Source organism: Mus caroli, unplaced genomic scaffold (genome assembly GCF_978045245.1).
Source record: "Mus caroli unplaced genomic scaffold, Mus_caroli_1 scaffold_13, whole genome shotgun sequence".
NCBI lineage: Eukaryota > Metazoa > Chordata > Mammalia > Rodentia > Muridae > Mus > Mus caroli.
Window position 1 is genome coordinate 14,280,001 of NW_028227268.1, and position 125,000 is coordinate 14,405,000.

The 125,000-nt window shown below is 48.9% G+C and overlaps 1 protein-coding gene across 1 annotated transcript; it reads left to right on the plus strand.

Annotated features, from left to right (window-relative positions):
- Nucleotides 1-55,678: 55,678 nt before the first annotated feature.
- On the plus strand, nucleotides 55,679-115,599 carry Cacng4 (calcium voltage-gated channel auxiliary subunit gamma 4). The gene is made up of 4 exons (XM_021177846.3): nucleotides 55,679-55,933; nucleotides 107,398-107,481; nucleotides 112,518-112,658; nucleotides 114,062-115,599. Exons 1-4 carry the CDS (start codon nucleotides 55,714-55,716, stop codon nucleotides 114,598-114,600), a joined length of 984 nt encoding a protein of 327 aa, XP_021033505.1. The 5' UTR covers nucleotides 55,679-55,713; the 3' UTR covers nucleotides 114,601-115,599.
- Nucleotides 115,600-125,000: the final 9,401 nt, after the last annotated feature.

The following is a 125,000-nucleotide window of genomic DNA, read 5'->3' on the forward strand; positions in this document are numbered from 1 at the left end:
GTCAGGAGAGGCCTCACAGCCAGCCACAGAGAAACTGACTGACACGGGCTTCCACAGCCGATAACCAAGGATCTGAGAGAAGTCTGGACACTTAGGTTCCAAGAAACAATAGCTCCTTAATTGGGGCACAACTAAAAGAATATTCAATTATTAGTAAAGGAAGTCACACCACCATTGGTCCCTGTCTCCTTTAACCATGGCATCTTAATAGAGACCATATGTATCTCTGGTGTGAGCTCTTAGAAGATGGCAGCCGCCATCCAGAGGGAATGAATTTTCTCCTCATGGAGAGCCGGCCTTGGCTGACTTCATGTAAGCTCCTGGCACCTCTGGGTTTGCCGTGGTTTCTGGCATGGAGTGTGAAATGTTTCCAAGGAGGACTTGGCCAGTCTCTCTGTGGAGAGATCTGATTTTATTTATTGTCCCAGGAGTTGGGGAGGAACCCATACATGCCTGGTTTTCATGTGCTGTTCTCTACATGTGAAAATAGTGGGGTTTTTTTGGGGGGGCGAGTTTCCCCAGTCTGGACTGGAGCTGCTCCTGAGACAAAGGAGCTTAGCTTCCATTCAGAAAGCTCTAGAATGGGCCAGTATGAGGTACAGGAAGATGACCAGGGAAAAATAGATGGGGGGGGGGGAGAGAAGAAAAAAAAACAAAGAAGACCATATATGTGATGGTGGATGGAGGAAGAGAGGGAACTGTGGAGAATCACTGAAGCACTGACAATAGAAACGACCAAGACGTCATTTAAAATGGCAACAGCAACTGCAAGTTATCAAGTAGTCACAAAACTTTGTTGTCTGGACTCACAATGCAGTGGTTACTCTTATCAACGTGATGGGATTTAGAATCACCGTGGAAACGAACCTCTGAGCATGTGTGTGAGGAAGTTTCTAGAATGCCTCAGCTGAGAATCTTAAACCTAATATCCACCTTAAGTACAGCCGCACAGTTCCGTGCACTGAATCTAAAGGAGGCTGCCAACTGAACATCAGCGGCCGTCCATCTCTGCTTCCTGACTGCGGATGCAGTGTGACCAGCCACCCCACACTCCTGCGGCCGCACCTTACCTGTCATGATGGGCTATATTTGGTTTGAACTGTGAGCCAAGATATTCCCTTCCTTTCTTACGTTGTCTTTGTCAGAGCAATGAGAAAGGAAACCGATGCACACAGTAATATCGAGCTCTATTTCTGTGAGAGGTCTTTGGTGGAGGACTGAGGTAAAGGAGAGACAGCCCACATCAAAGTCAACATTAGGGTTCTAAATAGAATTCTACCAGCCAACAGGTAGAGAGCAGAAGCCAAGATCCAGTATCAGGCTGGAGGCTCTACCAGAGTCTATCTTGGTTTTCAGGAGCAAGGTGAGCCCACATATTGGCTAGGGGCTAGTGAGACGAAGAAACTCACAGGAGAGACAGTGCTTCGAACATTTCTGCAAGAGAGGAAGAAGTAAGCTAAGTGACCAAACTGTGACTTGGTGAGTACACGGGAGAAAGACCCAGTCACCTGGACTCAGCTCTCTGAGCATCTGAGTTTGGGAAAAGGGACTCTGGATCGGAGGGACTTCCTGTGGGTTTGGGGAAGAGAGAAAGTGACTGAGACATTCAAGCACTGGCAATCCTTTGTGAGCCAGCCACCTGAACAGTGAACAGTGTTTACCTAACTCTGCTTCCGGAGGCTCTCAAAGCCGGTGGCTCTCCCACCCACCTGAGCCTCTTCCACATAGCACTGCCGATCGACTCCGCTCGAACACCACCAGGGACAGGACTCTCATGAGAGTTATGGTCTGCTTGAAGATAATATAAAATGTGTTGCCTTTTACGACATCACGCTTTGCTTACAGCTGGAGCCCCCGTACACACAGGGGCCGAGGGTGGAGGGAGAGATGTGTATCTAAGGTGAGAACCCAAGCACACAGGCTCTGGGGTTAACATCTATTGCTGCTCTCCACTCTCTAACACCTGGTGATATCCGTAAGAAAGTATGGCTCCTGCTGATTTAAGTAATTATCACATGCTAAGTAGCTTATCTATTTTATACTCAAGCTCACAACCCTATGAAATAGACACAGTCATTAGCCCCATTTTACAGGTGAGGAACCAGAGTAGGGCATGGTTTAATGACTTGCCCAAAATGTGTCCTCTTCACAAGTGGTATTGCAGTTAGACTCCAAAGCCCATGCTCCTGAACTCTCCCCTCCATCCCCACCCACTTTATGGGTTCAGAGGTGACACCACCCGAATCCCTTCTTCCCAGCTTCTTCCCCCCTTTGCCTTTCTAAGAACCCAGGACAAGACAAGGTCAAGCCTGGTGTCTCTACGGCGATGTTGGAGATGCTGTGTGCTGCTCAGAGGACAGGGACAGCTGAGCGTGGTCAGGCTTTCTGCCTCGACAGGCGCTGCCATTGAAGATGCAGGGTCAGGAGACAGATGCTGTTGCCAGATTGGGTCCCAAGATGCTGCAAGTCCTTCTCCCTGGAGAAGGGTGGGGTTGGCTTCCGAGACTAATGCTTGTTGTAATCAACTAAAGCAGAAAGGAAGCCAACGTCTGTGTTCTGTACTCAGAGATGAAAAGATGCTATTCTTTCTCTGTTGTCTGTCTCTCTCTCTGTCGTCTCTGTCTCTCTCACACGCACATACACACACTTCTCTCATATATACATTCTCATACACATATACATACCTCCCATACACATTCACACACACACCCTCCTCTCATACACAGACACTCGCATACACACTCATACACACACTCACACACCTCTTATACACATGCATACGCTTCATACACACACTCACAAACACACATACACTTTCATACACACACAACACCTCTCATACACATAACACACCTCGCACACACTCACGTATACACATATACCTCTCATATACACACATCCATCCACATAAATCTCATACACACACACACACACACACACACACACACACACACACACACACCATGCATCTGTACCTTCCCCAGCCTCCTCTCTAGCTGGCTAGGGAAGTTGGGCCAGGCAAGGCTGTATTCCAAAGCAGCCAGACTCAGTGATAACATCAAAGAAATATATTCTTTTTCATTTGCTTGTCTACTTATGTATAAGCCCAGAATAATGATTTACTTTCTCTGAAACGACTAGATCTTTGCTTTTTCCCTTTCATGTGCGTATAAGGTGAAGCTGTGAGCAGTTTGCATGCACTGATCAGGCTGAGCCCCATGACAACCCAGCCAGTGTGCTGTTCATTCAGGAAGACCCCCCTCCTCTGCTCTTACATAAGTTTGCTGGAAGCGTCACTGTGCTGTGTGATAGCCTATGGTGGTAGTGGGAGACAGTACCCAAGCTTATTAGTGTGGTTGGTAGGAGGATGGTGTGGCCAGCTCCATCCCTCCTCCATACTATGTGTGTTTGGCACCTGAATCCTAGCTAGTGAGATAAGTGTCTCTTCCCATAAAGGGCAAAGAGCATGCACCTATCACAGAGCACCACAGAGAGAAAATATTTACCAAATGAGTGGCTCTTGTAGAAAATGCTCTGACAGGAAGCAGAGGCAGGGAGACCGGGTGTTCAAGACCATCCTTGACTGCATGGTTTGAAGCCAGCCTGGGCTGCATGAGACACTGCCTCAGGCAAACATAGCTCCTGAAGCTTGCAGCTCTGCCATCAGGAACCAGAAGCATAGATCTCACCTCACCCCACTTAAATCAGGACTAGCCTTCCTTGCTAGGATCAGTGGAATGGGACAGAAGTGGCATGTGGGGACTTCCAATCTGAAATCCTCTCTTCTTTGGCAATCCTGAGCCACATGTGACATGAGGAGACAGGTTTAACCTTAGCGCCCTGATTATTGGGGTGAAGCTGCTCCCCGATCCAAGCTACTCCATATTGCAAAAAAAAAAAAAAAAAAAAAACCCAAAATCTTTCAGGCTGTGCTTTGCCCCAGGAGACTTCATTTTACAAGGTTTTAAAACAGCATTTGACTCCATTCTGAGTGTAGATAAAGAGGCAGGGTGACCCTGCACCTTGATGGCAGCATATATAAACACCACCACCCCCCTTTTTCCACCACTGTAGGCACAGACTGATGTACAGTTTGTTCCTGAAAATAAAAAGGGGGCAACCCGCACATTTATCTAAGAAAGTTGGGTTGATGTAAACACGGGTGTGTATTAGTATTGTATCAGGAAAAAACAGAGCCAAGACCTAACAGCCACACAGACCATAGGGAGGGGATGGCACGCCAACCTGCATCTCAGAAAAGGAAGGATAATTCTGACAACATCAATGTCCACAGATGGAGAGCCCATTCCCACCGGCCTTTTCTGGCCTATGTCAGCCACAGTCATCCAAGTGCCCTGTGATCAGTTCCTATGACTTTATCTGCAGGCTTGATTCACTGGCTGGAGAAAGTTCACAGAACTCACAGCCCGTTGCTTCATTTATTGTAACCGATGAGCTGTGACATGGGAGGCATGCACAGAGCCGGGCATATGGAAAGGGAGTACAGAACCCTTCTGGACAGTCCACCCTCACATCCCTCCATGAGTTCATCTCTTGAAAAGTCCCCCAAGCCTGTCCCTTTGGGTCTTTATAAAATCTTCATTCTATAGGCCCGATTGATTGTAGCACCCACCATCAGTGATCGATGTGACTTGGGACTGGAGCTGAAATTCCCAGCCCTCTCAGTGCACCTTGGTTGTCCTGGTGACCAGCTTTGAGACCCTCTAGCCACCAGGCATCTCATTAATACACAAAAGACACTAACGTTTCAAAGCAATTGTGGAGGGTTGAAAACTGGCTCTGGGGAACAGATAAAAATCAAATTATTCTTCACGCAGATATCTGAGTAAGGGAGTAATGATAAACCCACTAGAATCTCTTCTGCTATGGACTCTGGTACAGGATCTTCCTCTGTAACCCCCCTCACTCCCCAGGCCTGTGGTCTCCATTGCAAGAGTGTGGAAGGAAAACAGGGAGAGAGATGTAGAAGACAGCCAGGGTTTAGTGTAGATAATAAAACAGCAAATTCCCAAGGAGTCAGAGTGACCAGAGACCAAATGGACCATTCCCAAACAGAACACATTGATAGGGTAGGGGTGGGCGATCAGGTGTTGATCTGCCATAGCCACAATACTGTTTCTTAAAGTCTCTAGAGTAGACAGCCTCTCCTGAGGGATATCACCCTTTCTAATTAACTGACAGGCCCATTTGGATTAACTTATGGTTGGGGACAGTAGTATATCTTCCACTTAGGTAGTAGTCATATTATGTCCCTACCTAGGACCAGAGATATAACCCAGATGCTATTTTTTTGACCAATAATCAGAGTCTTGAAGTTTTACTTCCTGGTTTTACAACTGTTGAGTGGAAGTGGGTTCCAGCCTCAATGACCTTCAAGCTAACGCCTAACTAGCTACCAAACAACCCCTGATCAAGAATTGAGACCCTAATATTATTTAGGAGATAGACAAGTCAGTCTGGCTACCTCACCCTAAGGAAGGGTTCCCACTGTCGCTGAATTTTGGGCCTTGGAGGATGATAAGGTGGGCCCAGAGAGATTTGAATGTGCAGTGCTTTCTGAAGGTAGATTGATGGCTAAGGAAAAGAGAGCTGGTTAAGAAAGCAGTTAAGACCAGAAAGTTCAAAGATCAATAGGATTGCTACTAAGTACAGCCCATTTCCACCAGGAAAACCCAAGCTCTGGCTCTAAACAGCGCACCCAAAGGAATGGTGGTGCCAGGCATGGGCACTGCATATCACGTAAAGCTAATGGGACATCAGAGGAATCCTTGGGAATATATGCATCACATCTGCTATGGTTTGAATGGAAAATAGGCGCCTGTATCTGAAGGCCTGTGTTTCCCTCGTCAGTGGTGTAGTTGGAGGAGATTATGGGACCGTTAGGAGGCAAAGCCTTGTTGAAAGAAATACATCACTGGGGGCATGATTTTAGTGTTTATAGTCTCACTCCACTACACACACACACACACACACACACACACACACACACACACACACCAGCTTCCTGTGTTAATAAGAATATGAAGACACCGTTCCTGTTTCTACTAACATCCATGCCATGCCTTCCTGTTCACTATGAACTCTCCCTCCAGAGTCATAGGGCAAAATAAATTCTATTGCCTTTAGTTCTAGTATTTTATCACAGCAATAGAAAAGTGACTGATACGGCTTTTGTACGGACAGGTTTTGTGTCAACGTGACAAAAGCTAGAGTCATCAAAAAGAATGGAGGTTCGGTTGAAAAATTACCTCCATGAGATCCAGCTGTAAGGCATTTTCTCAATAAGTGATCAATGGAGGAGGTCCCAGTCCATTGTGGTGGTGCCATCCCTGGGCTGGTGGTCCCGAGTTCTATAAGAAAGCAGGCTGAGCAAGCCAGGGGAGGAGGCAAGTCAGTAACTGGCACTCCTCCATGGCTTCTGCATCAGTTCCTGCCTCCAAGATCCTGCCCTGTTTGAGTTCCTGTCCTGACTTCCTTAGATAATGAACAGCAATGGAAGTATAAGCCAAATAAACTCCTTTTCTCCACAACTTGCTTTTTGATCATGGTGTTTCATCACAGCAATAGAGACCCTAACTAAGACGGCATTAAACTATGATCAAAGGGCAACTCCTATTGCTACAGATAGGCTAAAATGGAAGCAAGATGACTGTGTCAATAAAGAATACTCCGAGTCTTGTAACAAATCAATTAACATTGTGACCTAGAGGTTTTATCTTGGATAAAACAGTCAGAAACAAAAGACTGCCTAGAAACCACTACAGACAGCAAAGGGTGGCTTCTTAGTGGGAGAGGAGAAAACAGGAATTTTTTTTTTGTCTGCTCCTCTGAATAGGCTTTTAAGGTCATTTATGTCCCAGGGTCTACAGGAGATGCTCCAATGGAAAAGCCTTCTTTCCAAGCTTTAACTTGGGAGTGATGAGCCACCTGACAAGTCTTGAGACCTTGAGAAAGTAGGGGAAAGGACCTTTCCTAAGAGAAAGCCACCGTTGGCCCCGAGGGCTCTTCCTGTAGGTTGGAAATAGTCTTTCTTGTTTTTCAGATAGATTAGGGAGTCCCAGTAGCCCATAATTTTGATAACCTGGTGAAACTTATTGACAAACTGGCTTAAAGATTGAGCTTTGTTACCTAGGAACAGATGTGAATACAGAGAAAAATATATGTTCATAAGATATCTCAGAGGAGCTTGGGCCAAGAGCTCTAAATGAGGACCTATACAGACTCTAAGGAGGATTACTGCAGTTTCCTAACAACATGTGCTCTCTCTCTCTCTCTCTCCCTCCCTCCCTCCCTCCCTCCCTCCCTCCCTCTCTCTCTCTCTCTCTCTCTCTCTCTCTCTCTCTCCTCTCTCTCTCTCAGTGTGTGTGTGTATGTGTGTGTGTGTGTGTGTGTGTGGTGTATGTGTATACTTTATACCTGTGTATGCTAGGTGGGCATACCAGTGTATGCATATATAAAGGCTACAGGTCTGTGTTAGGTGCCTTATTCTTTGACTGGCTGACCAGTGGGTCTTAGATCCTCTTGTCCCTGCCTCCCAGCAGGGGAATTACAAGACTACATCACCATGCCTGACTTTTTATGTGGGTGTTGGGGATCCAAACTCAAGCCCTCACTCACACTTGTACAATAAACACTTCACCTACTCTGGTATCTCTCCAGCCCCGTGGTAGAGCTTTTCAATGGACAGCATTGGGGTTTAATTAACTTGTTCTGCCTTTCCAGAGGACTGAGGTCTATGAGAGACATGAAGATAATATCTAATTCCCAGAGACTTAGCAAGCGAATGGGTGGCCTGGGAAATTAAAGAAAGACCATTATCACTTGCAGTGATCTCAGGAGGACAAATTGAAAAATAATTTTAATGGTTGGCCTTGAGATAGTATTAGGTGACTGGCAGGGATTTAAAAGTCTATCACGGAGGAATTCACTGACTGGGCATTGAGTCTCACTCCAGATTTAGGCCAGAGGAAATGTTGTTTATGGTTAGGAAAAGCATGAGATTCCTTTAATCTGACCATGGTCTCTGTAGCTGTGATTTGCTCTATCTGACATATCAGGAGTCCATACTGGGGCGTTAATGGAGAGACTTACAAAGAGAGAATCGTTGTCTCTTTAGAAGAGGTCATTGTGGCCAGATTTTTGTAGAGGGTGAAGATAATCTGGACCCCCATTTTGTCACTAGATCTCTGCTTGGTAAAAGGAAAGGACGCCCGGGCAGGCATTCCTGGATACATATAGATGAATAAGAAAGTCTCCAAGACTGAGAAGATCTCACAGTCAGTAGCATGCTTGTCATATGTGACAGTTTGAATGAGGCGTGTCCCCTGTAGGCTTATTTTGAATACGGTGTCCAGTTGGAGGCTAGTTGAGAAAGTTCTAGAACCTTGAGGAGGCAAGGCATTATTGAAGGAAGTATGTCACTGGAGGCGGGCTTTGAGAGTTTGCCCCACTTCCTGTTCTCCCTGTGCTGATGAAATGTGATCTCTCTGCTTCCTGACTCCCAGGTTGACCTAGTCTAGCTCCTGCAGCCATGCCTGCCCTACAGGATGGACTCAGTCTCTCTGGCAATGTAAGCTAAAATAAATATCTTTTTTTATTAGACATTTTCTAGTTACATTTCAAATGTTATCCCCTTTCCTAGTTTCCTCTCCAAAAACCCCCTATTCCCTCCCAACTCCCCCTGCTCACCAATCCACCCACTCCCACTTCCTGGCCCTAGCATTCCCCTAATCTGGGGCATAGAACCTTCACAGGACCAAGGGCCTCTCCTCCCACTGATGACCGACTAGGCCATCCTCTGCTACATATGCAGCTGGAGCCATGAGTCCCACCATGTGATTTCTTTAATTGGTGGTTTATTCCCAGGAAGCTCGGGGGTACTGGTTAGTTCATATTGTTGTTCCTCCTAAGGGGCTGCAAGCCCCTTCAACTCCTTGGGTCCTTTCCCTAGCTCCTTCATTGGGGACCCTGTGCTCAGTCCAATGGATGGCTGTAAGCATTTATGTCTGTATTTGTCAGGCACTGGTAGAGCCTCTCAGGAGACAGCTATTTCAGGCTCCTGTCAGCAAGCTCTTGTTGGCATCCACAATAAGTGTCTGGGTTTGGTGGTTGTTTATGGGATGGATCCTCAGGTGTGGCAGTCTCTGGAGTAATTCCTTTAGTGTCTGCTCCAAACTGTGTCTCTGTAACTCCTTCCATGGGTATTTTGTTCCCTCTTCTAAGAAGGATCGAAGTATCCACACTTTGGTCTTCCTTCTTCTTGAGTTTCATATGTTTTGAGAATTGTATCTTGGGTATTCCAAACTTCTGGGCAAATATCCACTTATCAGTGAGTGCATACCATGTGTGTTCTTTTGTGATTGGGTTACCTCACTCAGGATGATATCCTCCAGATCCATCCATTTGCCTAAGAATTTCATAAATTTATTGTAATCAAAACAACCCTGAGATTCCACCTCACACCAGTCAGAATGGCTAAGATCAAAAACTCAGGTGACAGCAGATGCTGGTGAGGATGTGAAGAAAGAGGAACACTCCTCCATTGCTGGTGGGATTCCAAGCTGGTACAACCACTCTGGAAATCAGTTTGGTGGTTCCTTAGAAAATTGGACATAGTAATACTGGAGGACCCAGCAATACCACTCCTGGGCATATACCCAGATGATGCTCCAACATGTAATAAGGACACATGCCCCACTATGTTCATAGCAGCTTTATTTATAATAACCAGAAGCTGAAAAGAACCCAGATGTCCCTTTTTCTTTCTTTCTTTCTTTCTTTCTTTCTTTCTTTCTTTCTTTCTTTCTTTCTTTCTTTCTCTCTCTCTCTCTCTCTCTCTCTCTCTCTCTCTCTCTCTCTCTCTCTCTCTCTCTCCCTCTCTTTCTTCTTTCTTTCTTTTTTCTTCTTGTTTTTTCAAGACATGGTTTCTCTGTATAGCTCTGGCTGTCTTGGAACTCACTTTGTAGACCAGGCTGGCCTCAAACTCAGAAATCCGCCTGCCTCTGCTTCCCAAGTGCTGGGATTAAAGGTGTGCGCCACCACCGCTCAGTGTCCCTTTCTTTCTTAAGTTGCTTTCAATCACGGTATTTTGTCACAATACCTTGCAAGCATGAAAACCTGAGTTCAATCCCCAGCACTCATTCAAAAACAAAAACAAAAACAAAAGCAAACATATAAAAAAAATCCTGTTTGTGACAATCCACACTTATAATGCCACACTTTTAATGGGGATGAGGAGACAAGGGGATCCCTGAAATCCTCTGGTCAGCTAAGCTGGCTGAATTAGTGATTTCCATGGTCAGTGAGAAACTAAACTCTGGGGTTATACATTTTCTGTTAGGGGTTGGTCTCGTGCTGTGCATACAGAAGCTAAATTCTGCACTCAAAGATCTGGTTGGCCCAGTCAAGAGAATTGTGGGGTACACCTGCCTTTGTTGTGTAAACCTTTCTCCCCAATTTAAAGTTAATTGGTTAATACAAGGCTAGAGCCTATGATTGGGTAGTAGATAGAGGAAGGTGGGACTTGAGTGAGGGGGGGTCTCAGGAGAGACACAGAGAGAAGGAGAAAGGGGACAGAAAGAGGAGGAGGAGGCCACTGGGAAAGGAGATGCATAATGAGCTTGTGGCCAGGAGAAGTTCATCCTTTGAATAGGCTGATGGAGCAAAAAAACAGCCAGAATGAGACTCAAACAGCAAGTAACAATGGACATGTGGCGGGGATGTTAAAATAGCTCAAAACCTGCTCAATCTAGGCTTGCTTACAGCTTGTAAATAAAATACCAGAATTTCATGTCTTTTATACCAGCAAGCTAGAAATATATACTAATTTAAATTTTTCAATAAATAGCATAAAGGTGAAGTGAAATGTTCAGCTGTGGAATCCCACTGATGCCCATGAGAAAAGCCAGAGGCCAGTTGTCTGGAGTATGAGGTGGTGACAGAATAAGAGGCCCCAGTGCCAAGAAACTTTTACACCATAAGGTTTACTCAAGGCTATCCCATTGGTGATGATGGTCAAGTTGAGGACTGGGGGAGTAAACAAGAGCCTGCTGATTCCAAGGACGAAATTGAGGGCTCCAATCCAGGGCATCCTTGGTCAGTAAGTTCTCTAGTGTCCTGTCTTGCCACATGGAAGGCAAGGAGTCTTAGAAGGATGCCCAATACCAGACAATCTCTCTTCCAGTAACCTGACTTCCGACACTCTACTTCCTATGAGGAAGTTTACGGTGAGAGATCTTAAGTACTCTCTCTGTAAGACCACAAGAAGGTCCATATGTCTTTTCTCCCCGCCCCCAACTCTCTGCTTTAGCCTCCTCTTATCCTCTCTGTTCCTCCTCTAGATCCTGGTTATATAAAATAGAATTTTCCATACAGCTATACTTAGTAGACTATCAGTGGGACTCTTCTATCCCAATAACAACTTGGATAGTTTTCTTCTGATGTCAGTGACACTGAGTAAGTAGTATGCCCCAAAGAGGGATTTTGCCTACAAAGTGGGAAGAATCAGAGTGTACTTTCATGTATCCTACTCACGATGCCCTCAAATGGAAATAAAGTTATCATCAGGTCAATGGTTTTTCTCTATTGATCTTTTCTCTCTAACATCTAATTTAACCTGTTTGATTACATTGTGTGTAACAAAGTTAATTTCTTTCTCTTTAAGGCCTGGGGAATCTAGTTTGTCTGGACCATGAATGGTACATCTCAGAAGAGAATCAACAAAGATTAAAGGGGGAGTGACCCAGCAAAAGAGATAGAGACCAGTGGATGGTTGGAGTGTCTTTCTTTTGCTGAGGAGCTGGAAATGGGATGTAACATACCTGGCTCATTCCAAATTGCCTTGGCCAGGGAGAATTAAACTCTTGGTCAACAAGAGTCAAGTTCCATAAGGTCACTGGGGATCATGTTTGTCATGCCTTGCCTGGTTTGCATTGCGTTGGAAGGCAGGGATCAAGATTCGCCCTTTTATATACAATAAAGATACAACTGCCTCTTTCTGATATAGCATGGATTTCCTTCCTGTAAGCAAGTGGACAGGTCAAGAGGAAACCCAAACACAAGTATCCATACATCTCAGCAGCACTGTGTGGAAGTCTGATGCCTGAAGAGTCATGCAGGATGCAATTAGCATATTATACAAAATAGGTGCCTCAAAAAAATGCCCACCCTTTAAGGTCTGGTATTGCCTCTAAATCTGATACAGGATGTCTTGATCTTATCACATAGTAATGGGACATCTAGAACGCATTCCATGAGTATAACTGTCTCTTTTTGAAGAAAAAAACAAAATAGGCACCTGAGTTAGGTTAGGATGTCAAAGGAAACTGAAGTTCTAAAGGAGCCAGAGTGAGTGACCTGAGTCATACAGTCCTGGGAAGGAAGGGAGATTCCCTAGGACCAGGCTCAGAAGTACAAACACCAAGAGAAATGGCAAGTGAGAAAGAGAAAAGGACTCTATGATCTCAGTCCATGAGAGGCGAGTCCAAGCCTGACCAGGAGGAAGATGAAGAAAATCTACCGCATAACACTTTCATGGGGTGTGGGTGGGCTATGGCCAGAAAGCCATGTGTCAATCAGCATCTTAGGTAAGCTTTGTTCTATATCTAAAGTCTCTGAGACAGACAGCTTCCCCCTGAGGAACAGTTGATTGACAGGTCTATTTAGATGAACTCAAGGGAGGAAGTAATGGTATATCTTTGTTTGACACCAAAAGGCCTCCAGCCACACAGTTATCTTGTGAGCTTCGGGGCAGTTTAGTATGTAATGTTTCTACCCAGGACAAAGATACAACTCATATCCCATGCTTTTGAGCAGAAACCAAAGTCCTGCAGCTTCAGTTCCTGTATCTACAACTGCACAGAATAAGTGAGGATCCACCCAGTGCTCTCCAAGTCTGTCAACATCCAAACATCTAACCAGCTATCTAATAGTACCAAAAGTAGGTTATCAAGGGAAAAATGGAGGTTTCTTAACATGTGTATTTTTACACACACACACACACACACCACCCAGGACTTGGATAGTTCTCAAAGCTGTGGGTGGGTTGTTGTGGTGGTGGTAGTTGTTGCTGCTGCTGCTGCTACTGTTGTTGTGTGTGACTGGATTGTGCAGTAGAAAGAAGATCCCTCAACCTAGGTTTATGTGAGCCTTCCGATCTGGGTCCTGGGAACTGAACTCTGTAAGAATGGTATGCATTTTTACCCTTGAGCTATCAATTACAAGCACTTCAAAGAGGTGGTTTCGAAGTTCACATTAGATGATATATTCAGGAAAGAATGTTGTTGTTGTTGTTGTTACTATTTTTTTCTTCCTCCTTCTTTTCAGACAGAGCCTCATGTAGCCTTGGGTAGCATGAAACTTGAACGACCAGACTGACCTCAAACTTGTGGATCTTTCTGCCTCTGCCTTCTGATTGCTGGGATCACAGATGTGTACCACCACATCTGGAAAAACATCTCTATAGACATGAGGAGACAAAGGAAAATATAGTTGAGTTTGTAGGCAGAACCTTGGGGGATGGGAGAGAGACACATAGGAGATACAAGGCTTACGTGAGCCGAAGTTCCCAGAAACAGCAAAACACATCTATGTTTAAGATTCTTCGAGACCGATGGACTGGTTAGAACCACCTACTCTGATGAATTTGAATGTTTCAGATCCAGAGGCAAAATTCCCTTGGGTTGTCTTTAGCTCTCACAATAGAAATGTTTGCCTACTTCATTATCTGACCCAACATCCCTCTAATCTAGCTTCCACCAACACAAGAACTAAGAATGTCATCAGAGAGCCCCTGAAGCCTGCTATAGCGTGTCTCTGTAAACCACCCACCTCCTCTCCAGGCCTGCGTGTTTACTAGACGCATTGATGCATGGTTGTCTTTGTTCTGTGGCGAAGAAAGTTCATCTAACTACTTCCATAGCGGAATGTGCCACTGAGCATCCATGTTCCTGGCCTTTGTGTACTTACATTTAGCTCAGAATAAACCACGTTTCCGTCTCTTTAGGAAAGAGCTGGTTTTCATCAACTGGTTAGGAAGGTCTGCTAATATAATGTCCTCTGGTGTTGTCTCCAAGCTAATGACAGTCTCAAGCTGTTTGTCATGGTTCTTCTTTGACCCCTCTGGAAAATGAAGAGGGATGTCTTTGTAAACCTATGTCCCACATTTAGGCGAATAGAGTAGGGGAAGAGATGGAGGGAGCGAGGCTGGAGAGCTCTCTTGTACATTGTTTCCAAATGGCCTTCAGCTCACCGATCCTTCATACACTGAGGCACTGTCCCTCGTCTCCCACATCTCTGTAAGTTACAAATATAGACCACAATTCATTGCAGCGTGTAATCCCAAACAGGCTAGCGTTATTTATATTCAATCATGTCCTCATTTTTTAAGAAAATGTAGCCTTGATGTATTTTGAAGATTTTTAAAAATATTTTATGTGTGTAAATATTTACCTCTGTGTGTGTGTGAGTGTGTGTGTGTGTGTGTGTGTGTGTGTGTGTGTGTGTGTGTGTGTGTGTGTGTGCAGTGTCCATGGAGACCAGAAGATGGTTTTGAGCCGCCACATGGGTTCTGGGAACCCTGAAAGAGCATTAGCCACTCTTAACTGCTGAGTCACCTCTCTAGCCTCTTCAAGTTTTTAAATTAATAAACTGTGAACATGCTTGTGGTGTTATTTTGTATTAATTATATGTGCTCTATACCATTATAATTGGTTGAAAAAAATCCTCTATGGATGGACATTTACATTATCTTCATATTTAATTATCTTAGATAATATGATGACTCTCTTTATGGGATAAATTATTTTGTTTTGTTTTGCTTTGTTTTTGAGACAGGATTACACTATGTACCCTGGCCTGGAACTCGCTATGTAGACCAGGCTGGCCTGAAACTCAGAACTCACAGAGATCTCTGCCTGCCTCTTCCTCCTAAATGCTGAAATCAAAGGTGTGCACCACCATGCCCAACAAAGTCAGTTAAGTTTTTAAATGGTAATGCTAAATTAAAGAAAAACTGATTTAGTGTCATAGGGCATGCTGGAAATCTCAACACTCAGCTGACCAAGGTAAGTGGGTGACAAATCCAGGGCTAGCCAGTATACAGTATACAGTGTACAGTATACAGTGAGAGGCTCTGTGAAGTAAGTTGATAAGCAGTCTCTGTTCGGTTAAGATTGTTCACCCAGTAAGTGCCATGGTTACCGCTGTTGTCGCTGTCTGGAAGGCAAATGTTTGTGCTAGAAGCCTTGATTGCTTTATCCCCAACTCAGACTGCTCAACCACTTCTCTGTGGAGATCTTATTAGCTCAGTTTCAGTCTCCACAGATTTTTAAGAAGGCACTGCCTACCGAAATACTTCCAGATATAAATGACCCTCTGGGAAAGCTCAAAGATATACAGATGGGAAACATTCAAAGAAAGAGAGAACATCGCCCAGCTATCCCTTCATTTACTTACTTAACAAACACTTTATCAAGTATCAAAGGGCTGGAGAGATGGCTCAGCCATAGAAGGCTAGACTTACAACCAAAAAATTATCGAGGATCAAATTGCAGACTCTACCTTAGACTCCAGAGCAGGCAGGGATGGGTCCCCTACCTGCCTCCAAGTTCAGAGTCTGGTGGAAGTCTCGAGATCCATCTCTGACTCTTTCAAAAGTGTTGGCTCACACATCCCACCACAGAGGCACCCTGAGAAAAATGAAGACAAATGAGGTCTGTATTGTAAACAAGATCCTATTGGAGGAAGAAGTCATAGACACAGCTGGGATGTAAAGGGGAGGCAGCATTTAGGGAACACAGAGACTCGAGGTGATGAGCTTGAGTGCTGGAGAGAGGAGCAACGGGTGGCTCTGGAGGAGAGTGAGCTCTGACTCCCCCCAGGAGGGATGGGAATGGCTGGATAAACTGGGATCTGAAGGAATCAACGGAATGGTCCAGAGACAGCAGAGATGAGGCACACCCGCTGCTGCTGCTGCTGCTGCTGCTGCTGCTGCTGCTGCTGCTGCTGCTGCTGCTGCTGCTGCTGCCACCGCCTCTTGTTCTGAATGGCAGGCACCATTAATCAATCACCTCTTGCAGGAGCTGGGTCTTTTTCAGCCCAGTGCTCCAGGCAGCCATAACGGAGCAATCAGAGTCTGCATACATGATGAACCCAATCTGCCATTTCTGAAATAGTCACTGTCTCTCCTGAGGACAACAGATAAAAATATTCCACTGGCACCAGGTAAGATGAATTACAGAGTGCAAAGAAAAATTGTTCTGGCGTGGGACTTTCTGAGGTGCGGTCTGTGGTTTCCTCGGTGTGGAGGCCTTTAAAAAATAGGGAAAAAAAATTACTAAGAGAGTTAAATATATCCAACACAATTTTATTAGTTACGTTCACATGACTATAACCAAAATTCCCGACAGAAGCAATGTAACAGGGGGAAGACTGGGTCTGGGTGTGGCCTCACAGAGTTCAGTCTTGCTCCATGAACTTGGGCAGAACATTATGGTGGCAGGAGCTGGTGGAGGGAGAAGTGGTTCACTATGCAGCAGGAAGAAGACTGGAACAGCAACAGGAAGTGGGATAGGACAAGACACAGCCCGAGGGACCTCCTTCATACAGCTAGGCTCCACCTCCTAAATTTCTCCCAGCCTCTCAAAATAAGGCCACCAGCTAGAAGACCAAGGGATCAAAATGCACATCTATGGGGGTGGGGTAGGGGTAGGACCGTGAAAGGGGACAACATTTGAAATGTAAATAAAGAAAATATCCAATAATTTTTTTAATTTAATTTTATTTGTAATTCATTTTTTACACTCCATAATCCATGCCCCGCCCCTCCCCATCCTCCTTCCGACTGCTCCACATCTCACACCTCCTCCCCACCCTACTCCGTCTCCACTGGATGCCACCACCCCCTACCCCACCTGATGCCTAAACTCCCTGGGGCCTCCAGTCTCTTAAGGGTTAGGTGCATCATCTCTGAATGAACATAGACCCAGAAGTCCTCTACTGTATGTGTGTTGGGGGCCTCATATCAGCTGGTGTGTGCTGTCTGTTTGGTGGTTCAGTGTTTGAGAGATCTTTGGAGTCCAGATTAATTGAGACTGCTGGTCCTCCTACAGAAACTCCCTTCTCCTCAGTTTCTTTCAGCCTTCCCTAATTCAACAAGAGAGGTCCGCTGCTTCTGTCCATTGGTTGGGTATTAATAGCTGCATCTGACTCTTTCAGCTGTTTGTTGGGTCTTTCGGAGGGCAGTCATGATAGATCCCTTATTGTGAGCGTTCCATAGCCTCAGTAATAGTGTCAGGCCTTGGGACCTCCCCTTGAGCTGGATCCCTTTGGGCCTGTCTCTAGACCTTCTTTTCCTCAGGCTCCTCTCCATTTCCATCCCTGTAATTCTTTCAGACAGAAACAATTATGAGTCAGAGGTGTGACTGTGGGAAATCAAACTACACATCTGTGAGGGGCATTTCAAGTTCAAATTGGAAAGGTAGCCTAGGCCTATTTACTTCAGTATGCATAATGTCTTTAACATAATATTTTGTTAATTCTCTTATAATTTCACACAGCATGTTTTGCTCACACTCATTCCCTCATTCCTCCTCCCAACCTTTTCCTTTCAGGTCTATTTTCTCTTTCCTATCACCCACTTACCCCCCTGCCCTGACACACACACACATACACATACACCTCATATTTTCTTCTCTTGCTCTCTCTGTTAGTTTCTAGGAGAGCGCGTTGAAGCAGATGTCCTGGCCCTCTGGCTCTCACATCTTTCTACCTCCTCTTCCATCATGCGTAGGGGTCGTATTGTGAATGTACTCACTGGCCACTGTCTTAGTTAGGGTTTTACTGCTGTGAACGGACACCATGACCAAGGCAAGTCTTATAAAGGACAACATTTATTTGGGGCTGGCTTACAGGTTCAGAGGTTCAGTCCAGTATCATCAAGGTGGGAGCATGGCAGCATCCAGACAGACATGGTACAGGCAGAGCTGAGAGTTCTACATCTTCATCTGAAGGCTGCTAGTAGAATACTGGCCCCCAGGTAGCTAAAACGAAGGTATTAAAGACCATACCTACAAGGCCACACCCATTCCAACAAGGCCACACCTCCTAAGAGTGCCACTGCCTGGGCCAAGCATATACAAACCATCACAGGCACCCCACACTCAGTTGATCTTTGCATTTTGACCAGCCATAGTATCTTTCTGTGACCATCACTGTCTGTTGCAAAAAAAGCCCACTAAGAGCCTCGCTTATCTGAGAGTAGGAGGATCAGTAGTTATCATGCAGTTTGGAATCACACTGGTTTGGGAAGGTGGCTGTAGCAGCTTCTCCTCGAGGTTTCTTGCCACCACCAGCCATGGGTAGTGGGCTAAGTTTAAAGTGCCAAGCATCCATTCCCTCCCATCAGTAGCTGTTGGTTACCCCCAGGATATGTGCCACTGTTGCACCTTTTGGAATGTCGTGACTTGTCACAGGTCATTGTTGTAGTTCGTAGGCTTTTACAGCTGCACAGGACTATTCATTGCTTTTCTCTCTTGACAGCTTGCGTGACTCTTTCTGATACCATGAGAGCTTGTCTTCAGGCAGGACACTTTCAGATCGGATCCAGATTAGTTCTTCTTTTTCTTTCTTTCTTTTTTTTGTTTTGTTTTGTTTTGGGGGGGTTGTTTGTTTGTTTGTTTTTTGAGACAGGGTTTCTCAGTAGATCAGGCTGGTGTCGAACTCAGAAATCCGCCTGCCTCTGCCTCTGAAGTGCTAGGATTAAAGGCGTGCGCCACCACTGCCCGCAGATTAGTTCTTCTAAGTCCTGTATCCAATGTGTCAGCACTCGGGCTCCAGATTTCTTCATCTTTCTCCTTTGCAACAGACAGCCAACGTCCAAGTGGATCAAGACGAGTAAACAGACAACAGAGGTTAGCAAAGTGTAGGAATGTCACAGCTTTTCTGGGCAGGCAGAGTCAGAGCCTGTGACTTCGGCTGACCTCTAGGAGAAATGCGGCTTCAAACCACATAAGCCTTCGTAGAAACATTCCTGAGTCTACGCTAACGAAGAAAGGGTGTCCCAGATAATTTCAGAGCATGGCTCATTTAGAATGGGCTTTCTGCACAGGAAGGCAAAGTTGCCAGTTCTAACAGTTGGACCGAATTCTTCCTTCAAGAGCCAAGCAGAAATGAACAGAGAGATGCTTGGTCAGTGACCAAAGAAATCCGATGTTTTCTCATGATTGCAACCAGACACAGAAGCCTTAGGGATAGTATGAAATCTCCGTGCTCCTGGAAGAGAAGAAAGAGAGCATGAGATAAAGACAGGTTTAAAAGAGTAGCCAAGAGAATCTTCCAGGTGCCTTAGGAGGGGCCAGAGAGATGGCTCGGCAGGGAAAGACTCTGCTGCTGAGCCTGATGACCCGAGTTTGATCCCCAGGTCCCATATGGTGAAAGAAAAGAACTGCCCTCTGCAGGCTGTCCTGGGGCCTGCATAGGCACATTGTGGCACCTTTGCCTATCCCCAACACACACACACACACACAGAAAGAGAGAGAGAGAGAGAGAGAGAGAGAGAGAGAGAGAGAGAGAGAGAGAGAGAGAGAAGGGAAAATAATAGTTCATTTGTTTAGTGTTTGTTGTATTGTTTTATTGGAGGTATGTAGCCCAGGTTAGCCTCAAACATGTGACCCTACTGGCCGGTCTTGCAAATAACTTGGAATTACAGGTGTGCCTCACCACATCCAGTGATTTATAAAGTGGGGGTTTGGGCACTGTAGAGGTTGTATACAGTGGAGATATGGCCACTCCATGGAAAGGTTTTTACTGTAGACACAAGGATGAGAACAGCCAGAGGCATCTAACCGTGTCCAGAGAAGAAAAAGAAAATAGTAGACTAAACATGGTCAGAGTCTGACCTGGGCTATGAGGGGAGAGAGTCGGGGAAAGTGAGAGAGGAAGGGGAGAGAGGGAGAGGAGGGAGAGGGAGAGGGAGAGGGAGAGGGAGAGGGAGAGGGAGAGGGAGAGGGAGAGGGAGAGGGAGAGGGAGAGGGAGAGGGAGAGGGAGAGGGAGAGGGAGAGGGAGAGGGAGAGGGAGAGGGAGAGGGAAGACCAAGAGAGATGGGGCCTTGTAGGAGGTGGGATGAAAAGGGTCACAAGGTGCTGAAGAGATGGCTCAGCCATTAAAGGCTAGGCTCACAAACCAAATATATAAGAGAAGGGCTGCAAGTACTGAGTGAACCTGAAGCGCACTCTTTGGTTTTCTAACAGACACCGTAGACATTTGGCCCAAGTTTCCTTGGGACCTGACAGTGAAAACTGTTTTTTTGTTTGTTTGTTTGTTTTGTTTTTTTGCCAGTAAACCTGGAATTCCACATGTGGGATGATGTGTATCTGAGACTATGTTTTCAGCATTATCTGTGTTAAGTATAGATTAGGAAACAATCAGTAGAGAGTTTTTTAAACTAGAATTCATAGACAGAATAGAGTGCTATCTAGCTATAGAAAAGAAAGAGCCAAGGTCATACATACATAGATTGAATCATCTCTGAGATATACTGGTCATTTGCTTGTTTGCCCAATTGTTTCTTTGAGACAAAGTCTCACTACGTAGCCCTGGATAGCCTGGAACTTGATACGCAGACCAGGCTAGCCTCAAACACAGAGATCTTCCTACCTCTGAGAGGATATATACAAATGGTTGGTCCATCAAGGACATCTGGGTGGCTATGGAGGGATACTTTTTATCTATACACCTTCTAACCTGTTGAGTTTTCTATCGTGGGGATGTATTTACCAACTGAAAAAAATAAAATTAACTATAAAGACTAAAAAGCATAATTTTGAGCAGGAGCAGCTGGCACCTAATTTGCCTAATTTCCTTAATTTTGACTTCACATTCATAGTCTCAAGGGCTTTTCTTTGCAAAAAGCCCAGTTTCCAGGAAGATCTTTTCTTTCCCTCTTTGTTTTTTGTCCTGTTAGCTGCTGCCTTTTTCATATCAATCCTGGGCCCTTTGATGGGGGAGGGGGAAGAGGACAAGAAAGAAACACAAGACCGAGGTGCAATTTTCACCATGGCCCCCATGAGAATCCACTCCACCTGCTGTCATCATCTAGTGTGGAATGAATCTAGGCTGATTTGAGTTGGCTGGGGCCAATGAAAGGCAGTGAAAATGACCCACGTAATCTCTGCAAGTTCCAGAACTTCTTGCCCTCGGCTGCCTTGTCAAGTCCAGAGAGATACTAAGCTAAAAAAGAGGTCCCATTGGATAAAAGACTAAGGAGAGAGATAGAGAGAAAGACATGGGGTAAGGAATGGAAGAGAGGGGGAAAAGACAGAGGAGGAAGGGAAGGGGGGAGAGAGGGGATGGATGAGAGACCAGGCCAGTCCCCAACTGCTGAAGGCAGTTTAACGGAAGAGCAAGCATGTGAGTGAGGACTTCCTGGATCCAGCATCACCAGGTGGCACTAAGGTACACTGTCACTCCTGAGACCCATGCAAATGCTGAATTAGAAGCAGATAAATGATTGTCACTCTAATCTATTCAGTGCAGGAGTGACTTTATGTTGGATGGAAATGAACTGGGGAGAACATATCAAAATGATTCCCTGGACGTACAAAATCTCATCCAACATTAAGAAATCATTGTCCCAGGTTTGCTTATCAAGAAAATAAGACTAAGGGAAGTTAAGTACATGGCCAGGGCCATGAAGCCGCCATATAACCATGCTGGGATTTGAACATGGGACTGTCTCATTCTAAGGACTGCTTTCAATGGCTCTACTGCCCATATGAAAGTTCTGACATACCATTTCCAAGAGAGGTGAAGCATAGCTCTGTCTCCAGTCATGTGCAATGCCCAGGCAAAATCTTCATGGTAATGACCCTGGTCCTGAGTGACTCATGAGAGTTAACAACCGCGCCAGGGACATTTCCTCCAAATCAGTGAGGTCTCTCAAAACTGCAGCTTTCCAAGTTCCTGCAAATGACCTGGATCTGCATGCTAAATGCTGGTGGGTAACAGGATAAGGCTAACAGAGCTGCAAATCAATACTAGATAATTGCTACTCAGGCTCCATTTAAAAGCCTCATCTCAGAGAGAGCTCCAGGTGACCAGTTCTCCAGCCCACTGGCCTCAGAGGTCAGTTCAGAGCAGATCACAGGTTCTGCAGGAGATCAGGAAATCAGACTCATAGAAGGCAGTGCATTCTGCTCATGGCCCCTAGTAGAGACCCTCCTTCCACCACAGAAGCAACTGCACTCTGATCACAAATGTGCCTTGTACAGTTGATACCACCAAGACTCCATCACTGTTGCCCTGAAAGACTTCACTCTGCTCTAACACAGTGTAACCTGAAAGTGGTGCCTCTCTAGTGCCTGCTATTCCCTGCCTCGAATTGGTGGAGTCCAGATCACATGACAACATGATAGCTGCAAGGGAGGCTGGGAAGGTAAGTTCTGCTTCATACCTGGTTGTGTGGAAGGGGAGGTATAGTGTAGGAATCACTCCATAACATGAATCTTACAAGCTCACTTGGAGCACAACTGCTTTATATACTTGGTGGAAGAATTGTCTTTATCCATCAAGGAAGGAACACACATTGTCAGGAGAAATGCAAATGGAGTGGTGAGGGAGGAGAGGGATATCAGGCTAGCCAGCAAAATCAGCTAAGTCCATTCTCAAAAATCAGTTGATTACATTGTCACTGCCAAGATTCCCTCATATCCCAAGTATGGGAAGAGCAGAACATTGGTTGTATTTTTTGTGGATATTGTTGATATAATAAAATACCCTGATAAAAAGCAACTTAAAGGGGGGGAGGGTTTATTTGATAGACAGTTCCAGAACAAAAGAGTCCATTATGGAACGAAAGACATGACAAATGGCAGGGTGATCTGGATAGTTTTATGTCAATTTGACATAAGAAATTAAGAAAATGGCTCCATGAGATATGGCTGCAGGCAAGCCTATAGGGCACTTAGTGATCAACGAGGGAGGGCCCAGCCCATTGTAGGTGGGGCCATCCCTGGGCTGGAGGTCTTGGATTTTATAAGAAATCAGGCTGAACAAGCTATGAAGAGCAAATAGAAGCCCCACCCCTTCCTGGCCTCTTCATCAGCTCCTGCCTCCAGGTTGCTGCCCAGTTTGAGTTCCTGTCCTGGTTTCCCACAGTGGTAGACTGTTACTTGGTTGAATAAGCTAATATAAACCCTTTCCTCCACAAGTTGCTTTGGTCATGGTGTTCCATCACAGCAATAGTAATCCAAAAACAAACAAACAAACAAACAAAACAAAATAAAACCCACCAAAACAAACATACAAAAAAAAAGGTTCCAGGAGTGGGGTGACAAACCTGACTATGTTGAGTTTTGGGAAGATTGTAGAAGGACTTTGAAACTTTGGACTAGAAAGGCCATTGGGTATTCAGAGCTCAGTGGACTGTTCTGTGGGTGCTTAAAAGAGTCCTGAAAGGAATTCAGACAGTAGGGAACTGGCTTGTGACGTTTCAGTGAGAAGCAAAGACTCTACCAGGTCTTTTGTGTAAAGAATCTATGGTGTCTGGTCAGCTGGAACTGGAGATCTGGCTGTGATTAACAAAAGACCATAACCTCTAAAGTAAAACCTTTGTTTTACTGGGATAATAGATGCTGGTTGGCTGGAGCTGAGAAATCAGTAGTGACTAAGAATATGTCAGCATCACTAAGGTGAAATCTTCTAGGAAGTGTTTCCTGAGAGTCAGCCCACAGAAGTTCGATAGGCGACCAAGGATGTACCTCACTCTGGAGGCAAACTAGGTAGTGTAAGAGTCATCCAGGGGGGGCCTGGTGAGATGGCTCAGCAGTTAGGAGCGCCGACTGCTCTTCTGAAGGTCCTGAGTTCAAATCCCAGCAACCACATGGTGGCTCACAACCACCCGAAATGAGATCTGACGCCCTCTTCTGGTGTGTCTGAGGACAGCTACAGTGTACTTACATATAATAAATAAATAAATCTTAAAAAAAAAAAAGAGTCATCCAGGTAGTATGGTTTTGAAGGCATGAAGGAATCATGGAGATCAGCTGTGGTTTGGCACTGTGAACGGCCAGAAGAGGCTGTTGGTACAGTCTCAGTAGCTATTGAAAGCTCATATTGAAGATGTCTGACAGAGAAAGTGAGTCTTGGCACCAGTAAGAGAGTCTGGGAGAGGTTATTAATTATAGTGCAACCAACCCTGTTGCAGCATTTTTGGGTAGGCTTAGATTTTCTCTGAACCTATTTTTTTTAGGGTTCCTAAATGCTTCAACTGTCCTTTTATCCCACTGACCAAAAGTAGGGAAAAAAGAAGGTCAGAAGGAAAAGGGAGTTATGTACTTGTTTGGTAGTAGTTCTTTGGGGGCAAGTTGACTCTTTGTTGTCAGAATACCAATAGTCCAGTACAATAACAAACACCAAACATGAATCAGTGCCAGTGGCACAATCCAGCAGAAACTGCAAGGCTCTGCAGAATCACATGAGTAATCAGAAGTGACCAGAATCAGCTGGAATACCACAAGAAGTTCTTGGTGCATTTATGTCTATGAAGTGGAGACCAGCGAAGACCAACAAAGACCAGCAAAGTGTTGCATGGCATTGCAGAGAGCAACCTCTCATTCTTTCCCAACAACCAACCTCTCAAAGGTCTGCTCCAGCAAAACATCACATGCCCTCTCATGTGTCTGCTTCAGAAAAATATTCTCTCATGTATCTGTTTCAGCAAAACATCCTGTTGCAAGGCAGCATCATAAGACACAACCAAGTTTCCAAAGAAACCAGAAATTTCCACTTCATTTTGGAAATGCTAGAACCATGAGATGACCATCAAGAATGGCAGCAATGGTGGAGTAGATCCTGCCTGAGCTTAGAAGACAAGTTGTATGTGCTACAGAGAGTAGAGAGTAGACCTGGAGAAGTGAGCCAAACCCTTTGGAGGAACCTAGAAGATGGCGAATGGATCCCAGACATTGGACATTGCATTGTTTACACTGTTGGGAAATTAATTTTGCTTTGATCTGATTATGATTGTGCCCTGGTTCTTCCCTCTTGAACTAAGAAAGTATTAAACTTAATTTTTATTTTTACAGGAGTCCACAGTTGAGAGATTTCAAACTTTTAAGAGAGATTCTGATTTTTAAAGAGACTAGATATTTTAAAGGAACTGAACTTTTAATGTGTTTGGTTTGTAAAGACTGTGAGACATTTAAAGTTCTTTATGTTTTTAATGTGAAATCTTGGGGATGAATAAGAAAGGATAGGTTGTGGCTTAATGGTGATGTGTTTGTATGTCAAGCTGACAAGTTGCCAATTGGGCTGGAGAGTTTTATGCCAACTAGATACAAGCTAAAGTCATCCGAGAAGAGGGGGCCTCAATTAAGAAAATGATTCCATAAGATCCAGCTGTAGGCAAGCCTGTAGAACATTTTCTCAATTAGTGGTTGATGGAAGCCGGCCAGCCCACTGTAAGTGGTACTATCCCTGGGCTGGTGGTCCTGAATTATATAAGAAAGACTGAGCAAACCATGAAGAGCAAGTAGCACTCCTCCATGGATTCCAGGTCCTACCTATTTGACTTGTTGACTACCTGTCCTGACTTCCTTTGATGATGAACAGTGATAGGGAAGTGTAAGCCAAACAAACCCTTTCTTCTGCAACTTGCTTCGGTCACGGTGCTTCATCACAGCAATGGTAACCCTAACTAACAGAAGTTTCCCTACAAGTGAATAACCCTAAAACACAGTAACTACGGTAACGGGATCAGGAAGTTGCCTGATCACATTTTCATCCACACAGAGGAAGCAGAGAGAGGGAACAGGATGTAGAGCAAGATGCAAAACCTCAAAGCCCAACCTCGGTGATGTATTTCCCTCAGCAAAGGTCTACTTCCTGAAGGCTCCATAACGTTCTCAAATAGGTGCCATCAGGGGATAAACTGTTCAAATATGTGAACCTATAAGGGACACTTCTCATCCAAACCATCATTTAACCATCAGAAGGAGATCTTCAACTTAACCATCAGCAGGAACCCTAGAGACCACAGATGATATATTGAAACCCAGGTAGAGGCCAACATTTCACTTTGACCAACCTCCAGGCCAGTGATTTTGGTCATATCATGGTGTCGATTCTTTTAGCAAATATTCTACGTACACTCACACTAGAGCCAGGCTGGGTGCTTGTGACAAACAATGTCAAATGTGCTGCCCCACCTGGCTTCAGGAAAGTTAATGTAATGAAGAAGATTCCATGTAGGTGATCCAGTTGGTGACATACACCCAGTAGCACTTCCTTGCCACCTGGACATGTCCTCTCATCTCTGTCACCCAGCTCCAAGCCTCCTCCTCCATGGATCCATCTCTCTTGAGCTTGGCCTGCAGAACCTGCACCTCCTGAGTCATCTCTGCCCCAGCCAACATTTGTGGACCACAAGGATACTTAGTCATGAGCCAAACCCAGAAGCCACAGAAACGTTCCATGGATTTTCAGGTTCAGTAGTAGATCATAAACAGACCTAGTAGGCGTTAGAGGAAGGGCTGTACTCCAGTCACGACAGCCCAAAAACTCAGCGGAACTGTTGCTGGAGCTGGCTTAGGGGGAATAGATGGCTGCTCTCTAAACAGGAAGAAACATCTCAAGCAGAGAGTGTGGCAGAAACAAGGATGTGGATCTGGAAGTGGCCTTGACTCTAACAGTCACACAAGCCTGGAGCAGACACTCCCCTGGGTGCTGAGTATCTTTCTCAATCCCCTAGGAATGTGAGAACCTGACTGTATTTTTGTTCATACTCCAAAGGCTTTTATAAAGAGATTGGCACACTGTTTCCAAGAGCCAAATAATACCCAGGGATTCTAGTTGTTTCTCCAGTCATCCCTCTGGACCTGACCTCCGGATAGCTTGCTTATTACCCACTTGAGAGATGATCCGAGCCTCACAGGGAGAGACAGTTCCCTTTTCCTGTAAAGCATGGTCCCTCATTTCTGCATCTCCAGTTGCTCTCTGGTGAAAATAAATAGATAAATAAATAATTTTTCACAAAAACTAATTAGCACATAGGAAGATGCTAATGTGTTCTGTCAACTGTATCTCTCTCCTCAGCTCACTCCCAGCTGGCCTGGAATCGGGAAGGGGATGCAGCTGTCTGGAGCTGGCACTGACAGAGATGGACAGCAATTATAAGCACTGTGGTATGGGGACTTCTCTCTGCCCATTGGCTGACCAGTCACCTGCTGGCTAAATGAACTCCACTTGTGTGAGGAACAGATGTTTGTGTTGGTGGAAAGGCCTGTAGGGGGTCAGCACCCAGGGTTGGACTCAGGAAGGTTGGGGCTGGATTTGCACAAGTGCCTCTCTTAAAATGGGGCTTAGTGTCAAAGACCAGCTTTGACATCACAGGCTAAACTTGAGGCAGACAGTGAGGAGGTATGGCACCAGCCATTGGGGTCAATGCCAATAACAGCCGACAGGGAGGTGAGGTGGTGACAGTGATGGGTGATTTACAGGGTCAACATTACTGACGGAACAGAACTTAATTATCTCAGACTGGCAAGAATGCCCAGTGAGAAACTCTGAACTCTTAGCTCTTAAGTGGCTGATGAGAACAAAAAAGATAGAGAAAAGGTCGTGTAACACGCATGCGTGTGTGTGCACACACACACAAAAAAACACAACACAGCACACAAAACACATGCACAACACACAGCACACACACTGCTGAGCCCAATCACCTGTTTCATCAATTTCACAAATGCCCATGCATACTTATATACACATACCTACATATGTATATATGTACATAGATATAGACAGGCAGACATATATACATTTGGTGGATGGAGCAAGCCCCAATAGCCACACTTTATTTATTCTCTCAGCCTTTTTAATCTTCGTAGACAAAAGTTCTTTATAAAATTACCTCACAGATAAAATGTTACACAGAAGGAGAGTTACAGAAAGATATTGAAAGCAAGTTCAAAGCAGTGTTTCATTCTCTAAGCTCATTATAAGTTCGAAGCAACAGTTTCACATGGCCTTGCTTCATCATAGTGCACACCTGTGGCTTCATCCTTGGATCTGACCTAGAATGAATGTTTTTTCCTTGATCACAAATCTGTCCCAAGCCTATTTCTCTTCTTAGTGTGATTTATAATAAGGCTGTATTCCTTATTATGCAGCCTTTACTATTCTATGAGGAGTGGGTACATTCTATTCTTGATTCTAACTATATTACATCTTTCTGGCAAAACAACTAAAATCATCTCCTTAAACTTTCTTCCTAAAATTATTTGAAGCAAATCAGGAATTCTATAAAGTCATTAATTCATCTAGACAGCACTAATTTATGAAAGTTCATTTTCATGTTGATCTGCAGGAAATTTGCCCAATTGGGTGGGCTGGTGCCCAGGAATCACTGGTCTATGTAATAGTGACAGAAAAGTCATATCAAGAGCAAGAAACAATCCTGGAATAAAGTCTCTGGGGCTGTGCCTCTCCAGAGCATGCCCACCACAGCCATGCAAAATGGTGGGCCAGCAAGTGAGAGGAAACTCACTTGCTGTGGCCTTTCCTAGATGGCTTCTGTCAGTTTATGGATTGCAGTGTAGCTCAGGGGTAGAGTGCTTACCTGGCATGGACATAGTCCTAAATTTCATTCCTAGTGTGACAAAGAAGAAGGAGGGGTAGGAGGAGAAGGGAGGGAGAGAAAAAGGGAGGGAGGGAGGGAGGGAGGGAGGGAGGGAGGGAGGGAGGGGAAGAGGGAGGGAGTTAGAGAGGGAGCTAGGGAGGGAGGAAGGGAGGGAGGGAGGGAGGGAGGGAGGGAGGGAGGGAGGGAGGGTGAAAGGAAAAATTGATCTAGGCAGGTGTGTCACTTTCTTCCTGACACCTTTATGGGTCACATTGCATTACGTTCCTCATTGCTGGGGTTTGTTTAGGTTCCTGGATTGGAGGTCCAGCCCATCATGGTCGAGAATGCAAGGCAGCCAGAGCTCAAGGAAGCCCTGCATCATATCAGCATCCAGAAAGCATCAAGACATGAAGGCTCTGCTCTTTCATTGGTAGAAGACACCAGCCCAAGGAGTGGTTGGTGCCCCCCATGTTTAGAGCAAGTCTTCCCACCCCAGCTGACACAATCTAGAAATGCCCTCAGACATGCCCAAAGATGTGTCTTCTAGGTGATTTTAGATCTTGTTGAGTTGACAATATTAACCATCACACATTTAATTTTTTAAAATCATATTAAAACATACATATTTAAATTTTACAAATTTGAATTGTTGTTTGGGATAGACCAGGTTGGAAGTCCTCCACTTAATTCTCAAGCTAGCCTCCAGGTCTCCCTGCACAGTAGGTGTCTTTCAATTATTGAATTATACTCAAGTTCAGTACAGGTGGGTTCAACCAGTTGCAGGTGGAAAATATTTGGGTAAAAGAGAAACCCATCTGTACTAAACATACACAGACTTGTTTCTTGTTATTCCCCAAACAATGCACTCTAACAAGTATTTACATGGTATTAGGTATTATGCATAATCTAGAAGCAATCTAAAGTGCAGGACAGGCTGTGAGTGGGTTCCATACAAATGCAACCGTATTTTATATAATGGATGTGAGCACCCTGGGATTCTGGTATCGGCAGCTGATGCTGAAGCACCACAAAGGGAGAGGAAGGGGGAGCAGAAAGAGGAATAGGGAGAAGGGAGAGGGAGGGAGAAAGAGACTGAGGAGGGGAGAGAGAGGAAAGGGGAAGGGGAAAGGAGAATATACTGAATACAAATGTCCTTGCCCCTCTTCCTCTTGCACCCCAGTCTTCACTAAGGTCTCTGTTGGGTTTAGCAGGTGACCGCCATCGGGCCCGTTTAGTTCTCTCTCTGATTAACTGAAATCACAATGATGTCTCACAGAGTTCTTCCCCTGTGGAGCAGCCTTCCTTGCCCCAGGTCTGCCCAGCTGCCTCTGTGTGGTAGGATGATCATCACCTCTGCCTGTCACTGCGTGTTTTATGCCATCTGCTCTGCTTGGCGCCCACAGAGGTAAGCGCTGTCTCAAACATTATTATGCACCTTATCATCTCTCCCCCTGTATCCACCAAGTGGACAGCTATGGGGAAGGAGCACTGAAAGGCCTTCCTGAACCTCCACAAAGGGGAAGCACAGAGGGCCAGCCACTTGGCTGTGTCGTTGACTTTGGAAGATACCAAAGAGTCTTCATGCAGATTAACAATGACACTAGGAGACTGATACATCATTCCTTGATGTCCAGTGCCAGGTTTGAGCCAAGTAGGATGGTACACACCTGTAATCCTAGTAACAGAGAGGCAGAAGCAGGAGACTCCCCGGGGCATGTAGACTAGCCAGTCTAGCCAAGTTGGTGAGCTCCAGGTTCTGTGTGAGAGCCTGCCTTAAAAAGTAATAGTGGGATAAAGACACCTGACTTCAACCTCCAGCCTACACACACACACACACACACATACACACACACATACACATGTACACACACATACATACACACGTATACATGCACATGTACATATACACGCATACATACACATACGTACACATGTACACATACACTTGCACACACATACATGTACACATACACACATAAACACATACACATATACAGACATACACACACAAACACATACACATATACAGACATACACACACAAACACATACACATATACAGGTGTACACACACATTCACACATACATACACAAACATGCATATATGTATATGTATATGTATATGTATATGTATATGTATATGTATATGTATATGTATACACAAACACACGCACACGCACATGCACACTGTGGTGATTTGAATATGCTTGGCCCCAAGAATGGTACTATTAGGAGGTGTGGCTTTGTTGGAGTAGGTGTGTTGGTTTTTTTTTTAATTGGAGAAAGTGTGTCACTATTGGGGGTGGGCTTTGAGACCCTCCTTCCAGCTGCCTGCAGACACTCTCCTTCTGCCTACCTTTGGATCAAGATGTAGAACTCTAAACTCCTCCAGTACCATGTCTGCCTGGATGATGCCATGTTTCCTCCTTGGTGATAACTTACTGAACCTCTGAACCTGTAAGCCAGCCCCAGTTAAATGTTTGCCTTTATAAGAGTTGCCTTGGTCACTGTCTCTTCACAGCAATGGAAACCCTAAGACTCAGACACATATACCACATACATATGCACACACTCATACACACATGCACACACATATACCACATTTACACACACATACACACATATGTACACACTCATACACACATATGCCATGTACATGCACACACACACAGAGTCTCTCACTAGGGTAACACTCAAGCTCTGCTTAAAGAAAGCACCCTCCTATATGAGGCTGCAAAAGAAACAAGAGATTCCTCAAAGGACCACTCGTTTCTTGGGTCAGGCAGGAATAGTGGTCTGTAGCCCCACAGAAAACCCTCCGTGCAGGAGCCTGAGCCATCACACCACTTCCAGAGAGGGCAGAGGGACTCCCAATGAAGCCTGCTCAGGTGAGTCTATATAAGAACGAGTGAGGCAGTGTGGCAGGGAGAGCAGAAGGAGGACCCTGGGGACACAGGCTGAGGACCTGTTGGAGGAATGGCTTCCATCAATCAAACAGAGCTATGGTGAAGGCGAGGTCTTCCCAGGGGGACCAAGAGGTCAGGATGCCACACTGCAGGGCTTTCAGGTTTCATGGTTTGTAGGTGCCTTCTCGGAACCTCCCCCTCTGTGTGCCCTAGGGGCCATGTGAGTTTGGCTAGGGAGACCCTCTTAGAGGAATGTTGTAGCCATTGTTTGAGCCAAAGATCACTAATGATCTTACAAGGGCTTCTCCTGGCCTGCCCTTCATGGCTTCCTGGTCTGGGCTATGTATGATACAGAGAGATGGATGTGACAGGCTTAGATACTTGAAGTCCCTGGCTGCCAACAGGAACAGCCTCCGAGTCACAGAACTGGAAGTGTGGATGGGACTCACAGCTACAGAGTGGGCCTGGCCTATGCAAGGCCCTGGGATCTGTTGCTAACCCCTCCCCACGAATGCCAGACAAGTGGAAACGTTGCCTGATACACAGAGAGAAGGAGAAGAGGAAAGGCAGGAGTGAAGAAGCAGGTGAGCCCCCTAGCCACATAGTTGGTGATGCTGTGGTTAGACTATGAAGGAGCCAGGCTCTGATATTCTTACCTAGCTGAGCTACAGAGGAAAAAGACATCCTGGAGGCCACATAGAACCAACTAGTCTGTGCTCTCCCAGAAATCTGAGTGAGTCTGGGAGCAGCTCAGTCCTGCTCTCGCTGCTCAGAAACATAGGTCTTTATATTGGATGGTTAGGAAGTCAGAGATGCTCAGAAACCAGCTGACTCAGTATCCAGCTATTGCTTCCACTGTCCACGCTCCACCCCCCCAGCTCTGATGGACTCATGGACCACAGGTGGTTCAGCTAAGGATGGAAGGACTAGGGCAGTGGTTTCTAAGTTACTCTCAGGCTGTCCTATTGGAAGCCTGACTACATTGGTTGAGTTATCTGGGATGCAAGAGGCAGGCTCACCTAGTTACATAGACAGCTCCTGTATAATGGGAAGGAACACTCAGACCTGGGCAGGGACATACCACAAAGAGGCTGTGATCAGAGAAACGATGCCATTGCACTCCTTCAGGAAACTGGGAGGACATGGATCAGGACCAAGAAACGATCCACCACTTAGGTTGGGATGACCAGAGTCCAGAAATGCTGACTCTCAGGCTCATGTAACCCAGGTTGGTTGGTGGCTTCCTAGTCCTCCTGACTGCACTTCCCAAGTACTGGGATCACACACATAAGCCACCCCTTTTAGGCAGTGCTTGGTATGGAGCCCAGAACTTTAAGCTATGCAGGCAGGCACTCTACCAACTAAGCCATATCTCTGCTCCCCACCATAGATGAGCAAAAAGCTTTTCATGGGAACGGTTTGCCGCTGTCCGTGGTGCTGGATCTCCCTCCTCTCCCAGAGTCCGTTAGACTGGGATGTGAACACCAAGGGGCACCCACCACGGAGTGTCTTGAGAGATCCTGACTGAATGGGGAGGACACCATCATTCCGAAGACATGTGCAGAAGACAACATGTGCAGAGGAGAACAAGATGTATAACACCTTACAAGCAGGGGCAGCTCTTCTCCATCCCCACTTGTCACCAGTGCTCTGGTACTTGTAAGGCAGGGGGTGGACCTGCCCAGGACTCAGGCATGTGCACGGACTGACGTAATAACGATGAGCACTACCAATCAGCAGGAGAAGGAGAACATGATCTTACTGCTAGTCAATAAACCCAGAATAGGCATCAAAAAAAGCCATTGCTTCATTTCTCGCTATGAAGAGGCGTCCTCCATACACATTGAGAGAGGGCAAGAGAACCTCACCAAAAATGGAAGAAGTGTGGGCAGGAGACAGGGGAGTAACATCAAGGGGCTAGGAGATGAAGTTGGATCTGCAGCAGCCATATAAAAATCTAGGCATGGTGGCACACACTTCTTAGTCCCCAGCTCTGAGGAGTCAAAGACTCTTTGTGTGATGGCCAGCCAGCCTAACTAGTTGGTGAGTTCTAGGTTCTAGCATGCACACACACACACACACACACACACACACGTGTTCACAAAGCTTTGAATCAGATCTACAGAGATGTCTGAACCAGTGTATTCAACACTGAACAATTTCCTGTATGCTTCTGACCTTGGAGCTGTTACCACAGCCTAGACACTGTCCCACATGCTAATTGTTACTAACGTATGAATTTCTTATCCAAACCGCAGTGACTGCATAAGTGTGGCAAACCCACGGTTCCAGAACCTGATTTATATCAGGATGCATTAATGATTCTGTTCACAAAGATTTTATGTCTCCTCTCTATGCACAGTGAGGTGAGGAAGTGAATGTATGCCTTGTTTGGCCAAGGCAGCAGAAGCAGACAAGGCCTGTGTCCTGGGTGGAAGTTTTCAGAGCCAGGCCCAGCTTTCTGTTTTCTCTCCAACAGCTGTAGCACATTCCAGGACTGCACCCCTGTGAGCATGCCTGTTCTTGAGTGGGCTTGCCCTGTGAGTGAGAAGGGTGCTTGCAGCAATATCTCATGAGATTTGGAGGGATGCTTGTTACAGCAGCATAACTGAGCACCTACTGACAGAGACATTTACCTACCCAACATGAGTTCTCAATACTCCAGTTCTTGTGTTATTTATTAGCAGATCACTCATCAGAAGACAGGATCACTGCAAGCCTGTCTCATCTCTTCATTAATCCATCCAATGTACACAATGGATGTCATGTAACTTCACTCCCTGTGAACAGTAGCCACAGCAGCACTTGCTTTGAATGTCGTATGCCCACAGATCCCAGAGCAACCTAGAGACAGCTGCTGGATCTGTATCCAGAATCTCCAAGCCTCCAGCCTCCTAAAACTTATAGCCATGACTCTCTTCTGACTTAGTCTTTTCTCATCCTGCCAACCTCAGGACCCGAGAGACATCATCCTTCCTTGACCTGCTGCTTAGTTTCTCCTGCAGCTGGACACTCATCCGTGGCCCTCTCTTTCTAGTTCTGCTTCCTCCCATCTCTTGTGGCCATTAGTTCAGAAACGAAAGTTCACTATAGCAAATCTTCATCGTCAACTTGATGGGATCTGGGATCAACTAAGAGACCTCTGGGGCGGTGGGGGGCTGTGGGAGCATTCCAGGAAGGACTAGCTGAAGGGAGAAGACCCTCCCCCAGAGTGGGTGGGACTTTGGACACCATCCCAGATACACAGAGGTTTGAGGGGTGGGGGGAAGACAGGGCTCCTCACTTGCCTGTCTGTCTTCACTTCTTGCTGGTGAGCTCACCTTTCTCATTGCCACCGCCAACACTTTCTTTCGCTGGCATCAGCACTTGGCTGCTTTGGGCTTCCAGCATGGACTGGAGACTAATGGCTCTCCAAGAACCCTCTAAGTCTTCAGCACCAGATCAGGACTCGTGGATTGAGCAGTCAGCAGATTCTCGGTTTCTCCAGCATGCAGACAGCCATTGCTTGAACTACCCTACCTCTGCGGTGTAAGCCAATCTAATAACTCCCCTTTGCAACATGAGTGCACTTGATGGGCTCTGCTTCTCTAAGGAACAGAGCATCATCCAGCTCAAAGGCAATGGATCTGTGAGGGCTCTGTCTAGAAGGCTGAAACCTGAGTGCTTCCAGCAAAGAGTTTAATCTAGGGTCTTGGTTCACAATGAGGAAGTGGCCAGGTTACCCAGAGTGGAGAACTTCCAGGAAGCCATATTATGCTTCCTTCTCTGAAAAGGCAGAGGAAGCTGGAGCCATCACTAGTGGGAACTGGAGCTTGTAAAAAAGACTCAGGCACTGGAGATAGATGTAGGCAAGAGACACCAGCCTATAAGCTTCCTGTAAGAGCCTCCCACTGGCTATAAGATCCAGAACCAGCTGACAAAGGAGCCAAGGTTCAGCTCAGCGAGCCTGTGGAAGAGCAAGAGCCAGTTTGGAGAGCAGCTGGTTCACACTCAGGTGCTTAGGCTTCTTCCATGCCACACCCACTTCCCATCACACACACACACACACACACACAGCGGCGGGCAGAACATTGCTATTGTCCCAGGATTAGGGCTCTCCTGGCTTTTCCCCTTAGCTCATCCATCTTAGCTGATGGGTTTCTGTCTCCCTAGCCTCCCCTAGCTGGCACAGTTAAAGGCAAAAGACTCATTTTCCATAGCCAGTGTAGTGCTGTATGCCCAAAATTCTAGCACTCTGGAGAGGTTGTGTCAACAGGAATCTGAGTTTAAAGTTAGCCTGGGCTACATAGTGAGATTTCATCTTTAAAAAAAAAAAACAAAACAAAAACAAAGAAACAACAAACAAACAAACAAACAAATGCCCTCACTTTCTGAGTCTCCATATAGATAGGGGTAACCAATTTTTCACCTTGATTAAAGAAAATAGAGACAAATATGGCCACCTCTACCTCATTTTTCTTGTCTTCAATGCCACAAATACGACTAGTGCTTCAGCAGCCATTTTGCAACCATGAGGTAAAGAGCCAGTACTCTGGGGGCGGTTGAGCAAAAATAAAAACCAGGTCTTTGGTCTTTAAGATTTTAAGGTAGCTCTAGACTTCCCAGTGTGGGAAATAACCAAATGCTTTCATAGCTCAAGTCCCTGTGGGTACCAGGGGCTGAAAGATGCAGACAGGGCAGTCCACTAGTTCACATAGCCACATCTTAGTTACTTTTCTACAGCTGTGATGAAACACTGTAACCAAAAACAGCTCCAGGAGGGAAAGAAGTCAGGACAGGAACTCAAACAGGGCAGAAACCTGGAGGCAGGAGCTGATGCAGAAGTCATGGAGGAGAACTACTTACTGACTTGCTCCTCATGGCTTGCTCAGCATGCCTCTTACAGAAACTAGAACCACCAGCCAAAGGGATGGCATCACCCACAATGGGCTGGGCCCTCCTCCATCAGTCACTAATTTAAAAAAAAAAATGCTCTACAGGGTTGCCTACACAGCTGGATCTAATGGAGGAATTTTCACAACGGAGGTCTCCTCCTCTCAAATGACTATAGCTTGTATCTAGTTGACATAAAACTAGCCAGCACAGTATCTGTCCTCAGACCCCTCCATGTCCATCGGTCATTGAGAGCCAGACATGTCTTTTTGGTCTTCCCCTCTGCACCCCATGATCGCTGCCCACCTCATAAATCAGGCTCTTACCCATCCTGACCAACCTCACTCACTTCCTGTTCCTACCCCTCTCCATCACAAGCAGGGGGAGGTGGGGGAATTTTGCTAAAATGCAAACATCGTACATTAGCTGGTGTCTCTTTTTGGGCTTCAGGCTTGCCTTGGCTCCCTAGTGCTTCCAAAATAAAAATCTAAATTGCTTAGCTAGGCTGCCAGCCTCGTGAGCTGACTCACCAGGCCCAGCCTTTCCTCCCCTTGATCTCCACTCCAGCCATTCAGGCTGCTGATTCTCAGGATCCTCTGCGTGTCCGTCCCATCCTCACAGAGGAGACCCCGCCCCCAGCCTTCCTTGGCCCCTCCACACCCACCTCCAATCTACCTGGCTCTTTCCTAGCTGGCTCTGAGCGCCTTTACTCTCTTCTGAGCTTGTATTTTATTTCCTCCCTTCCCAGAGAGCCAGTTCCTTGACAACAGCGTTGCGAGCGAGCGTTATTCATCTCGATGTCCCCAGTGCCTGCCACGCGGCTGGGAGGACGTGATAAATGCGTGTAGAGTAAGAGAGTGAATGAGTGAGAGAATGAATGAGGCCAGGCATTTGGGAACCTGGGGAGGCAGCTGCCGGAGGCGCTGGCGTTCTGTTCTGTATTTTTGCAGAGGAGAGAGAGCCGAGAGCCGAGATGACCCGAGTCTTTGAAAAGCCGCCCAGCACCCTAGCTTTCTGGAACTCTGCCCAGCCAGCTTAGGGGAGGAGAGCACCCTGCCCACGTGGAGCCATAGCTGGGTCACTTCTCCTGATTATATATATTTTTTCCAAGCCACTGGCCACCAGGGAGCCATCTTAAAGCATGTTCCCCTCCCCAGCCATTTCATTTGTTCGGGAACATGGAAAGGTAGGTGGCCTTGAGTTTGGATCATCTCCGAAACTCCTTTGAGGCCTTCTGTTCCCATCTGTCTTCAGGGAGGGGAACAGGCTTGCTACAGCTCTGAGATTGACACACCTGTCTTGGATGGGGACAGAGGAGTGACAAGAAAAGAGCCTGAGCACTCCCTTCATGACACAAGGCACTGTTCATCCTGCTGGCAAATGAATGATTGTCGGGTGAATTAAACGGCCTGCCTGTTAAGGGGCAGCTCAGAGCCAAAGCTTCCCGGGGTTGTAAAACAAGGAGTAATGAAGAATTATAGGGCCCAGTAAAATGAAAATTAAAGACAACCAGCTCCCTTCAGAGGAGCTCTGCTCACAGAACATTCATTATTGTCAACCCCACTGTAAGAGGGAGGGCAGAGGAGACAGAAATCTGTCCTCTTACAAGTGGCTATGTCCCCCTCTTTAAAGATCCTCATACCATTGCTCATTGAGCGACATATCAAAGGCACAGTTAGAGACTCCAGGACCAGCCCCTGCTGCACAGCACCACCACCTCCACTCCTGCCTAGGGACTGCCGGAGTGGGGTCTTTCTTCTACCACAGCTGGAGAGTTCAAACGAGTTCAGCCTTCATTCTGGAAGCAGTGGCTTCCTTGGCTGATGTGTTCAGTTAATTAAATGCCAGCTTCCTAAGTGCCAGTCACAGGACACAAGTGTCACACAAGTGTCAGAAAGGTGTGGTTTGCTCAGTTCTGAGGGACAGCAGTCATAAAGGGTCACCGCTGATTGTGAAAGGCACAGGGCAAGCTCTGGGACATGAGTGGGGCTTTCACCTCTGTTCCCGATAGCTTGGCTCTCATGAAAGTCAGAGAAAAACTCCCACAGCCACCTTCCACTCTCTCCCTTCCCTCCCAGCCTCTGCCCTGGGCCTAGCAGATCTTACTTCTGCTCTCAGTCCCAGGGTCCCCTCAAAGGCCCTTACACCCCAGCTTCACACAGCCACTTCTTCTTGAAGAGATCCAGGCACACCCCTCAATCCCTTGGCATTTGGGAGGGGGGTCCTTATATACCCCAGGCTAGTCTTGAACCTCTATACCACCAAAAATGATCTTGAACTCTTAATACTTGTGCTTCTATTCCTAAGTGCTGGAGTTACACACATGTGCTACCACACCTAGTTTATGTGCCTCAGGATCCCATGCATACTATCCGAGCACTCTGCCAACTGTGTTCCATCCCAGCCCCATCTCTTGCCTTTAAACCACTTCCATGGCACACACTGGCTTCCAAGAAAAGATGGGGACACCCTTGCCACTTAAACTATTAGTTCTCTCTGATCAGGCCTTGGCTCTGCCCCTCCTGCCACCCTGGAGCCAAAGAAACAAGATTTCTGTCTGTCTGTCTGGTGGCTGTGGCCGCACGTATGCTGTGTGCTCCTAGCCCAGGGGATTCTCCCATGCTTTATGTGACTTTTACTAAATGGCTGTTAGTCTGGGATGTATCCTTGGCTTTCCAGACCAGATCATGACCTCCTTCTCTGGAGTTTCCCAGTCCATACATACATCATCTAGAATCGTCTCCTATTTGCTTGATGTTCCTGGGGGCTCCTGGTGGCTTTGGCTCCTAGTTGAGCTCAGAGTCCTATAAGTGACTCATACTGCATTTGCAGCTGGGGCCAAGGCAGGTTGGGGCTTCTGGTGCAGGGATATTTGTGCTTTGGTGGCCTGGCATTGAAGACGAAAATGAGTGTGTGTGGACCAAGTGGAGACAGTAGAGGAGGTCTGACAGGGATAGGTGCGGACCCAGAGCCAGGACTCAGCCAGTGCCTTGTCTGTTTCGTAGTCCAGTTTCCCAGCCATTAGAGATGTGTGAAGCCAGTGTGATTGGGAGCCAGACACTCAGAAGGTCACTGGAAAAATTCTGCCTCCGAAAGCAGTCACACCAAGCAAGAGCGGCCCCTACTAGTGGGCCCAACCCCATCCATCACTTGTCAGAGCTGAACCATGGGGACTATAGGGCAAAGCCAGGGTGACCAGTAGTAGATAGGAATGTTGGGCTCTCGATGAGTTAGTATTGTACTTGTGTGTGTGTGCATGGAGAAAGACTCATGCTGTCCTTTTTTCAAACTAAATTTTGTTTTATTTTTGAGACAAAGTCCCTTACTAGCCTGGAACCCTCATGTGGGCTATGCTGGCTGCCCTTTGAGCTTCAGGGGGTCTATCTCTGTCTATCCAGGGGCTGCCTATCTCTGCTTTCCTAGTGTTGAGACTACAAGTGATTGCCACCCTGCCTGGCTTTTTTTTTTCTTTACAAATGTTGGGGGTAGAACTAGTGTCTTTATTCTTACATGCAATCACTTTGCCTATTAAGCCAACTCCTCAGTTCCCAGACCTGGGATTAATCCTGACTCGGCCACCTACAGGTATGGGGGAAACTCCTGATCCCCTTGGGCCTCAGGCTTCATGTCTGTGAAATGGGAAGTTGGGTTTTGGAAGGCGCTGAGTGAAAGCATGTCTCAGTGCAGGGTGGAGTATGTTTTAAACAAAATGTGATTCTCCTTTCCAATAACCAGGCAACCTGGGTGACCTGAGACAGGAGGGGCAGGGTAGCGCCCAGACCTAGGGAGGGCAGAGGGACTTGCTCATAAGAACTGAGCAGGAATAGGGGGACTTCCACCTTCCAGAGCTCCTCCTCTACCTTCCCACTCACCTACTGCCGCAGAGTAGATCCCAGCAGGAGAAGTGGGGCCACACAGAGCTGGCAACAGCATGTCACAGCCTGAGGCAATGTTTGGCTCGTAAAATTAATTAATCGCCTCTCCTCACTCAGCCTCAGCAATCCATCACAGCATTCAAAGTCCTTTTTCCCATTAGGAAATAATGGTGATTATCCCTTAAATAATCAATTTTTACAGTTTACATTTAATTTACAAAAGGACGTGGACCCAGCACTTCCATCTGTGGCCACAACTTTGTTTCCCACTGGCCTCCTTTTCTTGGTACCCATCCCTTAAGGAAGAGGAAAGGACACAGGATGGAGGCAGTAGGATCAGTCTGTGTGGCTCCGGCACTTTCTCTGAAACAGGTCAGGCAGTACCTAGGAGACCTAGGCTGGTATGAGAAGCTATAGGGGAGACGAAGAACAGACTCTTTAAAAGGGGGTCAAGTGTGTGGCTCCCCTCATCTCTCCCCAGCAAACTGACCCCTCTCAGCCCAGGCCTTCAGTAAACCTCAGTAAACCTTTATTTTGATCCACTGGACTCCATCATCTTTGACACGCTCAACTTCTGGCTGACATCTCTAGTCAGGTTGATCAAAACATGTCAGTCCCCAGGTAGAAACCCTTCAGAGGCTCCCCGTGGCTCTGGGTGAGATTGCAGGAGGTCAGCTAAGCTGAAGTCAGACTATGGTGGCCCCAAGGCTTCTCCCCTGTGAGACTGCCTTTCCAGCCAACACCTCGTGGCTATACACCAGGCATCAGGGCACACACTTCACACCATTTCCCTAAGCTAATCCTTTGTGTCCAACCGAGAAAACACTGCAGTAAGCAATCCTGTTTCTTCTCGATTCTCATAGCTTCAAGGAGCTCTGAGACCTGTGGTCACCGAGAACTAAGTGGAGTTTGCTCTGCCGGAAGCCCTGGAATTCTACAGAGGATACCAGATGGGTATCACTAATGCAATTCAATTCTGACCCCGTTTAACTGGAGTTAGTGTCAGGTTCTATGCAGGAGCGGGTCCATTCTCCAAGAATGCCCTCCCACTTTCCACGTCAGTTGAAAGTCCGAGGTTGCTTATTGTGTGCCCTTGGCCTACAGTGTAGTTTGGGGTTCCCACGTCCCGATTATTATTAGAGTGTCTCACAAGAGTCAGAGAACCACACTTACCTATTAGGAAGTACGTCACTGAATGGGCTAGAGAGATGCATCAAGAGTTAAATGCACTTGCTACTCTTACAAAGGACCACTGTTTCCCCAAGCACCCTCTCAGTGGCCTACAACTACCTGTAACTCCAGTCCTAAGGGATATGGCGCCCTCTTCTGGCCTCCCCCGGTACTAGGCATGCACACAAAACATACACATAAGGCCAAAGGTATCAGAATGAGGAGTGAACTAATCTAACACGGGCCGAGTAGCAATTCCATCCATCTCACTCGTGTCCCTTGATCCTGTAGAACAGCCATCATGGGCTCTAGGCATTAGGGTGTACACACTCTTGGAAGCCCCAACATTCTGTCCACCACAGAGGGGACTCAACACATACATCCTGCAGAGATGAAGAACGGAAGTGAACCTACAGAAGTTGTGGACCGTTTTGCCATTATGAAAAGTAGTGTTCAACAGGTCAGCTGCTGGGGGAGGGGGACACTAGCTAGGGTGGGCACAATATTCCTCGTGTGCCTCAGCCACGCCTGGGCCCCATTACTGCCCTTCTCCCACAGACACAGGTTGCCTGGTGGCTGTGCCCCGTGTGCTCTGATTGCACAATGGAACAACACCTCGGAGAGGTAACTCCCCACTCTGATACCTTCGGTGAACTCTCCTAGCACAGGTGGGTGGCTTCCCCGGTAGGAAGCCATTTATAGATAAAAGTCTGCATTGCCTACGATTGAGAGGCAATTCCACCACAGGGATCCACCAAAGGGTCTTCTTAAAGACCAAGTTACTGGGAGCCTTTATTGGGGAAGCAGGCATATGACTTTTAAAAGATTCAGGAGGCGCTGTCCAGCAGGCTTGACCGGGTCCACTATCTACATGAACTAGTCCAAAGACAGCGAAAAAGGATAATTAGGTCAGGTAAGTGTCCGCTGCCCAGGCAAACTAGCAAAGTCCCGTCTTAGCCTGGTAAGGGAACATTTCACAGCCTTGTCCTACCGTTCTGTCTGGACAGCACCTTCTCGAATGCCTAGAACAGAGTTAACTGACTTTTCTGCCCTCCTCTTCCTTCTATTTTTCTTCTGGGAGAGAACGAGGGTGGTTGCCACAGCAACCCATTTCTCCCTGAGAGTTCATTTTAACTACTTTTCTTAGATGCTTGTCTGACAGGAACTCTTCCCTTCTGGGGATCTGCTCACCAGGTATGAAGTCTGCGGCCCCTCCCCCTCCCCCTGCCCTAAGGGTGACTATACCCATTTACTCAAAGAGGAAAATCAACTTTAAAAACAAGACTTTCAGAGGAGAGAGAGAAACAAAGTAATTACATTCCTGAGCCTGTTGCCCAGGCTATATTGAACTTGTAAGATTTGGGGAGCCAGGAAGCTCATCCTACAACTATTGGTTTTTCTTCTTTTTATTCTTCTGCCTTCATGTGGCTCAGGAAATATCTTGATTTATTTATTTTTTTCAACAAATGTTTGTTGAGCATTTCTATACGTGAGACCCCATGGGTTGGGCAGGGGACCAGAAGTAAGTCTGGTGCCCACTTGCTGGAAGTGGGAAGGCAGACATCAAACATATCGGCCATGGGCTAGGGCCGAAGCTCCATCCATGGTAGGCACAGGTCCCGGGTTCCGTCCCCCAAATTACAGACAAAAAAAAGTCCTTATGTTAATTCTTGGGATAAGGAAAGGAAAGGAGCCAGGAATGGTGGTGCATATCTTTAATACCATCACTGAGAAGACAGAGGCAGGCAGTTCTCTGGAAGATCTAGGCTAGCCAAAGCTATATAATGGGAGCCTGGCTAAACAAACAAACAAACAAACAAGACATAAAAGAAGACTGAAAACAGCGATAAAAACATTAACCAGATTGGGGGACCTAAAAAGACCTCTCTGAGGTGATGTTGAAATAGAGTATGCAGAAGAACTTTATACATGGACCCAGAGCTATACCATGACACTTCTGGGTTGTTGTACTGGAGGAAGGGAAGCTGTCCCATAGGACAAGAAGATGGCTTCTCAGGGAGGAGAAACCTGAGGATGGGGCAGAACGGGTGGCCAGGGTAGGCATCGATGCTGATGCTGAGCACATGAAAAGCTCCGACGGGATCTCAGCTGAGCATCTGCCGCTGAGATGCACGCGTATTCCCTGGCCTATGGAAGGAAAGGACACTGAAGAGGCCAGTGTGAACTAAGAGGCAAATTAGGTGGAAAGCCTTCTGGTCAATAGCAGGACAGATGATATTGGTGTAGCCAGGTGAGGCTTCAGACTGGGGCACACAGAGAGCTTCTAAATATGCCCTACTGGTGAGACTGTGGGAGGCAGAGGCAGTGGGAGGCAGAGGTGGTGGGAGGCTGGCAGTGGGAATGTGAGAGGCGACTGATAGGCTTGTGCTCTGAACCATGGGCTGACTGATGGCTGCATAACGCTGAGCTGGAAAACCCAAAGAAGGAGCAAGTTTAGAAAGAGGAGGAGGCTCTGTGTGGCCTGAGTTCTCCTTAGATGCCCTCCCCCATAGTCACACAACCAAGTCCACCCCTTTCCAAATGAATGGGAAGTTTTATGAGAGCTGGGGATTACATGTGCCAGTTCACAGCTTTGTCCTGGTAGGCAGAGCCAGGGCCCAGGGACTTGAGGACCCTGGGCTGCCACAAGAAACTATCGCTAACCTAAAACAACCACCCAGACTCACTTTCTCCACATTCCAGAGGTCAAAAGCCTAAGATCAAGGAGTTCTTAGAAAATGTGCACTCCATACCTTGTCCCTAACTCCTTAGTGGGTCTTGGTTCCTAATACCATTCTCTGCCTTCACAACATCCCCCTGCCATGTCTTTCTTCTCCCTTCTGCTTCTCCTTTTTAGCTAGATTGGCTCACCAGTGAACCCAGAAAATCCTCCTGTGTCTGCCCTTCTTCCCCCAGTGCTAAGATTACTTACACACACACACACACACACACACACACACACACACACATTGTTTGTTTGTTTGTTTGTTTGATTGATTGTTTGTTTAAATAACGATGCTGAGAGTCTGAACTTGGATACACAAGCTCATATGCTGTGGTGGTTTGAGTAGGAATAGCCCTCCGTAAGCTCATGTGTTAGAATGTTTGGATCTCAGGGAGTGATACTACTAGAAGGTGTGGCCTTATTGGAGTAGATGTGGCCTTACTGGAGGAAGTATGTCACGGTAGAGGCAGGCTTTGAGGTCTCATATATGCTCAAGTTACGCCCAGCGTGATACACTGAATCCCAAGATGTAAAACTCACAGCATCTTCTCCAGCCACAGGTCTGCCTGCATGCCATGCTTCTCACCGTGACAATAATGGACGAAGTCTCTGAAACTGTAAGCCAGCCCCAGTTAAATGCTTTCCTTTATACAAGCTGCTGAGTTGCTATGGTCATGGTGTCTCTTCACAACAACAGAAACCCTAAGACATACGACAAACACTTTACCCACTGGGCCATCTCCCAAGCCACCATTTAGTGTTTATTTTGTATGTACGCTCTGGTGTGTGTAGGGGTGTGTGTGTGTACGGATGTGTGTGTGTGTGTGCGCACACTAGGAATGTGCACACTAATTTCTCTCACTGGGACTCATTGACTAACTAGGCCGGCCAGTTGATTAGAATGCACTTCCTCCAACAAGGCCATACCTACTCCAACAGGATTGATCCCTCTCAGCCTTCTAATGCTAGGTTATACATGTCCCACCATGAACTTGGTCTGCCTCCCAACTCTCCTTTTTATAAGGACACTAGTATTTGAACTTTAGGCCTCTCTGACTAGGGATGACCTGAAGATCATCTTACAGTTGTTTCTATTTGTAAAGACCCTTTTTCCTCTAAGTGAGCTCACATTTGCAGATTCTGGGGTTTGAACATGGGCTTGTGTTTTGAGAAATTCAACCCACCACTCGAGAAGATGATTGACTGAATCTCATGATCCCCTAATCACAGGGGAGTGTCCCAGAGCCAGGCACTTGTAATCTCCAGGCAGGCTCATTGGTCAAGAGAAAAGCTGAGGGAAATACAGAAAATAAATGATGGATTTTTCACCCAGGATTCTGCAGGGGTATTGTTATATCCAACAGTTTCTTATGTCAGCTGTAGTTCCAGAGTCAGGGATTCCAGGCAGAACTCATGGTGTGTATGATGGGGAAGAGGGGAGCCACATTTAAAAGCAGGTGAAGCATCCCAAAGATGAACGTGACCAAGCCCCATGACCAGAGCTGCTTCTGTGTCTTCCTCCCAAGATGGAGAAGAGCAAAGGAACCATCTCCCAGTCGAGTGTGCAGCATCCAGGTCCTCCACTCCTCCAGGTCTCTTGTGTGCTCATCCCTACATCTCCCCAAAACAATGATGGTTTCCACTTCTGGAAGAGGAAAGCCCATGAGAGGCTGTGATTAATGCACATTTTGGCCAAGGTTAATGTGACCTCTAACACTGGTGCTGGGGACAGGCCCCTCATACACACCTTGACTCTAGGTAGGTTCCCCCATATTCTGTCACCCAGTGTTGAGTTCCCTCTCCATCTTGAGGGCACCAATCCCAGACAGGATCTGCTATGAGCTACTGAAGATGGGGCAGGAAGCCTGGTTATCCATTTGGACAAACAGGTCCCAAGGGAAAGGTGACTATCTACTCAGTACATGTCTGCTTTTCCAAGTTACACCTAGATTTAGGAAAACAGCTTCTCTCTATCTAAGGCAGATGTCCACAGGGGTCTGTCTCCTACAGATGCTATCTCAGTCCTTGCCTCTGGCCACCGTTTCTGTCCCACAGAGTCTGTATGTCCTGTCCCCAGTGTGGGTAGGGACCAGGTAAGTGACATTACAAGAAGACAAGCAGGAAAGTTTGTGAGCGGCTGAGAGGCTAGAACTCACCATGCAGGGACACCAGCTGGGTCTCTAGGGATGCCCAGGGGTGTGACCAGAACTGAAATGTCACAGGTAAGGCTAAGGCACTCGCTGGAGGTGTTAAGTTTGACAACCAGACCTTCCTATCAATGCGGAGTGTGGTATCCCAGCATTATGGTTCCCACATATCCCGCATGTCCCTTAGACAAACCCTTTGAGCAAGAGGTGTTCTATGCGTACCCAGCCATCTGACCTGAGGCATACTTCTGTCTTCTGCTAGTCCTGTCTTGCAGGCTCTTCAGTGCCCTGGGGCCTCTTTGATCACCCCCATGGGCTCCCCCAAAAGCCACTTTTTCTCTATGCTCTACTTGTCATGGTGTCCCAAGGCAGTTGAGTTAAAGAAGTAATTTTACACTATGGATAAAGAAAGAGCAACCCCTCCCCCACTTGCCTGGTCTGTATCTACACTCGCTCCCCTGGCTCCCATCACTGGGCTCCAGAAGGCATGTCCTCTCTTCTGAGGGTCCACAGGACTGAACAGATCACTCCTGGTACCCACAGCCCCAGGAATCAAGCACAAAGGCCCAGGGCTCCCACTGAGAACCAAGAAAGGCGCTCTTGCCGAAATCGCTCTACATAAGGAAGAGCATGGCAAATCGCTTCCTCCATCTGTTTGGAGCAACCGCTATGCAGTTCCACCACACTGGGACTTAGGGGTTTTGTCCTTTTTTCCCCCATTTCCTTTTTGCCTCTTTATTTTTTTTTTCAAATATTTATGAAGAGAGTTTCCATTTATCCTGGCTCATCTTCTCAACCGTGGGTGTCAGCTGGGAGGGCTCAGACAACAAACTCCAGAAGGTATTTTCCCCAAAGCAGCAGCTGCCTCTCTTGGCAAATGTAGTGAGTGGGGCCTTTCCTGAGGACTGGCCGAAGCAGAAGTGGGGGACATGGTAGACTGGTTGTCCCATGGCCTCAGTCTGGGCTCCTTGGCTCTGGGATGCCCTGGTGGAAGGCACTGGGGCAACTCAAGAGAACAGGCTATCTGGAACCTGACATCCCATTGTCCTAATGCCCTGCGACAGCCAGGACTTGGGACACTTTTGAGCACCCCCACCCGTCTCTCAGGACTTTGATGCAAAAGCCTCCCTACTCTTCCAGGGAAACCACTCGGGACTGTGGCTTGAGTTTCCAAGGGCTCATTTTCAGGGACTTTAGTGACAATTCCTAGGGGGAAGATTGTTAAAGAACATGCTGACTAGGTCTGGAACACCATACTCTCCTATGCCTGGGAGACTTCCCTGCATGCAAGGTAGGAGACAGGCAGAAATTCAGTAGCAAAAAAAGGCATGCACTGGCAGCAGGAGTCAGCTTTGTAGCAGGGAGGAAGGGTGCTAAGAAGGGCCTTGCAAAACCTCCCAGATTTTCCCTACCTTGACAGTTACCCCTCCCCCATGCTCACCTAAAGACCCAGCTAATTCTGGGAGCCCCCAGTCTTATAGTCCCTGTCAATTACCCAGAGACCAAGACAGACTGTGTGGGCCCACGGTAGACTCAGTTGAAAACCAGTCTCACTGAGTGAGTGAAAACACTTTCACTGAGAACCTAGCCCCAAAGGCATCATGGCCCCATGCCCTGGTTCTCATCCAGATTTCCACTATTAATCACTTGGAAGCTTTCAAATATATGATGCCCGGCTCTCTTCCAGATAGCCAGACTCTCAGAGAGTGGACCATATATTTCCAAAATCTCCCAAGCCTTTGTCAAAGGCATCTAGGGTTGGAAATTATTGTACTCTAGGAAGAATGTGTTCCCTGGAGACTCCTAGACTGGAATCCTTGCCTTGACCTAAAATAAGCCACTTAATTGTTGTCTGGAAGCTTCAGCAGCAGCATCTAGGAAATGGGGGTAGCACCTTTCTCATGATGAGGAGCTCAACCTACAGGAACATGTGCTGGGCATCAGCACACCATTTTCTGGGACAAGGGATTATTTGTGATGTCCTCAGAGGAGTCTGGAGTGGCTGGACAAGTCACTGGGAGTAGTCACATTTGATTCCAGTGAAGCACAAGCTGTCATGATAGGTAGGTCACCTCTTCCACCCGCAGAGCCACTGTGGGGCCCCAGCCAGGTCTGGGCACAGATTCTGTAGGAAGTATCTGCAGACACTGGGCAGTACTATCCACTAAGTGATGATATTCCCTTCCGAAACAGAAATCAGCCTGTTTCTCTCGGAATTTCAAATGGCCTAGAACACATAAACCATCAATGGAGGTAGCCAGTTCCTTCCCAGGCTGATATGGAGTCCAGCAAGAGCAGAGGCAGATGGTGGTGTCTAAGAACTCGGACTGCTTGGGAGGCAAGGCAGGGAGGGGCTGAGATACACAGCCAGGGGGGAGGTGCTTCAGGACAGACCAACCAGAGATGTCCCTAGGGATGCTGCATGGCCCTTGAAGAATTTCCAGAATACCTTGAATGCATAGCTTGTTCGTGTGTGCATGTGCGTGTGCGTGTGTGTGTGCATGCGTGCATGCATGCGTGCGTGTGTGTGCGTGCGCACATGTGTACTTACATGTGAAGCTCAGAGGTGCTTCTCTACATTTTTTTTTCTTTTTCTTTTTCTTTTTTTTTTTTTTTGAGACAGGGTCTCTCAATGAACCTGAAGTCTTGTGTTTTTGCTAGACTGGCTGGACAGTATCTTCCTGTCTCTGCCTCCAAGCACAAGGGTCACAGACGCCCACCATCACCCTTGGCTTTTACGTAAATTCTGAGGAGCCAAACTCAAGTCCTCAAACACAGCAATCGCTTTACTGCCTGGGCCATCCATCTCCTCTGCTCCATCGTTGTGTGGTAAGAGACTCTGTTCACCAGGCTGGCATGAAACCCATTATGAAGCCTAGGTTGTTCTCAAATTTGCAATAATCCCCCTGCCTCAGCTCCTGAGTTCTGGACTTCCTGCAGTGCACCACCATTCCTCGCAGGAAATATTGACTCTCATTACAAGCATCTCTGTACACTGAGTTAACGTCAGGCCACTCGGTGTGGGTCTGGCAGACCCCTAACTGCTAAGCTGCACTCTGGAGACCTCATCTCCAGACCTCACACAGCTGTCTGCAAACAGCTGCCACCATGCCATTCATGGCCGGGAGACCAAGTTCTCCATGAGTGAGTCCACAAGGTAGGGTGTAATTCATGTTTCTCTCCTTCTGAGCCATGCACTGCCACACCCTTCTGAGCTGGGGGAAGAATTTCAGTAACACTTCAGTGACTAAAAGCAGTGACTTTAATAATGTGCCTGTCACCAGGGATATCACCATTCATAGGTCCCCAGGAGACAATAAGGACCACAGAGAGGGCTTCATCGATGGCCACCATCATTTCTAGGCTGGATAAACTAATGGGTTTGGGGTCTGGCAATACCCTTAAGCTTAATTGCTAAGAGGTATTTCCAAATGAGATAACAGCTGTTCGTTCAGTATATATTTATGATGAAATAGGCGTAGGCTCTAAGGCCACACTGCTGAGTCTCAAAATCACACCATCCTTGGAAAGCCACTTGCTTGTCTCACTTTGGCAAAAACGAGGTTGTAATAGAACCTACATTGAAGAATTGGGAGTGGGGCGAGTCCACATGAGACAATGCCTTTAAAATATTGACACTGCTTAATCATTTCTGTCCACTTCCCCAGGCCTCTGTTCCACACAGCCAGCCAAGACAGGTACTTGGGTCCCTTTTTACCAGAGTGGTTCAGCCACTAGTCCTAGAGGCCACATAGCTCAGCTGGCAAAGCAATGACTAGAACCCCAGGTTGGCCTGAGTTGGGTGACTTTCCTTTTCCACTTTCTCAAAGGGTCTGGGAGAAGCATGGGAGACTCAGGGCTTTCTCGATGACCAAGTGGGCGGGAACAGCAGGCAGAGGGGGGAGAGTGCAAGCATTCTGCCTACAGACATGGGCGATGCAGAAAGCCGCCTGTAGCATAAAGCGAGCCCTCCCACTCTACAGCAAGATGGCCCTGAGAGGGCTAAGAGCATCCCACCTCCAGCTCCCAGCAGGCAGCTGAGAGCTGGTGGGGTGCAGGGATGAAAAGGGAGGAGGGTTCAGGAGGCTAAGGGACCGGACCTTCCCCCAGAGCCAACCTTTCACTCGCAGCTGGCACTTGGCAGCAGAGTCTTGTGCTGCCCTCTCTCCCAGCTCCTTCACAGGGCTGTTATATTTTAGGAATTAAAGCTGTGCTCTGTAAAAGCACCAATGACACGCGTTAGCTGAAGAATGTGCCTTCACCGGCTGCCCTCCCCACCTGCTGCTCATGCCCGGTGTTCAAAGGCTTCCTGTCTCTCAGTGCCTACCCATTTTTCCTTGGAGTTGTCTCCACCTTTAAGAGTCAGCTTGGATTCAGAGGCTAGCTGAGGACAAAGGCACCTCTGGCCTGTTTGTCCTGTTGAGTGTTTTGAAAAGAATGTTCTCAGAATAACCATCTCTTCTCCAGCGTGCTGGGCTGGAAGCTTTGGCCAAGATGGCCCTTCATATTAATATGCTCATCAGCGGGGGCTGGTACCAGAACAGTTTCTTGCTAGGGAGCTCACTCAGCACAGCCCCTGTTGTGATTCCCTTTGAGCCCACGCGGGCTTCACTCACAGCTCACTGGTTCACTATTTAACACCGACAGCGATGTGCTGGGTTCTACTCCCACGGACAATGCCCAGGAGACAGCAGCAGCCAGAGGCCAGCATTGTCTGATGGGGGAGCTAAAGGGCTCTTATATTACAGAGCTGATCTTCTGCTTTCTGCTCCGGCTAGCACCTAGGGAAGAAGAGGGGAAGGTGAGCTCCTAAGACCGGTGGCTTTGAGCACTTGCCCTCAACCTCTGCCCCCTCTGAAGTAAGAGGAGGGAATCAATCAAGTCCTACACTCCCCCTCCATGTGACTTTGATACTGACTTGAATTTGATTTCATCTAAATGTATAGGAGGAGTGGAGAAGGGACCAGAGTAAACAGAGTGGCCTCAGCATCCTCTGAGAAGTGGGTTGCAATGTTAATTACCAGAGCCTGACTATGCTCTAGAGAGAGCTACGTCCAGATCCTGCCTCCAGAGTTAATGTTTATCCACATAGACATTGTTTACAGAATGTGGATAAAGACATTCTCCCTTCTCGGATGAACTTATAGGAGGCCACAAAGATCCCCAAAGACACCCACCCAAATACCACCTCCCTTCCCTCTGCACTGCAAGGGGCCGCCTCTGAGGCTTCTATCTTAACTGTGGTGGAGCTGAATAGGAAAGCCTGTGTGTATCCAGCTCAAATGGGATCTCAGAGATAAGCAAATGAAATGGAATAAACTTGAATCTACAAAGCCAAGCGGTGTTTTCTGGTCTCTGCTCTCCCTCAGAGGAACCTTCTGAAATAAGGAAGAATAGAAAGTCATTTTTTTTTGCGACTTTGCATAATCTGATGGAGGGGGGCATCCTTCTGGATGCTAAGCAGCCTCCACGTAGATAAGCCTTCTCCACCCCTAGTCAAGCCCTGGAACATTCTGAGACTCATCCCTAACCTTTGCCTATAAAAACTCAAAATCATTCTTTCTGTCTAGGTGCCCGAGATGCTGCCCAGGCTCCCTCACCAATCTTCCCTCAGATAAGCCTCCTGAAATCACCACAACCATCTGCCTTTGAGCAGAGAAATGAGATATCACAAAACATTGCCACATAAAGGTCGTTCTTTCAGGAGGACAAAGGGAAACAAAGCCCTTAATAAAGGCTTTCGGAGACACCACCCACGGTGTCTGCATCCCTGGTGGGTGGTGGGGCCTCTCCTCCTCCAGCTGCAGAGGTAGCCCTGCTCTGCCAGGCCAGTTACCTTGGCATTCGTGCTCTGACACACGTATTATGCAGCACGAGCAGCCTAGTCCTATATTCCTCTCCCTCCTAACTGCCTGGCGTGGCCGCTGATCCTTGGATCTGAGACTATGAGAATTTCACTCACGATGGTTCCATCTTCACAGCTTGTGGAAAGTGAAGATTTGAAGCAATTACCAGAAAGAACCAATGAGAAAAGAACCACTCTGAATTGGGAGGGAAATGATTCTGGAGAATGGCTTTAACTGACAGTCTCATGCCCCACCTCTTTGGCCATACAGGGTGGCAATAAAATATGTAGTCACTGTACAATTTGTCCTAGGTGGCTCCCTGGAAGAAACACCAAGTGCCCTATCTCTCTAGAATAAGGCTGGTCCACAATCTTCTCCCAAGCAAGGGTTGGATACATCCTTCTCTCAGGTCTGGAAGCAACCCAGGGGACACTGCAAACTCTAGGGTCCCTAGGCAGCAAAACTCAGCCATTTAGAAGTCTTGAGTCTAGCTGAGCAGAAATTTCCAGATTTCAATTGTGCTCACCCAGGCATGATGAACGGCCTCAGACAGCCCTGAGTTTGCTCCAGCTTCTTTGCCGGCGGTCAAGTCCTTATTTGACTCCACAGTCTACACCCACATAAGCTCAGGTCCAAGTGTGGCTGCACGTTGGGTGATCACCAACAGATAGGCAAACCAGCAAGCCCCCATCAGGGTCCTCTCAAAAGAACAGGAAATAACAACAGTCTCCAGGAGCTGAGCTGCGATCTGACCTAGGGTGAAAGGTTCAGCAAGCTTCTCCACCTCAGCAAGCTTCTCCATCTCAGCAAGCTTCTCCACCTCAGCAAGCTTCTCCACTTCAGCAAGCTTCTCCACCTCAGCAAGCTTCTCCACCTCAGCAAGCTTCTCCACTTCTTCTCTTCACCTTGACTCATATCCAGGTGTTTTGAGGTGTGGAAGGGCAATAGTGAGAACTCACAGAATGCCCTATATGTGCTCAGAGTGCATCCTAATCTCTGTCTCCAAGAAAGAGAGAAGTGGCTTTTGCCACTAATTCACAAATAGCTGTCCAGCGCATGTGTGTCCAAGGCTGAGACCTGCAAAGCAAATCTGAAAGGCATACCATAGAAGAATCTCCCTCCCAGGTAGTCATGGCTTGTCCAAATCAAGCTGTTCACTACCAAGGTGGTAATGATAAGCCCAGGTCCCATCTCGAGATCTCTCCAAGACACTCCGAGCCCCTCTGTGGGTACAGTACAAAAGCTGGTCCAACTTGCTTCCTAGAGCTGAAGACGTCTGTCCTACCTCCTGTGTGACTTCGGGGTTGCTTGCTTGGAGGAGGAGATATTATCTCAGTTACCTAAGAAGGCATGAGGGGAAATCTACTCCCCACCCACCCCCTGGAAGATGAATTAGGTCACTGCATTGGTTTCTTCCAAAATCCTAGGAGAAGCTCTAACTAGTACAGGCCAGAGGATGCTTCTGTGTAACCCAGTGAGCTGGCTAACCCGGATGTGGGTTTTCACACCTTGCTTCATGGAACTCTGAGGAGCATAGAGGAGCTTCCAGCTGCGGGGTGTGAGCCGGGGTGGGGTGGGGGGGCCGTTCCACCTCATTTCCTCAGCAGTCAGGACACCAGGTTTATTTGTGTTGGCTCACTGTTAAGGATTACCTCTGAAACAAAGACTGACTGACTCCCACCCCCACCCCCCAAAAAATAAAAAATCGCCTCTCTCAGAGCACAGAACCTTGAGTTCATCTTGGAGACTCCTGGAGACAGAGGTGAGCAGCCTTGCCCTGAAACAGGAGAAACCGTCACATGCCTTCTGGTCCATTCAGCCGGGTATCAGGCACCTGCTGGGTAGACAATACAGGCCTAGATGACAGCGATTTTTTTTTAAAGAGAAGAAAAGCAATAACTCTCGTCCTTTGAAACTTTGGAAAGCAGAACAGACACCCCCAAAGGCAGAGGAAAAGGCCAGCAACGCTGATTGGGGTAGTCAGTCTGGTCCTCACATTTTATTATTCTGTATTTTTTTTTCTATTTGTTTATATTCCCTTCTCCCAGCAAAAGATAATTTTTCCCAGGGCAAACATTTGCACATTGCTGCCACACACGGCTATATACAAGGGAGGAGCTCACACTCTCCAGAGAGGAAGAACAGTGCTCTGAGGCTGGGGTCATTCATTTTCTCTGAGGAAAGCTGGGAAAGTGGCCCGGGAGGTAAAATTGCAAGGGCAGCAGCTTTCCATGTGTCTCTTTCAATTCCAGGGGGTCAGAACAGCAGCCCACAGAACAACCCTCGAGGATGCAACAGGAACAAGGATGTAAGAAAATGCCTGAGCTCCCGGGTGGGTTTCAGGCCTCCTGCGGGGGAGGAGGGGAACTGGGTGGCGAGGAAGGAACCTGGCTCCAAGGAGCTCGGAGTGTATCCAGCTTGGGACCCTGCCAGCACCAAAAGCAATTAAGGGAAGAGGCCAGAGGCCCCGAGGCAGAGTCTGACAAGGTTAAGGGGAGGTGAGGAAGAGCCGGTTAGGCTGAGGAAGAGCCAACCGGAGAAAAAGTAAAGGTTCAGAGAAGGACAGGGAGAAGAAACAGCTGGAGGCTACAATGTAGTTGCTGGTGTTCCTGCCTCTATCAGCAATGGATTATCAGAAGTGCGACTGTAGTGTGTCACATCCTCAGTCCCCCTTCAAAGAAGTTCAGAGCTCCCCAGTGCCTGCTAGAACCCCTTGGCTGCTTCGGTTGAAATGGAGGTGATCTTCGTCTGGTTTGGCCCATAAAGAATGTCTCCCGTCTGTGACCCACATCTGGGGCCTTTGGAAACGCGAGGAGTCTCACAGTACATCCCTGCCTAGACCTTCATAACCAGGTACAGCCATAAGGCCGTGGGGAAAGAAGGAAAGGAGACGCAATCTCCATCCCACAGAATGGGATGCAGAATCCTTGGGACTAAGGAGATCCTGGCTGTCCCGGGTTGGAAAGAGAGGTGACTGGAGACGCAGCTTCCCCGGGGTCCTTCCAGGGAACCAATCTTTCTTTCCCTCGGCTTCCTTCGCTCTAATAATGTGAATGAAGCCTGAGAGAGAAAAGAGAGCGCGCGTGAGCGCAGGGAGGGGAGCGAGGGGAGGGAAAATCCCGGCCGGGGGAGAGCGAGCGCGGGGCCCGAGGCGGAGGGGCGGCGCCGAGAGAGCGCGCCGGGCGGCGGGCGGTGGGTGGAGGCGCGGAGGGCGCGGGCCAAGAGCGGAGGGGAGGGCGGGCCGAGAGGGAGGAGCCCCCGGCCGCCACCGCCGCCGCTGCCGCTGCCGCCGCCGCCAGCCCGCCCGGCGGCCCGCGTAGCCCGCGCAGCCCTCACTCGCCGCCGCGCCTCGGAGTTTGAGCCCCGCGCAGCCGGAGCGCAGGCACGCCCGGGGCGCGGGGTCGGAGCGCGCAGCGCGGCGCCGCCCCCCGGCCCTCGGCCCCCCAGCCCCTGGAGCCCCCGGAGCCGCGCGCCGAGGGAGGAGGGCGGGCGGGCGCGGCGGGCCGGGCCGGCGGGCGGCGGACTATGAGGCGCCCACCATGGTGCGATGCGACCGCGGGCTGCAGATGCTGCTGACCACGGCCGGAGCCTTCGCCGCCTTCTCGCTCATGGCCATCGCCATCGGCACCGACTACTGGCTGTACTCCAGCGCGCACATCTGCAACGGCACCAACCTGACCATGGACGACGGGCCCCCGCCCCGCCGCGCTCGCGGCGACCTCACCCATTCGGGACTGTGGCGGGTGTGTTGCATCGAAGGTACGACCCCTACCCCCAACGCACACACATAACACGCACACATGCACACGCACACATTGCCCCGGGGAGTGGGCCGGGGGAGGGGTGGGCGCGGCGCTGGCTCCACGCGAGACACAAAGAACCTAAAGCCGGGAGGGTGGGTTCCCGAGTGGACACGGGCGCAGCAGCCTCGGGTCCCTCTAGGTTGGGGACCTCCCCAACACACCGATCCCACAAACTCTCCGCTCGCACGCGCACACCCCCTCGCGCACAGACACAATGAAACACACAGAAACTCACGCACGCGCGCGCAACCCGAGAGCGGAGCGATCCCCAGGGGCCTCGCCGGCGCCCCTGGGGGAGGTGGAGGCTGGCATGGGGGCGGGAGGAGTCTAGGGTTGGGGGGAAAGCGGACGCGGGAGGAGGGGGAGGGGTTGCTTGGCAACCGGTGTCTGTGCGATTGCTATGGGAACTGGCCATCCTGGGGCGGGGCCGGCCGGGGGCGGGGAGCCCCGGGGCAGCTAGGCGCTCACTCCAAGCCCCCAACTGAGAGGGTAAGGGCGGGGTACAGGTTGGGCCCCAAGCGGTTCTGGGGGAGCCAGGTAGCTCCAACCGGCCGGCCTTCTCTTGATCCCTGAGACCACAGACTCACTCCTCTCTGCGCGATGGGTACAAGAGGGGAGCCGCGCCGCGTCTCCTGTAACTGAGGCAGCAAGCCCTGGGTCACTGCCCCTCAGCACGAAGTCGGCAAGAGACCTCCGTAGGAACCACACTGGGTAGAGGAGAGTCAACAGCGGACCAAGAGTGGGCTGGGAGGGGCGTGGTCGCTGTCAGGGCAGGGCGGGGCTCTGTGACCCCCTAGGATACAGAGACTTGAGAGGTGTGCTTCGGTTGAAATGCATCTAGAGATAGGGATTGGGTCCCTTGGACTGTGGGGACAGCTTCTAGGAGCGCGAGGCAGAAACCTCCGACGCCGGAAATGCATTAGGCTTCTTAGCCCTCCTGGCGCCCTCATGCCCAACTGAAACTCTAACTAACAGGTGTCTACGGAGGGGCGGTTTGGTTCTGCCAGGCTGTAGTCAGATCGGCTGGTTGGTCTCTGAGACTGGGGACAGATCAGGGGAGCTGGCGATCATTGCTTTAATTTCTCAAAAATCCTTGCGTAGTGTTTCCTCTTTCTTTCCGTCACCATTTCTCGTGTGCACTCCGCCCCTGGGAGGTTGAGTTAATTCTCCCCTCCTCTCCTCCCTTCAGCTACTTAAGTGTGATGGGATGCCACAGGAGGGCCAGCTCTTAGAAAGATAGCCCTTCCTGGCTGCGTTTTGAATCATATGAAAGGCATTGTGAGGTTTGACTTAGTGATACCCCCACTGTCCCCGCCAGACCCTGGGCTCCTGTCCATCTCTGTCCTCCAATTCCGAGTACAGATCGGGACTGCTTCTGCACTTTGGAGTTTTATGATAGCTCTGAGCAGTTTGTAGATGACAGAGTTGTGAGATCAATAGTTAAGGGGGAAAGAACGCCTCACAAAGGAAGTGGTGGGCCCACGATGACACCCCCCTTTTCTTCTGAAAAAAAAAAACATAATTTTTTGGGTATGCAGTTGCTCAGATCGTGAACACCTACACTTCTCATCCGGAGAATGTACCCACGTCACTACCTGCCACCGCACCTGAGTTAGAGAGCAAAGGCTGCAGAGCTGTGTGAGTTCTACCTCACAGGCTCCACTGGATGCCACCTCCCACCCCCACCCCAAGAAACCCACGGAGCTCGGACCTTCCCGTTTCCCAAGGGAAACTTGAGCGCAGGCAAGCCTGGCCTGCATGGTGACTCCAATGCCTTCTTTATTAATCCCTCATCCTAATTAGGATTGATGCTGCACTTAGCATCTTGCCAGCTGCCTCGAGCCGTTTGAACTCACTGTTCATCAAGAGAGCCCCGAGCTGATCAGGGCAGCTGGCTCGCCTGGCAGAGGGAGCCATCTGGGGGACTTCACGGAAAGAACTGGGCTGCCTCTGTTATTCCCCAAAGCTTGGGGGGTTCTAAGGGACGAGCAGGCTGTACCTACTGAGTGTACCAGGACCAGAGCATCCCCCCGAGACTCAGGGCTGTGAGAGTTGGTTCAAGATTCTTTGTCCAATGCTCAGATCCATAACTGGGAGGGAACTGCCAGCTTTTCTCATAACACAGCAAGGAGGCAGACAGCTCCCAGAGCCACTGATGCCTCCTGTGACGCAGGCCAGCACGTGGCCAGGGGCTGAGACCAGGACAGGACAGTTAGCCTCGGGCCACTCCCTAGGGACACCAAGAAGTGTTTTGGAGGGTTACTTCTACTTTATTGGCTTTTGTGGGTAAAATGAACTATTTCTTCCTGTTTTCTAGAAACCCCCACAAACACATAAGCATGACATCTGCACCCCCCAAAATACATGACATCTGCACCCCACACGCACATGACATCTGCACCTCCACACACACATGACATCTGCACCCCCCACATACATGACATCTGCACCCCCCACACACATGACATCTGCACCTCCACACGCACATGACATCTGCACCTCCACACACATGACATCTGCACCACCACACACATGACATCTGCACCCCCCACACACATGACATCTGCACCTCCACACACACATGACATCTGCACCTCCACACGCACATGACATCTGCACCTCCACACACACATGACATCTGCACCCCCCACACACATGACATCTGCACCTCCACACACACATGATATCTGCGCCTCCACACACACATGACATCTGCACCCCACACACACATGACATCTGCACCTCCATACACACATGACATCTGCACCCCCCACATACATGACATCAGCACCCCACACACACATGACATCTGCACCTCCACACACATATGACATCTGCACCTCCACACACATGACATCTGCACCTCCCACACACATGACATCTGCACCCCACATACACATGACATCTGCACCTCCCACATGACATCTGCATCTACACACACACACACACACACACACACACACACACACACACACATGGCATCTGCACCACACACACACATGGCATCTGCACCGCACACACATGACATCTGCACCTCCACACACACATGACAGCTGCACCACACACACATCTGTACACACACACCCACATGACACTTGCACACACCCCACACACACACACACACAACCATGACATCTAAATTAAGAGGAGGAGTTGAAAAGAGGAAACATTTGGTTAAAACAGACTACTGCAGCACGCTGTGTATAAGTGTCTCAAGTGCAGCTCAGGGAGTCAGATGGGTTAGCTGGCAGCTCACAAACAGCCAACACCATTTCCTGAATGTTTCCTGTGCCTTTTAGACCTGGAGGGCCCAGCCCTCTCTCCTAAGGTGTCCACAGAGACACCTGACAGGGACAGCTGCTGTACCCAGCTTCAGCAGAGCTGACCTTGCCCCAGCTTCCTTCCACCCACCTGGCTCTCCCCTGGACAAATGTCTGAAGTCTCAGGTGCACAGTGCTCCCCAGCAGGTTCACACCACTCTTCAAGGGACTGCCCTCACCCTCATGGGCAGGCAAGAGAGGACAGTTCTGGGACTTGCCCAGAGACACCCAGACAGGAAGCAACCAGCTAGGTTTGAACCTCTTTATCGCTGTAGAGCTCTTCCTGCCATGTTACCCTGCCCTTTCCCCAGCAGCCTCTGGGTTGCCATTAAAAATAGAGAGCCATGTATTTGGCTACTAAGGAGAGCTCAGGTTGGGGGGTTGGCAGGAAGTAATTTTAAGCAAGGATGTACAACTGGTGCACAGATTGCATAACACAATCTTCTCTCTCGTTGTGTGTGTCTCTCTCAGTCTCTCTACTTCTGACTCCATTGCTCTCTTTCCATTGTGTCCTGGACTAGCTTGTCCCTACCAGCCACTCTTCGGCCCTCCCCCTCCTACCTTCAACCCATTATGCATCTCTTTGTCTATCTCTGGACAAGGCCAGGGATGAACTGAAGGGGAAATAAAGTCATTTCTGTCTCAGGTATCATCGATAAATGTTTGTTTAATTTCTTTTCATTTTGTAATGTGGAAGGAATATATCGTGTCCTGCTCAGACATCAAGAGATGGAAGTACTGTTTGGACATGGAGGGAAAAGCAGACCCTAGGCACAGAAGCAGGAGTGTAGGACCATCTGCCAAGGCTCCACACCCACCATGAACCACAAAACACACACGGCCTCCTAAGATTCAGACCCCTAAGAGACCCCATGCTACAAAGTTGAGCCTGAACAACACACTTCCTTCTCTTGCCCCTCTACCATGTCACCCATAGATGAAGCCACCTCCAGCACGCTCACGACTCTGTCAGAACCTTAACAAGACAGCCTTGACACCAGGGTTGTCTCTGATGCTTCTTTTGTGCCAGCTGGGCACTGATAGGAGAAGATACAAAGTTCTAGAATATAAGGAGTAAGGATGGGCAAAGCCTTTATCCTAGTCACTCTCACCTTCCTCGGCTGGCCAGAAGCTTTGCCACTAGTGTCCCCAATCTTCATTCCCACAGTGACCCACAGATTAAAAAATACCTGTTTCTCAGCCCTGTGGCCTGCGTGTGAGGAGGGAACAGCTAACTAGGGTGTCTGCTCCAGAGGCTCCGGCTGTCCTAAGCCCTATCCTAAGCCCATAGGTGGGAGGGGTGTGTATTCTACATACGCTTCCAGTCCTTTCATGGTTGGTGAGATCGGATGTGGGTCTTCACACCACACTCCAGGATGAGCCAGACCGCTCAGAGAGTCTGGGTATACAGAATAGCTTTTCTTGGCAGCTGCAAGGCCCCAGATTGTGCCGGGACCATTGCCTCTTATATTGGTTTTGCTTTCTCTTGGACTAACCTAGAGACAGCCCATCCAGTCTGGCTAAGGTGGGTAGTAGTAGCCAGAGCAAGTCCTCCATCCCTATTGCTTTGAGGTGCCACCTTCTGGTCCCATGTCCCCTTAGTGTTGATAATAGTCCTCATTGACCATAGACATGTAAAGGTGTGAGTAGTCACCAACAACACTTTTACTTTAATATTTATTAATTCTCTGTCTTTTAGAGGTAGAGAAGCTGAGGTTCAAGATGGACGGAGCTCCTGTGTCAGGGCTGCCTTTCCCAGCCCGGCTCAGCACAAGTGTAGGCGCTGCACTTTCGGGAGCTGTAGGTTTCAGGAACTATAGTGTGTGAACCACTGAGGCTTGGGAAAGGGCAGCTAAGGGGCTGTTTTGCCATATCTGCTGACCCAAAAGAATGATTAAAGATCTGAGAGGCAGGCCATTTGAACAATAGGCCTTCTCTTCCCATGGTTCTGGAGGTCAAGGAAGACAGAGGTGGAGAGGCTGGCTCCTTAGCTCCTGGGCTCCTGGGCTCCTGGGCTCCTGGGCTCCTGGGCTCCTGGGCTCCTGGGCTCCTGGGCTCCTGGGCTCCTGGGCTCCTGGGCTCCTGGGCTCCTGGGCTCCTGGGCTCCTGGGCTCCTGGGCTCCCGGGCTCCTGGGCTCCCGGGATCCTGGGATCCTGGGATCCTGGGTTATGTTTTTCCTGGTGCAATGTTCTTCCTGATCTACTGATGGCCACTTGCCTGAAGAGATCACATAATAGATGGAGGAGGCTGTGTGTCCCTTCTAAGAGAGCTGATGCCACCATGAAGATCCCCTCCTTATGGTCTCATCTAAGTCTAATCATGCCTGTTTCAGTTAGGGTTTTACCGCTGTGAACAGACACCATGACCAAGGCAAGTCTTATAAAGGACACTATTTAATTGGCTTACAGGTTCAGAGGTTCAGTCCATTGTCATCAAGGAGGGAGCATGGCAGTATCCAGGCAGGCATGGTGCAAGAAGAGCTGAGAGTTCTACATCTGAAGATGAAGGCTGCTAGCAGAATACTGGCTTCCAGGCAGCTAGGATGAAGGTCTTAAAGCCCACACCCATAGTGACAAACCTACTTCAACAGGGCCACACCTTCTAATAGTGCCATTCCCTGGTCCAAGAATATACAAATCATCACCATGCCCAAGTACCATCTCCATGTCTTGCTGTCCACCCTGAAGATAAGGAGACCACCATATGAATTTGGTGATATTCAACAGCTAATCCACAACAGGGGTGCTTTTCTTTCCATACCTTGCTCAGCAGCTGCCATTCACATCCCTGTCATTTGGAGGTCCCCTCTCTCATCTGCACACTTACGGATGATACCAGATGGCCACCATCTCTTCTGTTTCTGTCTGTCCTTCCTTCAGCTCTGTCTCTTACCAGGGTCTTACATAGCCCAGGCTGGCCTTCAACTCAATATCCTAAAATGACCTTGACCCCTGATTCTCTTGCCTCTACTTCTGAGTGCTGGAATTACAGACAGGCATGAGTCACCATGTCCCATTTGTGCAGTTCTGGGGATTGAACTCAGGACTTTGCATATGTTGGACAAACGCTGGCCCAACTGAGCTGTATCCCAAGCCCCCTCCTTTCTCTCTTCTTAAAGGAAATACTAGCACCCCTTTTTGGAAACGAGCTGACTTAGTAAGGAAAAGCTGGGCATCTTGGTGGATCCGGTCTGAGGGTCCCACCATAGAGCTGGCTTTCAGATAGGCTTGATGGTGTAATCCTCAGGTCTTTACAGCAGACCTCTCTTGTGTTAGTCTCCCCAGGCAGCTCAGATACTGAAGACTCCCAGGATGCAAGTCCCAAGAAAGCAGAGTGGGAAAAGACCTCTGGTTCTAGGACCCAGGGTCTCAGAAATGCGAAAGGCAAAGACCAGCACAGCCAGGTTGGAGTAGCTTGCTGTGTTGAAGACAGACTGCTAGTTCTCTGTCTCCCAACCTAACATATGGGGTCTAGCTAATCTGGAACCTTCTCACCTACTAGAGCCCCAGCCTTAGCTTGCAAATTGAGCAAAGCTCTGAGTGCTTCCATGGGAGGCACGGGGGCTTTAAGACCCTTCAGAACACCTCAGCTGTGCCGTATAAATGTAATGTAAGCTGTCTGCCTGATGGCACACTTCATTCATTCATTCGTTCATTCATCCGTCTGTCCGTCTACCCATCCATCCATTCTGCACAAGCTCACTAAACACCTGGTCCCCTAAGACATGGGAGGCCCCGGATCCTTGCTGCAAACAGAACACACTTCCTAACAGAGCAGTTGACACTCTGTGGAGTCAGAGTGTCCTGGGAGAGACTTCAGTCCAGCCACCGTCACAGCTGAAACAAACCTGATGTGGATGGAGAAAAATTGGCAAGGTGGTCTGAGGATAGCCCAGAGAGGGTAGCCCAAGGAAGCTCAAGGTCAGGGTTAGGGACCCCTTTCACCCCAGATTTCTGCTGCTAGTGGGGCAGGGGTAGGGGTGAAAAGGGATCACGGCTTTTGTTTTTCTTTTTCTGAGACAAGGCCTCATGTAGCCCAGGCTAGCCTGAAACTCGATGTGTAATCAGTGTTGAACATGATCCCTGATCCTGCTACCCCCCTGTCTCTAGTGCTGCATCTGCACCCTGACAAACATCCTCTAGCTTTATGTGAAGGATTCCAGAAAGGTAGAAGGCCCATCTGGATCCTGTAGTGTGGTAGGTGGCCACACTAGAGTCTCTGGGATCAAGTGGCAGCTGCAGAGCTAGGAGATATGAAGGAAGGAAGGGTGGGGAGACGAGGAGGAGCCAAGGCTACTCCCCAGATCCAATGCTTCACAGCCACCCGAGTGACAATGGTACAGTGTCCGAAAGGAGGAAGTCTGAAGAAATTGTAGGAAGCCAGAGCCAGGGCTGACTCAGATGTTTGACATCATAAACCTCCATTCATAATAAGCAGCAGTGCTGGAAGGTCCCATGGAACCCCCACAGGAGCCCATGATTACCGACAAGCCCCAAGGCTCATCGCCACTCGTTGCTCCCTACAGGGTAGAGTCTCTGAACCTCAGCACTTAGTGTTGGACCATATTGTGTCACTGCCCTGTGTTGAAGGATCTTTAACTGTATCCTAGCCTTGAAACACTAGAAGCCAGTAGCAGGTCCTCCTACTGTGACCACTCAGTATGTCTTCAGATGTCCTCACGTCCCACTGGTCCCACTGGTCTAGGGAAAGTGTCATTTAGTCCAATGGCCGTGGTGATGGAGGCAGGCAGGCTCGGTTCCAGCTAGAAGCTCTGCTCAGTTCTCTAACCTTCAGGGACACACAGGGGACTCAAGCAAGGGGTGGAGCGAGTCTATTAATGGGGTGACCTGGCGTCTGCTTTAAGTGCCCAGCTCCTTCCTTTATTAATAGCAAGGCTCACCTGCCTGTGCCACCCCAGCACGAGGCCTCAGCCATGCTGGGAACTGCTGATGGAGCCCAATCCTCACTCAGAGCAGGCAAAGCAGGGCGACTTATGCAAGGTCGCATGGTAGGGATGAAGGTCACTAGCCACAGAGCTGGAGTAAGTGCAGAGGCCACCCTGCTAGGATCTGTCCCCAGCACAGTCTCCACTTGGGCAGTAAGCAGCCACCATGGCATATGCATCGGGGTATAGCCATAAAGGCAGAGCCATTTAGGTGACAGCCTCTAGCATACACAGAGGACCCTTCTGGTGCAGCCCAAGGGACTGTGCGACTCAGAGACAGTGCTGGCCCTCCCAGATCCCAGGCTCTCTCCCTTCTGTCTTCCATACAGCAGAGTGGACTCTCAGCCATACCCAGTCAGCTCCTTCCTTGAGATTTTCAGGCATTCATCTGGGTGTCCCCCAGATACTGGCGGCCTCATAGGTGCATGGGTTTGGATCCTGAGTGTAGCTACAACCCACCCACCCCACCCCCAAGCCACAGTCTCTCAGGTAGGGGCATACAGATGCAAAAGTGCCTGCAGACCAAAGCCATGATCTCTTTGGTAACCCAAGATTCCAGTTGTATGTTGTTTTGGGATATTTGAAACGGTCTCCTGTAGTCCAGGCTGAACTCACTTTGTACCCAGGGCTGGCTTTGAACTCAGTCCTCCTGCCTCTGCCTCCTAAGTGCTGGATTACAGGTGTGCTCCATCATGCCCTGCTTGCTTTGGATCAGCTTTTGACAATACAGAGGTTTGAACTCAGGGCCTTGCACATGCTGACCAAGCAAACACTCTGCTGCTGAGCTACATCCCGAACCTATTCTGGTTCCTTAAGGTGATCTCACTGCATGGCCCAGACCCTCTCACAGTCTTCCTCATGGGCCTCCCAGCTGCTGGGATTACAGACTCACACCTGCACACCTGAACACCTGCATACCTGTGCACCTGTACACCTGCGTACCTATACACCTGCACACCTGAACACCTGCATACCTGTACACCTGCACATCTGCACACCTGTCTACCTGCACACCTGCATACCTGCACACCTGCATACCTGTATACCTTCATACCTGTACACCTGCACACCTGCATACCTGTACACCTGCACACCTGCACACCTGTATACCTGTACACCTGCACACCTGCACACCTGTACACCTGAGCACCAGCATACCTATACACCTGCATACCTGCACACCTACATACCTGTACACCTGTACACCTGTACACCTGAACACTTGCACACCTGTATACCTGCACACCTGAACTCCTGCACCCTGTACACCTGCACACCTGCATACCTGTATACCTGCATACCTGAACACCTGCACACCTGCATACCTGTACACCTGCATACCTGTACACCTGCACACCTGTACACCTGAGCACCTGCTGCAGGTGTTGTTTGTTAGTCCGTGCTGCCGTCTCCATTGCTACCTCATCTCTGAGAACGAGCCAGAGAGCTCGAGAAGCTTCTTGGCTCAGCGGAGTTCCACACAGCCTAGGAAAACGTGAACAGGCAGAGAAATTGTCAGTCTGCCTGTCTCGCCTGCCACCAGCCTTTTACCTCCTGACTGTCAGCGACAGAGGCAAGACCCAAACAGGTCATCACAGATACACTTTCTCCCTGCACAGCAGTCACAAAGATCGGGGTTCAAGTCTAAGCCCAGCCAGTTGTTGGCTGTGTTTCTAGACAAATTAGTCTCTCTGGTCACCCATTCTCTCAGTATAAATCAGGGTGTTGTGAAATTGCTCCTGAGGTTGTTTTAATGTCATGCTATGAAACATGCAAAAGGCCCTTCCTTGTGCCTTGTAGTCACTTGAAGCATCCTATCACGTTTATTTCCCCTTCCCGTAATTCCTGAACTTTGGAAGTTCACATAGGAAATAGATCTCCCAGATGTTGCAGCTGACCTGGGAGGTTACCTAATCAGCGTCCTGGCCACCAGGGTCTCAGAATGGATGAAACTGAACCTCCCTTAGTGGAACTCATAGGTGCCAGCTCATCACTGCGGGCAGCAGAGCTCCAGAAGACTGCTGAGAACCCCAAAATGGATGGCTAAGGCAGAAACTGGGTGACCACTGACATCTAGCAACAGAAATACAACATCTGTAGTGAAGCTAGAGATGGTTGAATCCATCCTTCCTCCTGCCTAGAGCCAAACTTAGCCAGAAATCAACTCCAGATCACTGGTTGTGAGTCCCAGTGTCTGGGATGGGGCCAGATAAAGAATGGCTGGGTCCTAGGGTGTGGAGAACATTGCAGAAGGTCAGCAGGGCTGTGGATTGGTCCCCATTTTGCCACTAACCACATGGACACTTTTCAGTTGGCCCCTCAACCTCTTAAGCCTCCTTGACTTGCTCAGTCATTAGATACCCCTCCCTGCCTCCATGCCTCCTCCCTGTTCTGCCTCCCTCCTCCTTATATCTTCCCTCCCTCCTCCTTATATCTTCCTCCCTCCTCCATCCTTCCTTCTCCTCCTCTCTATATTCCACTCTTTCCCCTACGGGTGTACAAACATGTAATGTGAAAGCCTGTGACTGACAGTGGCCCTGCCCCCTTGGAGGCTCTGTAACAGGAACGGAGACTTCAGAATTCTTTTCTCGGGAACACTCTGGGCCTGGCTCCCCACCCCCAACACACCTTGATAGGGAAAGGCTTGCACAAGGCAGCCTCACACATGAGGTGTGGGGCAAGCTGTCTGCCAGCTGGAGGAGTCTCCCTTCTCCCACAGGTTGTCATCAGCCTCCATCAAAACTTCAGAGGCTCTGCCTTGAGCCCAGCATGGCCCTGGCCGCTGCAGAGACAGGGCAGAGCTGTTTCCTGATACTTAGCCAGTTCCTCTCTGTGTGGGATTCCCCTGCTCAGCCTCTGCACACAGTCACAATGGTCTTGTCAAGCTATCTGCCAGATCACATCACTCCCCAGCTCCCTCCAGTGAGAACACACCCCACTTGTGACAAGGCTTGGCTTGGCCCCTGATGCCTCCAGCTCTGAAATTTTCCAGAGTTCTTAAGAAATGAACCTGCTAGCCAGGCGGTGGTGGCGCATGCCTTTAATCCCAGCACTTGGGAGGCAGAGGCAGGCGGATTTCTGAGTTCAAGGCCAGCCTGTTCTACAAAGTGAGTTCCAGGACAGCCAGGGCTACACAGAGAAACCCTGTCTCGAAAAAGAAAAAAGAAAAAGAAAGAAAGAAATGAATCCACTGAGAGGGAGAAGAACTTGAGGGCAGTGGGCAAGACCTGTGTTTGACTCTCGCTTCTCTCTGCTTGGACATGTTCCTTTGTTTCTCCGAGCCTCTGTTTTCTCATCTGTAAATAATGGGTGTATGGATGCTAAACCATCATATAACACCCACAAAGGTCAAATGGGATTCTACCCAAGGAGCCGCAAAGACTGCCCATACATGATGTCACTGTCCCACTGGAGAGCATGCTGTGCTGAAGATGCAGCCAGAAGGCTGGGAACTGCATAAGGTGATGTCTGGGAAAAAAGCTGGACCAGTTCATTAGGAGTCCCTCAGTCATAGGCCAGTGAGATGACTCTGTGCTGCCAGCCAGATGGCCTGTCTATTACCTGGGTCTCACGAGGCGAGAGGACAGAACGAACTCCCTTGAGTTGCCTTCTGACTACCATAATCGTGCCTTAGAATACACAAGACACACACACACATACACACACACAAGTAAATAAATATGTTTGAAAATTTTAGTCACTGTGTCACTTGCTAAGCTTGAGAGGTAGCTTAGACTTACATGTAGTAAGCAGCCATCAAGTGGGTTTTGTGGGTACACTCCCCTTGTAGAGCAGATGGGTTGAATCTGGAGGCCACTGAGGTAGAAATGACGAGAGTTGAAGTCAGGACGGTGGCCTGTGGGAGGCAAGTGGGTGTTGGATGTCCAAGAAGTGTGTTTTCCAAAGCCTGAAGGAAGCCCCCTGACCGGCTGGATGTGAAGTGTGGAAGTTGGGGGGCAGGCACAGAAGTAGGAGGCTAGGAGGAATCTTGCAGTGGCTCAACCCAGGAAGCCTACAGAAGAGCTGTTTCTCAAGGCTGAGTAGCTGCCTGTGGAGAGATGAGAGCTCAGGTTCGCTATGTATCTGGCTGAAGACCTCCTGTCCCCTGGAGCTGAGACAGCCATGGCCTGGGGATAGAGATATGGAAGCCCAAATGGATGGATGGATGGATGGATGGATGGATGGATGGATGGATGGATGATTGAGTAGGTGGGTAGATGGGTGGGTAGGTGGATGGATGGGTGGATAGGTAGGTGGGTAGATGGGTGGGTGGATGGATGGAAACAGCTCCCCCTGGTGATGTGAACTAAGCCCCAGTGCTTTGGGCTTAAGATTGGCGACCAGACTTCTGAACTAAAACTCTGGCTGAGGGACTCCGCGACAGGTTTTTGTTGTGGGTATTAAGTTGCAATACAGACGATGTCATGAGGATCCTAGAAGGTTGGCCTTCCTAGTTTGGGCAAGAAAGGGAGAGCATCTAGGAAATTTGAACTCAAGACATCTAGGAAAAACCCAGATGCCAGGGTTGTTTGGTAAACTACTCAGAGCCCTAGGTTTGATTCCTAGAAGCCCATCAACAAAGTATAGAGGTGCACTTCTGTAATTCCAGCACTTAGGACCAGGTCAAGGTCATCCTCAGCTACATAGAGGGTTCAAGGACTGCCTGGGCTAAAAAAGACAAGAGCAGGGCGGAGAGCACCCCCATTTTCTCATGGTGGGTGGGGGCAGTGGGAAAGTGTATTAACACACACACACACACACACTATGTGAAGGCCTGAAGTTTGATTTGGGAACTCATTCTTGGTCACTGTTTGACCTTATTCACTGAGGCAGGGTCTCTCACCCTACCTGGGGGACCTGTTTGTATGGCCAATTCTGTTAGCCAGCTTTTTCCTCATCCTCTGCCTTGCAAGGCCTGGAATTACAAGCATGCCCAGCCAGCCTGAGGGGATGGGATCTAGAGATCCAAACTCAGTCTTTACGATTGCGTGGCAAACACTCCTGAGCCATCTCTCCATCTCCTTAACCACTTTTTTGAACGAGAGGACCCTGCAGATGGCCATCAGTGACCCTGAGCGACCTGTTCTGCTCCAAGAAGACTTTGGGGGTACAGAAAAGCTGTGCTAGGGTTCCAGAGGGTCACAGAGATGGCAGTAGGGTAAAGACAGATGTAGGTATGGAAGCTAGAACTCACTGCTCTTACCTTCCCTGGGAGAAACCACCAGGATGCACTCCAATCTAGATCAGGGGCTGTCTGGAATGACAAAGGCTGGCACAGTAGACCCCCAAAAGTGCAAATATTTCCCTTCTGGTTCTGGAGAGCCGCCTACAACAAAAAGAGGCATTTCACACGGTGGGGTGTGGAGAGAGCCTGTCAGACAGCAGGCCTGAACCAAACAGTATTCTTGTAATTGCATTGCAGGGAGCAGGCAGGGCAGTGAGACGGAGGCAGACTTGGGTGAGTCAGGATTTGAGTCCAGACTGCCTCCTCCTCCTCCTCCTCCTCCTCCTCCTCCTCCTCCTCCTCCTCCTCCTCCAGGAACCCTAAGCCAATCAGTCCACCTTCTCCGAGACTCAGTTGCTTTGTGTGTAAAATGGGGTGGTAGCAGTCTCAGAGAGAGAGTCGCGTGCTTGGCTTGGGGCTGGAACTGTAGCCCTGTACCATCTTCATCTCATTTGATGCTGTAAAAGGACGCTCAGCAGCACCTGGAGATGGTGTAGCAGAGCCAGAATGAGCATGGGACTTGGGAACAGAATCCTTTGATGTTTAATCCCAGGACCTGTGCACACCTCACTCCCAGTCCATACCCCAAAGCACGGGCAAGAAAAAAAGCCACTGTGATGCCCCCCACCACCAAGACTCTCTCAGGACATCTCAGGACACTCAGGCTCTCATCCAGGGGCTGCACAGCCCAGCCAAGGCCATGCCACCAACTCCTCATTAAGATGCTGTGGGTGTGGGTGAGGCTACCCGGCACTGCTTCCGGGCCTCGCTCTGAAAAGCTCCGATAACAAGTGCACATTGACAGCAAGGGTTCCCCAGGCGAGCACGCCATCCCCAGCTCGCATCTGAGCCCTCGCCTGAGACATTTTCTCGCTTCAGCAATTTGGCTTGTCATACAAAAGGGGTTCTGATTCCTCCTGATGGCTGACTCCTCTTGCATGAAAAATGGCTTTTGTTGTCTTTGAGTCTAAGGAACCTAAGGATTCCTGACCGTGAGTCCAGGCCAGATGCCTGGTGGCTGAGAGGTCCCACTGGCTTAACCATTCAGAAGGCCTCTCCTCTCCCACCCTGGTGATCACTTATAATCTGTAGCCCAAAGCCCTGAGGCTGTTGCCCTCTGGCCTCTGAGTTTCTGTCTCCTCGTCTCATACTAGTCAGCTCCTTTGGAGTGACTGTTTTTGATGTGTTCCAAAGATTCTCTTTTGGGTGACCACCATGCCAACATAGCTAGCTATACCATCCCTGTCATTCCTGGCCACCACTGGGGTCCTCTTTTCTTTTTGTGTGTGTGCCCCCCTTTGTCTGTGTCTATCACCACTCCTGTGTGTGTTCTGGGTGTGTGTGTGTGTGTGTGTGTGTGTGTGTGTGTGTGTGTGTACGTGTGTATTTGTAGAGAAAGACAAGTTCAGTGTTATGTGCCTCTCTTGATCTCACTCCACCTTATTTTTGAGTCAGAGTCTCTCACTGAACCTACAGTTTACCAGCTTAGCCAGGCTAGCTAGCCAGAGAACCCCAAGCAGCTGCCTGTCTCTTACTCTGTCTCCGAGGTGACAGGCCAAGTGCCACCTCTCCCAGCGTTTGTGTGGGCGCCATGGCTCAAGCTCTAGTCCCGGAGCTTGCTTGCGTGGGAAGTACTTTACCCACTGAGCCATCTCCCCAACACAGGCCCTGCTCTCCTGAACACCAGTTTCTCCCCTTCCTTTCCTGTCCATCTTCCCTCCTTCTTTTCAATTTTTCTTTCTAATAATTTCTCCTCTTCCCTTCCTGGCTGGCCATATTTAAAGCATGCAAGCTTCTGGTGCGAGACAGCCTTTTTAAAGTTATTGAAATATTTCCTAGATTTTAAAAAAAAAGAAAGTATTATTTTAACTCTGCCATGATTAGGAGGGTTCTTAAACACAGGGAGAATTCTATTAAATAGCAAATTGAGTGAGTGGAAAACCCACAGTCGTGGGACCTTTAAAGATCATCGGGTGCGGAGTAGATGTGACTGTGGTGATGGCTGGGAAAAATATTGGAAGGAAATTCACCAAACTGTTAATGCGGTAGTCATGGTAACCAGGAGTGATTTATCTTATCTCCTATGGTTTCCAAATTTTCTATTATGTTGGGGTTGGTGGTATAAACCTCACGCTTAAATCACGGGAAACCACCGGGCCAGTCTCCAGACAGATGAATGGATGCGTGTGTTCCTTCCCCACTGATGGTGTTTCGAGTCTTTATTCTTAAATGCATCTGGGCACCACGCCCATGGCTTCTGGCCAGGGTTTTCACGACTGGCTGCCCCTGACTTATAACCAAATTGATTCCTGGATCAAAGCTTTCAAGAGCTGTCCATAGCTGGATCTTTTATTTCCCGTACGTTGCAGTTTATGTACTGTGTTTTCATCCTAGAGAGCTATCCTCTCCCATAAAAAAAGTGCCACGAAGTAATTGAGGGGGAAATGAAATGTGGGTGTGGGCTCTTAGGAACTTCTATCACGTATGTACAGCTGAGTACCTCAGAGAGAGAGCCCTGGGGTGCCGAGAAGTGCCCTAGGGGGCGGCCAGGCTGACCACATTTCACAAAAATAGGAATCTAGTGACGGTTAGACAGAAGAGCTTTGATCTGTTGCCTGCCCCTAGCTCCTGAAATTCTTCCCCTGTGACAAGTTTAAACTGCCTCATTGTTCCAAAAATCCTCACACTCGTTCAGATAATGGGTACTCTCTCCAAAAAAATGGATTTCCCATCACTAATTCCATTTGTGTAGAGTTTGGGAAAATCTGCATAGTGAGTCCACAAGAGGAAAGGCAGCTTCCAGGGTGCCTTTTCATGCTGGTGACAATGTGACCTCTTTCTCTTGTGTCACAGTCACTTGACCCTTTAAATGCCACTTGCCGCAGACATCTAAGCTCCCTCTCCATCCTGATGGCCAGGTCACCGCGCTGCTTCCCATTAGCAGGGGTCCCCATTAGGTCAAAGGTATAAATGAACACTGCGGCAGACGCAGTGCCGTGAGAGCCCAGCGCTCTTCAGCTCTGATGCCAGCAAGCACTTGACCTGGAAAAGTTATTCGAGATTCTGATCAGAATTACTGTCCCTCCAGCGGTGACGGTGGTGACGTCACTTCTTTCTTCTTCGGTCTTTCCTGGAACCTGAAAACAAAGCACTCATCTGTGACCCTTCAAGGCCTTTCAGATTCTTGGAAGTGCCTATTTCTCCTGAGTCTGCCAACTTCTAGAGGAGAGGGAAGGAGGTCTACCTGGAATTTTTGTTTTTGAATTATATATCTTATATGTGACTGCATTATAGATTGTATATGGTTGCATATATATAGTTCATATATGGTTGCTATCTTGTGTATTATACATATATGCATATTCACATATACATATATGCACATGTATATGTGCATGTTGCTTGCCCACTTCTGGCTTAAAATCAATCATTATAAAATGTTGGTTGGTGCCAGGCACTGACAAGATGCTGGGGTCCACACCCTCAGGAGACCCTCTTCCCTTTTACAAGTGAGCCCAAGCAGGGAGAAGCCCAAGCTAGCCCCATCCAGTCCCCATCCAGTCCATGGTGTGTGCTTTCTTCTCCATCTGCCCCACCCCCTGCTGATCACCTTTCTCTTTATCATAATTACAAATCCTTTAGCAGCTCTCAAGTGCTCTCTGCGGACCAAGCACAGTATCTATTATCTCCCGCTCCGTGCACTTCCCTTACGCTAGTCCGTTCCTCCTCTTAACAGCTTGGATTTAACCGTGTTTAATTAATTATTGAATTAACTACCAGGTAATCAGGTAGGTTGTGGACAGAAGCAGAGTTAGTGGTTGCATTGGTCCTTACTGTGTGCCAGCAGCTGCCCGAGTGGATTTTACGCATTGATAGGCATTCACCTGCTTAATCCTCAGCTCCCCTCAGAGGCAGCAACCATCGCTACTTCCCATAGAGGGAGAAACTGAGGAACAGAGAAGTCAAGACGCATGCTTAAGGCTTCAAAAGCAGCAGCTAGTGAATTTGGGGTTCTTATCAAAATTAGTTGCCTCTGGCTTTCCTCCTTTGCCTCAGTTCTACCAGCTCCCATTCAATGACCGTACTGACTACGACCTACTGAAACTACCGCACAGGCATTCCCACAGTAAGCCTCATCTTGGCAATGCGCATGCATGCATCCCCTATGAGACACAGTGGGTACTGATACCCCAGTCTCTGGCTGCAAAGCCTGGTCTGAAGTCTTTCTCAGCCCTATGCAAAGAGCTATCATGCAGTGTGTCTGCTACACAGTAATCGAGAGCGGGATTGCATTGTCTCTGCACCCTGTGAATATCCCAGAGAGCCTACAGTGACCCCAGGAGATGGGGGATCATAATGTAAGCAATTAATGCTACAGGGAGAGACTGGGTGTAACGAGCAAGCAGGACTCACCCAGCAGGGGCATCCCAGGGGTTGCTATATGCTGGCTGTGGGCCAGGCTGGCATGGCAGGCTTCATGGAGGAGGAGGCTAGAGCTCTGTGAAGCTCTGTGATCATAACCCTGAATGATGTTGGGTCCAAATCTGACTCCCAGAGGATGGAGCTGCTGTGAGACGTGGCAGTTCTGAGGACGCTGTGCTCTCAGTGAGACAGGGGGCAGTCTGCTAAGACAGCTCTCTAAGAGGATATTCTCCACACATATCCAACCTCCAGGAAAGAAGGTTCCACAGGGGATGTCACCCAAAGTCCAGAGCCAGATCCCAGTGATGGCACTCACCTACCGGCTCCTGGCTAGCACACACAGGTGGGAAAACTGCCACCATCCTGCAGGCTTCCGTTCGGATCAAGTTAAACGGCACCAAGACTGTCTGGACTGTGGGTAGCAAAATGGCATCTCTGGGAGCACTGATGGGCGGGCGAGAAGAGGAGCCTCCCAGGCTGTGGACATGTTCTGTCTCTACCTGGGTGGTAGTCACACGGGTGTGGAGGCATGTCCACCTGACTTGTCTCAGGAGTGTACTCTGTCTATCAGCTTCAGTAAAAGCTATCCACAATGTGGGGTAGCAAAAGCCCCCTAGGTTGCCTGCTCGAACCCTCAGATGCCCCCAACAATTCCTAATTTAGGGCTTCTGGTTGTTATTTGAATCGGATACACTCAGCTCACTGGAGATGCATATACCTAGCCCCTGCTAAGTTTTGGGGACTCACAGACTTGTTCACTTATTCACTCATTCATTCATTCATTCATTCACTCATTCAGCAGTTGTTTTACAAGTGCCTTTTTGGGATGCTGGAAGAAAAGGGTCTTTGTCAGCAAATTCTGTGGTGTAGAGCTCTCTAGAATGACATGACCGCCCCCAGGTTCATGCCTTGGGACCTGTAGCCTCCAGTTAAGTCTCAGAAACCCCATGAAAGGTAGGTCCTCTCAGCCTCACAAGGTAACACAGCAGGAGGAGATTTGGACTTGAACTCACCCAGGCGTGCCTTAACCTGAGTTCCAACAGGATTCTTCCAGCCACTTACTATAGCATGCTTAGCGTGGAGCCTACCCTTGAGGGGTTCCTAAGTGAGGGATGATATGCTGCAACCCTTGGACAGGAGAAATTCCTTATGTCTCAAGTCTAGAATGACTTAGCCTCTGTCTGCCTGGGGAGAAATCACAAAGGGCTTCTCGGAGGAAGTGGTGCTGCCTCGGGGTCTTACAGAATGTAGAGGATTCCCTCGGACAGGGGGAGGATCACACAGAGACACCTGTTGTCCTCATTAATCCACACAATGTGTACTCCTTGTCCATTTAGCTGACTCTTAATGGAGTTCCCTGAGACACATAAAATGCTTGCCTGTTCCTCAAAGAGTCTGAGCATCCAGTGTGGAGAGAGGGACAGACAGCCATCACGTTTTTATACACAGCAAGCATGTGACCCTGCACACACAGGAGCTTCAGCCGCAGGACGGGGCTGGAAGTGAGGAATTGTGGAGGATTTTGTAGATGTCACCCGTGTGACCCAGGCTGGGGAGTTAACCATGAGTTTGTCGGGGCAACAGGAAAAAGAGGGTTCAAGACAGAAGGTGGGAAACATGGAGGACACACTAGACATGGACACACAGTTAGATCCAGCGCTAACTGTAACCTTGGGCATCGTGTGCCTCCGAGGAGGTGTGAACACGAGCCATGGATTGCCTAAGAAATGCACCGGTGTCTGAGCAGACATCAGGGGAGGGGCAGGAGGGCCTGGAAGAGGCAGAGGCAGAAGCTAACAGGCGCTTTCCTCCTGTCTGTGAGGAGCCTGGACCTGTCCTCCTGGCTGAAAAGTGCTAGGCGAGACAGCTGAGGCCGAGTGCTCACCACTTCTGGGCAATTTGGAATGAGAGGAAGCAGAAAAGGCCCTGAGGCAAAGACGTTGTTTGGACCTCGTGAGAAGAATCCAGAGTAGGCAGATGGAATCTGAAGGGGAGGGGAGGAAGCATGGCATTTGGTCTGCTTCTCATCCTAGAAATAGGATGCAGACCTATCGGTGCAGAGGTCAGTACCCTCTAGATCCAGGATGAGAGGGATGCATGACTCTGGGTCAGCAATAGGAGGACATGGGTGGGGTAGGCGGCTCTGCCCTGCAGGAGCCCACAGCTGGGGCAGGGGAAGGTTTGGAGCTTTGCAGGAGACTTGCCTACTCTGCTTCCAGGAAGAACTTCCAGGAAACAGGTGCTCTTCCTCACCCTGCTCATGCCTCCTTCCCACAGTGCTGCCTGAGAAGCAGCATGGGCCCCACTGACTGACTGTCTGTCAACACCCAGGAGACCTCTGACTGTCAGCACCCGGGTTCTGGTCCCTGGAGACACCGAAGCACAATAATGAGGCAGGCCACTCTGGGTAACTTCAAAACCAAGGTGCCAGGCAGAGAGGACAGAGTAGAGCCTCCTGCACTCCGCAGCCACTACTGCTCTAACAAAGAACTGACAGTAGGCTCCTGTTATAGACACCAGATACAGCCTCCCTTTGACCAAGGCTGCTGAGAAACCAGAGGTAAGGGAAGCTGGGGAGAGCAGTTCCTTAAAGTGCAAGGAATCTCAGTAGACAGGTGACGGGTGAGTGGCGTATCCTATTGCTCTTGGTGCCAGTTCGTGCATGGTGGCATACCTCAGATCACACAAGGTCCTAGTGTGTGCAGGCCACAAAAGTCCACCCAGGGGTAAAGCAGTTGCAGTGTGCATACAACGCTGATGCCCAATGTTGTTCCCTGGCACACACGCACACACACACACACACACAGAATTCACTATGGAGTCTAAGAATGCAAACTCATGATCTATTCATTGCTCCCTACAAGCCAACCCTGTGATATAAGTCTTGACTGTAGGCCCATTTTCGTTGTCTTAGTCTTAGATGAAACAGTTTCCCAAAGGTCACATGACCTTCTTCAAGGCTGGTTTGAGTTTCCAAAGGCAAGATGAACTCTTTTTGTGACACACATATTCATTTAAAAAAAAAATACTTCCTATAACTCATCACAAATGTCTCCATGGCTTCAAAAAGCACAGACAGTTATGTCACCGTTTTCATGGCTTGGGAAAGGGGACATATTCTGTAGGCCCTCTGCCGAGGATACAGATGAGGTGTGGGATGGGACACATTCTGTCCTGGAGTGCGGAACCCTTTACAAGTTTGCTGGTTGCTGGCAGAAAATAGTTGTGGCTGTCTGCTGGAGGCCTGCCAACCCGCCCTCCCTCAGCCAGGAGCCTTGAAGCTGCCCATGGTGGCTTGCCCTGTGACCCCACTGACAGTTCACAAAAGCAAGGCCCTTTGTTTGCTTCCGGGCTGGGAACTGAGAGGACACATATCCATGGCTTCTTCCCCAGCCTGAACAGGAAATCTATATTACATCACCCCATTAGCATATTCGCGGGTCCCACTCACCCTCCCAGAGATATCTTGGGGCCACCTTAGGATTTGCCTGCCACAGATGGAGGGGTTTTATTACAAAGGGTGACTCGCAGCCAGGTGCACTTGACTTTGATTTCTGCCTTTGTTCCTGATTGGGAGCATGATCTTGAGGAATTTGCTTCAGCGCTCCTTAAATCTGAGTATCGGTCTTTGTAAAGGGAAGGTGATAATACCAGACTTAAAGGGCTATTGTGGGGATTAGATCAGCTCAACCGCAAACCCAGGCAGTTGCTAGATGCTCAGTAATGATGGCTCCCCCTCTCCCCTGTACAAACAGATTTTACAAAACATTGGCTCAGTGGGTCACACAGAAGACGCCAGGTGGCAGAACCTGAAAACCTGTGAGACTTCTGGTTTTGGTTGGGGATTCACCTTAGATAATCATACAATTTTCAACACCCTTCTGTTTCTCCCAGTGATGGGAAGCACGGTAGCTTTGCTTGGAGTAAAAGAAGATGAGCTCTTCAGTCTAGAAGCACTTGTTGCCATGTAATGGACTGGAACCACCCTTCTCAGAATCCAGAGCCCAGAGGAGGTGACTCTCTCCTGGTCACTTCCTGGTGCTGAATCAAGGGGTGTACCATACCAGTTAGTGAATGGCATCTTTGCTCCTGTGCGATTGTGTGTTTGCCTAGTATATTGGTTCAGACCCTCAGGAGAAGCTGCTGTTGGACTCCTCTCAGTGTCCCCTGATCACGTGGGTAAGGATCTCCTTATTGGGGGTATCCCCTGACTGGTGAACACCCATCCTGAGAGAAAATAATCCCCCGACTCATTCCCCAACTATGAGCCCGGGATACGAACTGTTAACTGCCAACGACACACTTAACATTCTTGCTTGTAATTAACAAAGGCGACTCTAGCCGATGGCCAGAGACCACGTTCATCTCAGGGTACTGTGTCCAAGGTCTCTAGCTGATGATGGCCAGAGACTGTGTACATGTCAGGACGCGATGTCCAAGTACGCAGGACACGGAAGCAAAAGATCTGAAGGAAGTAACAGATCTAAAGGCTGAGCTTGTTTTCCCATTTCAAAGTAGAATTGTGGCTTGAAATCCTTGCCTACTTTTCAGCCGTACCGTCCTCTTGCATGCTGGGATGGACTCTTTCAGGGAGCAGCTGCTCACCCACCCCATGCCTCCGTCAGAAAGTAACTTACAGGTGACCATCATCCCTCGTTATGGTGACACACTTCCTCTCTCTGCTCTCAGAGTTCCCAGTCAGAGCCTAGACTCACACACACAATGTATCTACCATGTCACTGGATATCTGCTTATGGTTCCTAGAGGTTGGGGGACAGTGGCCTCCACTCACGATTTCAGAGCATCCAAGTCTGTGGCCTGAGAGAATGTTTGCTGGGGTGAATGAATGTACCTGATGGATCTGGAAAGGAAATAAGGACAGGGAGTCTTGTGGTCATCGTTCAGCAGACTCTGGTTATCCATAAGGGTGGTCCCAGACCCCTCCGGACACCTGAGCATATTCAGATCCTTTGTATAAAATGGCAATATTTGCATATAACCTTCACATGTTCTCCTGAGTACTTCAAATCATCTTTGGATGACTGACAATACCTAAAGCAATATAAATGCCTTATAAATCATTGTTATGCTGTAATGTTTAGGGAGTAGTAAGGAAACCATCTATGCACAAACATATTACATATAATATCTAATATAGTATAATCGTATTTTTCATTTGTTGACCCATAAGCAACGAATCCTCAGCTACAAAGGGCTATCTGTACCAATCTCCTGGAACCCCATATGTAAAGTTTAAGACAAGCAGAGTCTGTGGCTGACAAGACCCATCTACCACCCATCCATCCGTCTATCATATTTTTCAGTCTAACCCTGGGCATTCCCAGGTACCCAGCAATAAAAAACTTCCCGGGGGCTGAAGAGATGGCTCAGGGCTTAAGATCAACGAACTGATCTTATAGCGACCTGGAGTTCAGTTCCCAACACCCTTATTAGGTAGCTAATGACTGCCTGCAACTCCAGCTCCAGAGAAATCCAATGCTTCAGGTCTCCAAGAGTACCAGTATTCACATTCAGACACACACACACACACACACACACACACACACACATACATTATACACACTACACCACACACATACACACACATACACACACATATACACACATACACACACACTTTTCAGCCGTACCGTCATACATACACACACACATACACACACACATACACACACACACACACTTTTCAGCCGTACCGTCATACATACACACACACATACACACACACACACACACACACACACACACACACTTCAGATTAAAAAGGAATCTTAAAAAAAAAAAAAAAAAAAAAAGCTTTTCCCAATAGCATTCAAAGCACACCCACTCAGCCCACATTTCTCAGACAGAGAAAGTTGTGTTTACATAGCCTGAAGCAGTCCTGCCTGGGTTGGATTAGGTGGTAAATTGCAGGGGGCTGGGGGTGGGAAGGGGATATAGGGAGTGTCAGGCAGAAACCTGTAAGTTTCCCAGACCCTGATTCAGAGCGTACCCACCACGTGAGGGGCGTCCTGAGCAGGGAGGGAGGGCTGTTGTGTCCACGCTGCATCTGTATACCACATTGATCCTGTGGCCTGGGGTCCGCCCAATGGTAGCCTCCACAGCTGCAGAGGCAGCCCCAGCCCCAGCCCCAGCCCCAGCCCCAGCCCCAGCCCCAGCCCCAGCCCCAGCCCCAGCCCCAGCCCCAGCCCCAGCCCCAGCCCCAGCCCCAGCCCCAGCCCCAGCCCCAGCCCCACCAAGGCCCAGCCCAGCTCAGCATTTATTGGGCGGTTTTGTTTTGTTTTGTTTTGTTTTGTTTTGTTTTGTAAGAGGGCCTGTCCAGTTACAAAAAACGTAAGGGCCTGTAAAATCTTGGTCTGCCCTTGGCTAGACTGTAGATGAACACATCACCTAAGAAGGGCCTCTCATCAGAGTGGGGTTGCTCTGTGGGGAACCTTAAGAAAGGGAATATGGAGGCCCACTGTGGAAATGCTCACCTCTGGGTGTGGCTACCTTTTCCCCTTTGAGTCTCCCTCTGAGGATGGGGACAGTTGGTTTCTAGGACTTAAGCATAGTGGGTTTCTAGAAGTACGGTTGGGGACTAGATGGAACTGGCTTTAATTCCAAAGGCTAAGTCTGCTCCTCCAATAAGGGCCATCAGCTCCCTTGCCTTTCTCCGGTCCTCCCCACCTCCCCAGACTATCAGAAAACATGTTCCTCTGGCTGCCCTTTTCAATGCCAGCTGTCATAAGCCCTGTCAGCAAACAGAAACCTCCAAAGCTTGCTGTTCTGAGGTCCTGGAGGGAAGTCCCAAGTGTACCCAACCCCATCTCCAACAGTCAAATGTCAGCAGTCAGCCCTGCTCATTTGTCCAGAGAGACACTGGCTGTAGTGGACCTCAGAGTTGACACAAGGTAAGGTACTCGCTGGTCCACAGAGTGCCAGGGACTCAGTCTGCTCCGCACTCAGGTCCCCAGCAGGGGCCTTGGGGGACGAAGCATGGCTCGGCATTTGCTGAGAGCTTTTTCATCATTTATGAATGAGCGCTGGCAGCAGCCTTGCGAATTAGGGCCCAGCTGGAGGCCTGGCCTCTGAGAGGCTGGGCAGGCAAGACCCAGCTTCTAGGCTTTTCCTCTTCAACTGTGCCAGCCCTGTCCCTGCTGCTGTAGCTGCCCCTGTGGGCCATACCTCCAAAGCCAAGATCATACGTATGGAGGTGAAAGGCAGCGCCCACCCGTGGGTATTCATCCGCCTAAGCCCCCAGTGCTGGGCCAGTCAGAGCCCACTGCTCACCCCATGCAAGGGAAGTCAGCCCACCCTGCCCCTCAGGGACAAAAGCTTTGGAGTAGCATCGGGGCTGTGTGTTGGGAACCCACAACCTCAAGGAGATCCTGATACCCTGACTGCTCAAAGCAGGACAGTGAAGCATGGGGTGAGGGCAGGAGATCACCCAGTTGCCATGGGCAGCCCCAGCCAGACTGAATCAGTCTCCAAGAGGCCCTCTTCTGGCCAGCAGGGACCACAAGCCAGGTGCCATGTGAGAATGCAACTTTGAAGCCAAGTATAAGCAGTTTGAAACCCCAGCTCTCTATACCTGCTCATTTGATCACTTCTGGATGCTCAGTTGACTCCTCTGTGAAATGGAGCAATAGCACCCATCTCCCAGATTTCTTGGATCCATTGGTATAAATCAACAGATCATGGTGACCGTACAAAGTTGGCAGTTTGGGGTGCAGTGGTGGGGGGTGCCTGGGGACATGGCTCCGAAGCTAAAGTACTTGTTGTACAAGCAAATGCCAGACAGGTGGGCATGGTAGCCCATTTATAATTTCCGTCTCTACTGGCTGAGATGGAATCCCTGGAGCTCGCTAGTTAGACTTACTGGTCAGTCCTGGGTTTGGTTGAGAGACCTGCCTCAATGAATAAGATGAAAGAGGGATTGAGAGTCTTAATATTGACCTCTGGCCTCTACATGTGTGTGCATACATGTGTGCCATACCTATGGGAACATGCATGCATGCCACACACAGAGACAAATAAAAAAAGCGGCAGAGGGGAGGGGAGGGGAGGAGGTGGGTTGTGGTATTTATTTAAAAGCTGATGGAGAGAAAGAGGACAGATTGCCAGGGAAAGAATAAGGAGAAGGTAGGAGCTGGCACTTGGATATTTCCAGAAGTACACAGCCTTAGACTGTAGGTAGACAGAGCCACCTTGCAGAGGATATTAGACCCCATCTAGCATCTTGCATCTTTATTTTTCTTTAACAAATGCCCTCCGGGGCCAGTGCGAAATCAAGTTTAATCTGGTGTCTGGAACTCTTAAATCCTGTAACTCGGAGTCACTAGGTGTAAAATATTCAGACCTCAGTGGACACTGCAGGGCTGGCTCCTGGCCACAGTGCTCGGGCCGCTGACCTGCTTTGCTGCACCTTGGAAAACTGCATTTTTGCAGCTGATGTCTGAAGTGCTGCCTTCTGTCCGTGACCAGGAGAAGGCTTTGAGAGAACTGAAGATGCGTGGACCACGAGGCTAAGCCCAGATTTCAAGCAGGAGGGAAAACGGCTTAATGAATAATGAAAGCTTTGCGGTCACGAGGTAGCTTCTCGCCATGCCTGAGGAGTCTGACTTTTGAGCTCCAGCCAAGCCAAAGGAGGCATGAAAAGATGCAGAATAGAAGAACAGGCAGGGGTTTTAGTCTTGGGATCCACCTGCAGCTTGCCACCATCTTGGGTTGACCTGTATCCCTCCAGGAACAGCCAGATCGCAAGGACTGTGGACGAGACTTTGTTGAGAACAGGATACAGACAGGTCTCTCTAGTTTCTGTGTTTGGCTCTTGGAGCAATCTATCCAGTCTGCTTGATGGTGGTTATTTCATTTTGACATTAAAATCAGTTACAATGAAGGCTGGTGACATGGCTCAATCAACAGAGAATTTCAAGCATAGTGTTCAAGCATTAGTGACCTGAATTCCGTGCCCAAGCCATGTTAAAGCCAGGCCCGGTGGCATGTGCTTGTCATCCTAGAACTAGGGAGGTGGAGTCAGGCCTATGTGTCCTTTGAGCTCACTGGCCCATTAGCCTAGCCAAAACAGTGAGACATTGCCTCACAAAAGCAAAGTGGAGTTCTTAAGGAATGAAACCCAAGGTTGACCTCCAGCCTCAACATGTAAGAGCAGACATGTGCACCATGAGCATGCATGCACGCACACACACAAGTTGGTTAATATCATACCCATCTGAGCACATTGAATCCTGCGGCTCACCTCCAGAACATTTGTATTTTTCATGTTACAATCTACTTGGGCTTCCAGCGTTGATCAGTAGACTCAGCAGAAAGGCCAACGACAAGCGCCTCTGCTCATTGGCATCTCTTGGTCACAGACATTGATGTCTTCTCTGTGGTTTTCTCTGTCCAGGTTTGGTATTCTGGCTATTTTACTCACTGCAGGGCAAAAGGGAGAGGAATGTAGAGTGAGCATTTCTTTCTGCCTTATGCGCTTGAGCACAGAAGGAGAGGCTCAGGAAAGATCAGTGCTCCCTATATTCCCATCAGTGCTCCCTACATCCCCATCAGTGCTCCCTACATCCCCAGCTTCACAGGTGGCCTCTGGGTCACACCAACATGAATCAAGCAGAGACTCAAAGATGAATTATGCCAGACCAAGGCCTCCGGCTTAGGGATTGAAACATAAGTTAAATATATGCAACACAAGAGGCTCTGGAGGCTAGAGGTGTGCATAAAGAGTGGATTCTCCCTGCCCCAACATCCCAACCAACCATGGGTACCAAAATCCAGGATGCTCAAGTCCCTTATACAAAATAGCTAGGTATTTGCATATCACTTGCACAAAGCCTTCTCTGTGTGCTGAGTCACTTTCAGCTTATGATTCCTAATGTGATATACATAATGTATTATTTAATACATATGTGTTATATATGTAATAATACTCATGTATTGCATATGTAATAACATATGTATTGCAATGTAATAATGCAATGTATTACATATGTAATAATGCATATGTATTATTAGGCAATAGTGATGAGAGTGTTTATGTTTGTGATAGGTGCATGTTCCCAATAAGTATAATACAATATACATACTGTATTATTTAACACACATGTAATAATACATATGTATTATTTAGGCAATAGTGATGAGAGTCCATATATGTTCAGTACAGATGCACTTTTTCCCTGAATATTTTTGACCCACAGTTGACTATTGATGCAGAATTCGTAGATACAGAAGGCCAGATATAGGAAAGGGGAGAAGGGATAGAACCCAGGAGGGTTCTTAGAATGTGTGGCACCTTCCCTGATGACCTTCAAAAGTCTGCAAGACGTAGTGGCAGGGGTCAAGATAAACAGAGCATACTTGGAAACAGTTTAGTGTGTGATAAGGGCCGAGCCTAATGCAGTGTGGTTGGAGGGTGGTGCCCATAGCAGGACAGCACAGCAGGAGAAAGCCTGGAGGACCCACATCTGTTCCTGCAAGAGCTGGGGAGTCAAGCACAACATTGAAGTCCTTTGTTATTAGACCACCCTGGCAGGTGATTTTGTGCTAGGACACCAGTTAAAAGTCACACAGATCCAAAATGGGGCAGGGCAGTGAGGCCAGGAGAGGACCAGGAAGGAGGCGATATCGGGATGTAAAAATGGCTGGTGGTTAGACAAAGCAGAGAGTACCCCAGGAAATATGCCTCTGGGAGTTAGGGGAGACGTGTGTGCATGCCTCTTATCCCAGAACCTGAGAGATGGAGACAGAATGATCAGAGAGGTTCGTGGCTATTTTTGACTGTATAGCAAATCCGGGTCAACCTAGACTACATGAAACCCTGACTCAAAAAATAAAAAGAAATGGAAAAACAAAGAAGGCAAATATGCAAAAACTCACACACACACACACACACACACCCTCCAGGGCTGGCAGGATGGCTCTGCCAGTTTTCCCCTGGCAACCTGAATTCCATCTCTGGAACCCTTGTAAAAGTAGGAGAGAGTAGATTCTACAAAGCTAGTCTCTCTGAGCTCCACATGCATTCTACAGAGTGTAGAATGTCTGTCTGTCTGTCTCTCTCTCTCTCTCACACACACACACACACAAAACACCAACGATAATGATGGTGATGATATATTTTGTAAGAAATACACACATTTCCAAAGAGACCCAGGGTTCCTCCTTGGTTCTTGCGCACCCAGTCTGACTGAAAGTTTGGAATCTTCCTCCTGAGGTGACGTGGAACATTCTGGCTTACATGCTGAGTATTGTCACCACTTAGCCACCAACTGGTGCCTGTGTACAGGTGTGTGCATTTGCTCCCAGACAGGGTAGAGCAGTGTAGTCTAAGCACTCTGGTTCTAAACACCTCCTTATGCTTACTGAACCTCCGAGAGGCCTCAGTTTCTCCTTTTGTAACTTGGTGATCACAACAAGGTCCAAAAGAATTAAGACATCAGAAGTGATGTCCCCGTGAGATGCCAGCTGCCTGTAACTGTCTTTACCAGTGCCACCAGAGCAACACTTGATGCCCATAACACTTCATGCCTCTTGCTCAGCACTGAAGGTATTGAGAAGAAGCCTGGCCTAGCCAAGGCTTTAAGTTTGCACTGCCCAACGGGACAGAGACTGAATTTACAAAGCTTTCTCTACCTCAGTAGTTCTCAACCTTCCTAATGCTAGGACCCTTTAATACAGTCCCACTTGTTGTGGTGACCCCACCCATAAATTATTCTTGTTGCTACTTCATAACTGTAATTTTGCTACTGCTATGACTCGTAATATAAACAAATGTCTGATACGCAGGATATTTGATGCGAGACCCCCCAAAGGGGTGGAGACCCACTGGCTTGAGAACGGCTGTTCTAGATGAATTAGCAAAGAGCCCTCACCTCCTTCCCTGACCAACTTCCACTATCCCTAGTAAGCAGACACTGTGTGATAAATTAAGAAGCCACCTGGAGAATTTAGATGAACGGTAATGTCCGGACCTTGATCACCTTCCTAATCAGGTGATGGACGAGGCTCCCCTCCCCCCCTCCCCCCATGCCAGCAAGCTGCCATTGCACCACCCTCTGCTGAGCAGGCTGCTGCTTCGCATCCACCCCTTTGTGTGGTTTATTTGCCAGCATTTGCTCTTGCTTAATGGTGGGGGCTGACGTACAGCTTCTCATTAACTTTTATCCTCCCCATAAATGGCCTGCTTAACTCACAATGGCAATTGTTCTGCTCTGTTCCCAGGGGTTTCTCTGCAGCCTGGCTCCCAGCCAGCCTGTCTTCTCTGCCTCCAGCCCCACCAAAGCCTGCAGCTCAGAGGCCTGCTGAGCCTGTGTGTGGAGGGAGGGAAGCTGGCTTTTACATTCTCTATACATTTTTTTCTCTTTGGGCAAGCAGAATCCCCATGCCTTAGCCCCAAACTTCCTAGAAGAAGCTGAGGCAGAGGGAGCTGAGACCGGGGGTGAATGAATATGGAAGGGGGCCACAAACATCAGCACCTGATCTGGAACTGCCAAACAGGGAGCCTGGGGTGTATTGGCCTTGAGGACATGCTATGGAAGGGAGGGCGTTGGAGGCTTGAACATAGGTACAGTCTGGAAGAGGTAGCCCAGGAAGGCTACTGTGGCCGTAAGCCAAGAGTATTGGAAGTGGAGGATGGCTGGTTAGATGATGCACATTGCTCTTAGGGAATCCTTTCTCTATCCCAAATCAGCAGGTGAGCTTCTACGAAAACCTGTCCCAGAATCTGGATTCTGTCTGGCCCCTCTGCTTCTCTGTCCCTGTCTCTGGAGGACAAAAAGCTGGCTAAATACCTGCCACGGCTCCCGGGTTTGCGAAATCGTCAGGCCACCTCTATCACCTCTCCACACCTGTCTATGCCCATTGCCACCCTTACCTGCTCAGCTCTACCGTGTGTTCCCTGTGTCTGGAACAGCTACCTAGTCTTTGGCTTGCTGACTCTTCTTGAGGCTCAGCTATGATGTCAGTTTCTCCCAATGGCTTCCTAGGCTTGGTAACGGGCTATCCAAGTCACCAAGTCAGTGCCAAGCTAAAGGATGGAACAGCTGATACACACACACACACACACACCCAGGCACCCGGTGCGTGACAGGCTGTAGCCATGTAAATATTGACTTGAATTCAAGCCTGAGTTCGTGACTGAATGGACATCTGTTCTTCCGTGTTGGGAGTCCCATCTTGGGCAAGATAAGGGGACATTTCTCTGCTGCTGCTGTAGGGAATGGATCATGCAAGGGCCCAAAATAGTGACTCTCTTCCTGGAAAACGGCCAACAGGCAGACACTGTCAGGACGTGGGGTTCCCAGGAGGCCAGGACGGAGGACATGGGCATCAGGTGTGGCTGATGAGCCCAGAGCTCTGAGGTCTCATCCAAGTCTATGAAGCTGGTGGCTCTCCTCCAAAGGACAGGTAGGCAGCCAGGCTCCAGCTGATAACTGTGTTTACTTGGCACTCTGGACCACAGGTGTCGGGGGCAGGGATTGAACATCAAGTTTGAATTTGGTTTCTATTTGGCTGAAATTGCTGCCCCAGCCCCAGGTGTACTCAGTGAGCAGATCTGAGCTATCTCAGTTTTGCCTGACTGCCGGAAGGCGCCAGTGACTTGGCAGGTATGTGTCCTCCCTTCAACACTGCCCCCTCTACCTCCTTCCTCTTCTGGAGAATTCTTCGGGGGAGCATAGAGCCTGGGAACTATGGTTCTAGAGAATTCTGGGGTGGTTCCTTGGGACACTGCTAACAAATTACCTGTCTTCTCTGAACCTTCTCTGTGTGTAACAGGGTTACAGGAGTCTCTCCTCCTTCTGTAAGGGCGAGGTATCATGTTAGGAATCGAACCCAGGGCTTTTGCGAATGCCAGGCAAACCCTTTACCACTGGGCCACATCCCCAGCCACGGGAGCACCTGATTCTTCAGGCATTTTTAAGGCTTAAATGGGAAATTGGGAAGAGCTTAGCAGAGGGCTTTGCAAGGTTTAGCATTCAGCTGCAGCCTGCTCTTGTGAGTCCATTAACAGTGGGGCTGGAGGAAAACCAGTCATTGCGCGGGGCCGCCTAAGAGTCAGGCAAACCTCTTGTTTTAAAGTCACAATGTCATGGCCATATGAGAACAAGGAGGACACCATGGTAGCCCTGGGGAAGAGACAGACAAGCTTGGCTCTCTGGTAGAACAGCTGCCTCCTGGTCGCCTGGTCGCCTAGTCGCCTGGTTATGGCAGCCCATAGCATGTTTGATGCACTTGCTGTATGCCAGGCTCAGGAACCTTGCAAAACCCTTGTGTCACCTTCAAGGTGACACAGCTCTGAGGTGTACCCCTGTTGAAGATTCCCATTTCACAGATGGGGAAAGTGAGGCATGGGGAGGTTAATGAGGACCTACATCATACAGCTGGCTGGTGACAACAGAGCAAAGACAGCAACCCCTAGAGGCTGGCTTCTGAAGCCTCTACCTCTATGTTGTTCAGCCATGGCAGAACAGCTAGTGTCTCTACTAATCGCCCGTGGATGGAGTGCTGCGTTGAGAGAGATTCAGACTAAGTGAATAGCAGTGCAGTGGGTTAGCCATGTCTACAATAGGCGTGGTCCCTTAGCTCCCTGACTCATCATCACCAAAGCCACTTTTGGCGTTGAGGATTACGTTGGAGTTTGTTGGAGTGGGAGGCCCAGTGTCTTACAGAATGTTTAGCGGCGGCACTGTCCTTGTCCCGTAGATATCAGGAGCACTGGAAAGGTAGAACTGTGGGGTGAGCAGAAGCTCAGCTTGAGAATCCAGAGATTAGTGATCCAGGCTTGGCCATTCCACGAGCTAGCCTGTCACCATGGAAATGGCCATTCACCTCTCCAGGCCTCGGGTTCCTAATGTGTAAAGTGAAGAAGATGAAGGTGCCCATCCCTAGGGCTCCTTTTAGAAGTTTATACATCTCCACTATGATTCTCTCTCCCTTATGCAGGCCCTCCAATTAAAACTCTCAGGTTATTGGGGCATAACTTTCCAGAGATCTGCAGAAGCGAAGCTACGGAAAAGTCTGGATTCTGCAGAGAGCTGTTTTGCCCCCTCTGAGCCCCATATTTGTTCCTCATTAAAAAGAAAGAAGGAGCAAAGAGGAAAAAAAAAAGGCCAACCCTTGGCAACCAAGCTTTCATCCAGGCAGTAGTTACGGGGTAGATACAAGTAGAGAAATCACAGAGAGCGCCGTTCCCCAGCGCTGGGGGAGAAGACAGCTATTGGTCGGGGAAATCTCTCTGGCTCGGTTCAATTATGAATCTCGGCAGGAAGCCTGGAAAATCCCGGCAGTTCTGCAGCCCTGCACTGGAGGAGGCAAGGCTGGAGCTGTGCTGCCCTTGAAGGGCTCTCTGAGCTCAGAAGGGATGGAGAAAGCCAGAAGCCCCGGGGTCAGGAGATGGGCCATTGAACATCATGCCCAGAGTCACCTCTGAGGCCCCTGTGATAACTAGTTTGAACTGTCACCTTGGCATGGTCTAGAGTCAGCTGAGAAGTCTCAATGAGGAATTATCTACGTTAGGTTGGCTTGTGCCTATGTCTGGGAAGGATTTGTTAATTGGGTTAATTGAAGTGGGAAAACCCACCCTGAGTGGGGGAGGTAGCGTTTTGTGGGACGGACCCTGGACTGTATGGAAAGGAGAGTCAGCTGACCACTAGCCAGCGTGCAGGCATTCGTTGCACCCTGCTCTTGACTGTGATGTCACGTGACCAGTTCTCCCACGCTCCTGCTGCTGTGACTTTCTAGCAATGACTAGCTGTAACTGGAATTGTGAGCCAAACATTCTCCCCTAACTTGCTTTTGCCAGGGTGTTTTATCACAGCGATGGGTTTATTTATTTTAATTAGTAAGTGTAGCTGTCTTCAGACACACCAGAAAGAGGGCATCAGAGAAGAAACCACTATGTGGTTGCTGGAAATTGAACTCAGGACCTCTAGAAGAACAGTCAGTGTTCTTAACTACTGAGCCATCTCTCCAGCCCCCCCATCTCGGACTCATTATAGCAACTCCATGGGGTCTGTAAATAACCCCTGTTTCAGTGATGGTACTCAGAGGTGTTTGTGGAAGATGATTGGCTGCTGGTAAATTTCTAGGTGACTGAGACCTAAAGAGGCTGAGAGACACTTGTCACATGTTCTCTGTGATGGCGTGCTACACTGTTTTCTGATTCCGTTTCCTTCCTGTCCCTCGAGGCCTGTGATCTCTTGGGGACCTGAACTTATTTTCACATCTCAGAACAGTGTTACCGACCTTCCCTGTGGAGTAGAGTGGAGCCCAGGCTTTCGAGCTAACCAGGACCAGGCTGGCAAATCCTCCCCACAAACTAAGGTTCAGCTAGCAGGGAGCTAGGGTCCTCTTGATTGCACGCATAGACAATTCTTTAAGGAAAGAATGTGCGGGGAAGAGTTCAGCCAAGACCAAGGGAGGGAAAAGCCATGGACCTCCACCATGAGCCAAGTATGCTCCACTTACAAGTTCCCCAGCATCTCCTAGGGGACTCTGTGATCTATAATCATGAGGAAGCATCTGATTGGTAAGATGGCCGCTGTAGGTGGTTCTGTGTGAGAGTCTTATTCCCAAAGGAAGAAGTCATACAATGGAGGGACAGAATGGCAGGTGGCTAGCCTATTTCTTTGCCCTTGTATCTAGCTGTCCATGGCATAAGACCCTAAAGAGACACCTTGGTTTGGATGTCAATATCGATTCAAAGAATCCCACCTCTGGTTGGGCGCCTTTAATCCCAGTACTCGGGAGGCAGAGGCAGGAGGATCGCTGAACTCGAAACCAGCCTGGTCTGGAGAGTGAGTTTCATGACAGCCAGGGCTACACAGAGAAACACTGTCTCAATGAAAGAGAGAGAGAGAGAGAGAGAGAGAGAGAGAGAGAGAGGAAAGAAGGGAGGGAGAGAGAAAGAAAGGGAGGGAGGGAGAAAAGAAAGAAGGAAGGAAGGAAGGAAGGAAGGAAGGAAGGAAGGAAGGAAGTCTAACCAAAGGAAGGGGCTTGTGAGTACCTGCATTCATTATTTTCTTGTTACTATGACAAAATGCCTGACAGACACAACTTAAGGGAGTGAAGGTTTATTTTGGCTCCAACATGGAGGGTGTCATCCATCACAGCAGAGAAATGGCAGCCGGCCCAGGGGGGCAGCTGTTCGTGTTGCATCTGCCGTCAGGAAGCAGAGAGCAGTGATCCAATGCTTGGCTCTCCTTTTTACTCAGTCCAGAACTCCAGTCATGGGCTGCCATCCATGCTCAGAATGGGTCTGCCCACCCACTCATTTACAACCTCACAGACATGGCGGGTAACTGTGACACGGTCACTCCTCCCCACCTTGACAACCTGGCTCATCCTTTGAAGTTCATCACATTCTGCCGCTGACCCCAGTAGGTCTGTGGTCATCTCGTCATGCAGAATGCATTCATTCCAGCTTCAACGCTCCCCATAACTGCAACAGTTCCAACACTCTCCTATCACTTTAAGTCCCTGTTGCATTCTTCCAACATTTGATGATATCAAGTAAATATTCCCATTCCAAAAGGAGATGAGGAAAATAGCAGGGAAAGATTGAGCCAACACAAGACATACCCAGCAGGAAAAAGACTGGAAGTCCCATGACCAGCATCTGGAGCTCAAGGTGTTACCATCTGGGTACAAAAGGCACTGGGTAGCTCCACCTCTCTGGTTCTGCTTTGGACAGCACACGTAGCCTATCTCTTGGGCTGACTCTGCCCCACACCTCCATTCCGCCTCCACAGAAGTCCTTCGGTCCTGGCATCTCCAGCATCCCCAGGTTGCAACTGCAACTGATGCTTTAGAACCCGCTTCATGAAATTGTGCCCTGGGACTTGCAGGAAAGCTGACCTCGGCAACTTCCTGGAACATTGATCCAGGTCTCTACAGCATGCTGTCTCTTGGCTTATGCATGCCTACATGACCGGCCTCACGTGCATCACACTGCAGTGGTAATATTTTGAACCCGCTCTAAACTCCTGGGGGGGGGGTGTCTTCGCCACCTGCCACAATGTTCTGGATCCCAGACGGAAACACATACACACACCCTTTATAATTTAATATGCCTTAACTATCTCAATGGCTGGGCTACTCCTGAGCCTCCATGTAGCTAACACACTCCCCTCCAATATTCCTGAGTTAATACTTACTAAATCTATTTTATTTTTGCTGCCCATGAACCCATCTGGGCAGCCCTTCTGAGGCCACTTTCCCCTTGGTACCTACATTTCCGCCATCTCTCCCTTCTGCACCTTCCTGGCATGGCCCTTCTCATGACGGACTTCCCTCTTTATCCCCTGCATTCTTGCCTGGGCATCCTAAAAGTCCTGCCTCTTTCTCTCTGCCCAGCTATTGGCCGCTGGCAACTTTATTTCCCAACCAGAGCCAACCAGGGGCAGGCTTCCTTTAGCCTATGTGCTGGACACTGCAAACAGGTTTTTTGGGCAGCATAATTAGCATGAAAACACAAGCTACTACATGACACTGCCAGGTTCTAGGGACAGCTGAAGATGCACTGTGGATCCCCTTCTGCTACAGTTGTAGTGATCTCTGTGTTCCTTGACTGCTGAACCTGAAAAACCACCTCCCCCGGCTATTCAGGAACAGGCAGCCTCTGTAGTGATAGTCTCAATTCAGGTTCTCTCCTCTTTTTTTCCAATTTGGTGTGACCTTCCTTCTTCCCTGTACTGGCTAGTTTTGTGTCAACTTGACACAGGTGGAGTTATTACAGAGAAAGGAGCTTCAGTTGGGGAAATGCCTCCATGAGATCCATCTGTAAGGCATTTTCTCAATTACTGCTCTGGGCTGATAGTCTTGGGTTCAATAAGAGAGCAGGCTGAGCAAGCCAGGGGAAGTAAGCCAGTAAAGAACATCCCTCCATAGCCTCTGCATCAGCTCCTGATTTCTTACCTGCTTGAGTTCCAGTCCTGACTTCCTTTGGTGATGAACAACAGTATGGAAGTGTAAGCCGAATAAACCCTTTCCTCCCCAACTGCTTCTTGGTCATGATGTTTGTGCAGGAATAGGAACCCTGACTAAGACACTCCCCATCCTGAATGTTGAGAACATAGGTGCATCCCACTGTATCTGGAAATCCCATCACCTCTTTACATTACATCACCATAGTAGGAACCAATGCTCCCAACACAGGACTGTGGGGGGTCCAAACCACAGCAGATGCCTTCTTCCCGGGCCCAAGTTCCTGTAGCCCCTCTTCTTTTCTATCAGGTTTGCAAACAGTGCAGTTTTGTGGTCCAAGACTTCTCCCGGTACTGACAGCCTGCGAGGGGAGGGATGGGGTGATTCTGAAGCCCCCACACCTACCCATCCACATGCCTCCCCAATCTCTTTCTGCCCCTTGCTCTGACAGCAGCCGGCAAGAGGCTGCCCAAGATCCTCGGGCAGCTGCAGGAAGCCGCTGACTTAGAGCCAGGATGAAATGTGTCCTTACAAGGGGTTCCAATGTGAGAAGACATGATGAAGACATGATGAAGACATGATGAAGACATGATGAAGACATGATGAAGACATGATGAAGACATGATGAAGACATGATGAAGAGAGAGCTTGGTAGTGCTGGATGAGTACAGCCTGTCATCCCCCAGGCAGCTGAGCTCCTCTGGGAGTAGAGGCAGACACCCAAGAGCCCTAGGGTAGGGCAAACCCTAACAGGCCAAATGATGCCCATCCAGGCTGAGAATAGCACCAGCGACATCCAGGATCCCCAGAGACTAGCCAGAGACTCCCAGGGCATGAGTCAGGAGGGGGTTTTCTAGCTGCCAGTCACTGTCCCGTCTCACCATATGATCTTCCCCTCATTATAGCCCACTGGAGTGGGGAGCAGCCTCCTTATAGAGAACCTCTGGCTGCCTTTGTAACTGAGTCTTGCCTACTTTTGCAGCCTCAATTCCCACCCCTACCCCCAAGCACAAATCTCTGGGTCCCTGTTTCAGGAAAGGTGTCCATCCACCTCCCCATCCAAGGCGTTTGTCCTCCCAGACAGGATCTACGTCCTTTGACTCCCATGGGACCTGGCATCTGTATAGGAACACTGGATTAAAGAAATGGGGAAAGGGTGGAATGGGTGAGCCCCATCTAATCAGAAATCCCTAAAGATCACAGAAGGACAAGGACCGTCCTGGTGCTAAGTTAAGGCTATGGGAAGAGACAAGAGAGCCGGGCATGTAATCGGGATAGCTGGATGCTCGCTTCGCCTACACAAAGCCCTGGGTTCAATCCTCAGCACTGCATGAAGTGGTAGGGCATGCCTACAATCCCAGCACTCTGGAGGTGGATACAGGAGAATCAGAATTCCGAGGTCATCCTCAAATGACCTTGGGAGTCTGAGTTCAACCTGGGTTACAGAGACCCTGTCTTAAATGTCCTTCCTTAGTTTAAAATTTTACAGAGTGGATCTTAGAGCCACTATTTAGCTGAAGAAACTTTCCAGCCTCCAAAGCTGTCCATGGGGAGGACATAGATAGCTCTTTGTTAAGCTATCCAGTCAAGACAAAAACAAAACAAACAACAACAAACAGTCTGAGACGTAAGGAGTTGAAAACCTTGTCCTCCTCTTCCTCCTCCTCCTCCTCCTCCTCCTCCACTTCCACCTCTTCCTCCACTTCCACCTCTTCCTCCACTTCCACCTCTTCCTTGTGACATTGGAATAAAAAAACAGCATGTCTGACCTCAGTTCCCCAGCCTCAGCCAAGTACCTTGGTCTTGTGTTCTCTGAGGCCCTGGACTCTCCTGTAAAGAGTTCTCCTTTCCTTTGTCACCATTTAGGAACTGCCAATAGAAAGCTCCAAAAGAAAAAGCAGAGGCCACACATGCCTTAATCTCGCTCATCATTGATTTTTACTACAGCAGAAATACCAGGGAAGTGGAAAACAGCCAGCACAATAGCGGGTCACCTGCTGGAGTTAACAGTCTAATGTGAATGGTCCTGTTAGAGGACAGCCATCCACCACAGTGTGGAAAGCCATCTTGTCTCCCTTCCATTGCTTGGGGATGGTAAGGGCAGGGCAGGATGGAATGGAGATAAATGGGTACACTTCCTGCTCCAGAGCCCGTCTCAGACATGGCATGTATCACTTGTGAACAGTCCAAGCCTGCCCCATGGCCCATGTGCACAATGAAAGAAAAGCAAGTATAATGAGAAGATTGAGCTGCATCTCCAAGAACCCATTGCCTAGAAAATAGCAAGGGCCCAGGACACAGAAATTGCATGGAGACAGTGAAGTCTGTGATTATTTAATGGGGTCTCAAAGTGTCACTAAAGGCCAAGAATCTAGGCAGAGTGCAGCCCAGCCCACTGATTCTCGGAGCCTGGTATTTCCCTGTAGGAACCCCAGGAAAGGTTTCCCAGCAGCCTGCCTCACTGCCACTGGAGAGCAGCCAACCCGCAGGAGACCAGAACATGCCAATTGGGAAATCACAGTCATTAGGGAGTTTCTTTGGAGATGGGCGTAGAAGTGGAGGACCTCTGAGTGAGGAGCAAGGCAGGATATAGAGCCTAAAAGGATACAGTCTGGGCTTCAGGCTTGTTGACTGGCACGCCCAACCACTGTACCCTCTCCCAAATCTATGTTCCAGGTTAAATGATGCCCCTGCCCCCCAAATCTTTCATTGACACCGCTGCAGTACCTCAGAATTTGATCTTGTTTATAGGTAGTCTTTAGAAAGGTTCCCCATGGTCTGAGGGACTGGCGAGATGGCTCAGCTGGTAAAGGTGCTTGCTGCCGATGCTGACCACCTGAGTTTGATCCGCAGAACACATGCATGCACAGTGGAAAGAGAGAACTGACTACCAAAAGCTATCGTTTGACTTCTAGCCATGTACTGTAGCTTGTGCCCATGTGCACACGATGAACAGAACCACAGTGCCGAGTATGTGCTGCCTGCGTAGGAAGGCCTGGTCTCTGAGGCCTAGTGGACTGGGATCAAATCCCAGGTAGATAGTTAGCTGCAAAGCATGGTGGATGTCCTGTCTACCGTGGGATTAGTATGAAGGCTCTGTTGATAAAACATGGGTGCTCCAAACAGGGCCTAGCATACATGGGTGCTAAGTGATGTCAAGTGTTGCACTCCTAAAAAGCCTGTCATGAGGAAACCCTGCCACCACCTCTTGCCCCTCAGCTTCGCTGAAGCCACCCAGCCTCTCAGATCTCAACTTGAGCTACAGAGTCCCAAATTGTGCCTGCCTGGGGTGACGCAAGGCATGGAAACCTTTGCTCAGGGCTGCTATGCTGTTTCTTGGCTTCACACTGGGGATGGGATGGAAGCTAGCCCATGGGTGAACAGCTCAAGGAAGCCATGGCAGTGGAGAGGCACAGGGGCAGGAGACCCAGGATGCCCTGCTCTGAGATAAAGACTTGGATCGTTTGACCTGTGTACCAGAGCTGTGAGCCACATTGCCACCCCATCACGGTGCTCCATCAATGAACTCTTTCTAATTTGGACTAATTTGGAGATTGCCTAAGTAGGAAATGTTTGCAAAATTCATCAGATGTAAAGCTTGCAGTTGATAAAATGACTCAGACACAGGTGGCAGGATGTTGAGCCAGGTGTGGTCTTTGTCCTTGCCTTGACTTCTGGTCTGGGCATTCTCTACCTATGCCTGTGTCCTCTCTCTCTCTCTCTCTCTCTCTCTCTCTCTCTCTCTCTCTCTCTCTCTCTCTGTGTGTGTGTGTGTGTGTGTGTGTGTGTGTGTGTAACAGGATAACTTGTGTCAATCCTTAGGCATCATCCATCTTCCTCCTCCCTCCTCTTTAGTATGGGGCATGTTTGTGTGTTCACACATGTATGTGTGCACATGTATGCAGGTACATGTGAAGGCCTAAGGCTGATGTTGATCCATCTTCTCCTCTGTTCACTAAGACAGGCCTCTCAGTCAGACCCAGAGTTCACAGATGGGGCTGGTCTCAATAGCCAGCTTACTTTGATATAGTCTCTCTCTGCCTTCCACTGCTGGGCTTACAGACCCATCCAGCATTTGCATGGGTTCTGAGAGTCCAGAATCTGGTCCTCTCGCTCACATAAAAAGCACTTTAACGACGGAGCCCTCTCCCTAGCCTGCATCCACTTTTTTTTTTTAAGACAGGGCTCAGTGATTCGGGTAGACTGCTGCCCAGCAAGCTCCAGAGATCCTCATCTCACCTCCACAGTGCTGGGATTACAAACTGTGCCACCATGCATAGGTACTGGGGACCAAACTCAGGTCCTCTGGCTTGAAAAGGCATCATCCCCAAGATGTAAGTTTTAAGAGGGTGTCTCCCCTGTATAGCCCAGGCTGGTCTTGAACTCACAACCTTCATGCCTCAACCTCCAGAATGCTGGGCTCACAGTCTATGCCTCTGCACCTGGCTAAGTTCTCTCCTGTATACAACGATGCATCTGGACAGACTTATGGAGCATAGTTCTGATGCATACACACAGTGGTTACATTTGGGTGACTGGAATATCACACACACTTACTGTTTGTTGTTTGGTGTGACATCTGGGGCTCTTTTTCAGTCTTCCATACGTGACTCTGGAAGGTAGGAGCCTCAGCAAGAGCCTTTCGCTGGATTTGGCCTCTCTGCCACCATCCAGCCCTGAATTCAGCTTCAGTTTCTAGACTATAGTCAACTGCTAAAACCCTCCTTTGTCTGCTGCTGCCTGCCAGTCTCCTTGTCCGTGCCACATGTTAAAGTGATATGGATGGGCGTTTATTTTATCTTCTTGGGTTTCATTCATCCTCACGGCAGGTGATCTGTAGGAGCGCCTCCTCTCCAGCATCTAGCCGTGTGCTTGGTCATCTTTATACACTCTGCAGAAATACAGCTGAGGAGGCTGAGGCATGGCTCAGTGGAGTAACACACGTGCCACACAAGCTTGAGGACCTGAGCTTGGATACTAGCACCCACATAAAGATCCAGAGGTGGCTGAGTGGGTGCCTATGACCCCAGAGCTGCTGGGAGACAAGCACAAGAGGATCTGAGGCATGATGGCTCCAGGCCTAGCTTCAAGTTCAGTAAGAAACCTGCCTCAGGGAACAAGGCAAAGACTGCTAAAAAAGGACGCCAAATGTCATCCTCTGGCCTGTGTGCATGCATAAGGGTGGGTGCCTGCAAATATGCACATATATACACTGCATACACATATACCTTCAAATATACACATATATACACTGCACACACACATACCTTCAAATATACTACATATATACACCACACACACAAATACCTTCGAATATACACATACATACACTGCACACATAAACCTTCGAATATACCACATATATACACTGCATACACACATACCTTCAAATATACCACACACACACACACACATATACATACATATATACATACGTATATATATATATGTATATATATATATACGTATGTATATATGTGTGTGTGTATACTGTGCACACACACCTTTGAATATACCACATAAAGACACTGTGTACACACACTCACATAAACACCTTTGACTATACCACATATATATACTGCATGCACATGCCTTAGAATATACCACATATATACACTGTGCATACACATTTTAATATATCACACATATACACTATGCACACACATATATATACATACCTTTGAATATACCACATATATACACTGCTCATGCACACACCTTTGAATATACCACATACACACACATACATGTACACACACACCTTTGGATATACCACATATATACATATATACACACAGCTGAGGAATGAATAAATGAATGGGTGGGTGGGTGATGAGCAAGCTAAGGAAAATAGCATTGAGGAATGGATAAGATGAAGGAATGAATGTGTGTTGAAGAGGGGTGAACGAATGGCTTGTGAATGAACAGACACGTCCCACAGAGCACCATCCTCTACTGGCCTCTTCCACACCCCATTTACACTGAGCCCTTAGAGCAACTCAACCCTGCCCCACCCTCCCTGGCAAATATGAAGCCGACTTTCATCCCAAGACTTAGACACTGCCCATTCCCTTAAGCTAGCCTGGTGTCCACGCTGCCCACCCTCCCTGCAGATGGAGGCAACTTCAGGGTAGAGGGGTAGAGCATTCGACAAGGAGCCAAGAGTCAGCAAAGAGATGCACATGGATCCATGCAGCTTCTCTACCAAGCTCACAGCTGGCCTCACTCTCCTCTCCAGCTTTCCAACATCTGATAAAATGTGTATACAACTGCCTAGTGGCTCCACCCTTGGTCCTCTGCAGTGGGCTTGTACAAGAACATCTTTAGACCTCTCCAAGGCACCTCCCTCCATCTCCAAAGGAGCCTTGGGATAGAGATGCAACAGGCTGGTGCACAGAATCCACACAGCACATCAGCTTTGGCCTAAGCCCAAACCCAGCTTTGTCTACAAGTAGCATACATCCTAAAGGTGGCCATCCTAGAGGACCAGACCTGAAGAAGTAGGAAGCCCTGGCGCCAACTTCCTAGAAGTCATTTAGAATAGATCCCAGAACCAGTGCCCAGGAGACAGAGACTGGAAATGTTTCTCTGCCTGCTCCCCTTCCGTCCACCCCTGCACAAGGTTTACTGGGTGGGTAAGTAGGGTTGCCTGCAGAGCTGTTCCCCCAAGCAAGCTACCCATGGCTGTGAGCAAAAAGCAAGAAATAATTGGTGTGGCTGAGACTCAGGATGGACAGGGGACATATGCATGCGGCTGACGGCTGCAGCAGACGTGAGGTGGGCAGGGGGGGCATCTGTATGTGCCCAGTAGGTTCTCCTAGCTGCCATTGATGCTTGAGGGGTTCCAGTGGTATACCAGCTGGGGAAGGCTATGCAGGAGAGAAAGGATTTTGTGGATGATCACTGTTGTTAAGACAGCAGCTGGCATTCTGTTCCCTGGGATTCCCTTAATTAGAATGGCTGCTAAGTTGCCTCTCACCAAGGCTGGTGTCAGGCGCCAACATCCTTCAAATGACTCAAAGAGTGACTAACTACCCAGTTTTTGTACTGAAAGTCGTGTCTCTGCAGTCCCTTGAGCCCATCGGATGGGTCACCCAGAATCTCTGTGATAGCATAGCCCTGAGGTATGACCTTCAGAAGGATCATGGAGGGACAAGCTACCCCATGCCACTTCGAGTGCATATGCATGCACACACACACACACACCTACACATACACTCACACACACATGCACACCCCTATACACACTCATAGACTTTCACACAGAAACACATACTATACATATACACATACACAAACTCTCTCTCTCTCTCACACACACACACACACACACCTACTCACACACACTCACGTACACATCCACTCACACACACAGAAACACACACACACATTCCTGCCACTACCACAGTTCTTGCCTGGTTCACCAGCTTCCACAGCCAGGGCATCTGTGGTCATTTCAAATATGCCTCCATCACCATGTTTCCTCTTACAGTGGAAGGATCTAGCCTCTTAAATGAGCTTTTGTGGTTTGTTTACTGGCATGGCAGAAAGCTCAGGAAACACAAAAGAATTCACAAACTTAGATCCCTCATTATCCTACCACCCAGAAATATAACAGTGGACATATCTTAGAATATAGATATTTCCTATGTTGGTATACATGGTATGCGTGTGTGTGTGTGTGTGTGTGTGTGCATATTATATATGTACATGTGTATATGTATACACACATGCATACATACATGCACACATCTTCAGGAAAAGTGGCTCGTGGTGGAAGGAGATGAGGGGAAGCCTGTGTACACAGTGATATGTATGTACATCTCCACAGGAAGCCATGACTTCAAGCAGGAGCAGCCCCTCTGTCCCCTTCCTGAGTTTAACAGAGGAAAACATGACTCAGCTGGGGCCATGTAACTCACAAACTCTTTCTTACCCCAGTAGCTTCCTGATCTTCCTGATCAGGGCCACTGTGTTGCTGTGAGCACCCTGTTCCTAGTGCCTCTGTATTCTTGTAGTGGGGTCAGTCCAGGGTCCCGCAATGAACCACACACTAAAAAGAGCCGACAGCCTGGCAGCATTCCGTCTTGCTGGAAAAGAACCGGTTCTCTCATCAGCCATTAATTTTCTCCCTGTTAAGTGCCTCAAGCCAATGCTAACAAAATTAAACTCGACAGAGATAAATGTGAGGTCCCAAGGCCTGAAACTGTTGATCTTCATGTAAACAGGTAACTCTTGTAGAAGAAATTCTCAGGGAAACTGAGGCAATGGGAATGCTAGGTCCCATTAATGGAAGCAAGGGGTCTGGAGAAGGAGGATACAGCCTAGATGTTGATTTGTTTATTTTGAGACAGGGTCTCTCAGGCTGGCCTAAACTTACTATGTAGAGTAGGCTCTGTGTGTGTGTGTGTGTGTGTGTGTGTGTGTGTGTGTGTGTAGTGTTTGTGTGTGTGTAGTGTGTGTGTGTAGTGTATGTGTGTGTGTATGTAGTGTGTGTGTGTAGTGTGTGTGTTTGTGTATGTGTGTAGTGTGTGTTTGTGTGTGTGTGTTTGTGTGTGTGTAGTGTGTGTGTGTATGTGTTTGTGTGTGTGTGTGTGTGTGTGTGTGTGTGTGTGTGTACTCACAAGGGCACACACATGTGTAAATGGGTGCATGTGTGGAGGCCAGAAGTCAACTTTGGGTGGCTATGCTTCAGGGCATGGAGTTTCCCCAGCTATCCATGACAGGGAGGGGGAATGGAGAAGGCTCTTGGAGCCACTGAAAAAAAATAACCAGAGATGTCTGACCAAACAGACTCTTAGGGGAAAATATCTCAAATTCTTAGCTTTGAGGTCAAGGAGTACTCTCTTTCTTTGGGTCAATAGGGGCAAAAACAGTGGGGGATCATCTGTTCCGTTGCCTACTCCCTCCTTAGACAGTGATGGGGTAGAATTGATTTTAGTGGATCTAGCTGCCCACCTGTGAATTAGGGTAGGTCCTGCAAAACCCTGAGTGACCTCCTCATAGCTTGATTTCTTCTGTAAGACCTCTTTTAAAATAAGGATCTGCTATATTGGAACTTCAGAATGCCCCCCAGTGGCCCAGCTTTTAAAGCTTGGTCCCCAGCCTGTGGCTCTATTGGGAGGCAGTGGTGTCCTTAAGAGGTGGGGCTGGTTAAAACAAGCTTGGTTAATTGGGGGTGGGCCCATGTAAAGATGGAAAGACCTTGGCTCCTTTTTCTTTGCTCCCAGCCACCATGAAGTGAACAGGGCCACACAGCTTCTGTCTCTCCCCACGATGTCCTCTGTCCTATACCACAGGCTCAAAGGACCTCAGACTGGAGCCCTGACTGTGAGTTAGAATGAGCCTTTCCTCTTGCCATTGGTTGTCTCCCACGTCATGTCACAGTGGTGGAAAGCTGACTGGCATAGGCACCTTCGTAGGTCCTGCAGGTTAGACTGCAGGAAGCCTCTGAGGGCAGCAAAGCATAACCGCAACGATACCCATCTCTTTAATCTATGCCAGTCTCTCTAGGCATGTGAGGAATCAGGGAGAAGTGAAAGGAATGGGGAGGGAGGAAAGGGGCAGGGAGGACCAGAAAAGCTACCGTGGAGTATGTGCCTTCAGACTCCCTTTTAATCATTATCCTCAGATGGTAGGACCCACCGTGTATGAACAGAACCCCTGAGCAATAACTGATAGATTTGGACATGCAGACATTCCTGCAGCCACTGCAGATAATGTGCTTAAGAGTGAGCCACTGGGGAGAGAATTCAGCCGCTAAAATGCTATCCAAGCATAAATTCCTGAGTTCAATCCCCAACATCCAGGTAAAAAGTTAAGAGTGTTGACAGGTACTTGCAGTTCCAGCCCTGGAGAAGCAGAGCTCTCCAGAGGCCGGCCAGCCTAGGTTACTTGACATGCTCCAGGTTAGTGAGAGTCCCTGCCTCAAAAAGCAAGGTCAGTAGTCCCTGAGGAAAGACACCCAAAGTTGACATCCAGTCTCCACTCATGCACACATGTAGTCCTTTACGCACATGTGTACCCATGCGCACATGCACACACATACACACACACACACACACACACACACACACACGCGCGCGCGCGCGCGATGAGTTAACAGGCTATGGATGTCACTTGGTGTCAGGGCATTTGCTTAATCCACAAGGCTTGGTGCTCCAATCCCAGCACTTTAAAAACAAAGTTACAGGCCTGGCCTGATGGTGCTGATTTCTGCACTTGGGAGGCAAAGACAAGTATTCAAGGCCAGCCTAGGCTACCTTGTAAGATCAGGCCAGACAAGGCTTCATAGTGAGACCCTGTCTCAAAACAAACAAAACAAAGGCTACGAAAACTGATAGGTCTTGTTTACGAGTCTATCTAAAATAACTTAAGGACATGGGCCACAGTTAAGTAACAGAGCACGGGCTTAGCAGGCCCAAAGCCCTAGGCTTCGTCCCCAGTGCCATAAAAATCAACTCCTAAGTTTAGTTAAATAATTTTCTAGCTGTAGCATGGGGAACAGTGAAATATGTCAGAAGGATGCTTGGAGCAGATGTCTCTGTGCAAGGCCAGCCTGGTCTACAGAGTGAGTTCCAGGACAGTCTCTCTTAACACTAAGGGTGTTGCTGTCATGTGACCCAACGATTGCACCCCTGGGCATTTGTTTCAGAAGGGCAATAAACATTTTTTCCCCCGAGGTCTGAGCGTGAACACCCACAGCAGAATTGTCAGACACAGCGGACCTCCCTCACGGGTCATGATTTAGCAGAAGATGAGATTCCAAGCTGTGGAACACTGCCCAGCCACGGAAGGCACAAGCCACCAACACACACACGGGAGATAATCTCAGAACTGTGTCAAGTCCAAAAAGCCACCCACTAAAGGTTACTGTGTCATACAGTCCGAGTGTTGATATTTTAAAGGGCAAAGCTGCCACAACTGAGAACCCCATAGTGATTGCTGTGGGTTCAGGAGAGGCTGGGGTAGACCAGACAGAGGGTATGGCTGAAAACAAAGGGCACCTGGAGGTGATCCTTGTGATGGAAGGCTCTGGATCACACATGAGGTCAGTGTCACCACCCTGGATGTGACAGTGTGCTAGTTTCCTCAGGTATTACCAGGAAGCCAAGTGAAGGTACATGTCATGATATGTTATTTCTTCCTCTCTATGTAGGTGTGCATATGGTTGTATATGTGTGTGCTCACCAGCACCACCATGTGTAGAGGCCAGAAGTTGTCTTTGAAATGGCTTATTGACATGCTTATTTGTGTGTGAGCACATGTGTGTGTGCTTGCATATATGGGTGCCTGTATATGTATATGTGTGTCTGTGTTCATGTATGTGGGTGGACATGTATATGTGTGTGCAATATGTCTGTGCATCTATGTGTACACCTGAGTTACTGTTGGGTCCTCTCTCATTGTTCTTTACCTTATGTATTGAGGCAGTTCCTAGCTGAAACCAGATCTCACTGTTTGAGCTATCTTAAGTAACCAGCTTGCTCTGAACTCCCTGTATCTTATTGATGGTAAACCCCACCAACCCCCAAGCACACTACCCACCCTGGGATTATAAACACACCACCCTGGGGTTGTAGGCACACCACCCTGGGGTTGTAGGCACACTACCCTGGGGTTGTAGGCACACCACCCTGGGGTTGCAGGCACACCACTCTGGGGTTGTAGGCACACCACCCTGGGGTTGTAGGCACACCACCCTGGGGTTGTAGGCACACCACCCTGGGGTTGCAGGCACACCACTCTGGGGTTACAGGCCAGGTTACAGGCCTCCTTACCCATCAGACTTGGTCATACTTCCATGGGATCAGAACTCCAGTCCTCACACCTGCATGCTGAAACCCCAGCCTTCTCTACCTCACATTTTGAGATGGAAGTTTCTCACTGAACCTGGAGCTTTCTGATTGGCTAGACTTTGCTGGTTGGCTGGTGTGCCCAGGATCTCTTTGCCCACCTTCCCACCCTGCACTGTGAGGTTACAGAATACCAGCATACCAGGCCTTGAACCCGGGTGCTGGGGACTCAAACTCGATCCTCAGGCTTGAGTGACAAGCACTTTACCCATGGAACCATCCCCCAAGTCCCTCTCATTATGCCTTACATGGGCATATGAATCTACAGTAATTCAAAATAGGTTCCTTTTTTTTTTTTAAGAGGCAGAGGGGTCCAGGAGTAGAATATGTACTTAGTGTGAGCAAGGACTTGGGATCAACTCGCAGCACCCCTTAAAACTAGGGGAGACCTCTACCTGTATGTATGTGAGTAGGAGAGTGTGGGGAGACGGTCCACAGAGACGAGTCAGCTGCAGGATTGTCGAGCTGAAGCGATTGTTTTCTTCTTTTCCAACCTCTTATTATTTGACTTGTTCCAACAAGCATGTGTGACTTGGTGATTTTCTTTAGACCCATGAAGTGGAAAAAAAAAAAAAAGAAGGAAAGGAAGGGAGAAGGGAAGGGAGGGAGGGAAGGATGAAGAAAGGGAGGGAGGGGGGGAGGGAGGGAGGAAGGAAGGAAGTGGTGTTGGGGGTGGGCAGGGCCAGGGCCAGAGAGCTCTGCTCACCCAACTCCTTTAAAGGCTGGTTCTGGGTCTGTGGGAACATTTTTTTAATCTGGTGGGGGTCAGGTCCTAGGAACGAGGCTGCGACTGGCCCACTCGGGTCTCTGCCAGTCTACCTACCTGCAGGCATCCTGGGCCCAGTCCATTCTGGTAGTCCTTCTCCTTCACCAGCTCCTGCATTTGCTTGCTGACTCAGCCACTCAGGGACACATGAAGTAAAAGAAGGGCAGCTCTGGGCCCAGCAGTGAATCTCCCTGACACATCCCCAGAGGCCAAGAACCACCTCAGTGCCCCGCCAGTATCATCTGTAGTTCTAAGGGACCTGAGAGCTGAGATGAGAGATGAGGTTTATCGCCACTGCATAGGCGAGGGAACTCAAGGTTAACGGAGTTCCCACAGAAAACACACCCCACCCAAGATACCTCCTCTGAGACTCTCGTCTGTCTCCTGCACCTCTGACCAGGGGTCCAGGGAAGCTGCTCCTGTGCACACGGGTCTTTGGAGCAGCAGCTGAAGAGAGGAGGGAGAGGAAGAGCTTGGAGGGGGCAGCTGGTCAGCAGCTCATGTGTCTCCAGGTAGGAGAGTGACAAACTCCCAACTTAGCACGGAGACCTTAGTGGGACACACAGGAAGACAGATGTATCCCTGGCACACTTCCAGCCTCCAGTACTGTCCCCACCCACTGTGAGGCCAGGCTGGACTGCTGGAAGCCGGTAGGATGCTTGGCAACAGCTTCAAGAGAAAAACTGGCTACAGCTGGGAATAGACCAGCTCTGACCAGTTAAGGAGTTGGGGAGGAAGGGCTCTGGCCATCGGCTGCTGGAGTCATGTGGTTGAATAGGCATGAGGTGTTAGCAGGCACAGGCACATAGTGGCATGACCTCCCCCTGCCTCATGTGACTCCCTTTCTTCTGGTATGTTCAGCGATGGGCATTCGCAGGCCGATAGGCAACAGATGATTGGGAGAAAATGGATGGGAGATTCTGGAAGGGAGAACTGTCCTGTCCTTGAGTTCCTGAATAAACCAGGAATTCTGCTTTTCTACACTCTGAAGACCACTTCTCCAAGTGGAGAGGAGAAGTCCGCACAGGAGATCATCATACCCTTCTGGAAGTTTCTTGGCTCTCTACCTTCAACTGGAATAAGAGAGTCTTGGTCAGGGTTTGTATCCCTGCACAAAACATCACAACTGCAAGAAGCAAGCTGGGGAGGAAAGGGTTTATTCAACTTACACTTCCCTATTGCTGTTCATCACCAAAGGAAGTCAAGACTGGAACCCAAGCAGGTCAGGAAGCAGGAGCTGATGCAGAGGCCATGGAGGGATGTTACTTACTGGCTTGCTCAGCCTGCTTTCTTAAAGAACCCAAGACTACCAGCCCAGGGATGGCACCACTCACAAATGGGCCCTCCCACCCTTGATCACTAATTGAGAAAATGCCTTACAGCTGGATTTCATGGAGGCATTACCTCGGGGGAGGCTCCTTTCTCTGTGATAACTCCAGCTTGTGTCTAGTTGACTCACAAAACCGGCCAGTACAGAGGGGATTGGAATCTGAGCCCATTCTAGCACTTGCAGGGAGGCCTTCACTCCACTCTGTATAAGCACCCACCCCCCTGACCTGTGCCTCTAGGAGTCTGACTGAAAGGCCCTCTGCCCCTTCTGGGGAACAAATTCCTGCTCATTTTTCAGGCAGCAACCCTAGAATCCCCTTGGGTCTGGGGATCCTGCCCGCTGTTTGGGGCCTTTTGTCCTGACAGTGAGATGTGTTGTTTCACCCTTGAGGATTCTGAGGCGTAACCAGAAATGATACAGCTCTGACTGAGGCTCATTCCAGGGTGCAAGACCTCTGGGTGTGTCTGCGTCCCCAAGGGACACTACGCAGTGGGGACTTCAGACGCACCCTCTCTTCTCTCTGCCCCTGTGACCTGCCCAAAGTTTCCATATCTGGAATGAATGGTTGTCTGAACCCACGGGACATTCACAGTCCGTGTCTCCCCTTGTTTCCTCCAGGCATCTATAGAGGGCACTGCTTCCGGATCAACCACTTCCCAGAGGACAACGATTACGACCACGACAGCTCCGAGTACCTCCTCCGTGAGTGACAAGTACCTCAGATGCTTTGTATGAGGAGGGGAGAGGAAGGGAGGGGCTAGAGAGGTGAGCCCTGTCGACTTGGCCCCAGTTCTTCACCCTGGGGGCTTGAGGGCATTTGGATTTAAAAGTCCTGAGCTCAGAGGGTGGGCTTAGTGCAAGAGTGGCCTGGCATACTGTGTATTTGAAGGTAGGCACAGTGGATCAAGGGCCAAGGCCCACAAACACTGAGGCCCAAGCCATTAGGAACAGCTTCAGAGGACTCCTGGTAGAGCAAGTGAAGTTGAGGGTAGGAACTTCCACTGGAGATGTAGCTCAGTTGGTAGAGGTTTTGCCTAGTACTTACAGAGCTCTGGTTCCATCCCCAGCCAGCACAGCTTAAGCCCAGCTTGGTGGCACAGGCTGTAATCTCAACACTCCAGAGGTGTGGAGGGAGGCTCAGGAATTCAAGGTCAGCACTTGCTATGTAGTAAATTGAGTCTAGACTGAATCTAGAGACCCCCGCCTCCAATTTTACAAAAAGAGAAGATACAAGCTCTCTGGTAATAACTGTTCAGACTAATATCAACACTCAAGAGGTAGAGGCCGGAGGACCAGGAGGCTAAGGTCGTCCTCTGCTGTGTAGTGACTTTGAGGCCAGCCTGAGCTCTGTAAAGCCCAGTCCTGAAAAAAGCTAAAAGGCTCTGCCCAGGCCACACCTTCCTGTGGGGTGGAGCATCTGAGGCACACTGTGTAGGGATTACCTCACCAGACTGCTTCTGTGAGGAATGTTGTCAGTTAAGAAGCTGAAAGGGGAGACCAGCAGACTCAACAAACCCAGACTCCAGGGAACTTCCAGAGACTGAGCCACAAATCAGGGGCATACACATATTACTGTGAGAAGGGGGGACTGGGAGGGGGCAATGACTGGAATGTAAATAAGTAAAATAATTGAAATTAAAAAAAAAAAAAAGAATCCCACAGTTGGTGATGAAGCTGGCAGGGCCTCCTCTGACAGGTGTCCCTACATCCCTTCAGCCCCAACTTACGTAGCCACTGCCTCTGCCTATGGACTGCCCTTAAGCCCTTGTTCCCATATGATGACTTAGTTATGCCTCCCCATTGGTACCCACACCATATGCTGAACCCCAAAGAATGGGCTACTCCTGCTCCTAAAGTCTGTCCAGAGTTCATCTGTGGACCTCTGGACCCCTCACCTTGAGAAGGGAGGAAGCCGCAGGCAGAGAAAGGTAAAAATGGATGCTAGGCTTTCTGTGTCGTTCCCTCCTCCCCATCAGCCAGAAGACACAAAGCTGCTTCTCGCAGCACCCTGGGGCTCAGGCCCAGCCTCACACATAGAGAATCGATACCAGTGCGTCCTTAGAGAGAGCATAATTCACCGGGCACCTGATTATGGGTCTTTTTTTCCCCTACAAGAAAGGATTTGGATCATGAGTCATCAGATGAAGTAGAATAGTGTGCGGTTCCCATGGAGCTGAGGCCATGTGAGGCGGCTCCAGCCAGGCCCAGAACCTGAAATAATACGGCCAGAGCCCTGCCTCCAACCCACCTCCCTATCTTCTTCCCTGTTGCCTTCCTGTCCTCTGATTCGACATACTGGAGGCTCACATTCTAAGTGGTAAATGAGGTCCCCTTAGGGTGACTGTAGATGAAGGAGATTGCACATTTTTTGAAACTCAAAAAATGCCGCATGCATAAATTACGGTGTGAGTGGCATCCTTCCGGTTCTGCGATGCAGAGCTCACGAGAGGGAGCTGGAAGGACAGAGCTGAGACCCTTAGGCAAGAGTATGGCAGCTTCTTCATTTTGCAACTCGGCAGAGGGAAGCCTTGGGGATTATCTCCATCGGTGATACTGTCCTCCAAGCCTTGATGGTTTGGTCCATTCAGTCATCCTCCTGGGGTCCAGCATGGGATAGAGAAGGACAGAGTAAGGGTCTGAAGCCTCAGCCCTGATGCCACAGGTCCTCCCACCAGCAGTGTCCCCTGGGTACCCGGGGGTCTGGGAGTGCCTTGGAGTGATAGTGGCGATATGACAGTTGTCTCTCCCACAAAGGATGTGATCTCAAATGTACAAGATGGCCAGGTTCCTAACAAGCTAATGTGTGTCCATTGGTGGCTGTAGAGATAGATCCCTGAAAATTGATTTCCACCTTCCTCCAAGACACAGGGAAACCTGGAGCCAGCGGCATACCAACTCTAAGACCTGTGATGGTCGTAGTCCCTGTGGCCACAGGGCCTGTATCTCCCAGGCTACCCTGATTCCCAGTATTCAGCCCTCTGGTCTCTGTGTAGAGGATCCCTGGAGAGAGGTCTCTGGTGGCTCATAGGATGATGTCATCTATCTCTTCATTCATTTAATGTAACTCTGTCACGGGCTTATCACCATCCTAAGCACGTGGGATACAGGGACATGGAAACAGCTCTGGCCCCCGTGTGGTGTCACGAGTATAGGAGTTTGAAGAGCACAGAAGGTTCTGTGGCAACGGAAGGCCTGTGAGACAGCAGCCCAGCAGCCCCTCAGTCTTACCTTAGAAAGTTCAAGAAGCAAGTCAACTCTGAGCCTCACATTCCTACGAGAGTCTGTACATGAATTTTGAGTTTCATTGGGTACTTGGAGACCTCAGAGCATCACACACTGACAGCTTGGGCACTAAGGAAGTCAACACCTCACACCCTGTGGAGAGTCTCTTTCTCAGGTGTGTCTTGTCCCCATCGTTCCTGCCTGTCTTGTCCCGGGCCTGGCACCTCCCTCCTAGGTTCAGGATTTCCAGTTAAATGTCTCTCGCTGGTGTCCAGGCAACTGTGAGTCCACAGTAAGGCTTAGAGTAAGTTACAAGACAGTGATCGTCCTCCAGACATTTATCATCCACTCCCCACCATGGCTGGATGTGGTCACTGGGGCATGGCTGGCTCCAGCTTCTCAGAGTCTGTGTGGCAAGACACCCGAGGAGCATCTGAGTCCATGTAGCAAGAGACACGTGCTGGCAGGACTCACCTGGATGGGTGTCTCTGAGCCACAGGGCTCCAGTGTTCCCTCTGGACCATCTGGCTGGTCCTCCGAAGGCAGGGCAGGGTGGGGACGTGAGTCTGGCCATCTTGGCTCAGAGGCATGTTTGAGAAGCACACAGGAAGCCTCCTCCCAGAACCCTGCGACTACAAGAAAGCTAAGAGGAGTCGGGGAGGAAGTGGCAGAGAGAGGCGATTTCATTTAATGCCCCCACACAATCCCTTCTCTGTGGAGCAGGGGCTCACACTGTGGGTGTACAAAAAGGAGACAAACACCGCCTTCAGAGGCCGCACGGCCCCAAGCCAGTCAGCTGGCTCAGGAGGGGCACCTGCCCATGTTTCCTGACTCACAGTCCTCCAGAGCACTACCAAGGCCCACACAATTGAATTTCTCTAGGACTGCGAGAACACAGAGGAGGCCAAGCTCTGAGCATCTCCCATGATTCTGTTCCCTTCCTCTGACCTTGTCATCTACCCAGACGCTCGGGGTGAAGACCAGAAGCCTACTGTGTGCTCTGATGGGCATTCATTTCCTGGGGGGCTGGGGGAGGAGCTGTAACAAACCATCACGAAAACAACAGAAATTGAGCCCTGGGTGCATTCAGAATGGTCTCATCTTGAGGCCTGTAAGGTCCCTAAACACATAAGTAATACCTTTTCCCAGGGGCAACCACATCCACAGGGAAAGGACACGGTCAACCTTTCCAGCTTGATGTCACTACTGTGGGCAAGTTATAAAACGGTGCCTCGGGCAGTCGCTGAACTTCCTGGCCCTGCCTCCAACCCTGCTGGTCAGGGGCAGAACAAGGATTCAGGCATGGTTCTGCTGGCTAGTGTGATGGACAGTATCTTATTGTGCCCTGCCCTGCCGCCTCTTCTGTGACTCACACAGGTTGTGAGCTTGCACATCTTCGTGTGTCACCAGGCCTAGCAGTGACTTGCTGAACAGAACTAGCCACTTTGAAAGTGCATACTGCAGCCAGCCTTGTGCTAATTGCCCCACAAGGACAAAACCAGGCACAGCACAGTGGCCCCCATAAATTCATGGCTTTAATTTCTGAGCTTTTAGCCAAGAGCAATTTAAACTTACGAAATGGAAAATGCCAGAAATAAAGAACCCATAGGTTTTTTAATTAACTTTTGTTACAGTGTTACAGTCTTCCCATTTCATTATTAGCTGCGATGGTCACTTTCTATACTTGATTTGTCAATTAGGTTTTATCATAGTGGACTGGCAAGACAGCTCTGGGTAAAGGTACTTGTCATGTATACGAGCCTGGTGACCTACGTTCGATCACAGTCACAGAACTCTCACTTCAAGTCAGAAGAACTAACTTCACAGACCTGTCCTCTGACATCCACACCCGGGCTGTGGCACGTGCATCCACATGACAGCAACATTAAATGAAAATGTAAAATGTTAACTTTATCATTGAGTCTATGAGAAAACACAGGGTCCTGATAGGAATCCCAACTTAGAATGTATCGCTTACCAATGAGGAGGGAACTGAACAATTAAAGCCATTTTTCACAAGTGGAGAAAGTAAGTCTTTGAAGTGTGAACCGATTGGCCAAGAACACAGTGTGTGTGACAGAGCAGGTCTCACACCTAGTCCCACTTAATATGCTAAAGCCTATTTCTCTCAACCATTGGTCAGAGCTCACTCTAGAGCACTTCTCAGCCTTCTGATGCTCCTATGGGACCATTCAGGAGAGAGCTTAGTGGGCTGTGAGCTGTTGTATCGGTGCCGTCCCAACCAGAGCATTAATTACTGTGGCCTCTCCAATGCCACTGAGGGACTCTGATCCCTCTCCTCTGTAGGAAATGCGACCCACACCCAAGAAGAGGCCCGGCGACCTGCAGGCTGGTGTGATAATGGATCAGTTGGCTTCTGAGAAAGTAAACAGCCAACCTAGAGGCATTTTTTGCCCAGGTCCAGCAGCAGGACTCCTGGGAGAGATACCTATGGCCGTGGCAGGGGTGCTGGCTGGACTCACTCCAGTGTCTGCTTTGTTCCCACCCTGGCCTAGGCATTGTGCGAGCCTCCAGTGTCTTTCCCATTCTCAGCACCATTCTGCTCCTGCTCGGAGGGCTCTGCATCGGCGCTGGGAGGATCTACAGCCGCAAGAACAATATTGTCCTCAGCGCGGGAATCCTCTTTGTGGCGGCAGGTATGCGGGGGCTTCCCCTCCAGACAGGAGCTGAAGCTGTAGTGGAGTGCCTGAATGCATGGTCTTGGACTCCAGGAGTATGCATCCTGGTGAGAGGGCAGTCTGAAATCCCAGCGTGGGGTTAACTTGAAGAGGCCAGGTGTGTAAGACTGGGGCAGGGATGAGGTTTTTGTTTGAGGAGATGACAGCATCACAAATGGGTTTTCACACGTCGCAAAGGGTCACACACATTGTCCATGCATCACCAGATTGTGTCCTTTGGAGAGGTTAATTTGATGGTGTCCAAAATTGCACTTCATATCAAAAAGTCAGGTGTGTAAAATACAACAGGGTGCTGGGTGCTTTTCAAACCTCTAACAGGGTCAGGAGCAGCTGGCTGGGTTGGATATGAGGGAAGAATGTGATGCCTCAGGGATGCCAAGACCCAAGGGAGTTTGCTCTTTAAAAACAGGATCGGGGGCTGGAATAGGAAGGACAGAATAGCATTCATTTCTTAGCATAGATTTGTGTTGGCTGTTCCAGGCTATCTAGAGATGAATTAAAGTATATCAGGGAGTTGGGTGGGTTACAGGTAAATGCTGCAGTACTCTAAGGGAGGTGATCATCACAGATTTTGGGTTCTGCTGAGAGTTGTATCTCTCACGAACACCCAGGGGTGACTGGACGTAGAGGGAGAAACTAGCTACCAAGCTGGCTGTGGTGGTGGGGCACAGCTCTAATCCCAGCACCTGGGAGATAGAGGCAGAAGAGATCCAGACTAGGAGAGATGGCTCACTGGTTAAGGACACTGGCCGCTCTTATAGAGGACTAGAGTTCGATTCCCGGTACACACATGGCGGTTCACAACCATCTGTAACTCCAGTTCTAGGAAATCGGATGCCCTCCTCTTCCTTCCTTTTCAGGCAAACAAGTGGTACACAGACATGCAGGCAAAATACCCATCCACATGCACATAAAATAAGTATTTTTAAACAGAGGACCAGGAGTTCAAAGTCATCCTCAGATACCTAGGGACATCTGAGCCAACCTGGGCTACATGAGGCCTTCTCAAAAGGAAAGAAAATGAAGGAAAAAAGGAAGAAGGGAGGGATGGAAAAAGGGTAGAAAGAAAAAAGAATTAGTTACCAAGCCAGCTGATGTAGTGCATGCTTGTAATCCCAGCACTTGGGAGGTGGGGGATTAATTGGAAATTCTAGGTCATCTTCAGTTACATAAACACAGGGCAAGCCTGGGCTACATTAGATGCTGTCTCGAAAAATAAAAATAGATCGACGACCATAATACATAAATATTCATTGAGGAGAAGGCTGGCCACCATCCCATGTTCAGCAGCCTGCTCTCCATTCTCCTCTTCCTGTTGTGAGTCTAACCTCCATCTCTCTCCCTGCCCCGCTTTCTTTCAGGCCTCAGTAATATCATCGGTATCATCGTCTACATTTCCAGCAACACGGGCGACCCCAGTGACAAACGTGACGAAGACAAAAAGAACCATTACAACTACGGCTGGTCTTTTTACTTTGGAGCCCTGTCATTTATTGTGGCGGAGACCGTGGGCGTCCTGGCTGTAAACATTTACATTGAGAAAAATAAAGAGTTGAGGTTTAAGACCAAGCGGGAGTTCCTTAAGGCCTCTTCCTCCTCTCCTTACGCCAGGATGCCGAGCTACAGGTACCGGCGACGGCGGTCCAGGTCCAGTTCAAGGTCCACGGAGGCCTCACCCTCCAGGGATGCATCTCCCGTGGGCCTGAAGATCACCGGAGCCATTCCCATGGGTGAGCTGTCCATGTACACGCTCTCCAGAGAACCCCTTAAGGTGACCACAGCTGCGAGCTACAGTCCGGACCAGGACGCTGGCTTCCTGCAGATGCATGACTTCTTCCAACAGGACCTAAAGGAGGGTTTCCATGTCAGCATGCTGAACCGGCGGACGACTCCCGTGTGACCCGCCCACCCCTCTCGGCACAGGCCTCCCCCAAGGTGGCTGTTTGTGTGACACAGAACAGGGTGACCCTTAAGATTATATAGACAGTGAACTGGAGCTGAGTGTGACCCTCCCTGGCCTCCAGAAGACGCCATGGGCTAGCTCAGAGTGAGGGAAGTCGGGAGATTGGAATCAGGGATAAGGTAGAAACAGAAGGCTGACTTTCTCCCAAGGCAGGCTGTTCTGCTGCCCTCTGGGTTTTTGGAACTTCTCAAGAGGCCCAAGAATTTTCAAGAAGCTGCATCAGCCTGCCTCTTGGGAACCAAGAAACCAGTCATGCCAGATGTCAAACGCATCCCCCCTCGCTGGGCGCTGGGCCACAGGGAGGCTTCTTCCGGGCACTGGGACCTCTGGCCTCCCATCGACTGTTTCCTGCCCAGACGTTCCTGTGTCCTGGAGCCCGACATGAGCCTAAGCTCATTCCATTCCCCTCTGTGTCTCCCTCAGCCTCTGTCTGGCCCCCTGGTGGAGCTGGTGGTTGTAAATATCACCCATTCTGAAGAGAAAGCTCTATGGCTAACTGGTGCTTCGGCCTCGAGCTGTCCTAGGGCCTGCTGCTCTCCACCTCAGGAGATCAGGAAACCAGGGCAAATTCGAAGGCTCTGCTGGCTTTCATACCTGCTTCTGGAAGTTTCCGCTGAGCTCGGAATGTACAGGACATACTGACTAATCTTGGAGGTCCAGAGGGTTTCGAGGATCTGAGGGATGGTGGGCATGTGGCCTTTGGCTCTGTCCTTCCACACTGGCCTGGGGAACCACTCTGTCCCCTGAGCAGTAGAGGGCCCTGCTGGGGCATGGAGCCATACTCCCACTTCCAACCGGGTGTTCTGACACAGATGTACAAGCTTAAGGATTTGAAAGGGAAAACTGAGAGTGAGCAGAGACAAGAAAGAAAGAAAGAAAGAAAGAAAGAAAGAAAGAAAGAAAGAAAGAAAGAAAGAAAGAAAGAAAGAAAGAAAGCGAGCATCATTTTCCAAGTGGTTATGAGTGGTGGCATACTGAAGAACATCATCAGAAGACCAAGCTGTACTCACCTCTTTATCCTGAAAAAGAGCAACACCATCTCCCCTCAACTCCTGCCATTATAATTTATTCTGCCCACACCAGGACTCCGTGAGCATTTGACTCAAGGTGCCATGCTGGGCTTTCTGTCTTTGCCTGAATCCAAGGATGTGTTCTGTGTCCTACAGTTTGTCCAACCAACCCCCCTCTTCCTCTTGAGGTGGACGAAAAATAAATAAATAACCAGACGAGTATGTCCAGGTTCGAAAGAACTCTCCAGAAAGTGAAACCCACCCTCTTTTCTATAACACACGTGCTTTCTAAGGATCAGTCGTTTCTTACTTTTTGAGACTTCTTAATCCACTTTTGAATAGTAGTCTGCTGTGACCCCGGTAACTGTCTCACTTAGAAGTGACAACATGCCAATTCTTACCTCAGTCACCTGCTCATGGAGCCCCCCCACCCCCACCCCCTAGGCTAACTCAGAGTTCAGACGCAGGTCTATCTGTCCTTTCCTGCCCCCGCCCCACCACCGGAAGAAGACAACCCGTATTCTAGCTCCAGCCGGTTGCCTATGAGATGGTGAGCTGAGACATGAGCATGCCAAGGCTCCTTTGCCTGCTCAGAATCATGCCCTCCTGGCCAGGTTGGCTCCTTAGTATGTGTCCAAGCATGTGCCACAAATGAGCGCCAATGTCAAGACATGTGTGGTCTGTCCCTGCTGCAGGCCCTCTCCCTGCCTACCCTCCCCTACCCACCCTCCCCTCTCCTCTACCACCATTATTACATCTAACAAGGCTGAAGGAAGCCTCAGCCCCCAGGGAGACCCAGGAGCTGTCCCATGTCTCTTCTGGCAATAGAGCAGCAGCCTGTGGTAAACTTCCATTGAAGCCACCACCATCCCAACTGTGGTCCCAGAAGTTTCCATGATTCCACCTAAGAAAGCTGTGTTCCGATGAATCCTACCTCTTGTCTGGTTCCAGGCCCACTCCAGGGACCAAGAAGGAGATAGGAAGAAGAGAGACAGGGGTAGAACCCAGGAAGAAGGCCTCAGTGGCCCCAGCCCTTGCAACCTTTCTCCTGCTGACTGCCAGCCTCATTCTGGAGAACTTGGTCTCCAGCTTTGCCCTCCCCGTGAGACAAAGGGAGTAGAACTGGACCCTCCTGCTGACAGGCTCAGGTCTGAGCCCACCTTCCCACCCTTCTTCTGTCCCAACCCCTCCCCAGTGTGTTTCACCAGTTAAGCCCCTGTGACTCTGTACCCATCAATGGTTTGGGATTGTTAGTTCTGTCTTTTTTTTTTAATGAAATAAAAACATTTTTAAAATGTTCTATTCTTGATATGGGGAGGTGAGGGACATGCTCCTTTGAGATCCTTATGGGTGACAAGTGTCCCAGGTGTTGGACTTACGTGGGGCACCCAAGAGAAAGAGGGTGAGGGGGTGAGAGCAGACACCATGTGAACAAGACTGAGGTCTCTGTCTTGAATCAGAGGACCAGACTCTGTTTTGTCTGCAGGTGACTTGCCATTGAGATGCCTTACCGTGGATAAGCTGGGAGCAGCTGAGCTAATGATGGGACTTGGCAAAGCCCTCAACTCCCCAGGGCATGGCAATTTGTAGCTCAGGATTCCCAGGGACACTTTTTCCTAGGTATCTTTATAAGATGGTAAGAAAGGGGGCTGGGTAACCAGGACAGAGAGTTTAGGTGGCCTGGACAAAGATATGCCATCAGCAGGACTCAGTCTCCTAGTTTGGTGCCCTTCCCTGGGACCAGGATGCAAGAGGCCTTCTTGAAGGAGACACTAGCTGAGAAAAATGGCCAGCAGGTTCCCTTTACTGGTAAAGCACTGAACAGCCTCCGCACCTCTGCACACACACACACACACACACACACACACACACACACACACACACCCCGACACACACACATACAACACAGTCGGGGCAGCCAGCTGCCACTGCCCCTGCACAGGGAGGGGCAGGGTAAGAGAGGGAAAGAAGAGCAAGGTTGACCCATCCACCCAAGCTATACTTGGCAGATTGCACAGGCTCCAACAACTGCTATGAGTCACCAGCTTCTCCCTCGAGTGGCCTTTGCTGGGTATCAGAGGCCTGATGAAAGATTATTAGTGATTTCCCATAGTTCTGCCCACCTCCCTATCCCATGGCACCATTCCTGTCTCGTAGGACTGCGATCTGGAATTTTCTTCCCGAGTGATGGGCTGGCTCTGCTGGTCTCTCTCAAACCATGCTCTCCTCCCTTTTTCAAAGGCTTCTTGCATCCTGGTCCCAGGGAAGGGCACCATGCTAAGGACTGAGGCCTGTTTTCCCCATCCTCTGCCCTCTCCCAGCCTGTCTGAACTCTGTCCTGGTTTCTTATCCCTCTTTCAAACACGTGTCCCTGAGTATGTTGAGCCATCAGGTCCCACAGCCTGGGGAGTTCAGGCTTTTGCCAGGCCCCACCAGTGACCATAATGTAGACTGGCTGTGTTGTTAGCCTGGAGCCAGTTCTGCCTGGAGTTAGCACCTTGTGCCAAAACACCCATGTCCACTGTTTATTCTTAGCCTGGAGGAAACCCTGTCTCAGCAGAAGCTGTGCAGTCATCCTGGGCTGACTCTCGTGCCAGGCTGCATTTAGGGACTTGCCACCACCTCCTGCAGTCATGTGGCCACGTGTTTAGCCGAGCTGAAAGTGCTGCCTCCATAATTTGCAGAGATAGGTCTTTTAGAACCAACACAGAAACCAATGCTGTAGTTCCTTAATGAAAATAAAATTTCAGGGATGTGGGGAAAGGGTGAGGCTCAGTCAGTAGAGTGACTGCCTTGAAAGCCTGAGGACCTGAATTCGATCCCCAGAGCTCACTTAACGATGCCCAGCCTAAGGTGGTGGGTCTGACAGTCTCAGTATTGGGAAGGCAGAGTCAGGAGTATCCCTGATGCTCCCTCTGGCCAATCGGGTGCTCTTCTAGGTCAATGAGAGACCCTGCCTCAAAGAATGGGGACAGGGTTTCTGAGGATGGTCTCCATGTATGCATGCACACATTTCAACCACTACCCCACACAGAGAGAGACATTCGTTTTGTGTTGGTTGGTTGGTTGGTTTTTATTTGTAGCTTTTTTAAGGTTTCCCTGTGTAATGGTTCTGGCTGTCCTGAAACTCGCTTTGCAGACCAGGCTGGCCTCAAACTCACAGAGATCCCCCTGCCTCTACCTGCCAAGTGCTGGGATTAAAGGTGTGTGCCACCATTGCCAGCCTGCATCCACTTTTTTTTTTTTTTTTTTTTTTTTTTTGGTTTTTCGAGACAGGGTTTCTCTGTATAGCTCAGGCTGTCCTGGAACTCACTTTGTAGACCAGGCTGGCCTCGAACTCAGAAATCTGCCTGCCTCTGCCTCCCCAGTGCTGGGATTAAAGGCATGCGCCACCATGCCTGGTTTTGCATCCATTTCTAAAAAGAAGAAAACTCAAAAACACTCCCCGCCCAGCCCTGGGCTAGCTCAGTAGCTTCCATTCTAGCCTTCAATGTGTAGCCTTCAATGTATTACATAAGGGAAGGCCAACTATACGCTTAACAGCCCCAAGTATTAATGATGAAGATAAAAGAACTTCATTTCCCATGTGAAGTCCACCCAGTAGAGCATGGAGACAGGCCCTGGTCTATGCTGTCATGCAGAGACTCCAGCCCAGGCTGTGGAGTTTGCCCTGTGGCAGGTGGAATTTGAAAGCAGATGATTTGGGTTTGAATGGACCCGGAAGTTGTGACCTCCTTTTTGCTCACTGTCAGGCAGAACACAGTCACATCACTATATCCAAGCACAAGAGAAAGTAGGGCTGTGACTTACAGGAGGGGAAAAGAGTGAGAGGGACAGCTGGCCAGGCTCTGCCCCAAGCAGACACCTTTGGAACCTTTTCCTGCCTTTCTACTCCCAAACCTTTTGAGGTATGCTCACTTAAAAGTGAAGTCTTTGCCTGTGACAGTACCAACCTCTATGTGTCCTGAACCCCTCCCTGGGTCTCACATGATTATCTGGCCACATCTTTGCTCCGGATATAGAAGCAGAGGACTCTGTTCCAGTCTTTGGTATAAGATGGACCCATGTCACACTCTTCTCAAGTGAGGAACAGGTTTGAGCCCATGCCTTTATTACACAAGGACACAACACCAGTGAACACATGACCAGCTAGCTGGCCTGGCCTCGTCCACCTGCTCAGCACAGAGGAATCAATTTCAAAGATGGGGAGAGTGTGCAGAAGAAATGAAAGAGAGGAAGGCAACCTTTTTAATTTCATAACTACTAAAAGGGAGAAAGGCCTGCCCAGTGGCTCTCCTGTGGGAAAAGAGATCTTGTACCATGGTGGGCACTTGCCAACACCTGAGACATTTCTCCTTGAAGTGGTTGCATGTGGGTCTTCTGGGAGCACAAAAACGCTGCTAAATCTTGTTCAGTGCCCAGAATAGCCTCTTACCCTCGGAATGGACTGTTGCAAACATCAGTAAAGCCAAAGCAAAGAGCCGCACGCTAGCCTGACTGCAGAGAGGAAAACCAAGGCACAGAACGGGATGGTCACTCCTGTGAGACCACACAGCAGCTGCAGGGGACTTGTGTCTAGACAACAAACCTAAGACCTTTACTTTTCTAATTCTCCATGTTCCTTTTTCCTACCACATGGTAGGATTTCTGACTTGTTTTTTTTTTCCTCTTGATTATTGAGCCATGCATTTCCAGAATAGAAATCGGGGGTTAAGAAAGGAAAGGGGGAAATGGCCCCTGTCAGGGGATGAAGGATGAGGAGCCTCCTTGAAGTCTGTCCCTGGATTTTGGAAACAGTGTTATAGGGTTGAACAAGCTCAAAAGCATTGACCAGCGTGACACACGGGCACACAGCTCGGGGGTGTCTTCCCAGCCTGCCCACATCCGGCAGCTGCAGCACTGTGGCCAAGGGCCAGGAAAGGTCCTGACAAATTCCAGCCCTTCCCCCTAGGGCAGCAGCAATGGGCAGCCATCAGCCTGTCACAGCCCCATCCCCGCTTTCAGACAAGGAGACTTGCCACCAGGGGCCTTTGAGAGAATGAGTTAGATTCTAAACAAGGAACTGCTGTAAAAAAATATATATATATCCAGTTTAGACATTTCATCTGAAGGGCTGGAGAGATGGCTCAATGGTTAAGAGTAGGTACCACTGTTATTGGGGACCTGAGTTCATTCTCCAGCATCCGCATCAGGCAGCTCACAACTAACTGTAACTCCAGCTCTAAGGATCGGATTACCTCTGGCCTCTGCAGGTACCTGCCCACAGGGATACATGCCCACATGTAGACATAAACATCTACTCCACACATAATGAAGGTAATAAATGCAAATCTTTTTTAAAGATCGGATTTGAAGGCTCAAGAGCGTTTACTGAAAGCTCTCTCTCAAGGAGTTTCCAGTGTTGGATTGTTCTAGAACAACTCTTGAGAACCAGACCTGCCCACACCCATTGCTCTTGGACAGAATACCTGCATCTGGTAGAGCCTTCCTATGGCCAGCTCCTTCCACTCACAGCCGCTTACTTCACCTTCATGTGCCCCAGACTTGTGGATAGTAATGGATGTTATTCTTGCAAGTCCCATCCAGCAACCTCTATTCCCTCCTGTGGGATTTCTGACTTCATAAAGCTCACACGCCAAGCTGAAAAAGCCCAGGGGCCCCAGAAGCCTGGCTGTACCAGTAGAAGACCTGTCCTGTGTCACCAAAGTGGAGTCACTGGAGCTGGCTTTAAGGGAGAGAGGAGAGTCCAGAATGGGCCACCTGACTTCAGGTCCCTGTGTGGGTCCTAGATTCAGCACCTGGCTGCCCAGCCCTCCAGATGAGGGCTGTGAGGGGGGAGGGTGGGGCCATGCAGGGGCCTTAAGGTGTAGAGGGGAGTGGATACTCTTCACAGAGATGGGTTTAAACTTGCCAAAGGGACCTCAGAGACCTGAGACTGAAGTCAAGGAAGGATCCCACCTGCTGCTTCTACCTGAAGAGGAGAGGCTTGTCCTCTCTAACCTTTGTCCCCTGAGTAGCATTCTAGGGGACATAGCAGTGCCAGTGGAATACTCTGAACCTACAAATAAAATTATAATAACCAAACCTGTCACACAACACACACACACACATATTGCTGTTTTAAATTTTCTATGGTTAAGTTGGGCAGTGGTGGCTTTCTCCTTTAATCCCAGCACTCAGGAGGCAGAGGCAGATGGATCTTTGTGAGTTCGAAGCCAGCCTGGTCTACAGAGTGAGCTCCAGGACAACCAGGACTACATAGAAAAACCCTGTCTTGAAAAGCCAAAATGAAAACAAAACAAAAAAAATGTTTATAGTTAATACATTTGCCTTTAAAAAATAAAAAGTTATAAGGGGTTGTCCAGTTAGTAGACCTGAGTTTTGGGATCCCCAAAACTCACAGAAAAAGTCAGGCATGGCAGCACACACCCTTACCCCAGTGCTGAGATGGGCAGAGATAGGGAGAACCTTATGAATCCCGCCAGCCAGCCACTCTGGCTAAATCAATGAGCTTCAAGTTCGGTGAGAGGCCTTGTCTCAAAGGAAGATGGAGAATGCTAGAGGAAGACACTCAGGGCTGACCTCTGACCTCTGCATACATATACAAGTACACACACACAAATGTGTACACACAGGTACACAAATACACTACACACAGAGATTAAAACATACATGTGAGCTTGCATGCATACACAGAGAGGGGTCGGAGGAGCCATGGCTTAAGGAGATAGATGCCTCTGTCTCTATTTGCTGGTTTTGATCACAAGACTCTTCTCACAGCATTTTTTACAAGACCTCATGTGTCCCTGGCCAGCTTGGAAACTATGTATGATAACTTCAAACTTCTGATTCTCCTGCCTCTACCTCTCAAAGTGTTGGCATTACAGGTATATACCACCACATCCAAGTTAAATAATGTGTGTGGGGAGGGGGTTGAATTCAAGGCTCTATGCATACTATCCAAGTGTCCCAGCAACTGAGCTGCATCCCAGTCCCCCTAGCTACATCTTTAAGTATTCTTCAAAAAAATATTTTTGGTTTGCTGTGCTGGGAATAAAACCCAGGGCCTCAAGCATGATAAACATGACCTTCACAACTGAGCTATGGGTCCAACATAAAAACCAATATTTAGTGGCTACAAACGACAGAGAGATGGATAGTTGAGTGGTGTCCTATCGCTGAACATTGCTATTTGCATACCGGCAGATGGCACCTGACTGGACCTGAGACCCAGGATTCTCGTACTCCACTTGGTGGGGATCTGGTGACCTCTCTCTCAGTCAGGACTTCCATCCTTATCCCTGAGGCTGACGAACACCCCAGGCTTCCACACCTGAGGTGTTAGTTATTTTTCCTCCCTGTTATGATAAAAAAAAAAAAATACCTGACAAAGGCAACCTAAGGAAGAAAGTGTTTCTTTTAATGCTTGGTTTGAGGATGCAGTCCATCATGACGTGGTGGGAGGAAACTGAGGTGGCTGGCCACCTTACATCCATGATCAGGAAGCTGAGAGGGATCACGGGACTTCATGAACACTTTCCTTTCTACTCAGCCCAGGATCCCAGCCCTTTGGATGATGCCACCCACATTCAGGGTGGGTCTTCACATCTAAAGTAAAATACACTAGATCAGGGGTTCTCAACCTGTGGGTCATGAGCCCTTTGGATGTCAAAAGACCCTTTCACAGGGGTCACCTAAGACCATCAGAAAACACAGATATTTACAGTATAATTTATAACAGGAGTAAAATTATAGTAATGAGAGAGAAACAAAAATAGCTTTATGGCTGGGCAGGGGTGGGGGAGGGTCACCACTACATGAGGAACTACATTAAAGGGTCCTAGCATTAGAAAGGTTGAGCACCACTGAGCAAGATGATCCTTCTCTGACATACTCAGAAGCCAGCCTCATCTAGATGATGTCTCACAGACACACCCAGTGACTAACCTAGTCTGGAGGATCCTTCCCAGACACGCCTAGAACCTTTACTCCTAGGTAATTCTATACCCTAAGATGCTTCATCCCAGCAGGCCATACTCTTGCCTGTCCTCAGCCACTCCCAAGTGCATTCCCTTCTCCCCCACCATACAGCCTAGCCCATCAGCTAACAGAGCTGAGAGGTAAATCACTCCAAACCTAGGAACATCAAACAGCCACTAAATACAGACTGGAAGCCTGACAAGATGGCTCAGTGGGTAAAGGCATTTGCCACCAAGCCTGTGGGATGACCCTGGGATTTTACATCAGGTGGGGAACTCTCAGAAGGCAAACACACACACACACACACACACACACACACACACACACACAGACACACACACACTGAAGGGTTCTCTAGTTCAACTGGGCCAGAGCCCCGTGGTTTTTCTCTGTTTCATAGCCTAGACCCCCCCATTGGGGGGAGTGGGAGGAGTCTGGATGGCAAGGGAAAAAAGTGGAAGTCTCAGGAGATGGAAAACCCTTTCTGGGCTCAAGAGAAAATATTTCTGTTCTTGACTGGGAATGGTGGTTGCAAGATGTGGTAGCAAGGATTCTGCTGTGGTTGCTTTCAAGATGGCTGTCTCTGGGGTTCTACCCTAGCTCTAGCTCCCCTCCCACCTCCCACCCGTCCCCCATTTCCACGATGCTCTCCAGAACTCCTTACATCTTCAGATCTCTCCTCTGAGTTCTTTTCCATTTCCACAGCCTCCTATAACGGCCCCGCCTCCCCTACCCACCTGGAAAGGCTCCTGCCCAGTTTCCCAGTATAGCTGCCCAGCCCCAGAAGGTACGTGATAAGGGAAAAGAGAGCTCTCGGGACCTGTAGGATCCGAAAACATGCTGGAAGAGAGATGCCTGAGACGTGCAGCTTCCAACAAAACAGGAGAGATATTCTCAGGAACAGAAGCCAGGAAAGCGAGGGTCCTATACTCCCAGGTTTGGAGTTACAGGAGGCAGCATCCGGTGCCAAAGGTGGATCACTCCAGACTCTCCCCTCAGACAAAAAAAAAAAAAACCTTCTCTGCAGGCGTGAATGGGGCATCCCAATCCTTTCCTATCACTGTTGTCCCCTAACTCCTCTTCACTATTCCTGCACGTGCGTCAGAGATGATATCTCTAGCGACCAACTTCCTTTATGCCCCAAGCCCCACCCAGATCATAAGAAAGAGGAGCACTGTCCAACTGAGGTAAGTCACTCAATGACTTGACTCCCTGGCCTCCCAGCTCTCTGAGCCTCTCTCCTATGCTGATACATATATGTACACATATATGAATAATCCAGTAAGTCATTTTTAAAACGCTAAGTATTTTGCGCTGGGGAGGTTACCCTGGATTACCCATGTGGTC

What these genes read in the sequence shown, in the direction of transcription:
- Cacng4 (XM_021177846.3), top strand. Translation starts at nt 55,714, where the DNA reads ATGGTGCGATGCGACCGCGGGCTGCAGATGCTGCTGACCACGGCCGGA. An exon ending in GCGGGTGTGTTGCATCGAAG is followed by an intron (nt 55,934 to 107,397) that starts GTACGACCCCTA and finishes TGTTTCCTCCAG; the next exon opens with GCATCTATAGAGGGCACTGC. An exon ending in CAGCTCCGAGTACCTCCTCC is followed by an intron (nt 107,482 to 112,517) that starts GTGAGTGACAAG and finishes ACCCTGGCCTAG; the next exon opens with GCATTGTGCGAGCCTCCAGT.